Raw genomic sequence first — 121,896 nt, forward strand, 5'->3', positions numbered from 1 at the left:
TATGCAGCTCAAAATATTCTAGTTTGAGTTTGGCTTGTCTTTTTTTTCCTCCTCTACTCTGCAGCGTCTGTCTGTGTCAGAGGAGGCTACTAGACGGGTGGACTTCAAACAGTCGTGTCCCATCGTACAGCACATCACAGCACTGCCAGCTCCACCTTTGAAGCTCCCCTGGATGGAGCATGCTCAGTGACACCCAGTCAATAAGTAATTAGTGGAGGCTTCAGTGGCAGTTGTTCACCTTGTGAGGCTGTGCACTGACCCACAGTCAGCCACCCCTTCATCCCACACATCCAAAGAGAACAAACAGGACAGAGGGAATTTCTTGGAGGATGAGTTGAAGACTTGTCTTCTGGAATGATTTATCTTTCTCTTTTTTGTTTTGGGTTGTGGAATACTGAATTAATGCCAAACAGAATTCCTCAACAAGATAGAAATTATCTTGAATATACTGTAAATGGAGGTGATGAGAAAACATAATTACAATAAACCGTGTAACGCTATCTCAACCTGACAAGTAACTCAAGTTAATCTACAATGCACATAATACCTTACTGAGAGTTAGATGAGAAGATCCCGAGTGGGAATGAATGACTACAGCTTCGATCAGACACACTGTGCACAGGCAAAAACAAAAACCCACGATGACCCATCACAAAAGGGTAAACTGTCATTTTTAAACATCTGTTTTTATATGAATGAAAATAACAAGAAATTATCAGAGGACACAGTCTTCACGGCCCATGGAGTAGGCGGCCATCTTGGGCTGCATGGACTGCCAATTCCGTAGCCAAATGGTCTACTTGTGTTGTTAGCTACTTTGAGACGCGGCACTTATTTCATCACTGTCCCGCAGTGAATCCTTTGTATTGGATGGCCCGAAAGGGATCCACCTGTCGCTCGGGAAGATATGAAGGAGCCGGCAAAATGGTGCAGCACAGTCACGCCTGTGATACACTAGATCATCAAATACAGCCTCCGAAGGATGCGGCCGACGAATTGAGACACAGCTACTGTAATACTTAATGAGCCCTAGAGGTGAGGGTGGGTATATTTTGTTAGCCTTAGTCAGGGTGGGCTTGCTCTTTTCCTGTTTTCCCATTATAGCTAAGCTAACAGTCTGCCTGCTGTAGCTTTATATTTAGCACGCTGAAGTGTCAAAAAGGGTCAACCCTCAACGATAGGAGGTCCAGCAGTCGACTAAGCTTTAAAAAAATAATAATGTAATTTGACACATCCTTAAACAGCATGATTATATTATCTAACCTTGAGATTCAACCGGTTAATCCCTCACTATCTTGCAAGTGCAATTCAAGGCCAGGAATTAAACAAATAAATAAATAAATACCTCATACTACAACCGAGGAAGGCAGAGCTTTCACCGGGTCTTGTTATGTCTGTGTAGACATTGTAAAAGATGTGACTGGGAGATTTTTGAAGTAAAAACCCACAGCGAGATCAGAAGACAGTCATGAGGCTTGCAGACTGAGATCAAAACCTTTATGCATAGTGCATGGGCAGAGGCTCTTCACGAAGTCTCTTTCATGGCTCCTCTCGCCGTGACCCACTCGGAACCTGTCCAAGTTTTTCATTTTCAATTCCCTGTTTCTGTTCTACTCTCAGTCTTTTTACCCAATTTCCCTTGTTTTCCTTGTATGCATTTCCCTCGTCTTCCATATGTCTCATCTTCCCCCTCACGCTCCTTTAGCAGAGTTTTGTCAAGGCTCTTTTTGTGAGCGATACAGTGACACACTGCCGCTTCGCTCTTCTTTCCTTGATGTTCTCTTAATGTTGGCAAACTGATGTAACAGCATGCATGTCATTTTATCTGTCTAAACAAATAAACATCAACAGCATGTTTCATTATGAAAGATATAAAGAGCCACATAAGCTCCCAACTGTTACTCAAATATATAGTACGCCGGAAAGAAATCCGGACGGACCCTTGACTTGTATGTTCACTCCACATGTTCTGTGTGTAAATTCACAGAATGGGAATAGTACAAAGTACATTTTCTAGCTTCTGGGAACAATATAACTTTCTCCCGCTGTTGTGTCTCGATTAATTAGCTGTTGAAGCTTTAAAGGATTTTAGTTTCCAGCAATTCATCAAAAGACCCCACTGCTACAGTCTAGTGGTGATGTGACAGCAGCATATGGGCATCTTGTGCTATTATGAGCAGAAGCCTACTCATACAATTATCAAACTCACATAAAGAACCTGGAACCAAAATATTATTTCCCCGTGTTTGTTGGATATGTTGTTTGTTGGGGCTATAATTCTACATATAATACACGTTAACTTTGTAAGGAATGTTATTTTCATGTGCCCCTGGACTCCAGAGGGAAGTTAGCGTTCTTTTTTGCTGATGATCAGTGAGCATATGTTGACTTTGGTTCGGCCAATAGGAAGTCCGGTTTGCAACAACACCATCTACAAAGCCATGATAATATTATGGTTTTTAGAAAAAGGCAAACAGACACAACATTTTAAATGACTTCCTACATCCGCATCAGTTTTCTTTACATTAAATATTACAACCATAAAGTATCAGTGTTAAAATAGGCAAAACAATTTTCCAGCTACAAACTCAGGTGAGTGCATATACCTCCACCAAGGCCCAACAGTCCTGCCATTGAAACCACATTTAAATTCACTAGATCCAGAACTTTGTTTGGATCTGCACCCGTCACCAATAGTCACTATCAGACAGAAGAACACTCCTTGATGGAGTTGACACTCTAAACTAAAGTCAGCTAGCCACTCTTGTCAATAATCCATATAAATGCAAGAGCCTGTGCCATCATCCCACCGACTCCAGATCCCTCTGTCCCATGCCAATCTCCTCTGTCTCCACCAGGACTGTGAGAGATACTGTATTTTCCAGGGAGGGGGGGTCCCCGGCTCAGCCTCAGCCTCTACAGACTCAGAGGAGCTGCCTGTATCCACAATGATACCTGGCAGTTGTAAAAAATAAAAAGAGCTGCAATGTAATATTGGGTGGCGCTGGACATATTTGGCTCCACACGGCACACACACACCCTCCACCCCTGAGGTTTGTTTGCAATGGAGTAGAGAAAATAAAACTAAAATGAGACTGAACTGCTGGGATGTGTTATGTAGGTCATTAATGCGGCCCGTCATCCTCTGTGCATTGATCCAGAGGAGGCACATCATTAAGAGGCCTTGGTCTCCACTTAAAATGTCAAACACTACTGTACACCAAACCCAGCTTGCACTCTCTAATGAATCTCTCTCTGAATCTTTTCCCCTCCATGTGTTTTCACACTTTCAAAATTCAGTGGGAGGACTAACTTTAGGTTAAAGTATTTGGTAATTGCCAAATAGCTTATCTGTTTGTATTTCAGTGACAGTTATTGGATCATTTCCCCTTAATACAAACTTAAATGTTATTGGGGGTGGTTGCTAAACTTTTTGGTTCATAGACCCTTAAAAAGAAAGCAGAATATCTTTTCAAACTTAAATTCTTACTTAGAAAATGTTGGTGTCCTTTCTCCGTTTCTTTCATGTCTATCACCGCACCAGAGATGATTTATAGGTGCAAAAGCTATTACTTTTTGTAAATTCATCCATCAATCCATTATATATATATATATATAATGTACACACTACCTGGACATGTCATTTCAACCCATCCATCCAACCGTCTATACATCAACCCATTAGTTATACCATCTATCCTTTCAAGGGTTGTGGGGGGAGCTGTAGCCAGTGCCAGCGTGAGACAAGGTACAGAAAACAAAACCATTCACATTCACACCTATGCTCTATTCAGAGTCTCCAATCGACCTAACCCTAACTAGCATGTCTTTGGACTGAGGGAGGAAGCTGGAGTACCTGGAGAAAACCCACATGGACACAGGAGAACATGCAAACTGGCTGAACCGGGAAACCGGCAAATTTCAGCAATACTCTGTCTAAATTGAGTTCACATGATTTTGTATTTAATACAAAACAGTATCACCATGTATCATGTAGAGTTTCACTCAATAAAAGCTAGGATGTTGCTGTCCAGTGCTGTGCCCCCTCAGGCAGAGGACACAGCATCTCTGCAGGAGGCTGTGTCCTCTCGTCCCTCTGCAGAACTAGATGACTGGGACAAAACATCTTGTGCAAAACACAGATCAAAGACCCGCCCACCATGACTCCAATAAATCGAGTGGACCGCGGCGCATTAGAATGACACCATTTGCAGAGGGCTCGATACACACCTCCGCATTTGGACCTCAGCAGGGAGGTTTGTGCTTACAAAGGATTGCTATGGTAACTTGATGTGACTCTTCTGTGAGTTTTTGAGTATGCAACGATACCTAAAGATGAAATACAAGAGGGACAGTGTGTGTGTGTGTGTGTGTGTATGTGTGTGAGGTGCAGGTCTGCAGTCAGCAGATATACAAACAAACACAGCATCACAGTTCAGTTAACTCAGGGATTCCCCTTTGCCCCAATCCCCTGCCTTCCTTTCTTTTATCAGGATTCCATGGACATTCATGAGATCGACTGCTCATATCGCTGTTTGTTCAAATGCAAAGCCTCGCAAGGAGACAAGTGTCTGAGAGCAGAGAGAGAAACCGGGAGACAGGGAGAAGCAGGGTGCGGGAAGAGACGGCCGTGCAGGCGACTGCAGACAACAACACTGCAGAGACAGATCCCAACGCAGCAACAAACACCATCTGGAAGCCAAAGAGCGCCATCGCCACCGCGCTCTCCCCCTGAACCTGAAATCTACCACAACCTTGTAATCAACACAGGGCCGTCGACATCCGACTGCGAGAGGAAACAATTAGCAGGGGCGCCTAGCACCCAAAACACCGCGGCAGCCAGGGCCACCAGGATCCAACAAGCGCGTGCTGATTGTCGTCCAAAACCCTTAATCAGGACTCGCCATCGGAATAGAGGGTCAACATCTGGTTGGAGGGGAAAGGGGGGGTTTGAACAACTGCACAGGGGCCTCGAGGGCAGAGTGGGTTCGTCTTTGGTGCCGACTCGTCAGCGGTGGGGCTCGGTTAGAGAGTCCCCGGTCTCCTTCCTTTTTCTTGCAACCTGGCGACTAAAAGCCGAGGGGGGAGCAAAGTCCCTCAGCCCATTTGTTGCCATGGCAATTAAATGTCAATCTAGCGTCGGCTGGGTTCTCTCCATCACATTTCACACCCACACACACCAGCACTCACACTCGCCATTTTCAAGCTGAGAGGATCACGGCAAATAAACATAAACATGTAGGTGGAGTTCACTGGTTGGGTCGTGGAAATCATTGTACACATTGAGAAGTGAAATATTCACATGCATACACTAAAAAGTACGATCATTTTCAAGTGGAAGAATATCATTTTTTTATCGGAATGATATATATTGTGATTATTATTCTCATTTCATCACTGCTCTCTCTCTTTCTATATTAATGACTGTGTGTGTGTGTGTGTGTGTGTCTGTGTGTTCCGTCTTCCCTCTCTCTCTATTTTTCAATATTTTTTCCATTAACCGCCCCCCTCATCTTCCTCCCCCTTTGTTTCTGTGGCACAGAAGGTGCTGCTGAGTCTCAGTGGGGCTGAGCGAACGGGAACTCGCACTCGACTGCTAATACGCCTGTCCTCGCCTGCCCACCAGGGGCCGGTCCGGGGAGGAGAGGTATAGGAAGGCGAGAGCGAGACAGAGGGAGGGACTGTTGGGCCAAGTGACAGAACTCGTGTCCGAGACGCGGAGGTGGAGCAGAGTGTAGGTGCAGAGGCAGACTGCTCAGACGGCCGTGAGTCACAGAGGTCGTCCTGCGACAAGGCTGCACGCTGTAGCATCGCAGCCGGCAGGTCAGACAGGTGGACGGCTGTGAGCAGACAATGTTTTCTACCTCACTGGACAGAGGGAGACACATGGATGCCTCTGCCACGGCACACTGCAAACAAATATGTACATATTTACCGAGATATGTGTGTCATTCAATGCAGTTTCACTGTCTTACTGTTAAGTTTGAGGTTCAGCGGTTTGCTGGCTTCATTACCTCCAGTTAGGAGATTATGTTTTCACCCCCGTTTATTTGTTTGGTGGAAGGGTTTGGTATGGGTTAGGAAAAAAACATTCAATTTTGGTGTGGATCTGTTTGAAGGGGGAGATTTTTTTTCCCTTTAACATTACGAAATCGTAATATCACATTACAAGGGTGTTTTTTCACCTTTTCCCAAGGGAATAATTAATGAATCTTGATGGTTCGTTACAATCATGAGCCATCTTTCTGCATGTATTACTCAAGGAAACACCTCCACCATCACCACCATGATGTTACCGTACTCAACTATTTGCAGGCTTTTTCTCCACAAGTGAAGATGCTTCTCGTTGATGGAATCTATTTGCCCAACTTCGTGTTTCACTGACCTCATTATACTGCCACACATCTTTTGTCATGATCTTTTCTTGTTGAAGTATATTTTGTTGAAATATATAGGGCAGAGAGAGTAGGTTGGACAGAGTGGTGGAGGGAATGGTGCGCTTTTGGGTCCTCAATTCTCAACGCATGGTTGGAGCCGAGTGTGTTTCACGTGAAAGCAAAGCGCTGCCACTGTACTGACTGGTCAGTGCTGGAGTCCACTATAAATCTAGGTCACTGTCTCCAGCGGGGCATTACCTCATTAACAGTTCTCAATGCACACATCTACATGTCCCCTTACTCTCTGACTATGGCCCAGAGACAGAAAAATATGAATGTAAAAGAGTCTAATGAGGCAACGTTAAAAGTCATCAAATCGTGAGAATCAGTCCAAATCCAGGTGGGGAAAACACACACACACATATGGTCAGCTGAAGAGTGAACATGACTGAGCAGCATTATGAGCATTTGGTTGTAATGTAACAGGTACAGTATGTGCAACTATGCAGATGATGGAGCCATAATGGGTAAAACAATAAAACTGTTCCCGCTGACAAGGCTCATTATGATTGTGGGGATCATTAATACTCATGTAGTAAAAATAAAATGTACTGTGGAATAATTCTATTTTTGCAAGTTGTATTAAATGGTTTGAGTGAAACTCAGTTAAAATTACACACGAGTAACTGAGCATCTCTAATGGTCCAAAATGCCAATTTTAACTACCATTTATATAATTTGTGTTTTAATAATAAATGGAAATAAAGATACACATATATGTGCTCTGTAGACACATGACACTTCACAACGAGTAGTTTATTGGTGGAAGTGCAGAAATATTTCTGATGTAATCTCTGATGTAATGACCAATGATCACCAAACATCAACTTATATTAGGACATTTAAGCCTCATATCCCAGTTAATCTTTTTTTCAATGATATATTTGTCCTTGTATAATCATGTTAAACGTGTAGACAATGTGGTTTGAAGGAAATTGTCAAAATTGATGAACAAAAAAAAGAAATAACATTATATAATATATGCTAGCCTATTTCTTACTCTCCTTACATTCAGACTTGTTTGAGACTTGCTTTTCTGTTTCGTAAAGGATCTAACCAGAAGAGAAGGTTATGGTAATGTTTCAAAACTAAACAAAATAAAACACTTTCAATCTATAAAAAGCTATTACACAATTAACATTAGGGGAAAATTGGAGCAAGAATCTGAAGGATTATATTATTATATTTAAATGCTGATTCAACCAATTTATCTGTCTAGCTGTGATTTACAGTTGTAAAGAAGGAAGAATGAAAGAGCAATGAGGGACACCCGACTATCCCTCTGTCCACCTGTCTCTGTTCCAGTAAAGTGCTAAAAGATCCTGAGGGCGACACTGACTGAACATCTCATTACTGGAGTGAAATATAGTCGTGGTGCAAACGTACCAATGAGCAGATGAGCATGAACTAATCACAGTGTAGATTTAAATGTTTGCTGTCAGCCTGTGGTGCATGACAGTGCTGCATATTGCTCCGTGCTTTGTAACATTCACTTGTCTTCAAAGAACAGAGATTTGTGCCCAGTGGGGAGGTGAGAGAGAGGAGAGAGCTCCGCCATGCCAAAAAACAAGAGACAAAGACCAGGCAGGAATCTCTCATGGCAGCAAGGGAAAACTGCCAGAGAGGACAAAAAAAAAAACAACTTTCCATCTCTTGAAAATAAATGTTTTGGGAAAAGCCTCAAAGTCCCGCACAGACAACACATATCAAGTCCCAAAGAAATCAATAAACAGACACTCAAACATTTGACAGTGCTGTTTGATTTTAAATTCCCAAGGACCATTCTCCTTGGTGCAGATGAAAAAAAATAAAAAATCCTGTGCTATTTTTTTATTGCCTTCCACTTGTGAAAATGTTAAGCTTATTTCAAAAGGCTCCATGATTAAACATCCCGCTAATCTTGTCCCGTTCTAAAACTGCACAGAGCATGAATCCATTTATTGCGAAAATATGAGGGAAGGAATCACAGAAAGCCTGGTTGCTGTCAATTTTCAGGTTGGCATCTATAAAAAGACGAGAGCTGTGAGGAAATGTGTTCGCCCGTTACTATTCGTAAGGTTACAAATGTGTATATTAGCCATATGTAATCAAGGATCCTGCATGTGTGGATGAGAGAAAGCGACAGAGTGAGCTAAACATATAACTGAGATGCGTCTCGTTTAGGTTTCCGTCTCCAGGTCCAAGTATGAAGTACTATAAATATATTCATCAAGTAGTCTTTACTTAAAAAGGAGCTGTTTGTTTCATTCTAAGTAAACAACACCAGCAGCTGTCGCTGACGGAAATATTTATGGAGTAATTTTTCATGTTTCCTCCAAACCTGTAATCCGTATGGAAGCAAGGGAGCTGGAGTAGCAGTTTCTAAACTGTTATGTCCCTTAAAGGAATACTGGGCTAATCCACTTAGACACGGTGGCTGAAAATATATCACTGACTCTATTTCATCTTAAAACCCATGCAGAGCAAGAAGAAAGAGGAACAGTGTTCTTGGACCCAAATTGGTGGTTTATACTGTAAAAATATGCCTTCCATGCTAAACGCCTACAGTTTGCTGGTACATAGTATATATTATCAGGAATTACAGTTAATTTAATGTGTGCATGCCACTTACATGGTTGTGTAGTCACAAATATAATATTTAGGCAATAATTGTTGTACATATAAATATAATTCGATTCGACATTTTGATATCAGGGACATTTCTTTATAAATTATCACATTTGATCACCAGCTCTTTACGGTGTTCCACAAGGCTCAATTCTTGGTCCCTTCCTGTTCTCCTCGCAGACTTTGACCTTTGACGATATCTAATTCATCTCTTTTATATACACTTTCACCTTTATGACACACAGCTATTTCTCAACATCACATTAACTATTCCAAGGCAGACACATTTCAAAACATCCTTAGTGAAATTAATAACTAACCTTTTTAGTTACAAATCAAATGGAATTGGTCTGCCTTTTCAGGACATTTTTGAATGTCAAAAGAAGAACTGAAATTGATTATTGGCACTACCCGAACACTTTATAACTTATGATTTAAAGTGCTGCAAACCTAGTTTTTCAAAACAGCTTCTACTTAAGAGGATCTGAATCTTTAATAATCTGATTATCAATATTACACCTCATCTTTCTGCAGAACAGCACGGCCACACATCAGATGTTTTACACTATACCATATGAAATGAGTCAAGTGCTTCTCGACACTCATTGCAGTATAGGTTGAAAATTTGACACCTCCTATACATGCACTCACACATGCTCACTCAATCGCACACATTGTACAGTGTGAGTGAGCGGCAGGTGGCTGAAGTTGTAAGTGAAACACAAGTGACATCATTGAGCTTCTGTTGCTTTTGCCTGAATATACCAGCATCCCGACCAAAGTTTATTTTAATAACTTGCCGGACCTGAAGTATAAAAGCTGCTGTTACCATGAAATTCCCTCTGGTGTCAGACAGGGAGTGAGGATGCGGCAGAAACAAAGAAAGAGATGAGATGGTGATGACTGATGATGAGGACGAAGGGAAAGAAAAGATGTTGTGAAAGAAAATAAGCAAAGAGAAAAGAAACGCGTTCTGAGCTTTGAAATCTGAAGTTCACATGGTTTGCTGTCCCTGTCTGACCTGAGGAGGTGATAATGTGTGACATCTATCTGATTATGACCTCGCTACTGCGATCGTCTCAGGTCCCCCTCCAGAAACCAATTTAGCTCTCCTGGCTCGACACGGTCACCTGGAGAAAGGAAAACGCTACCCAGCCACAACCATGAGAAGGAGAGGAAGGACACAGTGAGGACATTAATGGACTGCTGAGCTGGAGGCCTGAATACAAGCTGTCCTAAATATGAGAAAGCCCTGAACGTTATGTGGGCCAGATCATCTTTTTCTTACGGTATATGGCACATGTGAAAAAATCAGAAGGAATTGAATACTCATGGATGCAAGTGAGATTACAAATATAGTATGAATGTTTAAAAAATAGTTTATAAGTAAAGAGAAAGATATCAAGTGACCAGCACATGGAAATTGTATGTCAGCACATGGAAGTTAAAACTCTTAAGCAAACATCTGATCCTCTGTTTAGACTGGATCCGGTGCATTTGAAATTCCTGTTCAAATCAGCGGAATCATCCTGGTGTGTGTTAATGTTTGCTCGTTAACCGATTTCTGAGAATGTGTATTTGACTGTCGCTCTCTCACTATCACAGTGGCTGCACGGTTTTGTCATCACTTTCGTCTCATTCTCAAATTAGCATGTTGACATGGAGCTCAGTGAGCTGACGCTGAGCACACACGACAGCAGTGTTTTGGTGGAAGGAGTGTGCTCTTTTGACTGTTGTCTTCACGTTCCTCTTTCCTCAGTGAGCGTTAGCAGCTCAGGAAGCCGGGTATCACCACACACAAGTAGGAGAATGAGACGGGACTACTGTGAAGCCTTGCAAGTGAGACTCTGTGGGAGCGAGAGAGAACTAACGGAGCTCTTCAATTATTTATAAGCAGAGATTGTCTGTTTATCAAACTGATGCCTGGAGCGTCGACCGTGATTAGACTCAAACAATGGTGGTCGTCTCCGAGCACTGCTGATGCAGCTTCCGAGACACAACCCAGATATGAATATATGTATTAGTGTGTGTGTGTGTGTGTGTCCTTGTACTTATCTTTTGTGTCTTTGTGAGAACCATTTGAGCATGGACCATTGGAGTGAGGACATTTTGGTTGGTCCCAATTTTTTTCCTGTAAGAGGGTTCAGATTTGCTTTTAGGATTAGGTTAGAATTAAGTTAAAGTTAGGTTTGAGCATTTAGATATGATGGTAAAGTTTTACCGTACGGTGCTTGGGAATGTGTTGTGCCAATTTAAATCAAAATAAAGTGTTACTGGTCTTTATCCGTCTCATTTTTGTCTTCATGGAAGCTTAGCAAGTGTATAAGTCTCTTATTTTATCTATTATTATTTTATAATTATGAAGTTTTCTATCTGTATTTGTCAGCATTTATTCAACTGTTTTGCAGTGTGAATTTGCAGACAGGCATTTACTTGACCCAGTATACATGGGCCGGTCACCGTTTTTTCATCACCAGCAGCCAATGAAGGGTGTAATGCATATCAAGGCCCAGGCTTTCAGTCCAGTATTCGTTTGGGCATCTCACTCATGAGAGAAAGTCTCAGTCTCAGTGGTCCCAGTAACCCTTTCATAATTCAGGAATAATTGCATTTGGTGCAGCTTCAAGATTAATTTGACTGCTGTTTATAACATCTCCCTTTTGGTATTGACTGGCTGTATCAACTTTAGTCTTTTCAGCACAGTATTAAACGATTGTGAGAAGACCCAAAGAACCGACTCGTGAACTGGGGCACAGCGGTTTCCTCGAGAAATTAGACGTTTTCTCAGGAGAAGGGAGCAGAAGTGAAAAGGTGACGGGAAGGCAGAACGTGGGGGATCTGAAAATGGGCCCTGTAGGGAGTAAAATATGGAAGGTAAGGCAGGATGAGGAAAAAGGAGTTTTTTTAGTTGCTGTAATGGGGCAGGAGCCAGATGCTCCAGTTTCCTTGACAGAAATGGAGGTCAAATGCAGCTTTATGTGAAGGCAACACAGGGAGAGAGGCAGGCACAAAGAGAAAAATGGAGGGGAGGGAGCTGCCATGATGACTTTAACTAGTGGTGAGGGACGTGGGTTTTGAGAACACGGCGTGGAGAGCCTCTAACTACAGCAAATGAGGAGAGAATAAGACGGAACAGGGGAAGACGCAGTGTGGCGTCTCCTCCCAAGATGGATGGAGACGGGATAAAAGGCTTAAGAGGAGCCTAAGAACATTAATAGGTGTAAGCGATAGGGAGGGATAAAAATAAAAACATATGTTATCTTCATAGGGAAGACAGGTAATGCAATGGCTTGAGCTTACTGAGGAACACTAATAGATCGAGACAGTGTGCGGGGAGAACACCTGATGATCCCAAATAGCTCACCTGGGAGTGTGTGCCTCACCTATTTTCAGGAGAAACTGAGGCATAAATACATATTAGGAATATAACTACTGGATGGGGGACTCCTGATGAAAAGCAGCCTTTTGTGTATGAGCGTTTCCACTCAGGCTGGATATCCTCTGGGCCCAGGTAATGATTTTTCTCTGAAGTAGAATATGCAGGAGTGGACTAATGCGGGGAAGGAAAAAAAACATCTTGCACAGTGTGTTTGTTGCGAAGTGGCGACGCGGGCAGATTTAGAGGAGAGTAGACGTTGCATTGGGAAGATTGAGAATTGAACTGATGCAGCCGATGTAATTGCCAAACAGAACTCGGCACACACACAAACATACACACACCGCTGAACAAACAGTAGTCTTCAAAGTGAGTAAATCCAACAGCATTATGAGCCATGTTCCACAAACATGAGCGCAACAGCTGTAGCAAGCAGGGAGAGGGGAGTGTAAACATGTTAGCTTACGCAGGAGCAAATTGATAAAATACTGGCAAGCGTGTTCTGAAACATGTATGAAGGATACGGCTGTAAAGGCTCTTTTCTATATTTCCCTTAGGGTTGGGGTCCACTAATGCCATTGAAGGACCACAAGCAGTGATGTGTTTGTTAATGTGTCATTCTAACAATATTAACTGACTTTATCGATGGGTCACAAATCTGAGGATTGTCATTTTTATCAGGCGTAACTCAAATATGACTAAAAGGTGTACTAGGGGACTACTTTCAACTTCCAAAGGATTAAGACACATACAGTAATATTGTTGTATATTTCTGGCCGGATGGTATTTGTGTAGAGTGCATACCGACGCAAAGGCCCAGCCGTTCCCTTTTTAAAACCAAACCACCATTACATCACATTACATATCATGTAGCTGACACCTTCATCCAAAACAACCTACAAGAAGTGCATTCAACCAAGAGAGTACAAACCCAGAACAGCAAGATCCATGTAAGTACATTAAATTCAAAACGCCAAACAGCATTGTTATTTTTAATATTAACAGCAGAGCGGTTATTAGACATCATCTTCTTGGTGGAAGATGTGTGGACTTTCTGCTGTCCTGATGTCAATGGGGAGCTCGTTCCACCATTTGGGAGCCAGGATAGCAAACAGTTGGGATTTTTTGGAGAGGAAAAGTAGCTCGGTCTTTTCAAGATTGTTTTTCAGTGTTGGCGCGCGGACATCCACTGAGAGATGCTGGTCAGACAGGCAGAGATTCGTGCTGCTACCTGTGTTTCAGACTGGGGAAAAGAGAAAATTAGCTGGGTGTCATCTTCACAGCTGTGGTAAGATAAGCCATTCTGAGTGAATGACAGAGCCGAGAGACTTGGTGTACACCACATCGCAAGCACTAATAAATTTCAGTCCCTTACACGGGCCTTTTTTTTTTTTTGGACCATGATCCATGCTTTAAGGAAAATGCTGAAAAACAACATTTCAGTCAGACAACTTGTGTTCAAACGTTTATTGCAGCAGGACTAACAGGTTTAGTGTTTGGTTTCTAGGCTCCAACTTAATCACTCCCCCATATGATTACACAGGAGTGATGAGCAAATACTTGTACCCCGCGGTCAGAGCCTACAGGTGGATGCCGGGGTGGTGGAGGGGCTGTGGTGACTCGTAGCAATGCTGCAGCAGCGAGGGAGATTTCTCTCCGCTTAAATAGACCACCTGATAAGGTGAGTGTGTATTATAGATGGTTGTGGAGAGTGAGGTAGGTCACATGATGTGTGTCACATGATAGGAGCAGCGCAGCTGGAGTTGGCTGCCTGAACTAGCTCGCAGGCGTCCCCCATTTGTCAAAATGTTAAAGAAAGTGGGAAAAACAAACAAACCTGGGTCTGCCCTACAATTGAAGGGGTTCTTTCCTGGTGTGCACAACATAAGTTTCATATTGATCTGTCCAGTAGTTTTTGCATTCCCTGTTGACTATTGACTATTATAAGTCCATTGTGATGAATGTACAATTCACATTGCTGTTGCAGAGAGGAATGTGTTAAACCAGGCGTTGGCTACAAAGACTTGATCATATAGCCTTGACCTGGTTTGCTTTTGTAATTTCATGCTATTTTAGCTATCAGATGTTTTATTCTTTAATGATTTTTAAATAAAAGCCATCCTGTAACTGTATGTCAGCAGAACGGTTGTTCATATATTGGCCCTGTGATAAGCTGGCGACCAGGGCGTAAGAACTGGAAACATGTCATTCTGCCCAATTTTGTGTGTGTCCCTGTGTCTGTGAGCGAGGAAGTGGCTGCACACAAGGAGGTATTTAAACACAGAGCCAGCCTCTACTCCCCTGGGCGGTGGACTGTGCGTACACACACGTATGTGATCTGCATACAAATCTCTGTCTGCTAACCTATCTGCCCACGTGATTAATATTCCTCCCCGAGTCCGATGCTGTCTCTGTGTGTTGACCGGTGTTGAGAGGCTGCAAGGTTGTAACACCAAGGGCCTCGAGGCCTCCACTAAAATATTGTTTTTTCTCAGGAGGCTGGCCTGACGCGGTTAAAGCGAGGATCATCGTACGCTTTTTATCTCCCATTCATTCACCCTGCACTGAGCTGAAGAGCTCTCAGCAGTAACAGCGGGTGTTATCGCCTGCAGAAATGAGAATCTAATCACCATCGCTCCTTTATTTAAGGTTTTACTCGGGTAGAGTCACCAACAGCATTCTGCTTAAACCAGTTTTTTATGACACAGTTTAATCAACTATCTGTCTGTTTATTAAGAGGTGAGACATTTTGATTCAAACAAATACCACAGACGGATTCAAGTATTTTCCAGCAATATGCTCTAATTCAATAACCCAGCTTGAACTCCAAATCCTGATTACACTTTTGCAAAACAGCCATTGAAACCCTTCTCCAGATCCCTCTCTCTTTTTCTGCCACTTGAATAACTGAGCCGTTTATTTTGGTGTCATTTGTGGCTTTATTCTGTCTCTTTACCTCCAGCTGGGATAGGTTCCCGAGAAAGCAGCTGCTTCTAGCATTCTGATTGGCTGCTCTGTCATATAATTGGGGGTTTTCTTGCAGTGCTGACTTTAAAGCTTTGTCCCCTGTTATCAGTGCTAATGAGAAAATGAGTAGCGTTACACCGACGTGTCCCAGAGCAACAACAGATTTTTTTCCCCGCTCTCAAATAACACAGATGTATACCTCAATAAAGATGTGTTTTCTGTGCTTGTCTACTCTTTCATCTTCTCTTCTTTATAGATTATAATGCATTCAGGGTCTTGTTTTTCATTTATATTAAAGCGTTTCTTGAATTACACACTCAAATATGCTAACGTCAAAACACTATGTTTTGTTCATATTCCTTGGAAAACTGTTGGATTCTTAAGGAAATTCTCAGACCTATGTTTTCTGCCAGCAAACTAAATAAGCTGCCAAAGTCAGAGCGAGCCGCCTATCAGTTGTTTCCTTTCCTCCAAGAATGCTCCAGTGCTACGGCGAGAACAAGATGTTCCCATGTTTCATAATTTTAAACTCTTAATACTTAATCATATGGATTGTCACCAATTTGTCCAAGCCTTCATCTTTTCCCCCTTTCACCCCCTCAGCATATTTTTTTACATGACAGGGCAGCTGGTTGCATTGTATCATCTCAATGTCTCACTTCGCTGCATGTACAAAACCTTTTGGCAACAGCAAGCAGCCCAGCCAGCCAAGAGGGGCTTTTGTAGAGTCCTTCCCAGTCTGTATTAATATTTACCAGGCGAGGAAACAGAGGCAGATGTCAACCATGAAACAATCCCTTCGTGTTCACTCGACGGTGAGCGCACACACTTGTTCTGGATCAAAGCGTAATCCAAGCGTCGGATGTGTGGTGTTAATAAACATTTTGTACAGGGGCACGAGGGGGAGTCCCCTTGGGCTCCTGCAGGTCTGGAGAATTCCTCGAAAGACAAGATCGAACATGACTCTACAATCTCAGGGACACAATAAGAGGAACTAAGAAACATATGTACAGTTGCATTTTAAGCAGCCTATTAAGAAGTTTCAAATCAATCTCATTTGACCCGTAGCCATTCCACAAATTTGGGGCCTATCCATTATATTTATACACTGAACTGGAATGTTTTTTATGAACTGTCGAAGCACCCTTTGATTCTTCTTTGTATGCAGGACTGTGTTCTTCAGCTGGATACCCTGTCAATAACTGAGCTTTGGTGTAATGTAAGTTCACAGTTTGTGTCTGTGCTCTCAATAAAATATTAAACCAGTGTCATTTAGGATATCACAAAATGACTCATGTCCTCTAGATAACGTCTCGCTTGTGGTAGGGACGCTGAGCAACACAGTGTTGTGTTTGCCTGGGGGACTATGTGACACCCAATGAGACAGTATAAATCAATACCCACTGTCATGCATATACACATTATAACACTGTGACTTTCATTTGATAGGCCTCACGAATTTAAAAAAAGACAGACCAAGATAGAGCATCAAAATCTCTCCGTGGCAAAGGATTTCAGCACTGGACAGCGCCCCTGATGAAAACAACAGTGGAGCAGTGATTTCAGCACTGGACAGCTCCACAGTCACGTTTAACATATTGTACCTGGATGATTAATCACCATCTTTAATATTGTCATTCAAATGTCAAAATGTTTACAAGCTATATGAGAAGGTGGGAAATTAATGTGCGTCATTCAGATCCCTGCAAAAGTGGTCCAGAGGTGTTTTGCTACACTAAAATGCATTACCTTTTAAAATGTATATAGCTGCCCAAAATGTACATATATGCTTCTAGACTAGAGGTCCAGGTTAAAGTGGGGCAACAGGGTTAAAAAGGCTGGGTGGACATGGATTTCTCAGACTATGGCTACATGCTGTGGAGATTTATGTATATTTTTGCACAGTCATAAAACATGGGGGACTTAAACAATGAGTTGTCAAAATCGACCAGGCAGAGGTGAGGATGTCTTGACCTTTAGTGTCTGGTGCAGGGGAAAGCTCCAAAAAATGCTGGATCCTACATTTCCCACTATGCTTTTACTTAGTGCAGTTCCATTAGGAGCTTCCATAGAACCTCCATTCTCACATTCGGTTAAAATTTTTGAATTCTTATGCTCAAGCCAAGATAACGGTGGTGAACTTCATGTTTTGTCAGTGGATGTCCCTTTTGAATATGTAATTGTTTAAACATGTTGAACTATTCAATTATTTACACCAAGGAGGTTGTTTTCCCTCCTGTCCACTCGTTTGTTTGTTTGTTTGTTTGGTTGTCAGCCGGATTAAGCAAAATGTGAGCCACATGAAAGATTCAGATCCAAACCTTTTTTTTCACTCTCTTCAGCATTGTGACAGAGGGTGTTTCTGAAATGTCTTCACAGATTTCACAGGAAGAAATTCAAGGATCTTGATGAAAAAAATCTCGAAAATTTGGGAAAATTGCCAATTAAACAATATTTTTACTCGGCTGTAAGAAATGTTGTGGACCGAATTGGACAACACCAACATCCAATTCTGTTGGGAGTTCCCCAACAGCAAAGAGCTCATAAAACTTTCTTCTTGGATTTCCTCAGGGGGAGGAGATGGATGCGGTTCTTCCTCAGTCAGATGCTAATTTGGGTTTACACTGATTAAGCTGTCCATCGCACTGCCAGGAGACCTCAGTGTGATCCACTGTGTGCCTGAGCGTGTGTGAGCGGAATCTCTAGAGCTTAAGGAGACACCGACGGCAGTGCCGGTGAGTCACGGGGCGAGGAGGAAGGACATGAAAGGGCCGTGCAGAGCCAGTGACGGAGCAGGATTACAGATTGGGGGAGAGGAATCCTCAACAATTAACGAGGGGGTAACTACAAAATGAGCTTTGGCGATTCTGTCGTCGGCTCGGTCCTCAGGTGCGCGGAGAGAAAGCAGCTAATTGACTGTGGAACTAGAAATAGAACGGAGTAATGAGACATGATGAGGCCGTGTTTCTGACTCCTGTCAGCACTTCAGCTTGTTTTCTCATATTAATGAGAGCAAAACATTTCACAAGCTGACGCTGTAGCATCTTGTTAGGGATGCCAAAGAATGGCCGTTAATGGCTGCTTGGTAAATAATAATTTATGATACCAAACACATGATATAAAATTGTCATATATTTCAGAATTCAAATATCAAGTTGGACACTGTTAAATATATATTCACACCCCAGAAAATCCATTAACATGGGATAACATAGGCCACCAATTGGCAGACTGGCCTCTCGTGGTGACTAATAATCTCCATATCAAGTTTTCAGCCCTGTGGGTCTTAGGTCGTGAACTCTCGCTTAGCTGACCAGAGTCGCTTTTGACCCTCAACCCTGGACCAGGCAGCAGCCGGCAGGATCACGTCCGAAGGGAGATGGTGGCCTGACAATGATCGCTCCCCCCGGGCTTCACACTGTCACAACACACACGCCAACAGATTATGTTTCCTCGAGTTTCTTATAAGCCTGTTTCAGTGCTTGAGTTTCTTCTACTTCTACTTAAATGCAATTTGGTTGATCTTTAGTCGGTAACTGTTGCTGCTATATCTGTAAATCTGAAGTTGCGGTATTTGTGTAAAGCTATGGGCTACAATAGAAACACAATGTCAGCATTATGGTGGACATATTGTATACTATGCACACATGAATACTGGGACGTGATAAAGCATCTAATGTACGTGTACTTCTAATGTACAGTTACGTGTCATGTTTGTATCCTGACTTTTGGATCTTCTCCAGTGTCCCCTCAGAAAGCCGTCTCGGACTGATGCTCTTACTCAAAGGTTTAATTGTATAATAAGGGGCGGAGGTGGAGCGGGTCATCCACTAAACAGGAGGTCGGCGGTTCGATCCTAGTCTCCCCCTTTCTGCTTGCTTAAGTGTCCTCGGGCAAGATACTGAACTCTGAATTGCACCTGACACCTGTGTCGGCCTTGGTGAGCGATGTGTGAGAGAGAGTGTTGCACATAGATATGCACTGTATGAGTGTGTGTGTGTGTGTGTGTGTGTGTGTGAATGGCAAAACTGTGAGCAATCATGAAGACTAGAAAAATAGAGAAATAGACACCATTTACCATTTAGTGTATCAATCAGTGTAACCACAACCGATCCCTTGCACTCCAGGCCCCTCATCACAGCACTCTCTCTGTCAACATTCCACCACAGATGATAGGAGCACAAATAATCAATCGGACCACACTGGAGTAAATAAACTTGAGCCGATACATCTGCAGCTGATCCCTACAGCGGCCTTCAGGTGTGGCTCAAACCGAGTCTGATGAGAAACGCTCTGTGGATTGTCTGATTCACGGGAGAGACCAACGTCGAGAGAGGATGAAGAGTGATGATGCTCTTTTCAAGCAAAGGAAATGAGGCTTATCTCAAGACAGAATTGTGAGGTGAAGCCAGACGACAGGGGGTGTCTCGTTTCAAAGCTTGCGGCGTGATTTTTGAAGTTTAGCCTGTGGCACAAATGTATTCATATAAGAGGCCAAAACCATCATCTAATCCATGTGTATGAGGAGGCTGGTGTCAAAAACAAGCAAGGGTCAGCCTCGGTCTGTGATGCGCAAAAACAGACACCACAAACGTCGCCTGTAAGTAAACCTGATCGACAGGATGAGACGGTGTCCACTGACTCCGCCGGTGCGCTGCCTCACATGCCTTTTCCGCCTCTGGCAGTGCCTGCCCTCTCAGAGCGGCCGTCATGCGTTACTTTCTTCCTTTAAATGCCAGCCACTGCGTCTGTCTGCACCAAAGAGAAAAAAAAACAACTCGCTGCTCAGAAGCGCTGACTGAACAGTCTACGCGGAGGAGGTGGACTGCGCGCACCATGTGTCACATTTTACAACTGTAATGTGGCCGCCAAACATGTCACAGATTACGCACGGATACGCGCAACCTCGGTAATCCCGACGCAGCTGCATGCATGCACCCCCAACCCCCCCCCCCCTCCTCCTCCGCGTCGCATCAGTTTGTGTTGGTGGCACAACGCGGAATTTCGGGCACCACACGGCGTCGAGCGTCGCAGAGGAATCGATGACATCATGTCTGTGGGGGGAAGATGTTGTTTTGTGAGCAAAAAACAAAACCAGATGCTCGTGTGGCCTCCAGTTGCAGAGTTGGAGTATTTGACGCGGGGAGAGGAGGGAGAGGAGCGGGTGAAACGAGGCGACCGTGTGCGCGTCAGTATGTGAGCTGCGAGACACACACACGCACGCACGCACACACGCACGCACCCGCACCCGCACGTAAGCTTTCGGCTACTACCTGTCCCTCTTTGAACAAGTAAACACTCTTCCTCCCCACACAAGCGCAATGGCGCACTGTGATAAAATAACAGAGCGGTGCGTTGTCAGTGCAGATGTGGACAACATCTGGCTGAGAACAAGACATGTATATGTTTTAATATATGTATCATGTACATTTATATACAACTTTATGTATAAAGCGAAGGAGTCGGTGTGATACCAAACAGCCTAGTAGAGAGTGTGAGGAGGAGGCGAGAGTAATGGCCTCACCACGGTGCTGCTTTTCACGCCGGTCATGTCCACAACACCGGGTTATACCAGGTGACAGCCAGAGAAGAGCGTATAGAGTTGGGAATGGATCGAGTGAGAGCAGCTGGAAACATTGTGCTTTGCGGGTTGTTTCTTTGGAAGATTCAACTTTAAGTTATTGCCTTACCTCCACACTTGTCCCATCTGAAAGATGTGCACGACGGTCTGCCAGACCCAGACAGACAGGCGACAGCACCTGTCTCTCTGCAGACAGATCGTAGCCCTCCGACTGCTCAGCCCCTCCACGGAGCCAAGCCCGCCCCCAGTGTAATCCTGCACAAACCACCTGAAGCTCAGGATCTGGACCAGCACTGAGGGCACCAGCACGAAGAACAGGGTCAGGCCCGACCACAGGAAGTCCTGCTTGTGGTAATAGTCGACGGCCAACCACAGATCGGAGCCCACGTCCCAGAAGAAGACCAGCAGCGCCAGGATGATCCACAGGCAGTCCAGCCAGAGGCGCTGCTCTGGCGCTGGCCGCGGCGCATCTCTCCCTTTCCCCTTCTCCCGGAGGTAATGCAGGCAGGCGCTCCGGCAGCCCCAGTAGCACGACGAGGTGTTGCAGCAGTGGCAGATGTGGAAGGAGCTGCTGTTGCGCGTGTCATCCTCTCCCGTCCCGACCACCTCGTCCAGGTTGTGCAGCTGGGCGAAACCGGTGACGACCCCGCGACCATCGGATTTCGCTGCCATCTTTCCCTCTGATGTTCCCACCTCCTCCGGCTTCCGGGGTTCGTGACGACACTTCCCTGACACCTGTTTAGCACCCCGAATGTTGGAGCCATCTAAAAGCGGGGTGTCGGCGCGCGGCGGGGGCTCTGTCTGTCGCCGGAGTGCGCACCGGTGGCGCCGAGGACGCAGCGCATCTTTCCTGGCGTTCCCTCCGCTGCAGATGTATCCTCACCTGGCGACGATAATCTAATCTACAAATTCGCTCGGGACAATCTGCAACTCGTGCATCCAACTGGGCTCCACCAATTGTTTCACCTGTGCATTTCTCTCCTCCCCGTCTCCCCCCCCTTCTCTGCAGCTCTCCTCCAGCTGCGAGCTGCGAGTCATGAGCAGTCCTTCCCTGCACTGTCCCACGCCGACGTAACTCGCCCCCACCACCACCACTTCTCTCTCTCCCTCCCTCACACACACTCACTGTCTCTCCCCCTCAACTTGGTTGCCATCTAGTGTCTCGTTTGAAGCCCCCCCCCCCCCCCCCATCATGGGGAATGCATGATGTAATGAAACTTCTCTCTTCACCAACAAGAGAAGTCCCTCCTGATGTTTAGAATCAGCCCCAGTGACACAGTGTGGAGTCACTTTGGGAGGAAGAGGTGGGAACAAAATAGTGCATCATGCAAAGATTGTGTTGCTGCAAAGAAAAGTTGGTGATCTTTGGTATAGAAGTCAGGGCTGGAGGAGGAATCTTGAAGGGGGAGGTTATTTGAGGTCTGTGTGTGTCCAGTCAAATCCCTTCAGGATGTGGGCCACTTTATTCAAAGATGGTGTCAAATAGAGCCTGATGTGGCCAAAATATCCCAAAACCAGCGTGGACCTTTTATGGCAAACAAGCAGTGCTCTAGGGAAGGTGTCATCTGGATGTGAACCTAAAGTGGCCCATGTTGCAAATGGTGAATATGGCCAAGATCACACAAAACATATTCGGGTAACCTTTGGTTGACAAAAGGTATTGCTACATGGCTTTTGTGGCCCAGAGCTGGCAAATAGGAGCGGACCACCAAATTGACATCATCCATGCCGTCTGTGGACTGAAGGACAGTGTGACAGTGTCCAAAACCATTTTCCAAAGTCAGTTAGTTTCAGTTTATTGTGCCAATTCATCCGTTGTATCCTGCCCCCTGACTCACCACCCATGGAACAGTCTCGGACATTCGGTGGTGATATGTCTGAGAGAAATGTGTGTTCCTCCGGAAGATTTCAGATGCTTTGTTGATTTAACTTCTTTAATCAATTTGATGTATATTTATGAAATCATCCATACATCCCCTCATCCATTCCTCCATCCATACACCTTTCATGACCTAAAAAATTACTCTGGATTACGAAGAGTCTGCATGTTGCAAGTTATCAAACATACTGTGGCAATCTATACCGGCAACGTCTACACACCACACTCAGAATTGATCTATAGGGGAATATATAGCACTCTGGAATGGTTGCTAAGAGACACGTTGGGGTTCCTCTCCTTTCTGCAGCAGTTTTTTTTCCCTTTTCCCAGCAGCAGTCCAGGGGCTAAGTGTTTTGTTGAAAAGTGACACTCTCCCCTCAGGTAGCATGTGCAACTCAAAGAGCTGGTGAGTCTGCGGCAGGTTCAACAACACTGTGATTAGACTGTGCCCACAGAGCTGCCATGCGGGTGACATCCACCGTGATCCATTGATTGGATCATGTGATGTTCCGCACCGCCCACCCTGGTCTGGATGGTCTGGACGGTGGATTTTATGGTAGCTGCTTAGTTCAGAACCTCTCTCTCTCTCTCTCTCTCTCTCTCTCTCTCTCTCTCTCTCTCTCTCTCTCTTTCTCTCTCTCTCTTTACATGCACGTAACAATATAAGAATATGAGACACTCGTCAGGGGTGGGAAGTATCACGTACATTTAAACAAAACCGTATCGTATAGCACACTTTACTACTTTCATTTTCAGTACTTTCATTTATGCTTCTTTATATTGTGTTCCTTTTATACAATCTGATTTAGTTGAATTAGATTAAAAAAAAAACATTATATGATTTTTTTTTTGCCTGAAAAAAAAAAAACATGATATGATTTTTTTTTTAAAGCAGGCAAGATTGAAACCGTTGCTTCCAACCTTTCTCCAGAGAGAATGCTGATATATGTTTCTTTCTTCTGTAGTATTATTGGGGAGAGTTTTTCTTAAAGTGGATGGAGGGCTGAGGGATAGAGAATGCTGTGACTCTACAGACTGTGGGGCCCTGTAAATTCATGTATAAACTGTGTATGAATACATTAACATGATTTGATTGAATACAAAATAATTAAAAAAAATACACAAACTTAAAATACAATTGATACAACTTTACACTTCACAACTGCAAAATTGAATGGGACAATATTGTAAACCTGAGTGACGCGTCTCAAAATGATATGCAGGATTGTCCACACAAGTATGTCCCCGCATGACTGTGAGAAAAAACAGGATGTACAAATCAGAAGTGTTTAGTTTGCCTTTAAAGACCAAAACTTGTCATGGTGAATTATTATATCTTGGCTGGTGAGCAGTGGGTGAGGTCAGCCTTTTGTTTCAGAAATGCAGCAAAAGTCACAAGGATGCTGGATGAAAAGAATCAGGCCATAGCCGTTCCTCTGGGCTGCATAACTCAGAAAAAAAATCTTTAAAAGTGATCGAATGCGCACAAGAGAGTATGATTATTTGCAAGGGACTGGCACATCATGAAACTAGTTTCAGTGGTAGCCTTGATTTTCACATCTTCCTCAGGGCTGTTAGGCCTGTGCTGTGCCTTCTGAGCAGCAGAGCAGACACCGCTCTGTGCTGTTCACAGGAGATGGTAGGCAGTTTAACGCAGACACGGCCCGCAGCAGTGAAAACAATCAAATCAAATGACATCAATGGGAATTATGAAGCACTTTCTTTTAAAAGAAATTTGTCACAGGCTGCATCACAGGCCAACAAAATGGCATTATTCATTTAAAACAAAAGAGAAACACATCACGGGCCTAATGTGCGTGTGTGAGAAAAGAGAGATTAGAGAAGACCCAAAAGGAAAACAGGAAAAACTCGGAGGGGCCCCGAGAAAGTAATCAGCATAGAGGGATGAGAGCCAGCTAAATAAATCAGATAGTGTTTGTGTGTGTGTGTGTGTGTTTGTGTGTGTGTGTGTGTTTGTGTGTGTTTGAGTGTGTGTGTGTGTGTGTGTGCTACAAATGTGCCATCAATCCTACCTCTAAGGAGCGAAATGTTGAGTTCTCTTCCTCGTTTGTGGATTTTACAGTGAAGAGGAACTGACTCGTGTTGCTGACGCTGGAAACAAGGAGATCAATCGAGGTTTGAAATTTGCTGAACACTAGAGACATCTCAAAGCGGTGAGGTGCGTCCTAAACAACATTCATCAGGTTATTGCTCCGTTCAAATCTCATCGGGGTGCCCGATGCAACACAGGTCATAACAATCTATTGTTTTATTTCAACCACATGATGAGTGAGTGTACTGCAAGGCGACAGAAACAGACTAGGCTTTTGACAAGAAACCAACACCTACAGCTGAGAAAAAAAGCCATAAAGCTAAAATAAATAGTAATCAATTGATAATTAGTATCACATTAACTTTTCTAGTTGAGTAAAATAAAGTAAGTACTTGCTTTAAATATACTTAAAGCATGAAAAGTAGAAGTACTTGCCATGTGTGAATGGACTGATTCCCCTCTTTTGATGATTATATATATATCAATTTCAAATATGTAGTGGTGTTGTGCTTGGAAATAAATGTCTATAGTACAGATACATGAGGTACAGTAATGACGTAATGTACTTTGTTACATAAATCCCTCAGGAACATTTGCACATTTTCTTTTCCTCCTTTCGGGTCTGAGGTGTTATTTGCAGTCGATGTTAATGCCTCAGAACAAACCCAGCCGCGTAGTACTTAAAGGTTGCAGAGAAAAAAAGGAAAAGAAAGGAAGAATATGAGTATTACATACATTATCTTCTGCCCTTTTTCATTGAGGGTCCCAGTGGAGCTGGAGCGGGAGGTGGGGTACAGCCTGAACGTGTCGCCAGAGCATCACAGGGCCTACACACAGAAACAACTCACTCATATTCACACCTACAGATACAAACAGTTTAGAGTCTAAACATTAACATAACCACAATGTCTTCAGACTGTGGGAGGAAGCCGCAGTACCCAGAGAAAACCCACACAGACACGGGGAGAACATTAAGATTAAGATTAAGACACATTTATTCGTCCCACACACATGCATACTCCAATGAAAAAGATCCTGGCCTAGCAGGTTTGAAGTCAGAACATTTTGCTGAAAAAGACTGAGCTAACCACTGTTCCACCACATCAACCAATACAGCCAAATTCAAATAAAAAATCTCAACCAAAGAACTATATCGAGGGTTTTTTGGTAGTTTTTCCTTGCTCTTGTACCAACGTCAAGGTGTCATCAAAAAGTATATATGGCATATTCGGTATGAGACTCTGCACGACGTTAGAGTCATCATTATCTGGCGTGACAGGCTGCTCTGATTCACTGGACATGCCCAAAATAAAACATAAAACCACATAGAACTGGGAATTCAACAAGCATTCAGGGCAGGACGTCAAAGGCAGGGAATGAATCATGGATGACATGTTGGATTTATTGGAGATTGGATGAAATGTTAGTGAGTAATGGTGTAGGTTTGGGTACACACAATAAGATTTACCAGAAATATCTTGTCTGTATAAGTCAAAGTTGGATCTATGATGTGCGGCAAGTGGGCGAGTACAGATTGACAAGATGACTGGTTGTCAATCTCTATAAACCAAGGTTTGTGGCTGACAAGATTTATGTTTGGCCCTGAATTCCTCCAAGACAGAGAACTAAGTTTTATCTCTTTAAATATTCAACTGCTGCCATAAAAGTTAGCATTTCACAGCTGAAACTTTTACAGCCGAAATAAGAAACAACTCAACTTCACCAGCACCAACACATTTGTCTCAGCAGCCTGTTAAATAAAACATGGGCTTGAGGTAACTTTATCATTTCCCGCGTTGGGCTGTGAAGTGAATATTTGCTTTGAAAGCCATTTTTTTTGTATCCCCCTCATATTCTTTCAAACAAAAAAAGCAACAGCAAAGCAGATTTTTCTGAGACGGTGGGCAGTTATTTGGTTTGTAAAGCAACACTGGGGTTCACATTCAATTGCGCGCCTGTTGTCTCTCGGTGACGTGGGGCTCGAGCTGGAGGGGCCCAGAGCAAACCATCTATTGTGAAGTCCAGACAGGCTGCAAGTGAAGCAAAAACTGTGCTGATATGCAATACATCACACAGACACACAAACACACACACAGAGACACAGTCTTGACAAAGATGTGTTTAATACAGACAGGAACTCTATAGCCTCCTCCAAGCCATTTACTCGTCCTTTTCTTATCATGTGCTTAGCGAGCAGGCCTCCTCCCTGTCCCCGACAGCTTTTCCCCATGCTGCACCCGCATTTTTCAGACTAAACACAAATGCTATTATTAGGGATTCAAGCTATAATGAAATATTTACGTTTATTCTGTGCTTTCTGTTCCCCTTGATTATTATATCAATTTTTATAAAGCAGGAAGGTGCATTTTAGGCCCGTCTTAGCCTAAATAACAATCCTCCATCATCGGAGTGAATTCTGTTCACCCCTCGATCCCTCTCTGAAATGTTGTGTATTGCAACAAGAACACCCAGTCTTTCTTTTTACCTGACCGACACAAGCATTTATTTCTCACGATCATGCAGAATGTATCCTAGTCCAGACAAGAAATCAAGATATTGGATTTGGACAACAGGTCCCTGCAGTCGAGAGACTCAAAAATGGGCCAATGTGACCCCCTAGTGGCACAAACACGTTTCATACAGCAGTAACAAACACCTCTAAAACAAACAGGTGAAGGTCTGTGCAAAATAATGGCATCTGTAAGATTGATCAAAAAAATAAGAAATAACAATTGTAGAAGATGGGCAGTGTCATTTCATTGAACACGTTCACTTGTATGAGAACGATGAACTGAACGCAACTCAATTACAAATAATGAATTTGTACGGTGAACACGTTCATATCGTAGCGTCGACGCGTAGAGACGACAGAAAACTTCTCTCTTTATGTGTAAATATATTAAAGTCCAGCGAACACGAAACACTTCCAGATTCATTCACTAGAGTGGCAGGGGGCAGCCTCAGGACATCACAGCAGACTGTGGTTCTTGTAAGGCGTCCGAAGCCAAGGTTGGAAAAGTACTGGGTTATCTCTAACATTAGGTTTTTAAAGTATCAATCATCCATCATCTAAAAGCCCAAAATATAAAAGTAACTTTTAAGTAAGGCTGTCAAATATATGTAGTACAGTAGAAATTATTTTCTCTAAAGTGTTTATCAAAAGCAGCATAAGCTGTCACGGACACAGACACACGATAAAGCCTGAAACATGCTTCTGCGACTGCGTCTGCGTCTTTTCACGCCGCTGTGGCGCAAGACTCGTTTTCATTCATGCTTCCCCGGAAGCGCTTGGTGCTCTTCTATTTGGTCCATATTCGTTCTTCTAAATCTTCCGTGATTTCTGCCGGTATTATGGGGCATGAAACCGGAAATGCAGCTCCAGAAGGGATGTAGAGCAGACCAATCACAGCCTTGCGGGCTGAGTGAGCTTGCGGAGCTTTGCCGTAAATTTTAGAAAAGGGGGTCGACACCCTTCAGCACGTAAGGAGGGGTACATAAGTACGTAAGGGACCCGGAGGGGCTCTTGCGCTTACGGGCCCGTGAAAACGCAGAAGCATGAGTGAACGCAAGCTCACTCAGCCCGCAAGGCTGTGATTGGTCTGCTCCACATCCCTTCTGGAGCTGCATTTCCGGTTTCATGCCCCATAATACCGTCAGAAATCACGGAAGATTTAGAAGAACGAATATGGACCAAATAGAAGAGCACTTGGCAGAAGATATCCGATAGTATGATCACTTGTATAACCTGTCATTGACTGGCGGATTTGTCCGCCAGAAAAAGGCTACGATGAGCCGCAGTGGCTATGTAAATAAACAATCGACGAAGAAGAAAGAAGGCGTCTCTAAGGTCGTCTCGACAAAAAGCATTACTCCGCCTAGTGTTCTGGCGCAGAATTGCTTTGTAAGACGCGCAACGGTTGGGGAAGCATGAATGAAAACGAGTCTTGCGCCACAGCGGCGTGAAAAGACGCAGACGCAGTCGCAGAAGCATGTTTCAGGCTTTAGTTGGCTCGCTGTCTGGCCGGTAACCAGCCGTCCGGACCGCTGCAGACACTTTATTTCTCGGATATACGGCTCTAGGTGGTCCGTCACTTATCGTTATACACACACTTTTACCGTCTTTTCCCACAATACCCAGGTGCACTACGTCACACACTACAAACTTTCCTTAAAGGGGCAGGCCATACTTGCAACACTACAGCTGTCGGTCTTATAGACAGATGGCAATAGAAAGCAGAGACGCAGACTCAGTTACTACAAACGACATCCAATGCACCTTATTATTATCTGAGGGATTTTTACACACTGTCTGATAAAGATTCCGACAGTAAAGGCAAGGGGTCGTGATGGATAAGGTTTTCTTTAACAAGTTAAGTCTTTCATCTTTTAAGTCTTCACTTTCCACCTTAAAACTATGAAATGAACTGAACTATGAACTATATCAGAATGTAAATGGTGAACTATGAACGTGAACTACTCATGTTTACTTGCATGAACTGAACTTTGAACTAGATGGGACACCATATTTATAAACAGCAGTATAGCATCTTAAGGTATTCTGTTACACTATTAATTATAAGTAAACCCTTATTTCATTGAAATTAATAAAACACACATAATTAGGTGGTATTTTTATTTTTTCTCCATTTGCTAACAAATTGTCCGGATCCAAACTTCACGTCAGACGTTTCCACTCGGAATGTTTTTGTGAACGTACCAGCCTCGCCCGACAACCACAACAGACGGAGAGCTCAGCGGGTAAATTCTCAATAGATCGTTTTAGCATGATGTAAAAACTTACATATTTGTGTTCCGCATTTCCCCTGCGCATAGTGTTAACATTTTGAGACATTTTTTAAAATGACGTAGACTGTTTCTGCGGCTATTTGTTACGCCTTATGTCAGGGCTAGCTTGCTAGCTAACGTTAGCCACTTCATTTCCTGGGTCAAGCCAACTGCGGCTAGCTGACGGACATTATATTTTTGGTTTAATTCGAGTTGAAATCAACTAACACCGTGTATTTGTTTAAAAGGCGGCTCGGTAGGACGTGTGTCATTCTGTGTTAGCAGCAGTGACCGCAGCTAAGTGGCTAGCAGCTGGTGGCGTTGTGCTTATGTGTCGGTCTCTTTCCTCAGGTCATGGAGTTTGCGGAGCTGATAAAGACACCCCGGGTGGACGGGGTGGTCCTGCACCGGCCCTTCATGCCCACCGTGGAGGGGACCCTGTGTCTTACTGGCCACCACCTCATTCTCTCCTCCAGACAGGACAACACGGAGGAGCTGTGGCTGCTCCACTCCAACATTGACTCCACAGAGAAGAGGTGATGGGCTTCTGTTTCACACTGCTGTCCTTCAAAACCACTCCAGACACTGTCAATGTCTATCTGCAGCTACATTAGTTGTTTACACAAAGATACTGACTATTAAAAATGACATGTACACTGAATGATTGTATCGTTCGGCCTCTATATAAAATACTATATGATCAAATAAACCAAGGGAGGAAACTGTCTGTGGTTAAGCCTTACATTTCAGGGCCATCTCTTGTTCTTGCATGCACCAGCTCTGAGCGACTCACTGCTACTATGATTTGTCTTTATTGCTCCAATTTATTACTGTGAATAGAGGCTCTGAAACTGTGTTGACAGGGAGTTTGAATCTGAGCTTTCACTTCAGAGATTTCCACAAGCTGACATGTTATCGTGTTTGGTAAAGTAGGATGTGAACCACACTGAGCATTACATGTTGCCTGTTCAAGCAACATGCAATCCACTATTCTATATAGATAAATGTTAACACTACTAGAGTATTCTGGTTATACATTTTGTCAAGACATGACATTATATAGTTTGTTTTACAAGGCAAGTTTAATATAACAGTACTGAACCCGAAAGGTCAACTGATCCATGTTGATCAGCTATGGTCCTTGTGATGTAAATGTTGTCATCCACCCATGTCCAGAAGAGACACGTCTGGCTGCAGCCCGAAATTTGCAACTGCTCATGCTTCAGTTGACATATGTGTAGGGAATGTGGGATCAAGTAAACATGCTTGGAATACCAGACTCATGCAGACCCTCATTAGTATGAATGGACCTGTTGGCATCTATGTGAGGCTAAAACAAGCATGCACGGAATGTAGTGAGTGTCTGTATTTCACACCAGGGAATGTTTGCTTTGAGAAAACACTGAGCCTCTGTGTCTCTCCTATGATGTTGATGTCCTTCTGCTTCCTCATTGAGACCTAATCTTCTCCTTCACTTTCAGATTTGTGGGGTCTCTTGGAAGCATTATTGTCAAATGCAAAGACCTGAGGGTGATCCAGTTGGACATCCCCGGTATGGAGGAGTGTCTCAACGTTTCCAGCTCCATTGAGGTAAAATCACTAGGCAGCACAGATTTGTACCTGTTTACTTCTCATTGTTAACCATTAATATTAGAAAGATTGGCCTGGTTTAAAATATGTTTTAACCAATGTGATATTTACTCTCTCTACATCTCTAGGCCCTGTCCACACTTGATTCCCCACCCCTGATGTACCCTTTCTTTTACCGGCCCATGTTTGAGGTCATCGAAGATGGCTGGAAATCTTTCCTTCCACAGAATGCCTTCAAAGATTTGGAGTCTATGGTATGTTCATAAATTGTGACGAAAGCTTTCACATTTCCTTGTCCCAGAACTCTGTTTTACTTGCTCAATAACTCTCTTATATTCTTCCACACATCCCTCTATCAGACTGATGAGTGGCGGTTGAGTGAAGTCAACAAGGACTTTACCGTGTGCCCAACATATCCCCCTCTAGTGGCAGTGCCCAAAGACATCGATGACGACACACTAAGAAAAGTAGCTACCTTTCGTCACAGCGGCCGCTTCCCTGTACTTAGCTATTACCATAAAAAGAACGGCATGGTAAGCACAAGGAAATTTACTTAATGTGATTCTGACTGTTTCTGTTGCTGAGTATATTTTGGGGATCTCATTTGTTTGACGGCTGCCTGTACCTCAAATCACTTCCACTCTCAGGTGATGATGCGAGCAGGACAGCCTCTGACTGGAACCAATGGGCGACGCTGTAAGGAAGACGAAAAGCTGATCAACGCCACTCTGCGTCCCGGAAAACGTGGCTACATCATCGACACGCGCACCATCAATATTGCTCAGCAGGCCAAAGCTCGAGGTGGAGGGTTTGAGTCTGAGGCTAACTACCCCCAGTGGAGGAGGATCCACAAGACCATTGAAAGGTGTGCCATGGAATAGTAACTCTTCATTGCTCTGACTTCTTTAGGCCACTGTTGAAATTTTACATTTCAGACATCTCTTTAATTATTTGACACCTCTGTCATTTCCAGGGCTAACGTCCTCCAGGAGGGTCTGATAAAGCTGGTAGAAGCATGTAATGACCAATCACACAGCATGGACCGCTGGTTAAGCAAACTGGAGGCTTCCAGCTGGCAGACTCATGTCAAGGAGATCCTCACCACTGCTTGTCTGGCTGCTCAGTGTATTGACAGGTCAGAAAACTAAGTTTGGTTTGTTTGTTATGCTATACCTGGACCAGTTAATACCAAGAAGTACTATTCAGCTGCTCTTGAACCTGCTGAACAAGAGGAGCAGCCCTATGTGTTGCTTACTTAAAATACTAGAATAGGCAGTGACACTGTGAGAAACTGTATTTTTGTTTCAGGGAGGGAGCATCAGTGCTCGTTCATGGTACAGAAGGGACAGACTCGACTCTGCAGGTGACTTCCTTAGCACAGATTATCCTCGATCCAGCCTGCAGGACCATCAGAGGCTTCCAGGCCCTGGTGGAGCGAGAGTGGCTCCAGGTGAGATTCTCTGAACTTTAATGTCCTGCACTCAAGGGCACATCTGTGAACATTGTCCATCATCCGGGTGTCCTTAGGAGTTGTGTACAAGTGTACATGGGCAAGTGGACTTGCTTGTTTCTTGAAGATGTTTCACCTCTCATCCAAAAGGCCTCTTCAGTTCTAACTAACTATCTGACTTATAACTGACTAATGGGAGGTTTCGTGTATTTTAACTGTATCTTAGTTGTGAGTCGTTATGTTAAACTTGCAGCTCGGCAGAAGCTCTTCCAGCTTGTGGTTCAAGGCAGAGCAATCTTTTGTAATATTCTTTGAAACCCTTTTACGCTCCAATAACAATGGGTAATTGAAAATCTCTGACATCGTAGAGAAATATATCGGTCCTCTGTGGAATCCGCAGGGCTGTAAAAGGCTCATCCAATTATTTGATTCTTCCCAGATGGAATGATTTGATGGTCTACCAGCCTCTTTTAAAAATAATCTTGATCTTTTAAATTACATATTTATTATCCTATTAGGTTAATTTAGGTTAACATTTCTAGTTGAGGTCTATGGTCTTTCATTTAAGAATTGTTGATTTCCATGAAGATAGAAATAATTACAAATCTATCTTAAAAAATGTCAGCTTTCACTTTGACTTATTAATTCAGAGAACCAAGGAATTAAACAGGGTTCACATTCTTTCTGTCACTCTGTACAACACAATTAGTTATGTTTCCCATTGTATTGGTTTCCCCTCATGATGAATATCTGTATTTGCTTAGAATGAGTTACTAAAATGTTAGCACCCTGCTTCACATAAGCTCATATTTATAGGTGTAATATTCATAAAAATAGGAATAGGGATCAGTCCAGTAAGCATCTTTATGGTCTCTGCATTTCTTCCTATAATCCCTCTCACCTATATGACCACCAGGCGGGTCACCCGTTCCAGCAGCGCTGTGCCCAGTCAGCCTACTCCAATAACAAGTCCCGCCAAGAGGCGCCTGTCTTCCTGCTCTTCTTGGACTGTGTGTGGCAGATCCTTCGCCAGTTTCCCTGCTCCTTTGAATTCAGCGAGAGTTTCCTGGTGCTGCTCTTCGAACACGCCTATGCTTCTCAGTTTGGTTCTTTCCTGGGAAACAGTGCAGCCGAAAGGTGAGTCTGTTTTTTGAAGTTTTCTGAAGTTGCTACATGTCAGCCATATGCTATTGATTTTGTTTCATATTGGTTTTCTATATTCATACTCAGATCTGTGTTTCGACTTACTGTTGTAAACTGTAGTAAACCATTTCCATTATTATCGGTCAACCTAACAACAAAACTCTTTCTTAGAGCCAAACTATCTCTGCCTGAGAAGACTGTGTCCCTTTGGTCATGGGTGAATCGGCCCCAGGAGCTGGAGCGTCTTACCTACCCGCTCTATGAAGCCAACAGTCTGGTGATCTGGCCCTCTGTGGCCCCTCAGAGCCTGCTGCTTTGGGAAGGTAAGATTCAAAGGACATGCAATAAGTAAAAATGCCACACTAACCCGAGGATTTAGAAGCAACAATGAGGTGGGAAAAGGGAAGATTAAGTCTGTTGAAACACATTTAGGGATTTGAAATTTTTAAATATCACTTCTATTCTAATGCTGTAATTAAATCTATTTCTAAATATCTTTTCTCTGGCCGGGTCTCAGTGCTGATCTGCTGTAGCTTGCATGTGTTGTCCACATGGCCACAATGGGAGTGTGTCTGTAGTGCTTTGTCTGTTTACACCATCACACTAGTTCTCATGACATTGAGGATTAGATTCATGCTTTGAGCTCAAGCTTGTACTGAAGACAGGCTCAAACCTGAAACCAAGGGTGAGTTAGTCAGTAACTGACACTCACTGTCAGTATTAATGAGAGGGAAAACTGCTGCGGTCGTCTCATCTGTGATTGCATCTTTGCTCAGACGTTCTGAGCTCTGACCAGACGGGGGCAGCATTCATTTCACCATTTGCATCGGTGATAAACTTAATGACGCTGCACCAGTGTTACCAGTAAAATACAGTGTGAATTAGAAGTTGATCAGCAAAGTGACATAAAGACTGACAGACATTAATCGATTTTTATTTCACATGAAAATTTGAAACATTTGCAACAGAAAAAAACCATCTGAGATGTCATAAACAAGACGGTATGTGACCGTGTGACACGAAGAGGTGAAGCTCTCTGTGTGGTCCGTTTGGCTCATATGACTTTTTGTATTGTAGGTTACACAGAAGGTTTCCTCACTGACACCTGAGCTTGAAAGTGACTGTGGTGCTGGGTCACTAGTTCAGTTTAGTCAAATGCCCACTAATAGTCCTGTGGCCAATTTTAAACTTGTTTGTAAGATTCTCACATAATGCATTCTTACATTTGACACTTATTTACCCCCTTTATATATAAATATATAACAATTTTCACCATTAAAAATTTCACCAAACATATAAAATAAGTAAAAATTTGTTCATATCATTGCTTTCGACATGATATTTTTTGCAGCTTGGTTTGGAATGAGCAGAGTGTGTGTGTGTGTGGGGGGGGGGGTGGGGGAGGTTCCCTGCACATTCCAAACCATGCGCAAAGTTAATGATGGTGGGAAAAAATCTGGGAATTGTATAGATTAGTTTATTTCAATTGTTTAGGATTTTGAAATAATAAACAAAAAAGTTGATGCTGAAGATTCTGAAGCTCCTGTCAGCTGAGAGCATACAGGAAAAAAGTCGGGGGTGGGTTTAGGCGTAGACACATTGGTGGGTCATTGGGTTCAGACGTTTCTGTGTCAGGGGGCCCTTCCTGCCCTAAAGCCGTGGAGTCACACCCTCATTCTATATGATGTGGAACGTAGGAAAGCTGACTAAAGCGCATGAGTGCAACAGAAAGGCTGCTAACACAGCGGTTTCATAGAGAGCGATGCACTGAAGCAGAATGAAGCAGAATAAAACTCTCTCCTGGATCAACTTAAAAGACCACAATGGAAGTCAAAACCTCTTGCTGTTGACACGGATGAGGATTTTGATGGTGTTTAATAAAAAAATTACTAGAATTCAACCCACATATATTTCCCTGAAATGTCTCTGCTGCACTTAGGGCACTCCTCTTCCCCAACGACGTAGATCTCTCCCAAGAATACAGAAAATATATATAACTCTGACACATATAAGTTGATTTCCTTTTAAGAAAGAAATGATCTGTTACTGGGGAACTTCAACGTTTATTAATTGTGAAACCCTGCCAGTAAAAACTGTCAAACCGGGACACTCTCCCTCCCCCAGCTCCCTCCCTCATGTGATGATATTTGTGCCAGATGCACCAACTGACCTGAAATTGAACCTGTCATTTCAAATTCTCAGGTGCAAAATACAGAACAGCGAAGTATTAGAGCTGGATAATTTGTTATTAATTAATAATGGCTATTTTAATATTAGTCATTGTTCATAAATAAACTTCACTGTATATGACTTTTCTTTTTTAATACTTCGGCCAAGGAGGTTGTAATTTAATTTGGTCTTTCTGCCTGCAGGATTACACAAAAACTTCTAGAAGGATAATGACAAAACTTGGTGGAAGGATGATATTATTACAAGTGTACAAGATGTTTGGTTAATTATGTAACTGGCAGGGCAAATTACAATATGGCGGCCGGCCAAGTCTAAACAACTAAAGGGAAAGACTGTTTTGACTTGCCGAGAACGGGCGTGAGTCTTGGCGGAGGTATGTATCCGCGGAACGCCCATCGAGTATCTCTGTGATCTGAAGAGACACTGTTGAAAGATTTACACAGATCGGTAAACAAGATATCCAAGTAATTGAGAATTCCATAACAGGTGAGATAAAGTGATAGCCAAGCCTCAGTGAAAACATTTTGTCTGCAAGTGTTTCATTGTCCTGGCTCTGTCCTCATTGCTCAGGGTCATTTGAGCCATCTGCTATTATTGTGACACTGTGTTGTACCTTTCTGTCATTCAGCAAATCTATGCCTTCACTCCTCTTCCCAGTTTAACAAAATACTCCCACAGTCCATCCAAGTGTGACAGATGAATTCATACTAATTTTGCTCCATATTTATCTCCTACGTGTACAGTAACTGCACACATCAATGTATGGGTTGGGCATCATTTACACAATCGAAATGTGAAAAAAATGCTTCTGAGAAATGATGGTATCTGTCATGGTTACCAGCAGTGCTCTCCCCCCCTCTTGTAGGTGTGTTCCTTCGCTGGAACCGCTCCCCCAAGTGTTTGGACGAAGCCTATGAAGAAATGGTTCATATAATTGAATACAACAAGGAGCTGCAGAACAAAGTAAACACCCTCCGTAGGCAGCTGGCCCAGCTGGAAACCGAAGATCCTCTGCTTCAAACACCATAGCAGGTGTGACAGAGACTGACGGAGGTAGAAAATGTAAAAAATATATACAAATATAAAAGCAGATGTGATTCAGTCTGGTTTTAGGCTTCTTGTGCTGATTGTTTTTACTTTATTTTCCCTGATCACATGAAAAAGGGAAGTGAAATATACCCTATGACTCCACTAGGTGAACTGTAGCTGTAATTCTGGGAAATGACTGGAACATTGGGTCAGGAGAAGTTGTCTTTCCAAGTTGACATTTTCTAGACGTATAACTTTGTTTCTTATTTAGTTGCATGTCCGTTGCATGCTAGAAAATAAATGAAAACATCCACTCAAACTCTCCAGACATCTTCCTGCTGTATTTTGCCTACAGGCTGGTCGGAAAGGTTGTTAGGAGAGAATATGAGGAGCATCTGACTCGGACATTTGCCTTCTTCGAAGATTCAGCGCATGTCTGAAAGCAGCTTCACTGACTTTCATTCACACACACAGATATCTCGAGTGAGTCAGGCCTTTTAATCCCAAAACCTACACGTCAGACTCCTGACTGTTCATGGGCATTTATCTTGTGGAGGCAAGAGATACAGGGGCATTGGAAGGACAGTATGAGAGGTTCACTTACGTCGGGCTGCACGTTTTTCTTCTAACCCATCCTGTTGAATGTACATGCAGCTGAAGCACTGCAGCGTAACTATGGCAACATATAGGTTGCTATCAAGCAGCATGTGGCTGCTACACGTTCAGATGATATAATAAGCGTAGGAAGGGTCAACACCCACTGTGCTTTACAATGAGACGCTTGTTGAATACGATGCTTAGAAAAACATCATGATTGTTGTTCATTTGTCAGATCATCACTTTTTACATTCTAGTAGCATGAACACTGAGTTTACACAAACTTATTACATGGAAAGATTCATTTGTTAAAACCTTACAAAGCTACAATATCACCTTGCTTTGAAATGCCATTGTTTTCAATCTCATCAAGGGTTAATAGTAAACTACTGTAACATGTTTGAGAGGAAAATAATGGTATGGAGGGTACAGTTGTCATGGTTCCGACAACACGCCCCCTGATTATCAGCGAGACCTGAGGATGGTGATCACATGGAGATGTGTCTGCGTCATGTGAGATGCTGTTTCAAAGAACACTTTATAAACTTGGTTGCTAATATTATACAAACATTGTTGTGTTGGAATACATCATTCATCGAATTACATATACCTGCTGTTTTGTGGTGAAACGTTCAAAGCTAATGCACTTTGTCTGAAAAGCATTTCAATTATTCAATGTGGGAAGCCAGTATACTAAACTTCCATATGGGAAACATGATTATCCTCTGTTTTAGCGCTCACCAGCAGATGCTATCAAAGACAGTAGATGTCTTAATATTAAGTGTGAAAAGATGCTAATATACTCAGCTAATGTAAACACAAACTCGTTAACATGAATTCTGTGTCATTGGATAGTTCACATCTGTGTCAACTCCCGCATCCGAAGTTACACTTTTCCCACCGAGCCCGAACTCATCATTACGAAAGCCACGGGTCTGGAAACCAGTATATGGCGGAAACCCAGTTGTTGGTTCTCAAGCTTAAATTGCACTGTCATTAGAGAAGCAGCTAAACATGTTTAAAACGACCTGACCTAAATTCTTCTGGCATGGCGACATCAAAGTTCATACGCCGCAGTGCCGCCTGAGGATAAAAGCTTTTTGTAGCCTTAAACTATAAATACAACTTAACTTTCAACTCAAAGATGAAGAAGACGATGTTTGGGTAAAACTTGATTCAGTTTTCATCGTTGCCCTTTTGCCAGTATTTTCATCATCTTCCTTGCTATCTTCATCTATTCCATGTTTGCTACCAGAATAATGTAATATTTACACTACGCCCCTCTGCTTTGTAAAGGGAATGTTTACATGTATATTTCGTGTCTGCACTATATAACATTCCCTTCAACCTAAAACACGTGCTGGATGCTTACGTCTTGTGTTACTCTTCAAAACGATTGTTGCTTCGTAAATAAGTCAACAAAACTCTAACAGGCTGCTGTTGTTGTTATTGTTGTACTTTTTGACTTTTGTGCAATGTCGTACTGTGAAATCCGACTACAAAATATGCATTTGTTTTTTTTCTCTGTAAAATGACATTATTGTTCAAATTCTGATTTATATTATTATTTAAGTTTCAAGCCATTAAAAAAATCTAGCTGAAAAGACGTTTGATTTGTTGAGATTTTTTGTTCGTTAAATTTTGTTCTCAGAAAATGTTGTGAAACTCAAATTTCCAGTGTTTTTTTATTTTATTTTATTAAGTGATATTTTTAAATAAAAGTTGCATCGATAACTATAGTGTATGACATCACTTCCCCTCACCTTTACGTAGCATTTTAGTGTCTTCTAGCTCATTGTTTTGGTCTTTTGGACTTTTCGGTATCTCTCCGCTCTCATCAACATTGTTTTATACATCACTGAGGATGTTTTCTCTAAAAATCCATAAATAGACATTTTGTACTTCACGTACTAAACTCAACATACTTCATTTAAATTGCTTAACTTAACTCCTCTACAATATAATTCACTTTTCTCATACCTTACCCCCGTCATACGTCTTCAGATATAAGTAAACAACCCACTGAGCACCTCACAAAATCTCTTCCCATCTCTGTGACGATCTGACGAGACGACAGAGGAATAAATAGCCCCTGGATCAGCTGCTCCACGCAGGCATGTGATGGCAGCAGTGTTTACAGTGCGTTCAGCCATCACTCTTGCATCTGTCACTTTAATGGCTTTCTTTGCCTAACAGTGTTTACCTTGACAGAGTTGTTTACCCTTATTTAAGTGAACGTAAGGATTTATCTAAATTCACTGGCCTATTGAGCTCTAGTGAAAATAAGGATTAATGCCACATCCCCATTTAATTGGCCCATTGAGTCTTCTCAGATTCATGAGGTGTCATTTTCCTCTGTAGCTGGCTGGAAACGGAGACCAGAGGACTTTGGGGTCATCCGATTTCCTTTACGTAGGGAAAAAAATAACTGTGACATTCACAAATGGGACGCGATCCAAGGTTTCCTCAAAGTTACCCTGCCTTTGTTTTTTCTAAAAGTGTGTCAGTTTACTGATTAACTGTCTTTGGAGTGCGTGCGTAATGACAGACGTGGGGGGTGTGCTCCCGTCCACCACTCACACGCCAGCACAGACCTTAAGTCCCCCCCTCTGCCCGCTCCGCTCAGACAGATTCCGCAGCCCCCTTGGCCCTCCCCTATCTACTGCAAACAAACCCTGAAAGTCAAACAGAGGGTGTGTACCTGCTCACATCACACGTTCCAGCGAGGAGACTGGTAAATGTGTATGGGTTCTGTCGCATTTCAATGGCAGAGGCTGTGTAGTGTCAGGGCAAACAAACCTCTACCCACAATGGTCTCCATTTCTAAAAGTGTTTGATGACAATGCAGCGTTGGGTTTTTGTTTTTCATGTGGACCCGAGCTACTTTTACATCACTCATTGACTTTTCTCAGTATTTGTAAAGGCCTTCGTTTGGCTGTAAACACCACTCATGGGTTTCAAGGAGTCCTACGTGTCCCTGATGTTGTGTTTGAGGACATCAAGCTCCTCTTGTTTCGATGTGGTGCAATTTTCGTACACAATTCCGAAATGTTGTAACCCACAGATCGAATCGCCCAACCTTTACAAAAAGTAACTCGTGATTGTGTACGTTTATTTTTCCGATAGTGTGCGAATGTGATTTCTGATCTCCGATGTTTAGGTTATTTAGGGGAGATGGCTGTGTTAGGTTTAAATCAACTAGAGATTATCATATACTTTTAAGACTTGTTCTTATATCTGGTAGTGTTCAGGAGTTTGTATAATGTGTTAGAAGTAAATTAATAGATGGAGTTAATATACATCACTATTTTCTGACATTATGGGCTATTAGAGAGTAACTGGAAGAAAAAACTTATGAAAGTAATCAGATGCTATTTTTCGTTATATTATGTAATGTATTTTAATATTATATTATATTTATATATCCTCAGTCATCACAGTCTTATGTTTCTATGTCGTAACATCATAGGCAACTAGAGAGTAATGTAAGTAATCAGATGTCATTTTACATATTGTTTTATACAATATTAATCACAGTATTGTGTTTCCATGGGGTAACTTGGAGTGAATTTTGTGGAGAAATTAATATTTATTATTTTCTGATGTTATAGGCTACCGTTAGAAAGTAATTGGAAGAATAAACTATTATACCAATATATAAAATCTATTTATTTTATATAATATTATATCATATCATATAAATCACAGTCTTGTGTTTCCATGGCGTAACTCGGAATGAGTCTTGCGATGAGCTCACGTAAACCCCATGCTCTTGTTGCTGAGAGGAGACCATAGGATGAGACGTGTGTGTGTGGGGGGGGAGGGGGCGTGGTCTAAGAGGGAGGACCGCACCTCCGGGCCTCTACCAATCCGCGGAGAACCGGCTTCCGCTAAAACCAGATGGCCGCTCATATATAGAAGCAGCTGATGCAACACTGGCTCGAAATAACACCGGCATCGGGTCTGAAGCTGAAGAGCCGCTCACAGGAAGAAACAGCATCAGGACCCCCACACTCAGGATTTTCTTTGTGGCAGCTTTCACTCCTGTGAGTACATTTAAAACCTGCACACTGCACGTATTAGTCCGCGTGTATTGAGAAAATAGATTCTAATGTATTAATTCATCAATTGGCCCCAGCCTGGATGGAACACGTGCGGCTTCTTATTGGATTTCGTTGAAATAGTGTTTTATTATCAGGATTATTATTATTACATCCTTCTTAAATGAGACATGAACACTTATTGTGCCAGAGGAAGCGCTTCACCAATATTAAGCAGCTTATCTAAACGTGCCGTTCCGTGCCAGGAAGGCTCCACTCCCGCGCGCCGGCCTGCTTTTATTTGTCTGGTTTTTCCAGACGCGCCTGTGTTAAAATAAATCTAATAATTCCTCTGGTTCTTCCCGGTCATTCAGTTATTTGTTTTATCATCCTTTTAAACGTGCGCATTGTCCCCGCCATCAGCTCCCCGGAGGCCACGTGGTCCAGCCGCTCACACTAAATGGAGATAGGCGTCCGTAAGCTACAAAATGATACACAGTTCTCGGAAGATCAGTCGTGACGCGCCTGCTCAGCAAAAACCATGGGGCGTCTCTAAGCGGGGACATCCCCTTCCCCCCTTCCTCCCCATTCATCTCAGTTGTCCTACGTAACCCCGTGTTGGCAAAACAGTGATCTGCATATGTGGTGGCTGGAGCCAAGGGTCCGCGCCACAGACCAGACACCGACGTCGCGCAGTGCTTTTACGCACGAAAGGATGAAGTTTGCAGTCGAGGCGTAATTTCTGTTATCTTTTAGGAGAACCCATGATTTTTAAAACATCGGTTATCCTGATTCCAAATACAGGGTCCTCTATTCGGAGTCAAAGGCAATACATTTCCCTAAGTCATCTCCAAATAGAAAAGAAAAAATAACCCCAACTTCCTTATGCTCGGGAGCTGATAGTGACATTTATCGCCTGCTGAGTACGCCCTCTCCTCCTGATAGGTTCGCAGTGAAGGCAGGGCAGTATAAATACACTCGAAGTGACTCTCCCCTTTCCTTTTATTTTGGAACCTGCCAACGCACTCGGTAAGTCCATTTGTGAATTAGATGCTCTGTGCGAAAGTTAAGGCAGCTCAGTGAGGAAGGCATTAAGGAAAAGAGTAGGGGAGGGGGGGTTTTCCTGCTTCAGAGGAAACTTTAAGTAATTTTCTGTGGGAAACAGAGTTGTATTATTATGAGTGCTGCATGCGCCAAGTCTGGTGTATGCGTCCGTTCATACAAAAACATTGCATGATGAAATGGTAGTTTGCAGCAATGTCCAATTCAAGTTCTGTAACATTGAGCAGACTGAGTCCAAGGCAGACAAGTGTTTAGTGTTGCTACGCGCTGGAGAGCCGCGCTGCGCCTATTTGGAAACAAAAGCCACTGCATCTATTGTGACTGAAGCCTCCGCGTCTCCCCCGCTGACACATTGTATCGATGGGGGGGGGGGGGGGGAAGCGTGTTCAGTTCACCAATTTACTGCAGATGAATGTAAAAGGCCTGTGCATCGAATGGTTTCCCTCAGCACCAGTTCTTCCCTCTGGTCCTGTGTCGTGGCGCCTGAGGTCTGGAGAGGAGCCAGACTCTCTCTCACACAGGTTGTTATGCTTTGGCCGAAAAAAAACGTTGCAGAGAGAGGCCACCAGACCACAGCAGTCGGGTGCATTTAAATCTACATCCAAAGTGGTTTTCAGCAAACCAGTGCAGCTCTTTCCACATTTCATAAGGGGCGGGAAAGGCTCCAGATTTCCCTGAAGCCTATGGATTCCTCAGCCCCAAACCCTGAACACAATCCTCTCTTCTCTTTTCCTGCAGGCACCATCATGCCTGTCATCAGAATCCTCAGCAGGGTGGCCAAGCAGGCCCTCAGCACCCCGGGGTGCGGCTGTCAGCCCCTGACGGTGGCCGTGCGCAACATCAGCATCTCCCCTCGGCAGGTGACGTCCGACGCCAGCTTCCACTCGGTGTCCTTCTCAGAAACAGACCACCCCAAGGTGCTCATTACAGGTAGGCAACATTTGCTTTTTTGGGGAGTTCACTGAAAAGCACAGTGATTTTTTGTAAAAGAGGCCTGACAGCAGTTTTTTTTAAACTGCCCTGTAATTTAAAATGTGTTTTTATGAAATGAAGCCGTGGGCTCCACAGGGGCTTGGAGAGCAGCAGCATTTGGCAAAGACAGCAGAATGTGATGCCAGTTTTAAAAAAACAAGTGTAGGCGTCAAGTGCTGTGACCTCTTTTCTTATGGCCCACTCTCATTTATCCGGTCTCCCTGGAAACCAGCTCTGATGACTTAAAGTGTAATGATGCTCAGTGTGCGTGTCTGTCTCTCTCTCTCTCTCCCGCTAATACAGGTGGTCTCGGTCAGCTCGGGGTGGGACTCGCCAAATTGTTGAGGTAAAAAAAAAAAGGCATTTTCCTCTCAGACATCCAAATCCGTTGACCTACTGTAGAGCCGTTTCTGATGCAATTTCCAGCCGTATAACAGTTTCCTGCTTTTTAGGAAGAGGTTCGGAAAGAACAACGTCATCCTGTCTGACATCAGAAAACCTCCGAGCAGCGTTTTCCACAGCGGTGAGTGAATCCAAACACTGTGCACTGACTCTGATCTGATGTCTGTCATCTGAAAGTAATCTGTCGCAGATGTGCATGAGAACGTGTCCCACCCATTTCAAGGTTGTGTCAGGTTTAAATGTCCATTTATTTGCCAAATGCTCTTGCCTGTAGTACAACGGTGAGTTCCTTTGCTGCATGAATTCATTTCTGATGCCACCGACGATTTAAAATCTCAGGAATGTGACTAAACAGGACTTGGATGAGTCGATTGTAAAAGGGTTTTACAAACACAGCCGTGTTTTTATGTCTCTGCCCGAAACCTTGAGATAAGGAACCAGCCACGCAGAGGGCCCTCCGGTTCATATTGATTTTCATTATATGAGCTCAAGAAGACGTCACATTTCCCTGAAAAATGCTGTTGTAAACCCCCCCCCCCCCCGAATCAATATGTGCCACATGGTGCTCCTCACAGTGGCAGCAGTAATGAGCTCTCTGGGAACACGTAGTGAGTGTAGCTGTGAACAAAAACACACGGAAGAAGAAACAAACGTTCATTTATTAAGTGGTTGAATTTCTATCAGTGAATTTAAAAAAAAAAAAAAAGAAGCATTGTAATGAGACAGATATGCAGCCGATCAGAAGCTTGGCAATCATCCTGGACACATAGTTGTGCGAGTTCATGCCTGTGCTGTTTAACATACTGTATTCATGCCTCTTATAGACGAATCAGACAGTTGATTTAATAAAACCCTCTGTCCCCCCCCCGCTAGGCCCCTTCATCTACTCCGACATCCTCGACTACAAGAACCTGAGGGAAATCGTGGTGAACAATCGCATCACGTGGCTCTTTCACTACAGCGCCCTCCTCAGCGCGGTCGGAGAGGCTAACGTGGCCCTGGCTCGTTCAGTGAACATCACCGGTGAGAGACATTGGGACTTCTTTCCTCTCTTGTTTTTAGTCCTGGTTTCATAATGTGCTAATTTGAAAGGGTGTGTGTGTGTGTGTATTTAGGGCTTCACAACATCCTGGACATCGCAGCGGAGCACGGCCTGCGTCTGTTTGTCCCCAGCACCATCGGGGCCTTCGGTCCCACCTCACCCCGGAACCCGACGCCAGATCTCTGTGTGCAGAGGCCCCGCACCATCTACGGCGTCTCCAAGGTTCATGCTGAGCTGATGGGAGAGGTGAGGCCTCGGATCAATACCACAGTCAAATCACTATCCTGGATGCATTGGAAAATCAGCACGGAATTGGGTTTCCTGAGTAAACATTTTTTTTTTTATGTTTCAGTACTACCACCACCGCTACGGCCTGGACTTCCGTTGCCTGCGCTACCCAGGAATCATCTCAGCTGACTCTGTCCCCGGTGGTGGCACAACAGGTGAGCCACGGTCACCAATTTAATGAATGTCTATTCCTGTCCTGTCACAAGTTTGTTATGCAGCTGACTTGTTGCAGAGTTGTCGTGGCTCGTTGTATATTTAGAATTGCGGAGCACTGGACTGTCTCCATGCTTTCACTTGTCCGAACCACTTTGATAACAGACTCCAACACCTCTGAACTACACGAGGGGTTATTCCAGAACTAGTCCAGTAACATTTATTGTCTCCTTCTGACCAGACTACGCCGTCCAGATATTCCACGACGCGATCAAGAACGGCAAGTTTGAGTGCAACCTGAGGGCCGACACGAGGCTGCCCATGATGTACATCGACGACTGCCTCCGCGCCACGCTGGGGGTGATGGAGGCGCCGGCGGACACGCTGAGCATGAGGACGTACAACATCAACGCCATGAGCTTCAGCCCCGAGGAGCTGGCCCAGGAGCTGCAGAAGCAGATGCCTGAGCTGGAGGTCACGTATAACGTGGACAACGTCAGACAGGCCATCGGTACGTCTCGTGTCCATTTTGTTAAACTTTGGCCAAATTCATATTGAGTTCGATTTAATTTCCTCATGTTTGTCTTGAGGCATCTGTTGTTATTATAGTGGTCACAAGTAAAGTCAACCAATAGCGTTGTCTGTTTTAAGTTAAAATGAGAACCATTAAGTTACTGGTCAAAACATTAGGTCAAAGAGACTGTTGACAAATCTCTCAGTTTTTAACAGTGCTTAAACATTGTTGACAAATTTATGAAATAGTCACAAAACCCAAATCCACATCTAGTTCCAAACGTTTTCAATTAACATAGTCTCCCCTCTCTGTTGTTCTCCAGCTGACAGTTGGCCAATGAACTTCGACGACTGCAACGCGCGGAAGGACTGGGGCTGGAAACACGACTACGACCTCCCGGAGCTCGTCACGACGATGCTCAACTACTTTGGCGTGGAAACGCTCATGGCTCGTGCTAACTGAGCGCGGCGGCCTTCTTTGAGGGCTCTTCGCAAACAGAGAGTATAGACTGACCAAAGCGAATTGGAGGAACCGTGGCGTGTACATAGTCGTTCTCTCACTTCTCTCTGTAAAATCAGAAGGGCTCTGCTTGCCTGTCGCAAGGCTACCGTGTCTCAAGAATGTAGAAGTCGACGCAGGCTAGACAATCCTCCCTGCTCCTGTCTATCTACCCCCCCCGCTCCGCTCTCTTTCCCCTTCTTTCTGCTCGGACATCTGGTTGCCTTGTCAGTGGAAGCTCGTCAGCAGCATCCGGTATCGACGTCCCCTGTGAAAGCTTGTATGGATAAATTATGACTTTGCATGTTAATGAATTGTGCAAAAAATGTCACACAGGGAATATTGAATTGTGTATTTGTTTTCTTCAGAAATGCAAATGCGGTTTTTCTTCCTGCTAAATTTCATAGGACTGTGAAAACGTATCTAAATTTGAGCGTCTAAAAGCTCTTAATCGGGTGACTTTGGATTGAGAGGTCTTCAAATACACAAGTTGTTTTCTTTGCACTTTAGATGAATCTCTGTCCTTGAAATTACTGACAAGTGAAATGAGCCTGTGGGGGCAGTTTCTGTGCATCTGTGAGCAGCGCGGAGCGGTAACTAAGAATTGTTCTTTTTATTCCAGGTTATATTATTTATTCTGTCTGTTGGTGTTTTAATGTGTGGGAGCTTCATTGAACGTTTCTCAAAATAACTTTTTTTTTTAAACTGTTTCTGTTTATTTTTGTTATATTATATCCCCCCCCATCAACTCTGGGATTTATTTTGACACAAAAGGGAAATATGACACTGTACACCACATTTACATTCAGCCACTTTTTGTGGTTCTGTTCTTCAACTTTCTGTAAAATAAATTTCGGTTTCTATGAAAGTTCTGTCTTTTGTTTACACAGCAAGCTTTGACAATTAAACCCTAAAACCGACATGGGTTTGCCTGTTCAGGCATTTTCACACATTCCCAACACGACGACACTGTTCACTCTCACAATTTGTATCCCTTTCTTCTTATCTAATCAAACTGCAGGCAGCGAGTGTTGAGTTAGTTGTTATCTCAGGGTGGCCGAGCCATGACAAACATTTGAGAACAAAATGTTCTCATGGCCAGACTGAAGAACACGGTGATACATTTGATTCAAGTCTTTCGTCGTGGTCAGCTTTACGCAGAATTAAAGATCAGATGCATTGGTTTAGAAGTCAATCTATGGGAGTAAAGCTGCAACTTTGATGTCATATCAATTATCAGCTTCACCACAAGTATGACTGTTGGAATTTATTTTCATGAACAAGTCAATGCTTGCTTGTGTACGTGTTGTAATGATCTCAGTAAAAAGCAATTTTCTCATGAAGCCGCTTGGTTTTAAGTTTGAGCTTGTGCTGAGAAGTGAGACATAATCTAAAAATAACTTGAGATGCCACAAGTGAAGGATCCGTGAGTTCAGATGTTCCTGGGTGGAGTTTTGAGAAAACACAGCTGTTGAGAAATTTTCCTTTTTTTTTTACAAAATACAAGCACAACCCTGCTTTGCTTGACAGACAACCACCTTTGGGTTGAAGCTTCTCTGGTTATGTAGCAAATTGCAGTTGGACACGTGGAACTTGTGACTCCTGCAGCCTGATATGTCAGTTTTGAACTAGTCAGTCACAAGTGAGGAAACGAGGGAAGAAATGGACTGGTGTTAAAGAGTCCGAAGATCTGAGCAACCACACATGTGCTGTGTATGTGCACAGCTTACATACAGTGAATTGTCCCACACTCGTGGTAAATGAGTCAAACAAACGCAGCAGCTGCAGCCAGGCTGACTCAAATCTTTGAGGAGCAGCCGGCTGCTTCTGGGTTTTGTTCACATAGACTCTAATCTACAACCTGTTGCAACAACACAGTCCAATGCCACAGAGGGAAGTGGGTGTCATTAAGCAAGAGAGGGAAATGCAATGAAGAAGCAACAGGCACTACAAACCTAATGTTCATTACAACAGGGGGAAAAAATGGACAAATCAACATCCCTGCTGAGATGTCCCCCCCCCCCCCCCCCCCCATCAGCCCATCAATAAATGCACTGAAGCGAGGCTGCAGTAGTTCAACTGGGATCATGAAGGGTGACCCTGAGGACCCCTCAGCTGCATGCCCGATGGCCTCGCTTCAATTTCTCCGTGTCAGTAATCTGCGTCCGCTCCTCCAGGTGACCTTGCTCTGGGACTTTGTGTCGCAGTTGTGCCGCAGAGAGAGGGAGCAGATGGATCGGCTGCGTTTCACCTCATTCAGCTGAATTCACAGTTCAGGAAGGTGTAGCACATTTTCTGTTCGCTGAGCCTATAGGAGAGCACGCAGGGCTTTCTCTCGGCCAAACACTGCATCAGCACTCCTCACTAATTAGTCCCTCTCCTCCTGTGAATGAATGTATCTGCGGGGGGGTGCTCTACGGCGAGAATGAAAACTCGTAACGTTCCGAATGCATCTCTACACAAATTGTGTGCAAGCTTGTTCACCTATACATCGACCAAGTAAGAATTTATTCAGGATGCGTCATTCCCCATTGCTCTGCCATTCAGATACAAATAACATTATCTTTAGTGTTTTTGCAGGAGAGGGACCACAAAATCACAAACACAAACACCTCATGTAAAAGCGCCCTGTGTGTCGACTGTGTTCCTTAAATTGCACCCTTTGATACGAAAGACATTGAACTCAGCCAAAAAATAACAAACTGTGTTGCATTGCAGTTGGTGTTGATGGAGATTTATTCATTTCAATTCTCCAAATCCTCTTTAAGCACAGGTCGAGGTGATTCATGTCCTCCCCTCGTGAATATGAGTGTGAGGTCGTCGCTTTCTGCTTCCAGGCGCTTGACAGAAATGCAGAATTGCAAATGAAAATCAATATTTGCACTGGATTTACACTCTCCCGAATATAGCTCTAATTCAGTTTCCCTGCCGCTGGACACAAGAGGCTCTTTTAGCTGACATTTAGCGGTGAGAGCACAGCGTGCTGTGAACCAGCCCACGGATGGAAACTCAACATATAGGTGAGAATGTGCAACACGGGCAAATCGAATACAATACATACTTCACAGGAGAAGGATAAATATATGCATGGAAGGGAATGTGTTCAAAGAAGAGGGACGGGAGGGTGCTGGAGGAAGGAGGTTGTTTTGAAACAGAGACAAAGAGCCATCTGACGCGGGCCGCACTTTTTTTTTTACTCCATGTTCTTGTAAGAGGAACCTGGGTCGGGTCTCTTATGCAAGAAATCTCACTGGGTGTGCACTCACTGCAGCAGGCCCATCTCCCGCCGGCCAATCAGAGGGGCTACCTCAGTTGCCTGGGCCCCAGTGTTTTGTTCGCCCATCCTGTAATAAGATTCGCTCACAGCGTGCGGCTGCTTCCACTGGGCCGAGGCAGAAAGTGAAGGACGAGACATAAAGGAGACGAGGGGGGGGGAAGACGCCATAACGCTCTGTGCCACAGCTGTTATTTCCACATGAAGACCTGTTGCTATGGGGATGGAGGCCAAGAACCCAGGCACCATCCTCCCGCCCTCGGGCCCCGAGAAAAATGTAGCGGCTGATGCTGTACATTATATCACTCAATAAACAGCTCAGCCAGCCTGTGGTCCTCGTGTGTGTGGCCACGTGTCATAGACAGAGGTGAAAAGAAGGTTCTGTCCTATTTAAGGTTTGCTTTGGATATTCACACCATTCAAAACATGTCAACAAATGTTATTTCATTTACAGGACCCTCATTAGAGATGGTCTTATATGTGCGGAGGGAAAGGCCTGTTCTTTTTTATTTATTTTGAATATGTATCATAGTCCCTTAAAAATAAAAATATAGGAATCTTATGTGGAGTCTGTGGTTCGGGTTGGGGGTTAGAATGTTAAAATGAATATTTATATCCAACATATATCATTATACCTAGAAATGAAATTCTTAAAAGAAGTGTTCAATGTCAGACTTTCTTTTTCGTTAGTTATTATTGTTATTATTATTGTTGATTTTGTGGGTTTTTTGGTGCCTTCTGTGGAATGACCACAACTTTGTATTTATTTATCATTAAAGAGACGATTTATCAAAACATCTAATGTCCTTTCCACCACTCCGTCAATCCGGAACATGACAGTCAGAAAATCTATTTTGACTTTGGGATCACAGTCCCCTTTACGAGCTCTTTAAATCAGGGATCTCTACATGGGCTGTGAAATTTGAATGAAGTGCTTGACCTGAACTGACCTGCTGATAATGGCTTTGACACAAGGGCTTGGTTGACAGAAAAAAAAACAGGAATGGCCAGTTGAGGTGCTGTGATAACACAGAATACCAGGATCTTTATCATGTGCTTCCTTGTAGGTCGGCCAGGTGTATTAAGTTGACTCCCTTATGTGTCGCTGATCCCTTCCAGGCTCCAGTTACATAACCGTGTCCTAATCCCGGCCATGAGGTGGTAACTTTAACCACAGATTTAGGGTGAGATTAGAGATTCACACAACTTAGTCCTGCACCAGTATAGACTGAAAACCAGGCTGGGGTCTGGGACATCACATAAAGTCAAGTTAATCTGTGTGAGGGACAGTACAGGAAACAGAGCTTGTTTTAGCTTTATCTTAATCACTTTAACCTGTTGAATTTAGTTTTACTCATTTTTACTGCTTTACCTCTTATGTGGCCAATATCCTTTTAGCTACCTTGTTTGATTTTAAATGTTACAGGTTTTACTTCTGCTTGGTATTGACATTAACTATAACATCTTAGTTTAATAGCAGACACAAAATAAGTGATTAGAGCTTGACTTGTGTTTAAGGGTACCATTATGTCTCTGTAGTTTAGACTTAGATTTGTCAAAGAAAAATCAAAAGTAAAAGCAGATCTGTCTAATAAAGGCATTAAGAAAGAATATTAACTTGGTATATTGGCTCTGTCCCATTAAAATTTAAATTAAAACTATAATATACAATTTCAAAAATATCTAGGACTGCAAAGCAGAATTATAGCATGTTAAATCCCTCAAAAAGCCAATTAATTGGCCTGAATAATAATAATCCTTACAATTTCAATAGGGCCTCACTGTCTGTCAGTGCCTGTCAGTGCTCGGGCCCTAATTAAATGTGTCCCAAGCTGTGATTCTTGTAAGGCGTCAGAAGCCAAGGTTGGAAACTACTGAGTTATTCTCTAACAATAGGTTTTTGAAGCATGTTAAATCCTCCAGTATCAGAAATGAAGTTGGATGGCCGCTCATTGCAATAACTCATTGTGCAACAGGTGCTTTGTTTATGTTTGCCTCTGGTTAGTTTTGTGTGGAGCATGACTCTGATATTTCAGTGGGCTGATATTGGCTGATGTAGTCGGATCACAGAAACGCACACACGTACACACACACTCACGTGTCATGAAAAGATTATTACAAACATGATTCAAATATTTAGTGCAAATTTTATGCTATGGTAACTGTGTTAGACTCTAATAAACGAGTGAATTGTAACTTGCTCAATGTATTTTCCATATTTTCTTCAGTTGTGTATAATGATACAGTGTCAGACTGTCGTCGACTCGTAAGTTCACTGAACCTGAGTGACCCTGTGTGCGTGCGTGTTTTAGTGCGCGTGTGTGTATGTGCTCGTGGTGCCCTCTGCTGGCAAAAAACAATTACTTTCATCGCTGCAAATAAAATCAGCGATAACACCAATTATTGAAATACAATAAGAATAAAAACTCTTTCATCAATTTGTTGTATTTCACATATTGAGTTTGATTTCACAATGAAATGCTTACCACAAACAAAACCTCGCGTGGTCAAACATAATCTTCAGGCATTTTACCGGAATCCTACTCGCCTCGCTTCAAGCTGTTGAAGGACCCCAGGATGTCCATGCTCGCTGAGCGTATGTACATTTCCTCCAGAGTTTTCATTCGTATTATCCTGTTTTCCTTCAAAGTATAAATGTTTAGTGCGATGTTACGTGTTCTTAAAACCTCAATGCTACTCATTGAGAAGAGTTTTTAATCCGAAAACATTCAGTATTTTCTAGTTTTTATAATATCTGGGTAGCTAGCATTAGCACTAGCCACAGCACTCTGAGTGGACACGTGTTTCCTGTAGCTGTCCAGCTTATCTCCTGTAGCTCATTTGCAGCTAAACGTTTTCTCCTCAATGGCTGAATGTTTGCAGTCTTTCTTGTTAACAAATCTTTTGTCCGTGGCTCTTTGTTTCCTCGTCGTCTCTTCTCTTATTCCCGACTGGACGACAGCTGTCAGTCCCCGTGTTTACATACCACCGACATTTAAAAACCACAGCGTTCTCATGTTGATCCAGTGGATAACTGACTTTTACCAGTTATATTGGACTTTTAAAGATATTTCAGGACTTACTGGTTTCAATCAATCATGAGGATAATTTCTCCACCAATGTTATAATCCTCTCGTAAATAACATTTATTGCAGTCTAATTTACTAATATAAACATGCTATACACAACACAATCTGAATGTTTTGCCTTATTATGCTCTTAACTGTAAATACTTATTTTGGTCACACGTGATGATACACTCAGGTTTAACCATGGCACACTTAGTTTTGTATGTTTGGACATTGTGCCTTTTTGATAAAGCAACACAGCTTTAAGAGGCCGTCCAACCCCATACACACTATAGAGTTTGATTGAGACACAGGGTTATACAACAGTGTTATACAACAGTGTGAGTGTAACAGCTGTCTGTGAGGGCAGTTTCTAATCCCTGTTTGTAGTCGCTTTAGTATCTATGTCAGATAGAACATATGTGCACCTTATCTTGATTCTGCACAGATATCACTTGTGTGTGTTTACATGGTCTCGCCATGGTCAGCTGGCCGCGAGTTTGTTCTCCGGATACTTTATGTAATATTGTGCTGGCTGACTTGGTAATAATGCTGCTGTTTCCTTTACAGCCCGGAGGAAACAGAAGTGGTCTGTTGACCCCAGGAACAGCGCCTGGAGCAAAGATGACTCCAAATTTGGCCAGAAGATGCTGGAGCGAATGGGCTGGTCCAAGGGCAAGGTAAAGTGTTGGTCTGGGCTGTTTCCTGCTGGGCTAACTCTGATGCCTTTAGTGAACGTTAATGTCAAATTTAATGTCATGTCCTTTTTATATTCAGGGCCTGGGCAGGACTGAGCAGGGCTCCACCGACCATATCAAAGTAAAAGTTAAAAACAACAGCTATGGGTTTGGAACCAGTGCCAGCTATGAGGTGAGCACATTTAACACTTACATCATACAGGAGCATCTTATGTGACGTGAGCAGCTCTATTTAAAGTTCTTGAATACGTACTACTATTTTTTTCTCTTAGGTTTATTGCTGTCTGTCTTTCAACACTATAATTATTTCATTATGAATTTGAATGACCCTCTTGAAGCACAGATACTAGGATATGTTAGTTAATACCTCACGTAAAAACACTGATTACATAGTGCAAGGTCATTATCTACCAAATTATATACTGGAACTATATTTCATGCAAACAGCAGTAGTTATATCTGTGTTGTTTCCTTCTTTTGCTGCCATCATAACTTAATGGAACAAACATTTTAATGACAAACTCTGCACCATGCACAGCCGGCGTACTCACAGCTCAGTGCTCCAGGTTTTATGAAACATATGGCAGCTCCCCTCACAAGCTGTTTAACGATGACTTGATTGTCCTCAAGGGGGAGTTTGTGTCCCACTCGGGTTAAACCCAGACATAAAGATGAAACTCAACCGCCGATAAGACGTGCAAATGCTTTAAAACGATGTCAGACATCCCACAAGCTCACATAACACAACATCAGTAGCAGCATCATTTAAAACCCGGTGTACAGCCACACTCATTCCGCCTAATCATCCTTGGTTAAAACTCCATTGCCATTCACCAGTATTAGCATCAATCGGACAACTTGTAAGGGAACAATACATTTGTCTGTAAACAAACACTAAAGACTGAAGTGTCTCCTTTCTGTTGTTTCCAGGACAACTGGATTGCTCACCAAGATGACTTCAATGAGCTGCTTGCTCAGCTGAACAACTGCCATGGTCAAAATAACAGCAAAGGTGTGTACAACTGTGCTCTGTCCAAAGGATAATGTTCTATATATATGTTTGGGATGGAAATTCAGGTAGTAATATAGAAACAGATCGTGCACCATCAAAGTAGTTGCATATCCCTCAGTCTTTGTGGTGTTGTGTAGAGACAGGGCTGAAAACAATGCTCTGCTTGCAAGGTGATGCCAGAGCATCAAAGTTTTACTATGTATCATTCTGTGTCTCTTTGGTTGGTCCTTGTGTTGAACAGTAGAGGGCGCCACAGTGCCACGTTTAGTCGCGCAAAGGTTTGGTACTAGTCACCGTCCCTTAATGAATATCGTCATTATTACTGTTCCAGATGACAAATCACATAAAGACTTGTGTTATGTAGGAGCTGGTAGAGGTTTGTTGTGATCATACTTGACATTTTAAATGTGTAACTACATGTGACCGTGTTTTGTTATTATCCACAGACCCTCCACCAGATGAACAGAAAGGCTTCAGCTTAGAAGAGAAATCCAAGACCTCCAAAAAGAGGGTCCATTACATGAAGTTTACCAAAGGTGGGTTTGTCTGAGTCAGCTGAGAGAAGACCGATCAGGGGGATAAACATGGTAGGATAGATGCTTAATGCAGAGTTACTTTCTCGCTCTGAAATGTCATGATATTAATTACCTGTTTCTGTAGCAACCTGCAACAAACGCAACCAGACCAGATCTGTTCAAATGTATTTATTCATCTAAACCAGTTGGGAGAACTTATTTGAGAGCTGCATTAGTTGTTTTTTTTCTTCCACCACAAACGAAAATAGATACCTGTTCTGTTTTTGGTTTTCAACACATACACACCCACGTACCATGTTCTCACACAGACGGACAGACAGCCTCCTTTCACTCCTCGTTGAACGTTGTGCTCTTGGCTCGGACCGCAGACGCTGATCAGAGCCCTATCAAGTCTGCGCTGGGTCGGTTGACCCGGTCAGTGCTAGGGGAGGTTATTAATATCTCTTCCCTTCTACTTTCATTACTCCTTCACACGTCAGGAAGTCAAGATTTGCTGGTCAAGGCCTGGACACCGATAGGCACGAGAAGGACTTTGGTGTTCAGGACCACTGGAGAGCAAAATGAATAACCACAAGCCCATATTTTACAGCTGAATGTTACTTCAGTCTGCAATACAGTTTAGTGACTACATGCGCTATGTCTTTGTAAGTTTCTCGGAGTGTGCATCTGTTATTTGTTATACTTTTCTTTAAAACTCCCAACATATTTTTTAAATGATGCTAATTTTGCAAGGCTCTGATCAAATATGCACATATGTTAAAGTAGGGAATCAGTAATTTATGAGGTCAGTTTAGATGGGGAAAACGGAAACTGTCATCTTTTGCCTTACCTGGAAGCGCTTTTAATATTTACGTCATTCAACAGCAACTTCCTGTTTCCTGTTTGGGGCATCTGGCATGTCCATTTGCTGTCCGTTTACCCAAAAACAACACCTCCCAGGGGCTGCGTAACCCATTAGATGACCCCACATGATAAAACGTGGCCCCGGTCAACCCCCCCCCCCCCCCCCCCCCCCAGACCCTTTCACCCTGTTTTTGTGATCTTATTTTGGCAGGAGCCAGAAAAAGCATGTTATTGACAGATGAGATGCACCAAGTCACATTGAAGACATGAAGTGCTGGACTGCGGTTGTTAGGGGTGTGAAGATGAAATATCTTAAATATGCTTTTGGGAGGTTTGTTAATATGCTTTCAAATGATTTCTTATTTTCAAAGCAAGATGTTTTGGCGGTTTCAAACCTAAAGTTCTCAAAAGGTCTGAAACTTTCAGAAATCCTGGACAAATATAAAGTGTAGCAATGAAGTGGTCACAAACAACCGGAGGGATTCAGACAATTCTCTGTTGATCATTTTTCTGTCTTTCACCTTTGATCTTTTGAATTAGCAATTAGGGCTTATATCAACTTTGCATTAGGATGCACTTGTACCCAATCCTGTCACCAAGTTATAAGGTCTGATCCCACAGGGCTTTCACTTCTAATCCATTTGAGGAGATCCCTCCCATTATCACCACCAACTTAGCACGTAGCACCTGACACTGCTGTTTAATGACTCTTATTTTTTTAGACTGTCAGAAAGCAGAGAGGGAAACAGCTTAGAGTGGAAATGCAGGTAGAAATGTTTTCACTGGAATTAAATCCAGGCAGTTGAAGACCTGTCAGTTGGGCTGTGTTTAGCAACACAACACCACTTTAACTTATCTCTACTCAAAGATGCGTGCAACAGTTGTCATGCAGCAGAAGGGATGCTGGCACTTCTTGTTCTTCCATAAACGACTCGTAGCTGAATTGGAAACTTGAGAGTTCAGTTCTCCGCCTGCCTAACGTGATCTGACAGGCTTGAAGTTTTACTGTTAACCTGTCAGATGTGAGAAATTGAAATGTATGATCCAAATAGTCAGACTTAATATCTAGTTGTGGTTTTTAACTTTACATCATTTTATCTTTTTGATCATCTGAGGCCTGTGGTCTGGATAAGCTTGGGTCACCAAAGAGTTACCCAGCAACCGGTGACCTGCCACGCCTGTTTGCATGCTTCCCCCGACCGGCTCCTCACCTGTGAAGCTGTTGCCAAGTTAAGGCTTGTTAATAGATTTAGCGTTGCTAAGCTGGTTACATGAGAGGTTGAAAAAGTCAGGTACTCTCCTCATAGTTCTATGTACAATGTTAAAAGAAGTATATAAAAAGCCTGGATCTGCACCAATGGGTAATTGGTCCTGCCCCAGCGCTCCACGACATTTTGAAATCGGTTCAGTCGTGTTTGTCATGCTCATTACAAACAAACTAATGCTGATGAAAACACCTCTTTGGCTGAAGTTATTACAAACCCCAATTTCTCCCTTAAATATTTTACTCTATTTATTGTTTGATTATTATTTTTTTCTTCTTGATATTAGATCTTCAAAAAAACATTGTGGCTGCCATAGCATTGCACTGAGGTATCACTGAGTAGCCCAACCAAACATCTTGGTGCAGGCCTCCTCCTCACTCTCTTCTGCTTTTTTTATCGATGTCTTGTTCAAGCTGGCTCCCTGACTGCCAGCGCTGACGATTGATGACCTTTGTTTGTGGGGAAAAGCACCAAATGCTCCTCTGCTGAGGACCGGGGGCCCACAACATAAACCAGTAACCCAGTTTTAATTGCTGCCTCCATCTATCACCTGTCAGGCCAGCGAGGGCGGCTGATGCAGAGTTTAACTACAGCTCTCCATCCGCTGTGCCGTGCAGCTGGTTTGTCGCTCGGCTCTTTTGTGCTTTTTAACCAAACAGATATTAACATTACATGGACACAGGTTAAAATGCTTGTGTTTTAACATTGGATAAATTCATCACCTTAACATCATGTATTAAGAAAGTAGATTTTTTTTCTACTAATGACATTTATGTATTTGTCAGTTACAGTTTCATTGGTTTGTTGGTCTGGTTTGACTGGTTGACATTTGTCGCCATTTCAAGTGTTACTGTGGAAACCAGCATGTTTTCAGTAACACCTCAGCAGCCTGTATATCATCCAGCCACCGCTGAACATTTAAGAGGAAAATAGAGTTAATCTCCTTTTAATCAGAACATTGTTTGCAGTACAGCCTGAAAGCCTGAGAATTTTGACTAGTACTTCCTGAAAAGTCATGTTGGGCACAATTTCATGCTTGACCCCAGTCCGGTGGACGACAAACACCACACACACACACACCCCCCTTTATTTATTTTAAATTGCAGCATACTTTCTCCGTTTTACTTCTCAAACCTGCATGTGCAGTGACTTTCAAAGCCAAGAGTTGGTGAGATAGAGGTTTAAAAGCAATAAATAACCAAATGTTATCAGAGCCCTGCTGGAGGAAGAGGATGCAGCTGTACGAACAGGACCCGGGCTTGAGACAGGCGACTGTGTGCTCCAGGAGTCTTTGAGGCCTGCCTTGAAAATGGGAATCCGGAGGCGTGGCGTCGCAGACCTTGTTGTTGGTTTATTTTTCTTTACCGTTTTATCCCTGGAGCAAGAAGCGAGCCACGCAAACCTCCCCTGTCTTTACCACTACTCACACACACACACTGGTTAAAACAGTTGCACGCCTAGATGTTTTCTTAATGTATTTAAGAAAATGGGACTTGGGTTTTCTATACCCTCTCTGATATTCCAAGTTTTTAATTGTATGATTTATTCTTTGCTTGTGTAATTGTCTTCTTTTAGGAAAGGACCTGTCGTCCCGCAGTGAAAATGACCTGAATTGCATCTTTGGAAAGAGAGGACAGTCTGCCAAAGAACAAGAGCAGGTAAATGATGTGAACATTTTATACGTCACTCAAATCATTCTTTTGTCTAAAATATATTTTTAGTTATTGATCCTTAAAATTCTAATAATGCAAAAAATGAATCCTGTTCATGGTTGATCACTTGTAGGGGGCTCACTTTACAATCGATGTAGTTTTACTTACTTATATACGTATATTTTATCATAAAACAATGAAAATATAAGAGGTAAATAAAGAAAATACAAAATTAAGCTTAAACAATATAACCCAAAATATCTCTAGGATGAACATTGGAGCATGACAAGAAAAAAACTGTTAAAATTATTTATTTTCATGATGCTGCAAAGCATGCATGATTTAGTGCATGTGCCAAAATCCATTGTGTCCAGTAACAAATTAACCAATCCAGTATTTGTCAGAATTTGACGAGAGGCCTCAGATCTGTTTTAACCAAGTCAAAATCAAATCATGCACCGTGGGAGGAGACGGGATACCTCTGGCCAGGTGGCCCGAGCTTATCTGCCTCTGTCTTGGTAATTAAGGATCACCGCTAGTGCTGCTGCCTCCATCAGTGGCTGCTGCAGCATCATGTCATCCTCCTGCCTCCACAGGGTGCAGCTCCTGAGCAGCCCGTGGCCCCAGATAAGCCATGTCACAGCTTGCAGCTTTCACACAGCCAGCAGGCCACTGATGGCGGCATGAGCACCTAAATCCAGTTAAAGGATTTGCACTCTCACCCCGTACTTCTCTCTTTCACACTCCTCCCCACTTCTCTACTTCTTGTCTTGGAGCGTTCACAAGCCAGCGGGCATTATTAGAGACGAATCAAAATTGTGGCGAGTTGTGCAGAAATCGGAAATGATGATGCTTGCAAAAAAAAAGTTGACTTTTTTTTTTTTGTTGCTCTTGGCAATCGGTGATTGGTCAGTTCAAATGTCACTTTGCCATTTTAAATGTTGTGCTGGCCCTCGTGCTTTTGAAATAAAGCTTAAAGGCTCAGACAGATACAAGTTGAATTTGAGTTCCTTTTGGTAAAGACACGAGACATGGCATAGACACACAACTTTTGTGTTTTTTATGAATTAATAAATCCCCCTTTATCTTTGTTGTCGTAACTTCTCTCCACGTAAACAAGGACAATGATAAATGTAGCTTTTGGACTGAGGGACAGAAAAGCCTCTTGCTGGCCTGCTCCTGTTTATCTCCAGCATTTGGCTTGGAAGAAATTGGCATCTTAAATTCCATAAATTGTACAGAAAAAGGAAAAAACCCTTCTCTATTCCCCTGCAGGTGCAGAGCCATAACATCACAATGGCCACAGCTCCCCAGCTGATTAACATTGGAAATGCAGGCAATACACACCATCATTTCCTCCCTAATCGTTTGGTTATGGGCTGTTATTTTTCAGCCAGGAGGGACACCATTGACCATATCGAAAACACTGAACACAATTACAATGGCTTCCCTCGAGGCCTCGTGCTGAAGCCCAGCAACATCTGAGGTTGCAGGGAAGAGGTAAGGAGGGTGATGGACCAATCAAGCTTCAGGCATTGTGCAGGATCTCCTGTGAGCAAGTCCATGACTCTGCGGTAACTTTCGGCTCACGCTGATCTGTGCTTACAGTCGTCCGCCATACACGTGCAATAATCTCACTACTTGTCAGATTTGTATCTTCTATGTAGTGACAGAATAAAACATGCAAGCTGTGGTTCGTCGGACGAGTTAATTCGGGGTCTGTACAAACTGCCACCACTCAAATTACCACATATCTGAGTGAGTAAGTTTAGTTCCATGAGACTCGACCAGATCTGGATCCCCTTCTGCCGACATGCCCACCGTCCCCCCCCATGAATCTTCCACCACTTCACCTACCACCCACTGCTGTGTCTCCTGCCTCCACAACCTTGGCCACCCCTCCTCTCCTCCATTGCTGGGGTTTTCCTTCCTCTGCAGTGATGTGCTTCCTGTTCGCCTCTTATCGCTGCACACAACGCTCCCTGAAATGCAGACACACACACATGCACACACTCTCAGCAGTCCCACATGCCTCTGTTCATCAAAGGCAGCACTGGATGTGTTGAAAAGAACATATGAGCAGATGGGACAGATTATAAACCCCTTTGTATAAATTGGTTATATTTAGATGGCCACTAACTCGTATATTGTCGTGTTTATTCTACACCGCCGTCTTTTATGTAGTTATAGTGTAAAGCAGTAAAATGTGTTTGTCACACCACACAAATGTGGTTTAAACCACCCAGCCACTTTTTGATTGATTTTAAGAATAGAAAATCTAAAGGACATAAAACTAGTTTTTAAGTATTTTCTACTCTAAAGCTCTGGGTCTGCTGAAGGCTTTGCAGGTTCAGTAGTGGTAATGTTAAAAACCAAAACATGTTTGTGGTGGTGAATGGTGCCAGCATAAATTTTACACCATCCTGGGATGGTGAGTTGTCCTTTTTAATTAATTTTTGCCGTTCTATACAAAAAGACTTTCAGCCACTGCTGGACATGCACTCCCGACAATGATTTAAAGCCTGGTAGCGAGATTGGTGGTTTGGCTCCTTTCACCAGTAACAGCACATCACCCTTTAATGGCAGTTGTCTCCAATCACAGTTAGCAAAACTACTCGTTAGATAAAATTATTCCAATGGACATTTCATTGAATTAAAATGAACATGAACCATGGGCAATTACAGGGGACAAGTGCAAATAGAAGACAGGCTGGTTTGTAGACACGACCAGGTGTGTGTGTATTGTCCTTACGTTCATGTTGGATACACACAGGGTGTAAAGGCTTTCGAGAAAAGACAAATTAAGACCAGGTTTATGTTGTTCTGTACACAGTCACTGTTTAAATTGTCTTATTGTCCTATTGTCCATAGATTACACCGCCAAGCTGTGACTTAACGGTATCAGTTCTGAATAATTATGATTCTTGTTTGCTATTGTAGCATATTCATAACATAATTAAAGATAATTCTATATATATTAACAATAAGCAATATTGATTGACCTGATATGTTGAAATAACAGGAGGAGCTTACTAAATTTAGGTTTGTTGTTTCTTATGAATCACTTCCTCTAACATTATTCATTGGATGACAGCCTTTCCATGAATTCAGTTAGCCACCTGAAATGTGTGCCTTTATTTACACTCCCTGACCGCTGAGGGTTATCACATTGCGGTGGAACACCTGTCTGTCTACACAGGTCTCTGTTATCCATCACCTATCCCACGCCTGCGAGCCTCCTCCTCCTCCTGCCTCCTCTTGTGCCCCTCAGCACAATTACTCACAACATGACAAACGACAGGCCCTCTCTGCCGAGATATCAGAAAGCCCCGGCCACTTCTAAATGAAGGCACTGGCAGCCCTGTGCTCCCTGTGCTTATCGGCGGGCGAGCAGTGCCCCTGGCCGTCCTGCGTCCCCCCCCCCCCCCCCCCCCATTCCTTGTTCCTCCTCCTCCACCATCCACGGCTCTCAGTGCCCTCCTCAGGGGGTTTAGTTAGGGGAGCCACATGGAGGGCCGGCCCAGCTTGATTTATCTCCCTTGCCCCTCTGCCCGGCCACTCAGGCAGGCCGAAAGAGCCGACGAGGCTCCAACGGGCCTCGGCTCGGAAGCCCGGCATTAGCTGAAATAAACCATTCTGCCGCCCAGTGAAAAATGTCCTCTGATTGGCTAATTAATCAGTCAAAGGGGAGCGACGCGGCTTGTGACTTGAGGGACCCAAGCGGGCGACCGCAAAGGGCCTGCTGATAAATAGACTCCCCGCCGATTCATACATCAACAAAAGTTAGTCATTTTTTAAAGCCGCCAGCTCCGATGAAAGGTGGAAACCAGCAATAGTTTTATTTTTTTGCCCACATTTTCTTTCACATCTTTTTTTGTGCGTTCAATTCGACAAAATTCTGTTTTATCTTTTTGTAATTCTTTTTTTTATTGTCTTGACTATAGAGCAACATTTTTAACACTTAACACCTTTTAAATTTCAAGTTTAGATGATTGAGTATTGAATGGCCATCCATCAAATGGTTACATTCTCACTCAGACCCGATAATGAATTTAAAGAAAATTTAATTAGATTTCAGTATAGAAATATGACTTTACTGAATTGTCTTCAGTTTGTAAGCTCTAAATGAAGACTAGATCTAACTCCTTAATCAGTTCAGTAAAAAATATCTTTCATATCTATTTAGTATTTAAGTTTTATGAAAAATGAATAACTACAACTATTTGACCGTTAAAAACCTCATAATTGTTACTGAATCAACCGTCTTATTAGCTTCCTACTCCCTTAACATGTCAGGGATGAAAAATGGTTGAGCATAATTTGGTACAAGCCTTGTTATGTCTGAACCCTCCAGTCAGACAGTCGGTATGGCGCACCCTGCTCCCGGGTCAGTGTGACCCCTGCGCCCTCTCCCACTCCCACTCCTGCTCAGGCACAAAGGGCCGAGGATCAAGCCTCTTCGGGTGGCACCTGTTGCAAGTTTTTCCTGCCCACGCGTCGTCCACATGAAGGATCGCACGTCAGCAGGGGCTCCCCCGATACCACCATCTTAAGGAATATGGGGAAGGGGGCGACGCCAGTTGGGGGCCAGAGCGGTTGGCAGATGCGTCAGCAATGGCGTCTTCTGTGCTCAGCTGAAAGCGCAGAAGCAGAATGCGTCTTCGATTTAAAATGTGTGTAACTCTCGTGTCTAACACACGGTTTGAAAACTAATACCGAGATGTGTACAATGGATTTAGGAAGCGTTGAATTTTCGCAGTGTGTCAAAAGCATCAAGATTTGTTGCCATCGCAAAAACTGCTCTAATCTTGAGACATATTTTATTTAACTTGGCTTTTATTCAAATTAGAGACATTTTTTGATGTTTTCCCATGTGTTGACTTCTATCATGAGAATATAGACTGATAATTATTGCCAAACTTAAACATGAAGTTAGTTAGTACAGTTTATATTCAAGCTTCTTTTTAGCGGCTTTATTTTATTTAACTTAAAGTCTGAGTGTCTGTCCTGTTTGTATTCACTAACAGGATCATTCCTCACTGACTGTTAAGTTTCACTGCACAGTTGAGTTGAAGGTATAAATAGGAGGAGATTTTGTTTTCATCTCAGTCCATTACTCTGCAGTGTTGATTTGTTGAAAGGGGATACTGGTGTCAACATGCATCGTCTCGATGTGGTCATGGCAGGGAGCGGGGCTCATTGTGAACCTGAGGAGCGCTAATTCATTCTCAGATAACATCTAATTGCATCAAGCAAAAGCTCTCCCTTTCTTGAGCACGTTTGTTGACAGGCCCTTTTGCTAATACCGCTGAAAATATCGAGACCCGCCAAGGCCCCCCCCCCCCCCCCCTCCTCCCGGCTGCAACGACACACTCTCACTCACACATTTACCACCTACCTCCCTGGCAGTTGTGTGGACTGCTCCCTCCTGGCCATGCCAGCTCGCTGACACTTACAGATTAGCGCAGGACAAAAAAAGGAAAAAGAGTGCGTCCGTCTCTTAGTTACGGGCCTGTGCGAGAGTACATGGGGCCAGAGCAATTACCGCCTAGTGAAGCTAACCGCCCAAAGATTTTCCAGTCCTCTCGGCTGTTTACAGCCACCGACTACCGTTTAATCACTGACTCTTTAATCTAATAAATCACAGCTCGGGAAAATAATCACTGTATCTTCCCGCTGTGGGGTTGGGGGTGGGGGGGACCCCTGAGCTCTTGAAGGGGGCTTCGTCGGCAAGCGTTTGTGGTGTTGAACCAACCCAGGGTAGTCCCGCTGCATGCATAATGTTGTCTTCATTTGTTACTTATGATAAACGTTCTCGCACGAGCCACAATTTTTCAAAACCCATTTTTTGTGTTTGTCTTAACTACACAGAGAAAGTACGCCTTTAGAAAATAGATTTCTTTGCAGATGCTTCCATGTGTGGTATTAAATGTACTTTTGGTGCATTCTTTTGGAGCCTTCCCTGTTTCGTCATTATCTCTGCAGAAAGGGAAGATTATATTAGAATGACTCTGACGGCAGTGATGTTACTTAACAATCTGGATGGTCAAAGGAAGAGTTTGCTTATTTAGCAAGGAATGAGGTATTCACCTGTTTGTCTGTCCGCCCACGTCAGGCCCATGAAGGATGGGCTGCTGGACCTGTGCGCACTCATCAGGGGGAGACAGCTGGCTAATCAGGGCCTGATCCATAGACCTCGAGTATAGCCAAATTTATTATTGTGGCAGGACAATGAGGGCACACTTGCGCAATTACAGACCCAACCAATATTGGCTAGAATTTATTGGAAAAAATACAAACAAACAAACAAGTAATGCAAACGGGCAGTTTCTAAGAAAATAAATGAGCAACTGCAGCTTTGTCAGATGCAAATTAACATGAGCCAGGGGTTGAATTTAGTTTTTGCTGATTACTTGCACATTTTTCATTTATTTTAATTACTTGTGTTAGATTTATTTAGTAAATTTCTCCATCTTGAATTTAAGTCTTTTCCAGTTTTATAAAAAAAAATTCCAGACAGACACTTGGTGCAACCCCTCACCGTATCAGTGGCCCTTATTTGATGTGGCCTGGTCTTTAAATTTAATGTCAGATTCAGAGTTCTTATTTTCAGTTTATTATATAATCAGTAATTGTTAGTAACCACATTCACTAGGCTGCAAAAATGGCAACACTCTGCTACACAATTTTACAACACCTGTTTTCATGCTAACTATTAGAGTGGGCGTATATTGCTATATAATGCTCACAATTCAAATGGATTTCCTGAAATAAATACTTGTATATTTGAGAAGCTGTTGCCAGCTAAAGTTTAATGTTAACTCACATGACCCTTGTTTTATTTATAAGGGGAAATAAAATTAATTTAGTACTTAAAAAAAATAAAAAAGAAACAGTAAAAAGTAGTTTTGGTTGCTCTATAAATTGAATTGATTCAGATTTACTCAGTAATCAGTTCAATAAATCCTCTGCCGGGCTTGTTGTGTAAAGAAAGTTTCTCATGCACTCTCGAGATCCTTCTCCATCATCCCTCTGCTGGCTTGCCTGACTCTCCTCCTGAATGTGTTGGCCTCCATGTCTTGGCACCTTGGCACATGTTTCACTATTGGCTTACCATTGGCTACATTAGCAGGGACAGATAGAACTGGAGTGTCTTGAAGGAGGCGGCCTGTTGAATGTCTTCCCACCCTCTCCTTTTCTCTCAGACCCTCTGCGGGCCCTCCCTGTGTTCCCTGCCCAGCCCCAGCCCCCGCCAGGGGAGAGAGCAGAACAGGAAGGGCCCGATAGCAAGCCAGACCTCTCCACTGCCGAAGGAGCCTTATCTCAGACCTGCACACAGTGCACTGAGCGCATCCTTTTCCTGGGGTTCTGGGTCTGGGAGGGTGAGGAGGAGGAGGAGTAGAAACGGCTGTATATAGGTGTGTTCTCCAACCCTCCACTCGTCAACCCCACTGTGTTGTAGGCCGGGCTGTCTTTTTCCACTCATTCTTCTCTTGTTCCAGCAATTATGTAAACAAATTATGTAAAGTGGTTAAATCCTTTTTAAGAGATGTAGCTGGGAGCTTCATTCAAATTCTTTAAAAGTGCAGGTCTAATGATGCAAAGCAAGCTCTTTACTCTTTTTAAAAAAATTGTATAGACCCAAATATGACTTAATTACACTGTTTGTATTTGAAGACCCTCTAAGCTGCCTTTTTAAAAAATGAGAACCAACATTATTTGCAAATAATCTGCTCTGGTCTGTCCACTGGCCTCCAGCTACAGCTAAGGTGTGTAAATAAAATAGAGGTGTCATTCCATTGTTTGCACAGAAGAAGAGTCACAAGGAGAGAAGCAGTAATGATTGATGACTCACTCATATTTTGTTTTAAGTCTGAATACTTAAAGCAACTAAATACCTCCCATTAAGATCAAATCATTTTGATGGAGCACTGATTTGCAAAAGGGAGAAAAGGGTCTTTCATTCCCAGTCTGCACCGTTTCTGTCTTTTCTGGCACTAAATAACTTTTGTGAGCATGTATGATCAACCATAATAAGTGCCTTATTTGGAACACAACAAGAATGAAGAGTACAGTCAAACTTTAGGTAAGTTAATATAAGAGACAAATGCAGGTTTTAACTACTTCTAAATCTTTATAAGAAACGACAACACAGTGTTGTGCGTTTGATACAGTGACATCCATTCTACTATTCGGTTGTATTTACGTTTGGTGAGTTGGACTAAGTGGTCAAAGTTCTGATCGAGCATTATTTTCAGTAATTGAAAACTGCCTAACCTCTTGTAAAAAGTTAGTTTTCTTTTCAAAATTCTTACACCATTTTAGTTTTTTTTGTGTAAATATTGGGTAATGACGCTAATAATGGTAAGTCCTTTTTTTTCAAATTCTTATTTCATATCTACTGCATTCAGCATGCAAAGGCTCCTGTCGTCACTAAGTTCCTCCAGTAACGGTGACTGATAATAACAGGTTGCAGAACACAACACACCCCTGGAAATTGAGAAACAAGATCTGAGGCGTTACTGCTGAGTTGTTTCTTAGTGACACGTTGCCCACGGCACTTGCCAAACAAAAATCTCCAGGGTTGTGAGTAATACTGACTGGATCTGTAGCTTTCTATCCCCACTGTTTGTGTGTGACCAGCCTGTGCTCAGCACAGCACTTTACCCCTGCTGGATCAGAGTCTAATGGAGATCCCCCGGCAGTGAGGATGAGCCACATACCAAGTTCCAGCCACTTTCCCCAAATGAAGAAGATGTTTCTCTCTCAGTCACTCTCCTCTCATTCACCCTCTGCCTCTCCTGAGAGTAATTTCACAGGCATCTCTAAAGTGGCCCCCGGCCATCTTCCCAAATCCCAGTTACATGTTGTTTGGCGCGGTCAGCTCTAAGCCCCATTGCCACTTTTCCTAGCAGAGTGGATGCCATTGTGCCGTAACTGGGAGTATAGATTTTCTCTGGGAAGTTGGAGCGTTTTGTTTAATGGCACCTCACCTGAAGGGCCTCGTCCCCCTTGTTAGAAGTTGGGCTTCTTTCTAAAGCAAACTTAGTTGTGTCCTTCATATCAGTGTGAGACGGCTGAATCTATCTGCTTTAGATGTGTTATCATGTCATGTATCAATCATATCAGTTTGTCTTTTGTTATATTTTTCTTGTATAATTGAAAGCCCAACGAGAGATCATTTATGCCTTTTTGTAGTTGCAGAACAATCTTTTTTTTAAGATCATATTAATCAATATATTAGCCGGCAAAAACAATGGTCATTTTCCTTATGGAAATGTATTGACTTTTACTGGGTTAAGACAAATGGCTTCTATGAAGCAGGGTTTCAGGGAGGTCCCTGGCGACGGCTTTTTATTAAAAAATATTTTTTTTCTGAGAACCAAATTATCAGCCAAAGTCTGTTGTGGTATACTTAAAGCCCTGGAGGGATCTTAAAGCATAGGTCTGTATTTAAGTCTGTTTATGTCCCACAAGACTTGTTCGATCTACATCTACAGTTCCACATTGTTTTCCCCCACCATCAGTCAGCTTGTCTATCTCAATCAGCGTTGAGGGTCACAGTAGTGTAATCTGCATGTACAAGTTCAAAGGCCAAACCATGAGGTGAATTCCACACGACAGCCTTTTTCAATTTATCTCTCAATTGTATGGTTTGAAAAATGCCGTCCACTTGGTCATCTTGGTAATACACAGAGCGGCGGCATTGTTTAGTGCGATCCTCAGGAGGAGCCTCTGTATTCTTCTGGCCGAATCATTATGCATTGAGTAGGCCATTAGGAAAATGAAGACGAATGGGCCGCGGGGGCAACGTGACAAATTGTTCCTGCTGTAGAGTTAAGATCTGGATCATGTTGTGCTCCACAGTTATTAAGTTGGTCTTATTTAATTTGGAGCCCAAAATCCGGAGAGTTGAGTTGGTCAACAGAAGACTTGGCTCCGCAGTTTAACCAAAACAAATGAAAGTGCCGCCTTTTTCTGTTTTTCAACCTTTACTGGCAGCGTAGCCATCGCCTACAGAATGAACAGCTTCCACTTCTAAAAACGGCATTGACTATTTCCCTCAAAACAAAGCGAAAAAGTGCACAGTCAATCAATTCATGTTATTTGAGGGAGAGATCTCATGATGACAGGTGCTTTTACACATGACCTGAAGTCTGCATATTTTCCTGCAATTATCCAGAGGGGCTGTGAGAACACGAATGTCCAAATCAGTTGTTTCCAGACATTCTCTCGAGTTTTTCCTGCCAGCCCCCCAGTAGAATGTCCGGAGAATTTCTGAATGAGCCAGTTTGATAATCGGGCAGGAAAATGTCTAGAGAATTCACATGAAGTGAGGGGTTGTGTTGACGAAGGCAAAAAATTTGAATACATTTATTTCAAGTGTTATACACCACGCTTTTGGTTAAAAAGCCGAATTTCTTAGTTAATGCATGCTTTACCTAAATTCCAAAGATATTTGACAACACTGTAAATATGATTGTTAAAAAATAAACTGCAAAATAAATGTAAATCAGGATTTTCCTTAAAATCTGGATTGTGTTCTGTTAAAGGAGAAGACTTTACTCAGTATTTTAGAGCATTAGGCTATTTGCTGATCTCGATCTACTGATATTAATGTCACCAAGTTCATTCAGATGGGAGAGTCTCAGCTGTAGCTTCTTCACTATTGAGGAGCCTTTACAGATGGACGGCCCTTAGGAGATTAATGTGCAAGGATACAGCTGCATGTGTGGAGCCCTCACTGCTGCAAGAAGAAGATGAGAAATCTTAGATGCTTATTTTAAGTTGATCCTTTTAACACCTTCGTTGTTACATCAGCATCTTTTTTTCTCTTTTCACTCACTGGTTTGTCTTTTTGTGTTTGACGATCACTTAAGCTTCTGGGCGAACCATTGTGTGCTGTCTATTTCTGTGTAGATTCTCTAAATGCTGCATTAAATCCTAACACTGTATTGTCATTTGTGTGTCTTTGGTGTAGGAGAGCAACAGCAGTGATTCTCAGGGGGAGACAGAGGAGAAGGTGACTATTGCTACTTCCGAACTGGATACGGAGGCCATCACCCAGACTGTGACCAGTACGCTCACAATGCAGGAGTACTTTGCGCAGCGAATGGCTCAGCTGAAGAAGGCTCGGGGACAGGACCCACGTGCGACTTCCCGGGCGGACGCAGAGACCAGCGAGACGTCCATTCCATCCGAGGAACCCATCCGCAGTAGCAACAATGATACGGTGGAGCCCAAGAAGAAGAAAAAGAAGAAGAAGAAAAAGGCTACGAATGAGTTGGAAGTCGTAGAAGACAATTGTAGTTCTCCCATTGTAGTGGAAGACAACGAGAACCAAGAGCAGGAACGTAAAAAGAAAAAGAAGAAAAAGAGGAAAATGACAGAAATCGAAGGAGCTTCGGACGAGAACTGCAGCTCCACCTCTGGTGTGGAGCAGAACTGTGAGGAGCAGCCTCCCTCCAAAAAGAAAAAGCTTAAAAAATGCAAAAAAGAAACCGAGCTACTAAATGGACACGAGCCATCTGATGATAAAACTGTAGAATCAGCGGTTGTTCCAGAGGAGGAGGGTGATGTTGTAGAGATGGTAGTGCAGAAGAAATCTAAAAAAAATAAGAAAAAGAAGAAGAAGAAACATCAAGATTAGGTGGAGTCAGGGGTATGGATCAGTCCTTTAGTCTACAAGCTCATACTTATGGAAAATGTCTGAAGAGCTAATCAACCTAAAAACCTGTTCAACAGCCAGAAGAAAGAGGTTGGATATTTGATTACGCTGCCCAGTAAAGCCACTAAGTTGTACTGGTGGACACACCGTGGTAGTGACTAATTTGTCACAAAACAAGCATATATAGCCTTTTTAACTATCCCTTCAAATTCTGTAACGAGGCTATTTCTTTATGGAATGGCTGAACAATACAAATAGAGAGGATTGACAGATTTAAATAAATTGTATACAACTTGGATGGCACTCTGTAGTTGGATGGCACTCTGTAGAACGCAACCTCTGTCCAGGCTGAACAACCTTAAAGTTAAAAAAAATCCTGGATCAGCCATTTAATCCAAATCCACACCAAAATTGAATTGGTTCCTCTCAGGCGAAGGTCCAAAGCCTCCACCATGTTTGGTAGAAATTTACATAATCCTACAGACAAAGGTGAAAACATAACATTTTGGGGGTTATTCATTTCGTGAAACTAATGAGCTAAATTTCATTAAATCTGTGATTTAATTTCCACTATTATACCAACTTTTTAAGAACATCTTTCAGCTCAGTCTGTACAATTGCTATCATTTTGTATGTGAAAACATGTATCATTTTTGCCAACAGCTATTTTTTATCAGATTCTTAAATCAAGATCTCTTCATATTGTTAAAGCAAAGCAACTAAATGACAGTTTTTAGTTAAAAACTACAGAAGCATATTGAAATGAGTCTGTGATGTTATATGAACTGGTGCAATTTGATGGTGTTTTGGCCTCTTTCTCATCAGATTCATGATCTGTAAGCAAATCCCCTTTTTAAATAAATCCAAAGGTTTATCCATGATTGTTTGATTAATGTTTTTGACCTATATAGATAGATTTACAAAAAATGTGTAGGAGATTGGAGAATAGAAATACTGGAGCTGAGCAGGTGTGAATGTAATCTTCAGCAATTCCAAGTAAGCCCACACACATCTGTGTATCCAAATATAGGTGGCTTTCTTAACACTCACCATTTCAACTTCTTTGTTGTTTACGAGGTTATGAAATCTTTTCTTTGACTTGACAAACTCTAACAATCCAGTCACTTTCAGCATGTTCAGTGGGTGGCGTGAGTCAAAGGAGGAAAAAGGAAACTTCAGCCGTTCAGTCTTGCACATTGAGAACAGCACAACATTCCTCGTCACTATTCTGGGTTTTCTCAGTAACAAAAACCTTGCGGAATCAGACCGGTTCATTCGTCATCGTGTGACGACAATGGAACCTGACCGTCACTGTACGCATCTTCCTTGTGAGGCTGGTTTTCCTTCTTGTCATACACTACAGTCAGCTGGAGATAACTGTCAAATTATCGCTGCACTCATTAGTCCATGTTTTGTTTTTATTTATCCTCAATTTAAATTGGAAGCTCCCTTTGACACAGAGTCCTGGTCAAGATGAGCAACAAAGAAGTGAAAAAGTTTCAAAAAATAACTAAAGGCAAAAATAAAAAAACTAAGAACAAGAATAGAAACAGGAATCTGTGGCTTAATTAAAATATGGGAATGAAAGGCAAGGTCAAGAAGTCAAGACCAATGAAATAGATTGTGAAACATTTTTAAACCTGCAAAGTGTGGATAATGATATTTGGGGCCGTGAGAATATTCTCTGATCATGTATTTTAGCCACTGGAACGAAGGGACGACAGATTAGATAAGTATTGTGCTTAATTTTTGAAACAAAAATTTAACACATGGGGGTTTCTTCTTAGACGCAGTGTGCTTTAGAACCAGTTTATGCAAATTACAGTGATGTGTACCAGTGGTTGCACCAGTGACAAACTACAAGATCAACACGATGAACAGCATCAAACAAAAATTGAAGTTAGATTGAGATGAAAAGGATATAGAAGAAGGATTAGATACTTCTGCAATTTAGTGGCCTTAGAATCTCAGCCTTTATTTTTGCTCAATAAAAGTGCAATAATTGATCAATCAAGACAGTTAAAAGTCAAACCTACCATTGCCCTTTACTGACTCACTCTTATTTTGAAAACTCGACAGAATAGATAGTAATCTTAACAAAAGTTTTTTTCTGAGAGCTTGTTGCTTTAGTGAAATCTCCCTTCATGCAGCATGTGCATGAAGTCAACCCCCCCCCCCCCTTCCAAACTGCAGCAGCCACATGTCTTCTCCACTGAGAGGCTGAACAACAGCAGGCAGATACAACTCACACCCACACAGTGATTAACGCATACAGGCACTTGTCATTTCAGAAACCCCCCAACACAGAGCTGTAATATGTTTGTCTCCAAATTGCAAATACGATGCGAAACTGGCACCTATGGTCAGTCTGAACGTCTCACTGACTGTTCTCCCATCAGCTCACCCTCAACTTGTTGTGCTGACTTTCACTGACGGCTCATCGCCCGGTGGCCCACGTCAGACCCAGCAAGAGGAAGTGCAGACCCTATATATCACTGGTGGTGCTGCTCCACGCACAATCTGGGGCTTCAGGTGCCGTATCCTCTTCCTGTGGGGGGGGGGGGGCAAGTCTCACACAGAGCTGGAGCTGACACTTCAGTTTGATGGGTGCTGCAGGCCCAAGTGACCAAAGGATACGTATTACAGGTTAAGATGCATGATGGTGGTGGAATAAGTGGGAAAAATGATTAGAAGCCAGGGTTGGTGCATGTGTGTGTGCAAAAGAGAGAGAGAGAGAGAGAGAGAGAGAGACTGAGTGTGTGAGAGCCACTTTATGGCTGCAGCCCAAGAGTATCCTGTCAACAGGAACTCCTGGATTTGATATGGCCACAGAAGGAAACTGATTTGTTTGTGGTGAGGGTTCAGTTGTATCTCTCCTCTCGCCTGCAGTGTGTTCCAGAAATTGATCTGCACCCGAACTCTTATATAAAGAAGCCATTTAGGTTCCCTGACATATGGAGTTTTTTTCCTCGAGGAAGAGATGAGGCTTTTAGTTTTTGTAAAAAGTTTTGACATAAAGGAAGATTTGTTCGTTTGTTTGTGGAGACCGTGACGCAGGTGGGAGTGAGAACCTGGAGACGTGCAAAGTCACTGCAGAACAGGTTTGATCAGTTGTCAGCTGAAGTTCCCCCTGTTGACAAGGAGACAGAAATGAAGTTGCAAATGTGCTCTTTATCACCACAAACATTTATATGTTGTTTCTTTTTTTTTAACAAACTGATTCAAGTATTGTTTGATAAGAGGTTTTTGATGATCAATAGCTCAAAAAAGAATCATGAGCCGCTCTGGATTGTGATGTTTGTTGCAGTTGATCTGACAGTGTGTGCTGTTGCTTTGTTGTGGGGTCAGTTTTGTGGTGAAATCTCTCTCCCTCCCCTTTCTCTCTCTCTCTCTCTCCTCTTTCACGGGGCTCAACTTGCAATCAAGGAGGAGCTGAGAGTCCTCCGGGGTTTCTCCTGGAACCTGCTCCTCAAATATAAAGCGCTCCCCCCGCATCCACCAGGAACGACTGAGCCATTACGCACAAGGAGGAGCCGCTGCCTGAGCCCATCATCTGTGCGCTCTGCTGCAACCAAAACCCCACCTGACTGCAGCCTGTAGCTCCAGTGAGTCAAACGCCGCTGGATCTTGTTTTAAAAAAGCTGCGTTAGTAGTTTTCCAGGTTTTTTAAAATCCCAGCTCCGAGAGGGAATCACAACTTGTCCGAGAGAAGACTGCGAAGCGCACCTCCAAACTTTTTTGGGAACGCGCAAGATGGCAGCCCTCATCAGCGCGTACTCGTCGTGGCCGGAGTCCTTCGAGTGTCCTCCGGGAGACGGGGACGTGTCCGACGCGCACGGCCCGCACAGGACCCCCGTGGACAAGGCGCCGGAGCCGCGGATCAGACGGCCCATGAACGCGTTCATGGTGTGGGCCAAAGATGAGCGCAAGCGGCTGGCGGTTCAGAACCCGGACCTGCACAACGCTGAGCTCAGCAAGATGTTGGGTGAGAATTATTATTATTATTATTATTATTATTATTAGTAGTAGTAGTAGTATTAGTATTAGTATTAGTATTATTGCGGCCGCTACTTTACTTGCTCATACTTGAAAAATCCCTTCAGGCCTCGGGTTGATTAACAAAAGTTTTTAAGTTCAGTTTCCGACGCCTTAATGCAAAACAAAATCGAAACCAACCTCTAAAATGATAAAGAAAAAGAAAACATCTGAAAAAAAGCTTTAATTTGCTGCCATGATGTAAATAATCCCCTGAATTTGAAAGTTTGTTTCACCGCAGCATGAAATTCGTTGACGTCTCAGTTTTAAGGACAGAGAATGAAATGCACTTATCTTATGATGAATATGTTTCGGGTTTAATGTCGAGCTCCAAATCTTTTGCGCAAATCCAAAATCCTCTGGAGCCTGAGCCAGGAAAGCTTTGATATAAACAACAATCTGTGATCATCTGAGGATAATCAAGTTATAAGAAAGTTTTGATTAAGAGCATATTTTTCGTTTTTCTTTTACTTTTTGGTTATTGTCAGGCAACTGCAAAAATAATTAGAGTCCAACAAAAGTCTATGGAAGTTTATTGTATTTTTATGTAAAGTCCGTTTCAAAGTAACATTTATTTTTGGAGCCATTAAGTTACCCTTTTGTCATCCCACCTTTATTCATTTGAATTATTTCACATGAAGGAAAATATTAAAGTATGAACCAACAACTTTGAAAACATTTCCTTTTGAATATTTGTACAGTTATTTTACAAGTTAAAGTAATGTTCATTCATTTCAATGTTGAGTTATTAAAGCAAGTTGACAGGAATTATCATGTTTTAAAGAAAGGAGTAGATCACTTAATTTGTTGAATAATGTTCAGGATTTTTAGCTCAAATTAAAAGTATATATATATCTGTCTCTTCTCTAACCAGGCAAGTCGTGGAAGGCCCTAACTCCCCCGCAGAAGAGGCCCTACGTGGAGGAGGCCGAGAGGCTCAGGGTGCAGCACATGCAGGACTACCCCAACTACAAGTATCGGCCTCGCAGGAAGAAGCAGCTGAAGCGCATTTGCAAGCGAGTGGACCCCGGCTTCCTGCTGAGTGGGCTGGCCCCCGATCAGAATGCCCTGCCCGACCAGCGAGTCCTCTGTCACCCCCTGGACAAAGACGAGGGCAGCCCCAATCACGGCTTCTCCATCCCCAGCCCGGCCCTGCCCAGCGTCAGGAGCTTCAGGGACCCCGCCGGTTCGAACAGTAGCTTCGACACCTACCCATACGGCCTGCCCACTCCTCCAGAGATGTCCCCCTTGGATGCCATGGACCATGAGCACATCCCCCCCTCGTATTACTCTTCCGGTAGCTCCTCTTCCTCCTCCTGTCCCGATGAGCATCATCACAGTCAGACACATATGGGCAGCCCACCCCCTTACCACACCGACTACACTCAGACCCAGCTCCACTGTGGAGGCCCACGCATGGGCCACATCACTCACCTGTCCCAAACTGGAGGCGGCGGTGGAATGATGCCGGGCCCACCGCTGTCTTACTACAGCCCCTCATCTTTCCCCCAGATTCACCACGGGCTCCACCAGGGCCATCTGGGTCAGCTGTCCCCACCACCGGAGACACACGGCCACCTGGAGACTCTGGACCAGCTGAGCCAGGCCGAGCTGCTGGGGGAGGTGGACCGCAATGAGTTTGACCAGTACCTGAACTCCACCGGGGCCGGGTTCCACCCTGAGCAGGTCGGCAGCATGACTCTTACGGGACATATCCATGTAGCGCCGGCTGCTTCCGCTTCTCCCAGTAGCACCGCAGAAACCAGCCTCATTTCCGTGCTGGCAGACGCAACAGCGGCCTACTACAACAACTATGGCATCTCATAAGCTCAGAGGCAGCACCCGTCCTACTTGTGACTGATCAGACACTACAGGGTTTGAAATGGGTGAGGACATTTGGGATAAAGTTGCACTTGGGTGCTGATAAAGATTTCTTGGGCTCGTACAAGTCATTTCAAAACCTGTTATTAGCATCTACGGGCAACTTCATCCCACCATGATTAAAACCGGAACTGATTACTGAGCAATATGATCGTCCAGAGCCGAGGAAAGAACAAAGAGAAATTGGAGGAATATGAAGAAGAAGGGGAGATGGACACCTCAGGGATGCAGACACTAAAACTATCGTATGCCACCTCCTGTTGTCGAGAAATTCTTAAACCAGAAGAACAATCGTAAAAAAAAAAAAAAAAAAAAAAAAAAAAGACTTGTAAATGTCCACTTGTAAAATGTCACCAGTTACTGTTGCCGCCCGGACGTGTACAGATGCTCCTCTGAAGCTAATTTAAGTCCTTCGATGTTTCGCTTTGAACGCTACCTGTAATGCTATTATCAACGTTTTCCTTTCGAATGTTTGTATCACATGTTCTCGCTCTCAGTAGTCTGGGAGTCTTACCTCAGTAGTTGTAATTGAATGAGGTTTTTAGCTGGACATTTCTTATGCAATTTATCAAGATGGTGTATAATGGAGAGAAAAAAAGAGGCGTTTATACTTCTTCTCAAGTACTTAATAATATATAAATTATAACCTCTATGATGAAAAATAATAATGGTAACTTTAACTGTATGCTGATTTAGGGTTGTGAAAGACAATAATTTAAAATAAAGGTCAATTTTTTTATATTATTTGCAAGTCTGCTTGGATCATGTTCCCACAGACAAAACACCACCACCAAACCTTTCTATTATTTTAATCTGAATATTGGTGATAACTGATAACAATTAAAAGTAATTGTGCAGGAGCAATACGTAATTGATACAATCACATTCCTTAATAAAAAAAGAATAAAAGAAAGTAGGAATCCTGCTTAGTAGTTTTTGAAAAACCGGCATGTGCTACTTGTCCGTCTGTGAATCCAGTGTCCCACCACGTATTCTTCTATTTCGGGCTCTGTCTAGCATTTGACACCCACTCCCCTGCTCGCTTCTTTCCACCCTCCATCACATCATCCTTCTCCCTCCATCTCCTCTCGCTTTCATTTCATCCCGGTTCAGAGGATTAGTGTAAAACAGGCACAGCCGCCGCCGCTGCCACCGCCGCCTCCGTCTCCACCGTCCTTTGTTTTCCACAGTCTTATTCCGGGTGACATTCTTAGCAGTCTCTGGAACCCCCCCCCCCCACACACACCTCCCATTTATACCCCCACCCCTCCATCCCATGTTATATCTTGCTGATGCAGACCTTTCGTAATCTGTGCGAAATAAATAAATAAATAAATAAATCCCGGGCCTTCGTTGACTGTTTTACATGCTCCTCATTTTTCTCTCTCTTTTTTTTATTTCTCCCCCCATGATTCTCTCTCTCCACTCCTCCCCTCCACACACGCTCTGTTCTCTTGCATTTTTCTTTTTCGATAAAAGGAATTCGGGGGGCTTTTGACAAATCCTGGAGTCTGGCTGGTCTTCCTGCATTTTTTGGGAACGGTTGAGTCGTGCTTCTTGTAAAAAGGATGTGGCAGAGGAGCGGTGTTTCCTGGCTGATAAGGGAAAAGCCTCTCTCCGTCAGGATGTTTGGGCCCTGGCCGGGCCCGGCATTTAAGAGCCAGAGTGAGGGAAGGGAACCCGCTGTTCAGTGAGTGGGAGGAAACAGGGGCTGTGCTGATTAGCATCTTACTTACCCGTCTTTACTTACCCACCAGGAGAGAATCTGTCAACCTGGCCTCCTGCACCTTGACCACAGCACTAAAATCCACAGTAATGAACAAAAACACACGTTTCTCTCTCTGAAAACAGCGCTTGTGAACAAATGTAGACAAAAATGAGCTTTGTGTGATTCTCATTTCAAAGCATGATCATGCTGCTTTGAAAGACTTCCAACACTGTGATGGTGATTAAACTGACCAAAATGACAACATTCATCATGTACCAGTGTTTGCAGCAGGCTGCCTACTGGGCTCCTGTCTTTGGGGTTATATCATTACCCTCTGTGCCTGCAGGGGCTCTAAACTCTGCGGAGGGGCCATTTTGAGCGCGACCATATTTTGGATGCGAGAGCCGGACTGGTGGTGCCCCAGGCATTCGAAGGGTGAGAAAGTGCTCTGCGGTGCAGCATCAGCCCGAGAGATGTCGGGGGTCAGGTCAGGGCGCTGCCGCAGACTCCCTCGGTAAAGACGCTCTACGATGTCTCAACAATCACGTCCATCTCCGCAGGGTAGGACACACGGTAACTGCAGCAAGGTCGAAGACGGACGTTAGATGGCAAAATTTGAACCTCACGTCGGGCACGGGTTGAGGTGTTATACCTGAGCATTAAGATCAGAAAAGAACGTTGTTATATCACCGTATTCCTATTTGATAGTGTATTTTATAGTACTTTCACCCATACGACTCAGAATATCATTATGGTGACTGGAGATTGGGTCAAGGACAATATAAAATTATAATTTCACAAATAAAAAAAACAGCCTTGCTTTAACCTGTGTGACCGAGCATTTTTCAGACAATCTCACTGTTAATACATTTACTCATGCTGTATATTTGTTTTATTTAAACGGAAAAATCTGAAAAATTCAAAACCACAGGATGTTATAATAGGTAGCTATTATATATACCCAGTAGCCTCCATTGCAAGACTGACCAGTATATATAATAATAATAATACCTATATTTTTATTTATTTTATAGCATCAAAATCCTCTATCCTAAATGCTCAGATGAATTCTACAGAGATTTGCGGATCCTTTGACTTTTTCATTTATGGGAAGTGAGGGCAAAGCACTCAACATGTCATCCTCGATCCTTTCCTCCCTAGAAGTCGACTCATTGTCATCTTAACCTTTAGTCAGACTCTACCAATGAAAAACCGAAGACTGCGGACGTTGCTTCTCTTTTAGCTGCAATAAATCAAACAGAAAAGAGGGAGAAAATAATGTGTCGACAAACAGCGGCGGGATGTTATTTTGCAAATAAATTTAACACTTTACACACATGGGCATTTGCAGGAATTCCCTAACCCTAACCCTAATTTGATGAATTGAATCTTTAACCCACTCGCTCTATAGGAAGATATACAATATTTGCGAATGTAAGGATATAGGCTGAACAAACAAAAGAGCCAACTCTTGTTATTTCACTCTGATTGCCGGCTGGCGCAGTTCCAGTCTCAGGTCAAGCCTGTGGAATGAGTCTGTCAGGTAGTCTGTTATGTTTCCTATTTCCTCCCCTGCCGGCATGTCACTTCCCTCGGCAAACAAACAAGTCGGCGGCCTAACTCAACACCAACTGTCAAGGTAACGCCGTACGGCTCGGTGTGTGTGGAATGGGGGGGGGGCGGAACTTGCACAGCTGTGTAAAGTATTATCCATCTGCCTGGACTGAGGTGAGCACTGATCACTTAAAATATGGTGTCCTCCGGAAGCGCGGAGGAGGCCGACTGTCTGGTTGGTGCGGCGCTCTATTGTGTAGCTGGCGACGGAGCGTCCCATCTCTTCAGATTCGCGGGTCGACCATTCGGGCTGCATGACGTTCTTCAGATATTAGCTGCAGGTCGAGAGGATGTGACTGATTCGAACTCCGTGACTAAGGCCTATCGGTGCATATGACGGAGATGCCCTTTAAACCTGCAAACTATAGCTATGCTAAGGTGTGTGTGACTGAGCCGCCGCATCTAGTACCTGCATTGTGAACACACTATAGTTAAGTTGCATTCATATCATAAATAACGTTTTGCACCTGAATGCGGCAACGGCAACGGGACTCTAATTATACCTTTTTCCTGTGAAGCCCGGCAAAAAGAAAAACAACAAACCCATTACAGCATCCTCATCAGCCCACGAGCAGTGAACTTTACACCAAATTAAACTACTGTGTGTGACGGATGAAGACACACTTACATCAGAAAATACTAAAGTGCAATTCCAGTTGGAGTATGTCACAGCAGCATAATAACCTGTTTACAATTTGTACTTGGCCCCCGAATCTGGCCAAAGCAGAGAAAAGACAGCAAAATAGACACACACACACACACTCACACACACTCACACACACTCACAGCGAGGGATTATGGAGTGCAGCTATTCTTCATCTCATTGTGGCTCAACAACAGGCAGAGTGTGGGGTGGCGGGCAGGCGTGTACGTCGCCGGGCGAAGAATGGACCAGACTCGCCGAGGGACAGGTGCCATGTGGCAGAGGATGTGCGGGGACGCAGATGGGGACCCCTGGAAAACTTGGGGGACCGTGCGAGCGGCCAAGGGCCTCCCATCCGTACCTGTGCTGTGAATGCTGCAGCTGAACAGGATCCGGCACCTGTTCTAAGCAGATACAGGCGACCGGCAGAGGCACAGAGGGAGGCCAGCACATGGCTGCCAACCCGGGGAAGGAGAAGGCTAGATTTCCATTTGCCCATAAGCGCACCCTGATTACCGAACCGGTGCAGGCAGGAAAGCTTGTGCTCTGCAGCAGAATGTACAAAACAGGATTGAAAAATGTGCTTTCTTCTAAGTGCATGTTAGTATACTCCCCCGTAAAAAAAAACTTCAATTGCAGCGTTCTACTTGTGAATTAATTTCACCCACACTGACAGCAGTGTGAAAAACTTGGGTTTAAAAAGTTCTACAAACACATTGAGGCTATTACTATTTTTAAAAGAAGTGATTTAAAATCACAGCGCATGTCCTATTTTTACAGCCTGACCTGCATTGGTCTCTCTCTCCCTCTCTCTCTCTTTCTGATAGCATTGCTTGCACCAGTCTCCACTGTGCTGCAGCGCTATTTGGCTTGTTTTTGACTGCTCTAGATTCTCCCAGGGGAGGTGTAACTCTTCACCCCAATGTGGAGGAGGATGCTCCTATTGTGCTTCCTAATTGCGATGTGGTGGCTCCATTTAAGAGAAAGAACATCCTTATCTGGTCCGTGTGTGATCTCGGACTGTGGGAATAACTGGAAGAGCCATTGTTCTATTTTGATTCACGTTTTAGCTAATTACAATATTTGATGTAATGTTTGCATATTCTGGCAGCCATGTTTCATCATGCAAACATTATATAAACATGCAAAGTGTGTGTGTGTGTGTCGGGGGGGAGATGATGTTGTTTTTATACATTCTACTAATCAATACTACTTTTTTGCCTAAGGATATAATATATAAGAATTCTTCATTAAAATGTCTAAAAGCGATAAAACCTCTGTTATATATTTTGTTAATTTATGTATTTACATTATTAAACTAATTACAACACTAGAAAAAACTCGAACTTTGTTCAAGTTAATGGAACACTTCATTCTAGGCGCCTTTTTATTTTTATATCGGTATTGACGAAAGCAAAACACACAGTTAGCCTGTCAGCAATTTTTTCCTTCCAGTGTTTGAATTGGTCACTCTTAATGGATCATTGCCATTTGCTGGGTAACGTGAATAAAAGTATTATAAATCACCTCAGGTAGATTTTCTTCTGCAGTGGTGGTGATGACAACAATCCCCATGATCACATGCTGCTACTCGACATCATCAAACTAGTTAAGTTCTTATTGTTTTGACTGAGAGACCCATATTGTGTGTTCAATGAAACCCACATTCCAAAATAAAACATTACTCATTTAAAATGGCTTGGTCTGAAGTCACTCCCCTTCTTTTCCATTTGAGTGAGCCTTCTCACTGCCCATCGCGGATCTGGCCTCTTCGCCCTGCACCAGCAGACTTTACTCAGCGTGCATCCTGCTGGAGCAGACGCACTAATGATTTAGATGAGTGATGTTATAAGTTCGCCGGAGTGAGAGAGCCCTTTTTTAACAGCTACTGTGGACGATAGACAAAGCAAAGCACCCCCGGTGACTTGATGACAGCTTCTGAGTCACCCTGCGAGTCATTCCAATTTAAATGTTTCAGCAAACGTCATGAGATTAAAAATATTTGGACGTGGATCTGGAAAAAGTGGCAGCCGCATTTTCTTCAGTGTTATAAGACGTTTTCTGAGATTTTCACTGATTTCCCAGGGGACATGATGATGACAAATCCGGCATTTGTTGAGTGCTAATATCTATGACTGTGCAATTTTGATGTGGCTTGATGCCCTCTTCTGAGTGCCACTCTAGTTAACGGCATTGTTCCCAAATATCCGGAATAAATATTTCAACCAGCCATGTTCTGAGAACATGTAGACCGTGTAAGATCTTACAGTGATGCAAGTTCCTTCACACAGGAACAAAACAGCTCATTTACTGCTGCTTATTCAGAGATGAAGTACGTCAGCCATGACACACACCGTTTCCGCTGCCTTGATGTGTTCTGTTTACACTCCAAACTTCTGGTAAGAATGCTCCTGACTGACCTTGGCAACGGGTCACTCTGGCATAATTTCCATGCTCACTCCCATTCCTCTGACCCTTACGTTATGGGTGTAATATTCGGGATGTTGTCGATGTCGGAGCTTGAAGGAATCCCTTCCTGCTGGATGCTCGGCCCTGTTTCCTTAAAGACTCAACATCAAAAATGAGACACATGGAAATGACTCACACTGTCGTCCCCAGAGTTCAGACACTTCAACCAAAGTACCATGTTGACAGGTTCAAAACAGGATATAAGCTGGATGGGCCTATGTTTATTACAGATGGCGGAATTCTTAAGAGCAGCGATGACTTAAAAGCTCTGATAAGCAAATCAAGCGGCAGCAGTCACGTATCCACATTGTAACCTACATGCAGACTCACACAGACTAAACTCACACCACTCACTACCATCAATACCTGCTCACTACTAACAGCCAACAAGAGGCAACCAAATTATAATGACATGCAAACAGATAAGTGGACATCTCCCCTCTTTGCTAAACAGCAGCAATGCAGCAAGTGTGATAAAAATATAATAATATCAAGACATTTTCCAGACTCACAACTCTTCCTGCAGACTTCTCACCATGAGACTTGAAGCCACCGTTTGGTGAATTCTGCTTCTGCACATATTCCCCTGTCTGCACTTTCACAGGCCAGTTTTCCAAGGTGTCAGGAACTAGGACTCTATACCAACTCATTCATTACTAAAGTGTAAAGAATAAAGATGGACAATAAGTCCAATCTTACAGCAGCTTGTGACTTAATAAATCCAATCAGACAATGGACACTTGAACATTACGATAAGAACAACGATTTTATATTTTTTATATATATAAATATATATATATATTTATATATATATTTAAATTTCTAATTTGGTCCATATACCATCTGCTAACATGGAGGAGGCAGGATCTATGACTTGTGCTGCAGCTGGCCACCAGAGGGAGATCAACACCCTATGAGTTCACTTTTGGGAGCCATCATATAGTAAGGCGTATTTTTTACACATATTCTACCAAACTATGTAATGTCACTGAAACATGTTCAAACAACACAGCTGCTACAACATCTTGAAACTGTATAACTCATATTTTTCTAGTGAGTGACTGATTTAGTGGATAAATACTTACGAATCAGCTCCCTTTGGCTTGATAGTTGAACATATCAGCCCCTAGCGGCCGCGACAGGAGCAGCAGACTTCCGTTCTCATAAATTAGCATCGGGCTAATGCTCAGACGTGTTGTGGCCATACACTGTAGATGATGTTCATGTTGTCTCCTGAGGAACAACATGTAGAGTCCGTGCTGTGTAATGTTTATCTGGACCTTTGAGATCTTCCTCCGCCTCTGAACTCAACGTTTAACCAAGGTATCAGCTTCCTGTTTCTACTTCCGGGCTACCTGTTCTTACACGTTGCCATGCCAACCAGTGCACACCGTTTTCATATATAGTATTTTAGAACATATTTTAGAACATTCGTTCCAATAGTGTTCTAATTGTCAGGATGGCCGAGCGGTCTAAGGCGCTGCGTTCAGGTCGCAGTCTCCTCTGGAGGCGTGGGTTCGAATCCCACTTCTGACAAGTATTTTTTTTTCTTCTAAATTTCAGCCTCAGGTTAACATTTTCAAATGTAATCAAACCCCATTTAATATTTGATGCAACACCAACTGTGTAAATGAAAGTGTAAGTGTGTTAGTGACACCTTAGATTTAGAATCCGTACATCTTAAAGAATAAGTAAAACAAATCTGCAAATAGGTAAATACAACAAATCAATCCAAGTGGTGTTTTCCACAGTTTTATTGCAGCAGTAAATCAGGAGTTGTCCAGAGTGTGGGCCTGCTGCTGTGGAATTAACGTAAAAGTACTGTGTGTGTAAATGGCTCCTTCTCTTGGTTTATATTTAAATTCCCTCAGCTGTGACGTCCCTGTGCCAGGTTAAGGTTAAAGAGTTGCAGGAGGCAAAGCCCGTCTGGACACGCATTACCATCCCACTGGCACAGCTCCTTCTTCACATACATCCTCGATATACTCGGGATGAAGACATGAATTTGTTCCTTAATGTATTCAGGATGTCTAATTTAACATGGAGGGACACAGCCTTTTCTCTATTTTACTTCTGGTTGCAGGGATTGATGGTTTTCTTTATTGTTTTTATTAATAACTCACATTTTAAAATGACTATGAAATGAAGATTTAAGTCCTGGAACCTTTTATTATTTGCAGTTAATTAGAACAATGGGAAATAGTTGGTTTTTGGGTACCTCTCATCTCATCGTCAGAGTTTTTGGGTACCTGCTTTCCTTAAATGTAATGAGAATTCAGTATCTCATTATGGAAGTTAACTGAATATATATTCAATTATTTTGGGTGGTACACTGGTGTGCAGCCTGAACTAATTGTGACCATTAGTGTGGCTATAAATTAGAGGATTTATCACGTTAATATCTTATATCAGATTTTCAACTTGGATTTAAAAATCCTTTGAACTGCGGTCAGCCATCTAGGCCTCAACATCAGAATGCTCAGGACTATGACTTAACATGGCGCAGCAGGTTGCACTCTAATCAGCCCTGATATTTTAACTGCATCCAGGAGGGGGGGGCGGGGTGCTAAGCCTGAGCATCAGTGTACACGTGCGAACTGCACAGATGATGAGCTTTGGGGGGGGCGCCCCGCTGTGAATGTGATCCAGACCACATCCGCATGGCGCGGCCTCGACTGTTGAGAGGAGGCAAAGTCAATTTAACGCAGAGTGCAGGGTCTGAGAAACTATGTCATCCTAGTATTTAAAGCTCTGAGAGGCTGGTGGTTGATGGTGGGATCGTTTATGTATTCACAAGGACTGGTAAAGTCCCAGGATTTAAAAACGATCTATTTCAGAACTATGACATTTAATGTTTAATTAATAAATCATTTCTGTCTTTGTGTCGACTCCGCACCGAGCTGACTCACGCTGACCGTAAGCTTCTTTAACTTTCCTTCTGAGGAGGGGAGGCGCCTTCCTCACACAGGAAGACCCAACAGTCTGAGCACAAAACCACGTCCTCGGCATTTCTTCTGAGTCACTCATGCACTGTCATGACTCAGCAGGGGGTAGGAGAGGGGGGAGGGGGGGGGGGGGGGTCCTCTGCTCTTTTCTCCCACGAGTCACAATAAATCCACCCAACTGGAGTCAACTCCACCCCTCCATGACCTTCAGGCTCCTTCAGGCTTAAGGCAGACGGCAGCGTGAGAGCTCACCCCTCGGTGCATGTGTGTGTTGGAGCGGTGGGAGCGGGTGCTCCTGTGATTAAGCACTTCTAGAGAACTCCCCACATCACCGCAGAGGGACGGACACGCCGCCTGTAAACCCCTGATAAGGGCGACCCCCTCGTGTTTCCCGTGGCAGCTCTTTTGTGCTCGGAAAGATTGAGGTGACCCCGGGTAATATTCAGAAGAGGAGAGCACATTATGAAATATCTTTCACAAGTAAAAAAAAGCGGGTCTAAGATGTATGACTAGGCGTTTTTGACCTTGGGAGTTTTGCCTCAACAATCTGTCTGAGGAGTCGATGCCAGTCGGGCCGCTGACTTATAGACCAATGAGGGCGGTGCCTCTCTCATTAGAATAATATTGTCCTAAACATTAAAATAGGTAATTCTAAAGCTACCTTGTGGATTTGACCCTTCCGGTAAAACTTAACGTCTTGATTGTAGCTGCTCTTGTTTTCGTTGAGACGATAGAAAGACATGACACAGGAATCTGAAGAGTTGGGTGAAAGTAACAGTTTGACAACGTGTTGAGTCGTCGTGCAAACGAAGACTGAGGCAGATGAATATCCACAATTCACAAGACAGCAGGTTTTATTGAGGGAAACTGAACCACCATTTGAAATCTCATGAAGTGGGAAGGTGTCAAACCTCTCACAATAATAAAGATATAACTACTACTACTACTACTACCACAACAGTAATATTAGATATTACATTTTGAGGTTTAGTTTTTTTTCTTTTTAAATAATCATAAACTAGAGAGAAGGGCTTTCTTGTAAATACCATTACTACTACAACTACTACTACTACCACTAATAATAATAATGATAATAAATGATTTGGTTGTTTTTTATTTTTCGGTTCTGTCTCTCTTCAGAAAAAAAAAACCCTTAAATGCAAAAATTGTAGTAGCATTTGCGGGAAATGTAGGAAATCAGTTACTGAAATAATAATTGTTATAAATAAAATAGTAATAATAATAAAAATACATTAAAGAAAAAGAAAAAGCCCAAAAATACTTTTTCTTGCTCAAACACCTGGTGATTTTAATCATATAATCATCATAAAAAAACAAGTTGGTTTACATTGATATTAAATTGTCAAACTTTATATATGTTGAAATATAATGCTTAAAACACATAAACAGCCTAACTGACACGTGCTGTTAGAGACTAACCCATAACCGAGGCCACATAACGGCAAGTGAAAGGACGAAAGGTTGCGGCTAAAAGAAGGAGCATTATGCCGAGTCATAGACCGTCCCTGAGTCTCCCGCTGCTTTCTAAAAGTGTGTTTAACTCCCTTTATGCAATGGTGAAGTCCAAGTCATGTGTCCAAAGCCTCAGCAGATTTCAGGCCAATCTGTGAGTGATTAGCGAGGCTTTCCAGTCTATCCTTAGCTTCCCATGCACCTGATTAGAAGGTAAAGGCCCGCTTTCTGCTGGGAGGCTTTTGAACCGCTCTCTCGTTTTCTCAGCCTGTGATTGCTGCCGTGTTTCCGTGGGAGTTTACAGCTCACACATTCGGTGGCTTTGGAAGTAACCATCTTCCCTTTGCTGCTTTTGTTCCTCTGGATCATTGTTGTGCATCATGTAAGTATCATGCTGTGTATACTCTGGGATGCTTCATCTCTGCACTTTACTTGTTAGAATATGTAGGCTGTTAGCTGCACCTGCATAGGAACAAATGAAGTGCCACTTTAAGTCCTCCTGTGCAGTAGCTTGTTCTAATGACTCATGCACAGATAAGATACATTATAGTTTGTGTTAAACTGGATGAACTCAGGCTGGCCCGTATGCAGGATGTGATTTTTTTATTTTCCTTGTTTGAACTCTTTTAGGAGCCTCGGTGGGCAAACATGACACCTTGGGGATAAAAAGCATTATTCTAAGGATTCAAGGCCACATATGTTTCCTGGTTCTGGTGAATAACGCACGATATGTTTTGCATTTGTAAGCCACTGGGTAGAAAAAGCAACTGAATTTGTGTGGCTGCATCTAATTTGCAGAATAACGGTCTCTGTCTACAGAGCACAGCTTGTTTTCACATAAAAGTAAAAACCTTCCCTGTATCTTTCATTATCTCCCCTACATCTCCTTTGGCATCGATGAAATGTTCACCCTACATAAAAAAAACAACGTTGAAATCCTATTCTTATTTATAAGTTTGTTGTCTTTCCTATATATATCCGTTGCTGTGCTTTGGCTTGTTCATAGGGTCATAATCCATGTGATCAACGTCATGCATTCCGTGTAGGAAGTTCAAGTGCAGCTGGTTAAACAGGTCAGGGCTTCTTTACTGCTGGGTTGTTAAAGATATTATATATGACCTTATGTCTTCAAAGCTCTGAATCCAGTTACCTGACTTATAATCCACCTACATAATATTGCATTATGTTATCTGAAATAACCTTTTCTATTCAAGGTATATTCTAAGATCATGGAAACGCATTTGCAGACTATAAACGGGTATCGGTTCAACTTAATACTTTAGGATAAAGGTTGGCAGCAGGACATAGAAGAATATGTGTAACGATCAATCACTTACATATTTGAGCCGTGGAAATGTTAAGCTAAAAAAATACTTCCTACAAGGCGACAATATTTTTAATACAAGAACAAGGAAAACAGCCAAACCTGTTCTGTATAGGTGTCAGTCAAGCTTGGCCTATTTCTGTTTGTGCTTCATCAAGCAACAATGAATCTTCCTTACCTCCTCGCATTGTTTCAGTAAGAATACATTATGCTTATTTTATTTTCGTAGGTAATCCCTGCATTATTGACTGCAGCAATAAATAAAACAAACTGGCCAAGGATTCATTTTCTCCAGTGACAGCCACAAGCTCTGAGGTGATGTCCACTTTCGCAGCCATAGCAGAGACTTAAGCTCGTTATTTAAAGTCACTTGGAGGATTTATTCGGGGCCTTATCCTCATTATCCCTGTCTCCATTTACTTCTTGATCTTCACCGCCGTCAGTACATATGTAACTACCATGTCACAGGCCTCTTTTCTCAAACATGCTGATTTTAACAGCTGTGAAATGGAGATTATTGTTGGACTGAATATTTTTGTCCGTACAGCTAAACCGAAACTATTCATGAATGTGTTTTAGAAAGAAAATAGAGATTGTATAAAAAAATCTATTTGAATTTGCAAGTGTCTGACATAATCCCAGTAAAATAATTACCCATAAGCATTTAGGTAGTAGGATACGAATTTGAATGTATCTGAGGATGTAACTGATTAGTGGAATTAGAAGAATAAAACTGCAAACCCATGCACTAAACACTACTGATTACACCCACAGCCTTAAAGGAGTCTTTTGGATGTTCCTTTTCAGAGAAGCCTTATCTCAGCCCAGATCAAACATGTTATTGTGCTAGTTTAGACTTAAGTTCTTTAGAAAATAAGCCCAGGAGCCATGCTGAGCTACCAGGAACAGATCAAATGGGCATAAAATCTAGATTAAAGTTGATCGTCTGCACAGGTTAGCCAAGGAGAAAGTTGCACGAGAAGAAAGAGGCAATTTTCAACACAGGGTAGGGGATTTCATTGTCTTACAAATTGTGATATAGGGTGTTTTCAATATTTTTAACATTTTACTAGAGAATAATTAATAGATCTTCGTGATAAAAGGAATCTGGCACATTTACGGAACTGATATCTACGATCGTGTGAAATTTAGTGCAGCTTTGTTGAATTCAAGGTGACTGTTGTGCCTTGGCGGTGGTATGCGTCTAGTTATGGAACTGTAGCAGGGCAAATGACCATATGGCAGGCTGCCACAGTCTGGATATAGGGCATCAGCCAGGCGGAGGTATGCGCTCACATAACACATTCTATTAAAAACATTTAAGCGATAAATTGTGCTGGAATTAAACCAGCTAACAACTTTCTCTTTCTTTTCTGTTCTTTAATCATTTGCGTTTTTTTTTTTTTTTACATCCATTGTTTTATATTGTCTTTCAGCCTAGGATGAATGGAAGCCATGCAGCTGTGCGGTGCACCACCTTCCCCTAGGCAGCTCAGGAGAAACATGACAACCTCCTGTCACCTCCCCCTCCGTCTGCTCACGTGAGATCCTTCGTCAAGAGCAGAGCCGCCTCCTCTCACAATGTCCTCCCACAAACGCAGCTTCCAGTGCTTCAACGCTGTGGGAGGCGAAGGCTCCCACAAGTCTGGGACCCGCCTCCCCAGGATCCCCCAGCATGGCATGGTGGGCCACCATGAACCTCTGGAAGTGTGCTGTCTTTGCTCTGAGTACAGACACGCCCAGGCCCTGGAGGCACTAGAGACGCAGGTTTTACCTTTGTATCAAACTCACTCGCTGCATCACCACCACGCACACCGGTGTGTCCTTGGGAGGCCAGCAAGGCCCGACGAGGCGCATTCAGGCCATGGCCGACATATTCATCATCACAGGCACAACAAGAGGCTGATACTGGTGAAGAACAGCGACCCCTCTGTCAGGAAGACCATCGTGTTGCACCACAGGAGTATACGCAGCTTCGGGCTTTTCTTAGAGGAAGTCTCTGAGCTCATGCAGTACCACATCAGGAAGCTCTACACTCCAGAGGGCCGCAAGGTGAGGTCATTCACACCCGGAACTAGTAGTACTATATCAAGATATGTTGGTGTGTTCTTTCTACTTTGATGTTCGCTTCCTGCTGAGTTTGGGAGAGCTGTGGTTGTATGACATTTTATTCAGTAATCTAAAGGAAACTTCTTTTTCAGAGGGGAAGTTTAAACCTTCCCTTGTGGTTTAATGAGCTGAAAAGGAAGGATGAACCTGAAAGGAGCTGTAGTACTATGAGTTGTTGAAATAATTAAGCTGTAGAATACCCTAAAAAGTACCCTAAAGTATCTTTCAAGTATTATTATAGATTATTGTTACAATATTTAAAAAAACTGTGTAAAGTATTGCTGGAATATTCAGGTATTATACTTTAAATATATACATATAGACTTACTGAACACCTTTTTATGACACCATCAAAATCTACACGGTTTTCTCTTTTGTGCGCCATCTTTAGACATGTACGCAAAAAATACACTCAAACATACACATTTTTCATTTAGATTCCACCTGCTACTTTGCTATAATGTAAATCTAGTGGGACAAATATTTGGAGTGTGTGCATGAGGGAATAAAACAGGGATATTCCCTCTCTCTCACACACACACACACACATACTCTCAGAATCCCATTAATCTTGGTCAAATCAGAGCTATTTTTGAGAGAGGAGAAACAGGTCAACGTTGAAACTCCACTCTCCTGCTTTGATACCAGAGGTGTCTCAGAAATGTGTCTTCCACAGTGCATGGTAATTAATTATCTTCACCATGGTCACACAAAGCCCAGGGTGAAGCCATTCATCTGCCTTTAGCAACAGTGGATTTCAAATTCAAAACTGCACCGTCATCAAATCCGAACGCTCAACGGCGAAATCACGTCAACAAAACTCTCAATATTTTGCTTTGTATGTGTTTCAGAGCTGTCATTAGAAAAACTTGTGTTGGAGTTAGGTGTCACATACTTATATAAATATAATAAAAAGAAGTAGCAGGACTCTATACATTTTTGTTCTATGCACTCTTACTACTAAACCACATATAGAATAAAGTTAATAAATTATACATAAATATTTGTTTAATGTTTGATTATCTATGCCTTCTTGTAATTATAATATATAGAATAAAAAACGACATATCCAATAATACACTTTTGACATAAAAAGTGTAATAACATTAAACCCTGTCTTTTTAAAGTTTCTGAAAATGTAAAAATCACCCACAGTGAAGATACAGTATATTATTTTGTGTGTTTACAAAGAGTAGGAGAAAAAATAAAAAAACGTGATTATGTTGTTTTACAGTTTTGCTTGTCTGTCACATTTAGTCAACTCATTTTACACATTGAAGCTCGCAGCTTGTTTTAGCACAGAGCAACACCCACCCACCGCTCCTGCTAGTGACAATGCAGAAAGAATGCACCGTCATCTGATGAAGTTGCAGAGAGATCATCCTGGATTATCTTGTCCTGACTCACTGGATGACTCAGAGCCTTCCTCATCAGGGATTTAAAGCCCTCAACAGCACAAATGATGAGAAAATACCTCGACCATACCTTGAACATACTGGCTACATATTACATGTTCTTTGTATGTTAGTCCGTTATTTCGGGACGAGAACCAACAGACTGAAAGTTGATTATTGACACATGAAACATATTATAATTGATGCTATTTGAGTTTTAAACTGGAATTAGAGCCTTGTTTTTTTTTTCTGCCAACCCTCAGAAACCTTTTTCAGTCCCTCCAGGTGTTCCTGACATGTTGCATTGACAATAATATGAGGTCACAGTGACCTTTGACCACTGAAATCTGTAAATCTTTAAGGTCCAATTGACAAGTGGCCAAAATATGACGACCTTTGTAACACTTGAGATATCATGTTCAAAAGGCCAAAACATATTTTTTTAGGCCACTGTATCCTTGACCTTTGCCTCGAATCAGATAATCCGTGAGTCTAGGTGAACATTTGTGCCAAATTCAAAAGAATTCTCTCAAAATGATGAGATGTGTTCACAACAAGGGACATTGCAAGTAGTAGGTGTTTCTTTTATTTCCTTGGTGTTCTGTATTCAGTTTGCTCCCAACTGCTGTGCCAAGATAGGCTGACAAGTAGTTTTTCAAAAGTTGGCGGAGCAGTGTCTTCGTAAGAAAAACATTATAAAAACCTTAAAAAAAACTGTGAGAGGTTGGGAATGTCTTCAATTTTATAACAAAACAATATCAGTTAGCAATCTTTCTTTAAAATCCCAAAACCGCTTCAATTAAAACAAATTTATGTATTTAATGCGAACTGCTTAAAATATTTATAATCCTTCAGACTGTTACTGTTCTTTCAGTAAACAGACCCTTGATTCATTTCTGTTCTTCTGTTTCAGATCGACAATGTTCAGAGTCTCATTCAGTGCCCCAGCGTCCTTCTCTGTGTTGGACGTGAGCCTTCTCATCCTTCCATCGTGGAGAATTTTAGGAAAACATCTGATGACAAACTTCCGAGAATGAACGGGAAGTCACGCTCCCACGGCTGCACTGAAGGACACGAGGGTAGGAAAACAGATTACTTTACAAAGTTTATTTTTTTTGACCACATTTATACTCATTCCTCTACCTTGTTAATTCTGCCACGGGGGTTATGTTGTCCCCCCTGTCCGTTGGCTTGTTTGATTTTGGACTGATTTCTAAGAGTATGGGAAATTTGGTATGGCTTCAGTCTTTGAGGACTTAAACGGAAACTGTTGGCACTGCTACGTGCTCCATTGAGTGTCATTCTTGAGGTATTAAAAAGCTCTAGTACCCACCACAGTAATCATGATTTTTATTGATAATTTGAGAAAGGATATTTCCCCTTTCTTATTCGGATCCACTTTTTCTTCACCATGCCAAATCCCTCATTTCATGGAAATCGGTCTTTCGTTTTGTGTGATCCTGCTGAGAGTCAGACAGACAAACAGCCAGGAAAACATAACCTCCTTGGCAGAGCTTCTTAAGTGCTATATCTTAATGATTACTGTTTCATAATTTTACGGTAAACCCATGAGCAAAAGACCACTAATTCTATATTTTTGTTTTTTTCTGTCAACATTCCTGTCCTTCATTTACTAAATGGCAAATCAAGGACCAACAAAGACAAGTGTCACCAATTCAAACCTGGAATCTGACAACAGATCCATTCACGACTCTGTGTCATCTGAAAAGTCGTTACCAAACGGAACAAGTTCTCCAAACAATATGGACTCCTGCCCCCCCACTGGTGATGAACTGAGACACGATGATATAGAGAAACAGGTTCGCGTCAATAAAGACGGGAGTTTGTCCATGGAAATGAAAGTGCGCTTCCGACTCCAAAATGACGAAACACTACATTGGTCAACACATGTAAAAAAGAAGCCAGGCCGGGCGTCTGAGCTGCTCCAAGGGCTCAATAACTCACATTTTGCACATGCTAGTGATAGAAGCTATTCAGAGTCGGAAAACCTCTCTGCTGTTGAGCAAGATGAGGGTTACATAACCAGGCGTTACCAAAGACATGCAGAAGAATCTCACTGCACTCACTGCTACAGTCACTGTCAGGATTATGACATCTGGAATAATATCCCAGGTATGCACGGAGCCGGTCGCTGCATTCAAACCTCCAGCTCCAGTGCCTCCTCGCATACGATGGTCTCTAGAAAGACGGTGGTTGAAAGGCAAACTACGTCTAGATCAAGTGATGACCATGCAGAGCAAGTGGTGGAAACCCAGACTGTTGAAGAAGCTGAAACTGTAGAGTACTGCACCATCAAGAGTGGAACTTGCTCACCAAAGTGCAATGTGCAATCCTCCACATTAGACAACTGTGACGAGTGCGCTGACGCTTCCCCAGATGATCAGGTCAAATCCTCAGAGCAAGAAGAACGAGCAGGATCTGCACCTAGTGCTTCCTCACAAATATTAACAGACAACGAGGAGGCTGAAAACGAGGAGGTTGATGACGTCCCACAAAGTGCATCAAGAGGATCTTCTCAGAATAGTAAAGTTGCAATGGATGAGACCACTGAGAGTGCAGGGTCAGATAAAGGCTCACCAACGCAGCAGTTATCATCCAACTCATCAGTGAGCTCTCACAAATCAGGGAACTCAAAAACCTTACACACTTGTCATTGCGGAGTATCAGAGAAGGAAACAAAAGGACAACCCGAGGCCCAGGATGAGGAAGAGGATGAGACGCAAAGAGGTCAGTCAAGTGCCATGTCTGTTAAATCAAATATGTCTGAAGAAAAACAGAATACAGAGTCAGAGGATGTAGCGGAGAAAAGATCCACAAGTGCCATGTCAGTTCAATCAAATGCCTCAACAAAGTCCAAATCTCACGATGACACAGACACACATGCAAGACCTTTGAGTAGCATGTCCGTAAAATCCTCTAAGTCTGAAAAATCACTGCATTCAGAGGTGGCAGATGAAGAATGTAAATCAGAGGAGGTTGCTGATGATGAAAGAGCATTGAGTTCCATGTCTTCCAAATCAAAAGCTTCTAATAAATCAAAGAGATCAGGAGTCTCTCCTCTACCAGATGAAGAACACGAGGAGGAGGAATCTGCTGAATCAAAATTAGAAGAATCTGCAGAGGAGAGCATTCAGAATGCAGCTGAAGAAAATGAGAATGAAGCTGAACAGAGAGCCCAAAGCTCAATGTCAGCGAAGTCAAATGTTTCTGCAAAATCTAAAACATCTGGAACTTCTGAAGCTCCACCTAAAGATGATGATGAACATCTTGAGGAAGAAGAGGAAGCTGAAGAGGATGTTGGAGATGAAGACAGAGTGCCAAGTGTCATGTCAGCTAAATCAAATACCTCGGCAAGATCTGCACGTTCAAAAGCATCTGAGCCTAAAGATGAAGAAATATCTGAACACACTGAAATAGAGGCTCAACAAACTGCTGAGGAAGAGCAAAATGCAGATGGAAGAACACCTAGTGTGTCCTCGAATAAAGCTGACGAAGAGGAGGAGGTAGCGGACACTGTGGAGAGAGCTCCAAGTACAATGTCTGTAAAATCCATAAAGTCAAACGCATCGGCGAGATCCCGAAAATCTAGAAACTCCGAAAGTCTTAAAAATGCAGATGAACAAGAGTACGTAAATTCAGAGGAAAATGAACACAGAGCCCAAAGCAGCATGTCAGAAAAGTCAAATACATCAGAAAAATCCACAGTGTCTGCTCAAAATGAGGAGAGTGAAAGAGCCATGAGTGCCATGTCTGCAAGGTCTGTCAAGTCAAATGTATCTGCAGTTTCTGGAGAGTCAAAGAACTGCGAGGACATGAGTGAAGTAAATACTGAGGATGTAGATGAACCCCCGGTGAGAGCGACTAGTGCAATGTCAGCTAAGACTAATGTATCTGAAGGTAGACCACAAAGCACAATGTCAGTCAAGTCATCAAAATCAGCAAAGTCAAACATTTCTGCAAAATCTTGCAAATCTAAATCTTCTGAAGTTCCTGATAAAGAAAGTGATCCTGAGGAGGGAAATGATGAAGAGCAAATCGAAGAAAGTGCATCAAGCTGCAACAATGAGGAAGAGGAAAGACCAAACTCCTGTGTTTCAGCTGAGGAACGTGATGACGCTGAGGAGAGAGCATCCTGTGCCGGTTCAGAAATATCAGTTAAGACAAAATCGTCTGCAATGTCAATCAGGTCAAACGCCTCCAAACATCAGTCTGAGGAAACAACAAGAGCAACAAGCGCAATGTCAGCAAAATCAACAAAGTCAACTGTCTCTGCAGCGTCTAAAAAATCTAAAGCTAGTCAGGCTCTTCCCATATGTAATGGTGATGCTTGTGATGAAGGGGATTCTGCACATGAAACTAGTGAGAGATCAGCCAGCTGCATGTCAGAGAAATCTGCCAAGTCAAACATTTCAGCGAGATCACACGGTTCAGGCAGAGAGGATGAGGAAGAGAGAGTTCCTAGTGCCCTGTCAGTGAAATCAGCAAAGTCAAATGTGTCAGTCAGATCTGCCAAATCAACACGGTCAAATACTTCTGCCAAATCCAGCAGGTCGAAGCCCAGTGATGTTTCAGCTGGAGAAAATGCTGCAGATGATGCAGAGCATGGAGAAAGGGCTCCGAGCAATCTGTCAACTACATCTGTTAAATCTGCAGAGTCACATGCGTCGGCAAGGTCCAAAAAATCAAGAGGTTCTGCAGCAGCTTCTGAAACTGAGGAAGCGGAAGAGAGAGCGGCAAGCTCAGTGTCAGTTCGGTCAGCACAGTCACGCATTTCTGCAAGATCAAGTCGTTCAAAATGTTCTGCTCGAGATCCAGCTGATGAAGAAGAGGAAACTGAAGAACGAGCAGCAAGCAGCATGTCAGCCAAATCCAACCGGTCACATGTTTCTGAAAGGTCCGGCAAGTCAGTGAAATCAGCAAAGTCACATGCGTCCACGAAGTCAATGAAATCAACTGCTTCTGGAGCTCATTCTGCCAAAACTAATGGCATGCCTGATGAAGAAGATGATGAAGAGGAACCTCAAGACAGAGCAAAGAGTGCAATGTCAGCCAAATCCACAATGTCTAACGAACAGGATGGCCCAGCTGAAGAGAGAGCTCCAAGTAATAATTCTGTTAAATCAAGGAAATCAGCAAAGTCTAATGTTTCTGCGACATCTAAAAGATCAACTGTTTCTCAAGTTCCTTTGGAAGATGACGTTGACCACCCTGAAGATGTAACTGTGGAACGAGAAAGTGAGGGGAGAGCAGGAAGCTCAATGTCAGCCCAGTCACATATTTCTTCTCGATCAAATAAATCAAAATGTTCTACTGATGTTCCCACTAAAAAACAATCTGAAGAGCAAACAGAAGAAAGAACAGCAAGCAGCATGTCAGTCTTGTCAACACAAAGTACTTTGTCGGTTAAATCAGCAAAGTCACATGGTACCTCAAAATCTATCAAATCAAATGTTTCTGAAGTTCCTTCTGCCCAAACTAATGGCAGTCCTGATGAAGAAGATGGTGAAGAGGAACTTCAAGAAAGAGCACAGAGTGCAGCGTCTGCTAAATCTGTAAAGTCAAGTGTTTCTAACAAATCCAACAAGTCCAAAGGACCGGATGGTCCACCTGAAGAAAATACATCTGATCACGAAGAGCGAGCTCCAACTAATATGTCCGTCAGATCAACAAAGTCTGCAAAGTCAAATGTTTCAGGAGTATCTAAAAAATCAAAAGCTACGGACATTCCCCTTGACAACAATACAGATACTCCTGAAGAGGTAAATGAAGACAAGCCCAAACAAAGCAGATCAGTGAGCTCCATGTCAATTCATTCAGTCAAGTCAAATGTTTCTGCTAGATCAAGTAGATCAAAATGCTCAGCTGATGTTCCAGCTGACGTAACCATTAGCAGACCAAATTCTACAGTATCTATGACATCGAATGCTTCTAAAAATACTGATAAAAATACTCCTGATGGGACCAATCATGAGGAAGAAGTTCAAAACAGAGCAGAGACTGGAATGTCTGCAATGTCAATTATTTCTGTAAAGTCAGAAAATGCTCCTGATTCTGATAATGTCGAGAGAGCTTCAAGCAAGATGTCAGTCAAATCGGCAAGATCAAATATTTCTAATAAATCGAAGAATTCAAAAGCTTCCGAAAGCAGCCTGTCAGTGAAATCAGCTCAGTCGCATTTATCCGAGAGATCGATTAAGTCACACACCTCTTGTGTTACTGGTGATGATACAGCTACATCCACTGAGAGAGCCCCTAGCGCTAAATCAGCAAAGTCAAATGCTTCCGCAAAAGCCTCTGAAGTTTGTTCTGACAAAAGGGCTGGCCTTTCTGATGAAACGAGTAGTGAAGACGATTCTCAAGAGAGAGCACAGAGTGCAATGTCAGATATATCCATACAGTCGACCATGTCTGTAAGATCCAGTTGCTTGTCATCTAGGTCGGTCAGATCAAATATTACTATGAAATCTGTGACTTTCAAAGAGAACATTGATGATGCTGAAAAAATTGGCAAGCGAGCCAAAAGTGGAATGTCAGCCAAGTCAAACACATCGGTGAAACCTGCAAAAGCTGGTCGGGATTCCACTGACAATCATGAGGAAGAAAATGCCAAAGAAAGTGAGGAGAGATCCTCCAGTGAAACTTCAGTCAAATCAAATAAAACAGGATCATCAAGAAGTACTGCGTGTGAGGAAGAGCATCGTGCAATTGATGAACAAACTGTGGAAAGACCAGCAAGTACCGTGTCAACTAAATCAGCCAGATCTGTGAAATCAACGCGGTCAGATATTTCATGCAAGTCAAAGTCTGGAAGCTCAAAAGCCTCTAATGCTCCTGGGGAAGAAAATCATGAGGAGAAAATGGAGCGAGCTCCAAGCAATAACTCCGTCAAATCAGCAAAGTCAAAACAGTCCAGCAGCTCAGCAGCATCAAAGAAATCTAAAGCTTCTGAGGTTCCTCCTGAAGATGGTGCTACTGAAGTCGACGGACCTGAAAATAAATCCCCTGAAATTTCAGCTGAACAAACTGTGGCTGACTGCGAAGACACTGACGAGGGAACAGAAAGTTCAATGTCAATCATATCATCGAAGTCTGAAATGTCTATGAGGTCCAGGAAATCAAACATTTCTGAACAGGCAGCCGAAATGCACATCAAAGAGAGGACACCCAGTGTTTTGTCAATGAAGTCAAACATTTCTGCAAGAACCATTAGGTCCAACATGTCCGACATGACCTCCGGGGAAAGGACCAGACAAGATGAAGAGGCTGACGAAAGAACAAATACTGCCATGTCAACTAAATCAGAAAAATCTAATAATTCAAACAAATTACTCCCTGCTGACGTTCCCAATGAAGAAAATGGTGAAGAGAAATCAGAGAGAGCATCAAGTGCCACGTCAGAGAAGACAGCTTTGTCTGTGAGATCAAGAAAATCCAGAGCCTCTGGTGTGACCGCTGATGAAAACACTACTGAAAAGGAGGAGAGAACACTCAGCCCTGTGTCAAGAAAATCGAATCAATCTGAAAAGTTAAGCACGTCCGAGTTCTCAACTGTGACGGTTGAGGAAAATAAAGACAGAGCATCATCAACAAAGTCAAGGGTTTCCACACGCTCAACAATTTCAACAACATCTGAAATCAGACAAAATAAAAGTCAGCCCCACAGTTCTTTATCCGTCAAGTCAAATCTGTCCAAGAAATCTCAAAGATCCAAAACAACTGACATTTTATCAGGTGAGGATGTGGAAAACAAAGAGGAAGTGGACATGTCAACAGCTGATGATGTTCCTGAAGAGGACGCAGTAAATCATGAAGACAAGAGTACATCTAGTTTTCAGGAGGAAGAAAAACAAGACACAATCGATAAAAGGAGTCGCCAATCTAAGAAAAGCAAGTCAAGCAGGGCAGACAGAAAAACTCCTATCGCATGTCAGCGTGAATCCAACGGAAATAAACATCCAGGGAAAAAATCCACTGGTACCAAGAGTGTCACAGACAACAAAAGTGACAAAAGCAGCCAAAGCAGACCGAAGAACGCAGACAGTGATGAGTTTGATCTGGTGCCATCTAGCCTTCCAAATGCATCCCCGACTCAGGTCGTCAACGAATGGCTGAAATCAATAACTGCAGATGGAGATATGTATGACATGGAGGAACTAAGTGAGAACTGTGATGGACAGAAATGTGTCACAGAGGGAATCAACGGAATAGAGGATAGTGAAAGCAATACTCACTCTGTGGCCGAGAATGCAAACGATACAAATGAAGGGATGAAAAACGACTGCCAGACTAGCGTGGAGGCACCAAGTGCAAATACGAACTGTACTCAAAGTGAAGAAGCCTCAAACATATTCCACTCTTCTGTACAGGTGATGAAAGTTCTTTTAAGTCCAAGGCTCAACAGATGTAACAGCTTACCAGAAGTTTCTCCAGTGTATGGACGCAAACTGAGCACTTCAGCCAAAGGTCTTCTGGATTGCCTTGTGAAGCTGCAGTTAATCGACCACGATCCAAAACATGCCAATGAGAAGAATCTACAATACCAAGAGCTGATGAATATTCTTAAGTCTCTTTGGCTTTGTGATCCTCCAGAAAGTGAAGATATTTCAAAGAAGGACGATCACCATTCTGTAGATGACGAGTTCAATCGTACGTCTTCCTCGGGCGTGGATGTCAACAGTGGCTCCACAGGCTCTGGGAAGAGCAGCGATGGTGCGAATGTAAGGAAAGTACAAGAAGTCTGTGAAGGTGAAGCGGACAAACGTCCTCAAAACTCACCCGAGGGAGACGTGGAGGGAATGTATGAGGAAAAACAAAAGGAAGAAGATCCAGAATCAGATGAGACAATTAGAAATAACGATAGTCCAAGAGAACTACCTGAAACACCACCCTCCTCAAGCAAGAGTTCGGGAAATGACAGCAGTGGCCAAAAAGTTCCAGAGGAAGCTGAAACTGATTGTCGAGAGGACACCAGTTCTGGTAGTCCTCCCCTCACGGAAAGAGCAGAGTCAGCCAAGATGTTTTCTCAAGACCCTGATCCTGTTTGGGTTCTAGCCTTATTGAATAGAATAGAGAAGCAGTTCATGATGCATTATATCAATGCAATGAGAGAGTTCAAAGTCCGATGGAACTTGGATGATAATGACCAGCTTGACATGATGATAAGCGAACTTAGAACAGAGGTCCAAAGAAGAATCCAGAGTAGTATCGACAGAGAATTGAGAAAAATCCAAGGTCGAGCCGGCCGGCCGAGACCTCCTAAGGAGGCAAGGTCACGTGCTTCGACAACACAAGCGGAAGAGAGAAGACGGAGGCTGCAGATTATGCTCAAACAGTCGGTCGATCAACAAGCAGAGAGAAGTGATGATTCAGCAACAGGCACATCGTTCAGTGACCAGCGCAGTGAGAGTGATGATCAATGTCCATGTGAAACGTGCCTCAAGAAAAAAGCGTCATCTAGGCCACCACTTCCTGCAGAAGTCATGAATATTGCACCTGTTTTCATGGACTTTGATCTGAAGAGGATTCTGGGGATGAAGAATGATGCTCCTGGCAACAAACAGGCAATCAACTGTGCAAATCACTCTGATATTGATACTGACTCAATGGAAGCACAGACATTTGTTGAAAATGTTATTGCCAAAGCTTTAAGACAAGTGGAGGAGGATGAAGCAACCCTTGACGCCAAAGAAGACCTTGCAGTTGCAGAAGAGGAAGAACCTGATCACGTGGGTCACCAGCCAGCTGAAGATGTGTCTGAACAGCCGTCTGACAAAGAATCTGCAGATATGAACAACGACACAGCCTCAGCCCAGGAATCAGCAAAAGGATCATTAACTAAAGATGAGATTGCTGACATAAATCAAGATGAACTTCAAGAGGAGACTGTGGATGCCACTACAGCTCAAGATGAAAATGCAGCAACTGCAGCTGCTTCAAGTGAACATGAATGCGATAAAGATGACGCGGTGGAAGAGGGGACAGTCGATGATGAGGAGATCCCTGCCACCACAACACATGAATCTGTAGATGACAACTATGATGACGTATCAAAAGAACCAGGCGAAGAGGAAACACTGGAAGACGACATAGCTGCAGAAAGTCAGATTCCTGAAACAGGAGGAGATGACGGCACGGATGAGACCACTGGAGATAAAATTGCAGTGGAGCATGCATCTGACGAAGATGAGGCTGTGGAAGAAGGGGCACTCGATGATGAAGAAGAAGATCCTGCCACTGAAACTCAGGATTCTGCAAATGAGAAGTGTGAGACAACCACAGCTGAAGAATTATCAGAAGTACCAGATGAAGAGATAACAATGGAGGACGAGATGGCTGCAGAAAGCAACGCTGCTGTCACGGGTGAAGATGATGGCACTGAAGAGACTGCTGAAGATAAAACCGCAGCAGAGGAGACTTCTGAGCATGAGGCTGTGGAAGAGGGGAAAGTCGATGATGAAGAGGAGATCCCTGACAACAAAGCCCACGAACCTGCAGATGAGAACTGTGTCACGGCCTCAGCTGACGAATCTTCAAAAGAACCTGACGAGGAGGAATCATTAGAAGACGAGTTGGCTGCAGAGAGCGAGATTGCTGTCACAGATGAAGAGGAAGTTGCTGATGAGAATGCTGAAGATCAATTAACGACAGAAGAGACTGCTGAGCATGCATCTGACAAAGATGAGGCTGTGGACAAGGTGACTGTTGACGATGAAGAGGAGGTTGCTGCCACCAGTGAAGATGAACTGGAAGAAGAGGCGACTGAAGCCACCACACCCGAAGATGAAAATGCAGCTGACGATGTGGCATCCATAAATGAACATGAGACTGATAAACAAGAGTCCGTGGTAGAGGGGACGAGTGATGATGCCGAAAATCTTGCATCCGTAACTGAACATGATCCGGCAGATGAAAACGATGAAGCTGAAACCGAGATTGTTGAATCCTTTACAACAGAAGATAAAGATGCAGCAAATGTATCAGAAACAGAAGAACATGAATCTGACAAAGAAGAGGCTGTGGGGGAAGAGACAGTTGAAGACTTGGAGGAGACTGCTGCCTCTAGTGGTGATGATGATCCTGAGATGAGTAAGAATGAAGCCACGGATGATGATCTGCTAAAGGAAACAGCTGTAGAGGCAACATCAGAAGATGAGCTTGTGGTAGAAAAAGAGATTGCTGCTACAAGTGAGAATGAAGTTGAAAAAGAGATTGCCGAAGACGAAAATGCAGAAGAGGAAAAAGATGAGGATTTGGAGGAGGAAACAAAAAGTGATGAAGAAAAGTTTGCTTCCACCAGTGCAGAGGAGTCTGCAGATGAGAGCAATGACACAGCTGCTGTCAGGGATTTATCAAAAGAACCAACTGAAGATGCAGAGACCGAAGATGAGCCGGCTGTCGAAAAAGAAATCACCAGTGAAGAAGATTCAAAGGTCGATACTACTGAAGATGAAATTCAAGAAGAAGAAAGTCATGCAACGGCCACATGTGAGAACGAGTCTGAGAAAGAAGAGGAGGTTGAACCAGGGATGGTTGACGATGAAGAAGAGACTCCTGTCACCAGTGATGTTGAAGATTCTTCCGGAGACGCCAACACGAATGACGATGAAACCACAGACGAGAAAGATGCTGCAGGTGACGAAATCTCAAAGGAAGCAGATGAAGCGGCAGCAACTGAAGATGAGTCTGCAACAGAAAAAAAGGCGGAGGTCGCAAGTGAAGATGAATCAAGGGAAGAGCTTGCAGAGGTTGAAGATGAAAATCCTGCAGAAGAGTTTGACGTGGCTGCAACATCTGAAGATGAATCAGGCAAAGATGTGGCCACTGAGGGTGAAACGGTTGATGATGGACAAGAGACTGCTTGCACAAGCGATGAAGACGAAACTACGGAAAATGATGAAGCAACACCTGCCGAAGATGAAAGTGCTGTTGAAACAGACAGTGCTGTCAAAAGTGAGGATGAAGCTGAGGACAACCGCGCAGAAGAGGAGGCTGCAGCAACAACTGTACAAGAATCTGACAATGATGATGCAGGGGAGGAAGAAGAGACCCCAGCCACCAGTGGAGATGAGCCTGAAGAAGAGATATCTGGAGAACAAAATGAAATGACGGAAGAAGCCGCCGAAACCACCGCAGCGGAAGAGGAAACGGATGTGGCAGATACCACTGAGGAAGCAGGGACAACAGAAGATGTGGAGGAAACTGCTGCCAGCAGTGAAGAGGGTTCTGCAGAGGGCACGGATGCCCTCACAAATGATGACGACACTTCACAGGCAACTGAAGCTGAAGCTGGCCAAACAACTGAAGATGCAGGAGAACTGGAAGAGGAGCAGGATGATGCAGGAGCTGATGCTGAATCTGCAAGAGAGGAGAGCTCCAAAGCTGTGACCGCAAGTGAATCAGAGGAAGAGAACGATGAATCAGCCACAGACGAGCATGAATCGAACAATGCAACAACGGATGCAAATGATACAGAAGGAGAAAAAGACGATGAAATGGAAGAAGAAGCTGCTGTGGCCAGTGAAGCTGAAGAGGAAAATGCAGCAGATGAGGCAGATGCAACTGATCAGGAATCTGACAACGAGGAAGCAGGGACAACAGAAGATGTGGAGGAAACTGCTGCTAGTGGTGAGGAAGAGGAGGAGGAGGACGATGAGACTTCACAAGAAATTGATAGCACAGCTGAAGCTGGCAAAGATGGAGAAGAACTAGACAATGATGATGTTGAAGCTGATGCTGAATCTAAAAGAGAGGAGGATTCAGAGGAGGAGAACGATGAATCAGCCACAGATGAGCATGAATCGAACAATGCAACAACAGATGCAAATGATACCGAAGTAGAAAAAGAAATGAAGGAAGAAGCTGCTGTGGCCACTGAAGCTGAAGAGGGAAATGCAGCAGATGAGGCAGATGCAACTGATCAGGAATCTGACAACGAGGAAGCAGGGACAACCGAAGATGTGGAGGAAACTGCTGCTAGTGGCGAGGATGAGGATGAGGAGGAGGAGGAGGAGGAAGAGGAGGACAAGGATGATTCCATAAGCAATGATGAGACTTCACAGGAAATGGAAAATACAGCTGAAGCTGTGAAAGACGGAGAAGAACTTGAGGAAGAGTGTGATGATGTTGAAGCTGATGCTGAATCTACAAGAGAGGAGGAATCAGAAGAGGAGAACGATGAATCAGCAACAGACGAGGATGAATCGAACAATGCAACAACAGATGCAAATGATACCGAAGGAGAAAAAGACAACGAAATGGAAGAAGAAGCTGATGTTGCCACTGGAGCTGAAGAGGAAAATGCAGCAGATGAGGAAGACGCAACCGCTGATGAATCTGACAACGAGGAAGCAGGGACAACAGAAGATGTGGAAGAAACTGCTGCTAGTGGCGAGGAAGAGGAGGAGGAAGAGGAGGACAAGGCCGATGAGACTTCACAGGAAATGGAAAACACTGATGAAGCTGGCAAAGAAGAGCTTGTAGAAGAGCATGATGATGATGGAGCTGATGAATCGAACAATGCAACAACAGATGCAAATGATACAGAAGGAGAAAAAGATAGTGAAATGAAGGAAGAAGCTGATGTGGCCACTGGAGCTGAAGAGGAAAATGCAGCAGATGAGGCAGATGGAACTGATCGTGAATCTGACAACGAGGAAGCAGGGACAACAGAAGATGTGGAGGAAACTGCTGCTAGCGGCGAGGAGGAGGAGGAGGAGGAGGAGGAGGATCACGAATCAGTAAACGATGCAACAACAGATGCACATGACACCGAAAGAGAAGAGGATTCTTCAACAGTTGATGAAACAGCACGAGAAGACAAGACTGGAGAAGAGGATGAAGTGGCTACGGATGAAAATGAGAATTCAAGTGTTGCAGATCAAATTGAAGAGGCATCGGCTGAAGAGCCTCAAGAGACGGAGGCATCTCAAACAAATGCAGAAAACAGTGTCACTGAAGACTTCGTGAAAGAAGAAGAACTAGGTGACGAGGAAGATGATGAGAAACTAGTAGAAGGTGAGGAGTCTGAAGAGGCTGAAAATGAAAGGGAGGGATCGGCTGAAAGTGGAGAGGAGTCTGGAGGTGAAGATGACACGGAGGCTGCAACAACAGGAAATGAGACTGATGAACGAGAAACAGCACAGGAAGACTCGGGAGAAGCTGAAGGTGACGCAGGAGAAGAATCTGGAGCAGACGGTGCCTCGGAATCAGACGGCAGACATCAAATTACTGGAGAAGAACAGGAGGAGGTTATAGAGAATAATCCTGACATGGTCGAACAAACAAAAGAAGAAAGTGACATTGCTGCAGAGCATCAAGAAGCTGATGATGTGGTGGAGCTGAAGCCAGATGAGGATGTGGAGGAAATATCAGAGAAGAATGAAGAAAACAAACCATTGGAAGATGGTGATGAAGATAATGACGGACAGACAAATGTAACACAGTGTGAAAGTGCTAACATGCCAAATGGAGAAAATGATGACGACAGCGTCCATGCCTTTGAGGAAGAGGAGGAGGAAAGTGAGAGGCCCAATCCAGACTGGACAGCAAACCAGGGCGACTCAGCCGATGGAGAAGATGAGGCTGAGGAAGATGAGGAGGAATCAGAGGAAGAAACTGACAGGGAGCAAGATTTGTGTCCAAGCAAGTTGAATGATGGAAAGGCCGCTAACAGTGCTGCTCAGGAAACAACAACTTTTCTCCGACTTGATACTTTAGGGAAAGTCAAGGCAGAATCTGAGGATGGGGCTTACGCTGATGTTGAAGACTCTGAGAATGAAACAAACAACCGAGACGAAGTCACATGCTTTAAGTCAAAGAGTTAGAGAAAAACAAAACACCATACGTTGGCTCTGCTTATGCTCCCCTGACATGAACTGACAGTGAGCCAAGGAGTGAGACAAGGAGTCTGCAGGAAATGCAAACGCTTTGTTCCAGCATTTCTACTCTTGATATTGAACACATGTAAAACTATTCATTATTCAATCAAAATAAATCTTAAAACTTGAATGTATATACTTTATGTAGCAGGTTTGCATAGTTCAATGCAAATAAATGGGGCTTTTATTCTCATGAACTATGAGCCATAGATTATTTCTTGCACATTATCTACTCAAAGCCTCAGACGGAACATGGAAATGTTCACTTATGATGTTTTGCTTTGAAATTACTTGAAAATGTCATTCATGCACATATAAATATATATTTATATATATATACTGTAGTTTTTTCTTCAAATTACTGCAGTGTACTTTCAACGTTTGCTGCTCAACCTTGCAGGTTTGAAGATGTTAAAGTTTAAAATCTTACAAAGGAGTCTATACTTTTGTAGTTAATACTGTACTCTTCTGGAGAGCCAGAAAATACTACTAATATTCATTTTGAATGTCTAACTTACTATTGGCAGTATTTTAGTGCTAGATCTAAAGAAATGGATGATGGTTAACATCATTGTGCACATCTTTACAAGTCAAGCACATAACTACATTCTAGCTTTAACTTATGAACATGAACCTCTCTGTTTGGTTATGGCAGGACTTTTCTGTATTATGATGTATTATGTATTATGGTATTTTAGGCCATTCAAAATAATTTAAAAGAATACATTATTCTCTGTGGTACAGAGATTATTACCTTTGCTGAATGTACTGTACAAATTATCGATGGAAATAAATATATTTTAAACTCTTTTGTGTTGTTGTTTTGTATGAAATATACCTTGAGTTCCCACAAATCAAATCAAAAGTGCTACACAGACACACACGTAATAAGCTGAGGATTCGTACCTCTTCCAATTAAAGTTTGCAATAAAATAAACAACCTTTTAGGAAATAGAGAATGCAAAAAACTACCCCTAATCCAGTTTTGAAACGAAATGTAAATGAATGAATATATGTGAATATATTTGTCAGCATGGTGGAGAATTATATTCTTTACCTTAGATGTATGTAAATCTGTTAAAAAGGTATATTATGTCAGGAGGATGATGAACAGAATCATAACGACCAAATCATAACAGTAACTCATCCAGTTTAATTACTTTCTTACAAACTGTGGCAAATTTCAGATATGTAATTTTTCTATATATTCAACAGAAGTGACTTTGAGGGCCTCCCTCTGATCAGGATCACCGAAAGATACTTGATATTGAAATTAGTGAATAAAATTTGTGCGTTTTTTATATTTTATTTTAAGGAGGGTTGGAGAAGAATGAATTAAATCCTTTTAGTCTTTACCATTTACTGAATTGTCCAAGATAAATGAAAGCACAATAGAATTCCCATACACAAGTACAATCTACTGCGGAGGCAAGGTGTGTGAATGGGGGCGTGAGGCCGTCTGTTGAGACTTCCCTCATTCTCCCTCCACAGTGAGCCCCATTAGATGGAGCTGATGGATGTGCTCCTCTCACAGTTTCTGTTTGCAGTCTCCTGTGCTCGGGTGACACACATAATTGGTGTCACTCTGATTGACTGCATAACACCACGCCGAGGTGCAGGCCTCGAGACGGGAGCATCTAACCGCGCGGGCCGACCGGCATGCAACAGTCCACTACTCCACGTCTCTGACCCGCTACAGCCGCAATGTCAATTTGTTTGAAATGACGCCAAAATATCAACACAGATCGATGCTTTTCTTATATGAGTAAAATCTTTCTTCACAGTTGCGCTTCTCCTCTCTCTCTCTCTCTCCCTCCCTCTCTCTCTCTCTCTCTCTTTCTCTCTCTCTCTCTCGCACTGACACAAACACACACACATAGCCACATGCACTAACCCACACAAACCCTGACACATATGTAGACTCAGACTGGATAAAAATAACAGGATACGTAAACTAAGGCAATGTATGGTGACCCGGGGCTTTTTTACAGTCCAAACAAAAAGACCCCAGATGAACACTGTAAGCTGACATCTTGATCACTATAACCAAATTATTTCTAGAGCATTTGTTCTGGAACGATTCTCTCCAAGCTTTTTGATCCATATAAACGGCCGATCACTTTATCCAGGATCACTATAAGTGGTTTCCACTGTTTCTAGGACCATATGAGCAAGATATGTTTCTCTTGAGCTCCACTGCGAGTGAATATTGAACTCCTGTTCCAGAAAGCTCCAGTGGAATGAGGATATTGCTCCATGTGATTGCTCCATTCGTACTCAAATAAGTGAACCGCAGTCACCAAACAAGTCAGGCAACTTGAAATGACCTGCAGGTGGAGCATCAGTGTGTGGACGGTCTAAAGAAATGTTTATTCCTTCAGCATGAGGGAGGAACTGTGTCCGTTCTCCAGAATAATTTCCATCCTAGAATATTGTTTACACTTAAAAAGCACTCTTAATTAGTAACCAGGACTAGATTAAAAAAAACAGGCTAGAGTAAACTAGAGTTTGCTGGGATCAAAGTGGGAACTTGTGGCTCACTGTTTGATTCAGTGGGATGACTCTAATCCTAAAGACTTGTGGAAAAGCAGAGTGTTTTTTTCGAGGAAGCACCTGCTCGCTGGCACAGAGTTATTTCCACGGTAAACACTGGAGGAGTGAGGAACGTCATCCGGAGCACAATAATAAGGGGCTTTCCCAGAGCCATGTTTATCCCGGAGCAACTTGCCACTGGAACAGCTGCATGAAGGTTTGCACTCAACTGCCGATGTGTGTTTTAAAGAAATAGGTCTGACAGGTAGCATGTAACCGAGGAGCGTGTAGGGTTTTGTACTCATGTAATACAAGTAAATGGCAGATAGAAACACAAAACAATTAAAAATATATATAAATATGCAGGAAACACTGACACTATCCAACATATTAAGCCTGACGTCCGCTGTGCTGACAGGCTGATGGAGGAAAAGTGAAGCTCTCCTGAGGCGTCCCATGAGGAATGGCTGCGGCGCCTGTTGAATACATCGAGGTGCTTCAATTGTTCCTTGTTTATTGACAATCACTTTGTCTTTTTTTGGGGGCAAATGCAGGAGCGAGACCGTCTCTCACTCCATGTGTGACAGAGGACAGAACCGGTTCCCACAGAGGCAGGAAGTCAAAGAGGGGCCTCTTGTGATGCAGAAGGGGGATCAAAATTGAGGAAAGTGTGTTCGTGATGATAGGTGTGCGTGCGTGCATGTGTGTGTTTGTATGTGTATTGTTTGTATGTTGTATGTCTATATTGACGTCTATGTGAGGGCCATTTTGAGCCTTAAACCTATGGAGTGAAAACAATTTTCGGAAAGTAAGGATGTTGGGCTAGGGAATGAATTATACCTTTGAGTGTCCTACCTAAGATAGAAGTACAATGTTATGTGTGTGTGTGTGTGTGTGTGTGTGTGTGTGTGTGTGTGTGTGTGGTGTGTCTATGTTATAATAAACACGTCTAATACTTTAAACAGCACTTAGAGTACAGCTTCTAGATAATATTCAAATTCTAATCTTCATGTTGAATATATAGAAAGCTGAACCCACGCACACACAAATGTAAAACACACACCCAAGCGGGACATTTTCAGTCACATGCACTGCACACTCACATTAATAATGGGAGCTGAAAGCAGCCGTTGGCACCATGTACGCTTTTTGGCACAGGGGTGGTCAGGACTGCGTGAGCGAAGGAGACCCACGCTCCCTTTCTTTCCCACTGTTGTTCAGGTTATCCTGTGGGGCCACTTATGACCCTTCTGCAGGCAGGATGCAATGTCTGGGGACCCCAACCGAGCTGTACACAAGCATCCGCAAAGCCCTGGGAAGAAAACAAGGGCTGATGGAAAACCAGAAGACGAGAGTATAAAGAGAAACAGCGGTTAGTAACCAGGACGCACTCAATAACAATCACCATGCACCTGCAGCCTGTGTGTGTAAGAATGTGTGTGTGTGTGTGTGTGTGTGTGTGAGCGTGTGTGAGTGTGTGTGTGTGTGTGTGCAGTGAAGTGAGGTTGTTCATTCAGAGAACTCCAGCACAACACGGTCCCCACACACAGCACAGGTGGTCCAAACAGAAACCTGTGAAGTCTTGCCCAGAGAGTAATATCCCCACACTGCGTGTATTATAAAGCCCCCCCCCACCCAATAGGAAACAAACACTTCCAGTGCTGTAAGATTTATTGTTCTCCGCACTAAGAGGGTACAACTTATTCTGAATGACACCTTCCTTATCAAAGTTCTTTGATTCATTTGATATTCAACAAGGGGTGGGGGTAGGGGGGGCATATTGTGTTGTGTTTATGGTCCGATGGAAATGGGTGAATTCCCTCCACCGCTGCATATCACGGTGACAATAGGAAAGAGCTGGTTAGCTGGTGTGAAAAACCAAAGCATTGTTGTACTTTGATAGATTGACCGCACATCGGCTCGATTCCACATCCGCACACTGGCCTCGGCACCACATACAGAGGATGCAGCACTTTATTGAATCTTTTAAGTCAATTTCGTGGCTGTCTAATAATAGACGTGACGTGAGTACAGGGGAAAGTGGAAGTGTCTTGAAAGAAACACACTTTTGGTGTCTTCCAGTGCCATCTGGTGTCATGTAAGGGGAACCTCAGAAACCAGTTTAGCATATGGAACATAATCCCTCAAACATGGACCGCTCCATGGTCCTAGAGGTAAATACAGTCTCCGCAGAGATTTAAAAAATCAAAGCACTAGTGATAAGAGGAAATCAACCAAACCTGTATTTTAGGAATCATCCTTGTGGAGCACTAACAGTAAGGGTTGAGTATTTTAACACACAACGTCTTCTCAGTGCAAAATACATGACAAAATATGTATCTGTTGCCCATGTAATCACACCCCAAACAGGTTTATTTTACCATTAAAAAAGTACGTATTATGTATTAAGCACTTGTGGTGGATAAATGCATTTGCAAGTTTCCCAACATTATAGTGATAATATTTTTTTTTTTAATACACTAGTAAATAGGAATGGTGTCTTTCCTTCACATAAAAGTACAATAGCTCTTAAAATAATCACAATAAAAAGTCTTTAGAGTTCATTGATTCTGCTGAACCGACCTCAGAACTACTTATAAATTACAGTTAGAGTATTACAGTAATTAAAGTATTAGTGCAGACTATACAAACATCTGTCTGTATAATAAGGAGCTTTACCTATGTGGTGTTAGAGTCTATGTTCAGCAGGTTATAGGTCAAAGCAGGTTTGTAAGGAAATAAACACTTTTATAAAAAATAAAATTAACTCAAGATACACGTACGCTTCAGAAAAAGTGTTAAAAATATGGTAAGAACAATATTTACAGATCTGGTAGCCTTCAAGACTAAATGCATATACTGTATATGAAAGAAACACTTCCACTCTTCCCATGAGCACTCACTTTATTCTGGGTTTGACTCATTACTTGTTCCGAGTCCATCTAGTGGTGTTGATGTGTACCACTCTTCCAAACCACATTTTTGCAAAAATGCATTGAGGTTTATTCATTAGAAAAGTATTATGGTAGACATAAACAGAAAAGAGGAACTGAGACGTACGTCATGGAAAGCCTGCTCTTTCTGTGAAACAGTACCCAACCCTTGACCACACTCACCAACACTCACTCAGACACTTACATAGAACAGCCCAGCAATGCACAGCATGGCACGGCACAGCACAGCCCAGCCCCCTTTTCCGCCGCAGATCAAAATGACTAGCAGTACAAAAAATAAAACTCACACACAATTGGAAATAGTCTCATCTCAGTGTTTATATCAAGGATGAGACTATATTCGTTTATTTCACACACACGACAATCAGGTGAAAGTTAAGGCATCAAAGTTAAGTCATGTTGTTAGAGGACCTGCAGGGGGGGGGGGGGGGGGCAAGAGAAGCGATGACCAGACAACATAAATAAACTGCAGGCGGGGGGGCAAGAGAAGCAATGACCAGACAACATAAATAAACTGTTGTCTCTTTACTGTAAAGTCAGTGTAGTTCCCCTGAGGGGGGGGGGGGGGGGGGGGGGGGCGAGAGAGAGAGAGAGAGAGAGAGAGAGAGAGAGAGAGAGACTGACAAGCACTTTTTGATGAGGAACTTGAGACTTCTTAACATGTGGAGTCGGTTTGACGACTGCAGACGGGGGGACTAGGTCAAGGTACTGTACGACTTTCTCACTATACACGACTGACAGTTAGTACTGTACTTCTACTGACAGGTAGAAGTACAGATACTGTAATGATATTCTGAAAATGTGTGTACAATTTAAATGACTTTGAATAAGAGAAAAAACTATTCCTAGGGTGTGTGAAAATAGCACAATGACAATATTCATACTATAACTAGGTGTTGCAGCAGAGGTCAGTTACAATGAAAACACCTGTCGCACTTAAAATTTTTTGTGTTATACTTAAATATAGATATGTTAAATAGTAATTTCTCAACAGCGGTGCAACATGTATTATTACCATTAGAGTTTTGTCACACATTATTGAAAAGTCAAGTCAACAGAAGTCGCTTTTTTATTGCATATTAAAAATGGAAATGATAATTTAACATCAGACGTAACTCAATGAATATGTTTTACTCGTCGTTTTTTAATGTACAAGCTTACACTGGAACTGTTGTGGGAAATAAGATTCCTTTCTAACTGCTAATTATTCAAACTTTGAAATGTGCTCTCAAGACTCTGAAATTCTGATAAGTATTTATCCTAAACGTCTCATGGGGCCGCTTTAACAGACTCAGGAACAGCAGTGACACGTGAAAAACATTGGTAGTTTCACTCTGACACCAAACAAAGAACAAATTCACAATATCCTTCCCCTATTTATGTCTCTGACATGACAGTGTGGCGTAAACTGCAAATGCAAACGGCACCATCCAAGTCTGTAAACTTATTTTTCCACTTCCTCATATGAAAGCCAATTTATTTGGTGCATAAATAGACACGGTAACAACAGGGTGATATTATTTAGCAGTTCACAGTGCGTTACATTCATTCCTCCAGCACCGGGGATGAACTCAGAGACAAGGCCCTGCAGTGAGAGGAGTGGAGGCTGAAAACATCTGCTTCCTCAGGTATGAACATAAACAACTAACATGTGTGTTGCACCTGTCTTGTTATTAGTATGTGGTTTAGCTGTAGAAAGTAATTGTTTCCATTTTATATATATATTCAGGATGGGCTGTGCTTGGAGTGACCAGGAGCGTGTCAACGGAGGCGACTTCTACAAAGCAAAACACAAATCTCCGGCCTCTCACCCGCTGAATCTCACTGTAAGTAGAATGCTCTAAGGAAAAACTTGATCTTGTCTCATAGATATCAGTCCTTTAAAAGCACATGATTTTATTGATTCATGTATCATTGTGTAGGAAATCATTGAAAATATCTTATCACAATGTTAAAGACTGTGAAAAAGATATCCTGGATTTTCCAGTTTTGTAATAATACGTCCACCAAGTATGATTACTAATAAAAACCAGTATATCCTTGGCGGAGGAATTAAAACTATACTGTGATTTGAAAATAATCTGTTCTGTCTTTGTGTTCATTTTTCATTAACTGCCGGCTCATTGTGAATGTTCATGTCAAAAAACAACTTCTTCTGTTCTTTAGGCACAAAGTGGAAATAACCATTTGGAGAATGGTAATGACTGAACACTGAACTCACGTAACACGATTTTCTACTCTTTCTGAAAAAACAGGCCAGTGTTAAATTGTGTTTAGACTGCTGCTGTGAGGTTAGGTCCAGTGATACAGATCTCAGCTGTATTTCCTCTGTCCTCTTCTGGGTGAAACATGAGATTATTCGCGAAAGATGAGAAAAAAGTGTGCATAATGTCAAAGACATTGTCAAAAAATACAGAATTCTTATAGTGTAGAGAAGAATAGTAAAAAAAGTAAGTTGAATACACTTATTTTACAGAGGATTAGAGGATTGTGCACAGAAACAGGCCTTTATTTATTTATTTACTATTTACTTTTTTGCTCATTGTTGTTTTTGTTTCTTACTATGTTGTTTTGCTTTTTCTTTTGCTCTTGTTGCATTGTAGCTGCGCTGTTGCTGTAAACCCTCAAATTTCCCCACTGTGGGACTATTAAAGGATTCTGAAATAAGAATAGAAAATTGAGTATTATAAATAGAAATTGCTTCGTGAACTCGCTTCCTCTAACTGTTCCCTCTGCCTGGATATATTATTATCATATCTAAATATATATTATATACTATATAAACTGTACTATTTTTTATATACTGTCTAACAATAACATTACCATCATATCATCAGTACTATTACCATCAACTGCCACTCCACCTTATCTACCTATTTATCTTGTGTTTCTCTTTTTTTATTCTTTCTACTGCAATATTTTACATTTTATTCTATTGTATTGAATTATATTGTATTCAAATGTACCGGCTGCTATGACGACTTAATTTCCCTTCGGGGATGAATAAAGTAATCTATCTATCTATCTATCTATGCCTGACTTTAGAAGACTACGTGTTTGTGGCACTGCACGACTTCGAAGGCAGCAACGACAACGATCTGCCTTTCAAGAAAGGAGACCGACTCAAGGTTCTGCAAGAGTAAGTCTCATCACACCGTCCCAATACGATTCAGCGTTTACCCAGCAACAGTGAAAAAAACAACAACAAACAATGATCATTTCCTTTTTATTTGAAGAAATGGAGAATGGTGGCGGGCGAGATTGCTGGCGACGGGACAGGAGGGCTTAATACCGTGTAATTACATCGCCAGAGCAGACACGCTGGAGGTGGAGAAGTAAGCAACGCATTTTAACACAACACTAGTGGCAGATATAATCCAGCTCTGCAACAACTTTTAGAAATAAATGTTGTTGTTCTCTCTTTTCGTAGATGGTATTTCAAGAACTTGAGTCGGAGGGAGACTGAGCGAATGCTTTTGGCGCCTGGTAATAAACCGGGTGCCTTTCTAGTTCGAGAGAGCGAGACCTGTAAAGGTGACTCACCATCAGTCTCTTTATCTGTTACCACACAAAGACAAATGTCAGTGGCGCCAAATCTCAGGACGCAGAACCGGTACCATCTGTGTGCTTTGCCCCTCAGGGTCCTTCTCGCTGTCAATCAGAGATCATGTAGCGGAACAAGGAGACATGGTGAAACACTACAAGATCCGCACTCTGGACAAAGGTGGCTTCTACATCTCTCCTTCCACCTCGTTCCCAACACTACAGGAGCTGGTCACGTACTACAGCCGTGAGTAGAGTTACAAAAACACTGAAAAATGATGAGAGAACTTGAATGAGTTCATTTGAGCTCACAAGGCGCAGAAGAGACGGGTGCACAAACAAGCTAGACCCTTGTGGTGTGTCATGCATTTCCTGTGTGAGTCTTTCCACCCCTGCGACTAAACCACAAGATAATGAGGCCAAATCTCTAGAATAGCTGCCAATGCACACCGACTTATGAACATTACATCAGCTCCCACAAAGAAACACTATCAAGACTGTTGAGGAAACTGTTGAGGACACGAGAGCTCACAAACCCTGTTGTGTTTCAGTGAAATGTGTCACAGCAGCAATGAAATCAAAAAGAAAAGCTGTTTATTATAATTTGTGTCCGATTGGCCTCAGGTATCGCTGATGGTCTGTGTCGGCGACTGTATGCCCCCTGTAATCCCAATGAACTCCAGCTGCCGTGGGCACAGGACGAATGGGAGATTCCCAGAGAGACGCTCAAAATGGTGAAGAAGCTGGGAGCTGGGCAGTTCGGAGAAGTGTGGATGGGTGAGAGAAAGCTGCCAACGTCACCGGAAGACATTTGATGAACAGAGACAGTGCAGTGAGTCTCACTGCTTATGATCCTTACTACAGGTTTCTACAAGAACACCCAAAAGGTGGCCATTAAGACGTTGAAAGAAGGAACAATGGAGCCTAAGGCCTTCCTGGAGGAGGCCAACCTCATGAAGCGGCTGCAGCATGAACGACTGGTGCGTCTCCATGCTGTGGTCACGAAGGAGCCCATTCTCATCGTCACTGAGTTCATGATCAATGGTAAAACACTGAATAAACGGGGGGGGGGGGGGGGGAGATTTATATAAATATTTGTAAATATATCTTTATATAGTTCAACCTATGAGCCTAAACATCTTCAATACAAGATAGTAATAGGTAAAGCAAACTGAGAAAACAATTGAGAGGCAAAAAAAAAATCATATTTGACTGATATAAACCAGGGATTTCAAAATTATGTTATCCGGTAGTTGATTCAATTCTGTGATTATTTTTTTTTTCTTATTTATTTTTACAGTCGTTTTAATTTAAACATTCTCAAAGCACAGAATTAACCACTTATGATGTCACTCAGGAGACAGTGTAACTCTTAGAAACCAAAGAAGGCGAAAAGGAATTCCTGCACCTGATCCAGATCTGCACCAATATTTAATGGCGTCTTACCTGAGGAAATCCATCCAGTTTTTTTTTTTTTTTATCTTGCAATAAACCAACCAACCAAACAACCAACAAACAAACAGACACGGGTTGAAAACATTACCTCCCAGAACTCCACCAACGACTTTATACCAAGCTGATGTTTGTTTTTGTGTTAGTAGCCACTAGGGCCTTAAACAACCTTATGGCTCTATACTTAACAACATCATTTAAATTTGATCCCTCTCCGTATGTCGCAATCTGCCTTTCCGCATAACTGAAGGACTTTAACTGGACTATGAAACTGAAGTTTCCACTCGATCATCTTTCATTTCTTTATCTGATGGAGTCACTTCTCTTTTTTCTTATTTTCTCACTGGCAGGATGTCTCCTGGACTTTCTGAAAACAGACGACGGAAAGAGGCTTCAGCTCAACAAGCTGATAGACATGTCGGCGCAGGTGAGGAAATATATAATTATAATCTTCAAGTTTCTATAATGTTTGTGACATCCTTTTATTGCCAACCCATAACATCTCTCTTTATCTTTAGCCCTTTTCTTTGCTGCTGTCATGAAACCACACATTTTTTGGCATACTTTACCACAAACAAAAAAATGGACGTTATTTCTGACCTCAAAGACTATTTTTAAATGCGAGCTGTTCTAAAGTCACTCTGTTGTATATTGTAAACTCTGACACCGGCCAGGATGTAAATACGCGTGGAAAATGTCAGCAGCAGCTGTGAGGTTTTCTGATGGGGGCCTCTGCTCGTCTGGCTCAAAGCCTCGCCCTGCATCAATTATTAACATCCGGACAGGAAATGTTTTTTTTTTTTCCCACTCACTCTGAGCTCTCTCAGAACTCAGAGGCATGTTGAAGGGCAGAGAGTCGTCACATCCTTTTAAACCCACTTTACTGCCATTACTCTACATTTACTCTACAATTCATGTATCCACACGCACAATGTAGCGGCCCTGTTGCATGTGCTCCTCTACCGTACACACTGAGCAGAGAAAATCGACTTCATAAAAAATCTCCCTAACCCTAACCCTAAACCTAACCCTCGACACAAACTCTAAAATGTATTTATTTCAAGTGCAATTTTCCAATTTCTGGCAAAATTTTATAGATTAAAAAAGACTTTCTGTTTCCTCTGTTTTATAATACTCTACTTAGCATCAAATAAAAAAACTTTTATATGTAAAGTGTGTTTCTCCGTCATATATAAACCATATATTAACTTAGCATTTGATATGTTCATTTCCCTATAGTCCTGTTTCTGATGCTCTTTTCCGGATTTCTTTAACATGACAGATAGCTGAGGGTATGGCCTACATCGAGAAGAAGCACTACATCCACAGAGACGTGCGTGCGGCCAACATACTGGTCAATGAGACCCTGCACTGTAAGATAGCAGACTTTGGCCTGGCCAGGATCATCGAGACGGAATACACGGCTCATGAAGGTACGGCACGCCTCGTCGTTCAAACATGGTTCAATAAATGAGTCCACGGCCACAGCCAGACGTTTTGAAATTCTTTAGTACTCCTTCACCCTGGGGCGGATTTGACCATGCACTAAAAAAAAGTATTTTTATTTTCTTTATTTTACTGCCTCCCCAACAAAAAGTCTAAATTACATAACATTGCATTAATATGGCAAAAATAGGCCACAGGCAACACTTATCAGCTTAAAAGAGAGAGCTTGGTTGCAAGCACCTTACAAGCACATGGTGTGGAACTGTCTCAACTCAACTACACATCAACAGTTGTTTGCCTGGCATCAGCATACATACTGCAATCAGCCTCATTAATTAAATAATATAAAGTCACCCTAGTTCGCTAAACCGGGAGAAAAATGCATACAAATAAATTAAGAGATTAATTATATTAAAAAAATAATAATAATAGCAGCTACGGCTCCAACGTTTGATGTGCATTATTTTAACCAGTCTAACCACATGCTGTCGTTCTTAGGCAATTGTTATCACGTGCTGTAGAGGAAGTGCAATACTAGGAGATATAGATCAAATCTTTTATCACAATTCTTTATGTGTATTTTTTTTTATCCGATTTATATTTTTCAATATTTCTTTATTCTTGCCCTGCTGTTGTTTCAATTGTCCCAGTTGTTGGACTAATAATTACATTGTGATGTTTATATTGTGTTTTCGTACAAAATAATAAGGGGAGGATGAAATATTTCAACTAATCCAGTGAATCCAGTGAAATACATTGTAATACATAATATTTTCTGGCATTGACACAGAAAGGACAAATATAACCAAAGGTATAGAACGTGTTGTCCGTGTCAACAGTCATCAGATATATATATCAAGATATCTGTTATATCTTGTTATGTCATATATTCACCTCATATTAAGGAAGTAACACACACATGCACACTCACACTCACACGTACAACCTCTTCAGTCACCAGCCAATTCAACAAGACGTTTTTCTCCCCTTTCTTCCTGACAACCAGGGGCTAAATTTCCCATCAAATGGACGGCACCGGAGGCCATCAACTTTGGCACATTCAGCATCAAGTCGGATGTGTGGTCCTTTGGGATCCTCCTCACAGAAATAGTCACCTATGGAAGAATACCTTACCCAGGTACAGGAACCAGAGCAATACATTAACATGTGGATGTTTAGCAGGACATATGTAGTAAGGAACTATATGGTAATCCAACCAATCCAAGTGCTACTGTATGTCGCTCTCTTGTTCGCTGCAGTTTACCTTACGTTTATTAGGATCTCTCACTAGTCTTTCTTCTCGTAATCAGGGATGACCAACCCGGAGGTGATCAGGAGCCTGGACCTCTCGTACAGGATGCCTTGTCCGGAGGGCTGTCCCGAGGAGCTCTACGACATGATGATGTCGTGCTGGAAACAGGCGCCTGAGGAGCGGCCCACTTTTGAGTTCCTGCAGAACATGCTGAATGACTTCTTTATCGCCACAGAGGGACAATATGAGACGCAGCCGTGATGAAAGCAAAGACTAAATGTTTCCTGCCGATAAAGACAGAAGCGAGACATGAACGGATGGAGGATCAAACAATTCTCCCTTGGATCGATCCTTTTTTCTTTTCTTTTTTTACACTTCGAATGGACACATTTTTTTCTACTTGAAGAATATTAAAGCTTCTTATTTATGGCTCCTTCTGTCTCTAGCAGCTGTAAGACTGAAGGAGCTTATGTCAATGTCAGAAAACAGAATATTTTAATTTACTTAATGTCCTCCTACAATTGATGACTCCCATTCAACTGAAAGTCATGAGACTAGTAAACAAACGATACACAGAAATGTTAAGAAATAAGCATGAACAGCTATAGATTTAATGTTTGTTTGAAACAGACACAACTGGCCTGAGATTACATGCACAATACTTGCACTTTTTATTCTTTCAATCATTCAGTGGATATATAAAGAAATGGATTTTAAAAGTGTTTTTCTAAATAAAAATATTTTTCCTGAATTTCATTCCTCAAATTGTGTATTAGAGAATTGTTGTCACTTCAATGTGTGTGTCTTACTCTTTACATTTAATTAAAATGTTTAAGAGTTCTGTGCTCAGCAGTGAGATTATGGAGCCACTCTTCAGTGGGTCTGCATGCAAAACGATGTGACATTCAAACATCACTTTTCCACTGATAGAAACCAAGTTTTTTTTAATCTAATTTCCAAGTATGTTCAAACACAAAGCTGCAGAAAAGAGGAACATCCAAATGCTTCAACTTAAAACACAAACTTTACGATGCATGTTTAGCTCAGCACAAAGTGTGAGAGTAAACAGAGGCATACAGGACCCCCCCCCCCCCCCCCCCCGCCCCCTCCGGAGAAACCCTCCCTGTGGGGGCTCAGACAGCATCTCTGAGATAAGAGAGCGGAATGGGATTAAAGTCTGCCATTTCCTGAAAGGAGCGGAAACAGGAAGTGTGTGTCAGCATTCCTCAAATGCCACAAAGCCAGAACGTGCTAAATGTTTTTTCACATGCTGCTAGTTGAGAGACGTTGTGAAGAAGTTGTATCACTTGATTAAGTCAATTAAGCGCCCTTTGAAGTGTGAGGGAGAAAGAGAGATTTATGTTATTTGATATCAAATTAATTTATCAATAATAATAATATAAAGGGAGTAAGATTAAAATGAGTTTGGATGTGAATGAACTCAGAATCAGCAGCGACTGTGGTATGAGTCCTATTTATGAATATCAGTGATGGCATTTTAATGGCAGTTGAGGGTTATAAGCCTATTCAAAATAAGAGTTACCATACTCCCAT

The 121,896-nt window shown here is 42.7% G+C and overlaps 7 protein-coding genes and 1 non-coding gene across 10 annotated transcripts in view; 7 read left to right on the forward strand and 1 right to left on the reverse strand.

Annotated features, from left to right (window-relative positions):
- Nucleotides 1–21,925, reverse strand: part of xkr6b (XK, Kell blood group complex subunit-related family, member 6b) — a 39,192-nt gene extending 17,267 nt beyond the window's left edge. The window contains exon 1 of the mRNA XM_062411491.1: nucleotides 21,078–21,925. Coding sequence (XP_062267475.1) covers nucleotides 21,078–21,640 — 563 coding nt within the window. The 5' untranslated portion in view covers nucleotides 21,641–21,925. The remainder of the gene's footprint in view (nucleotides 1–21,077) is intronic.
- A 7,615-nt stretch (nucleotides 21,926–29,540) lies between these two features.
- On the forward strand, nucleotides 29,541–39,291 carry mtmr9 (myotubularin related protein 9). The gene is made up of 11 exons (XM_062411315.1): nucleotides 29,541–29,658; nucleotides 30,037–30,221; nucleotides 31,167–31,275; nucleotides 31,404–31,529; nucleotides 31,635–31,808; nucleotides 31,923–32,140; nucleotides 32,249–32,410; nucleotides 32,584–32,725; nucleotides 33,642–33,862; nucleotides 34,040–34,191; nucleotides 36,924–39,291. Exons 2-11 carry the CDS (start codon nucleotides 30,040–30,042, stop codon nucleotides 37,085–37,087), a joined length of 1,650 nt encoding a protein of 549 aa, XP_062267299.1. The 5' UTR covers nucleotides 29,541–29,658; nucleotides 30,037–30,039; the 3' UTR covers nucleotides 37,088–39,291.
- Nucleotides 39,292–41,573: 2,282 nt separating this feature from the next.
- Nucleotides 41,574–47,523, forward strand: tdh (L-threonine dehydrogenase). 2 transcript variants are annotated; one of them, XM_062411044.1, is made up of 9 exons: nucleotides 41,574–41,730; nucleotides 43,525–43,716; nucleotides 44,062–44,104; nucleotides 44,211–44,281; nucleotides 45,034–45,183; nucleotides 45,276–45,448; nucleotides 45,555–45,645; nucleotides 45,885–46,154; nucleotides 46,480–47,523. In XM_062411044.1, the coding sequence occupies exons 2-9, from the start codon at nucleotides 43,533–43,535 to the stop codon at nucleotides 46,617–46,619; spliced, it is 1,122 nt and encodes a 373-aa protein (XP_062267028.1). In that variant the 5' UTR covers nucleotides 41,574–41,730; nucleotides 43,525–43,532; the 3' UTR covers nucleotides 46,620–47,523. The 2 variants fall into 2 exon arrangements, with proteins under 2 accessions (XP_062267028.1, XP_062267029.1); XM_062411045.1 differs by lacking the exon at nucleotides 41,574–41,730 and adding an exon at nucleotides 42,604–42,753.
- A 4,885-nt stretch (nucleotides 47,524–52,408) lies between these two features.
- pinx1 (PIN2 (TERF1) interacting telomerase inhibitor 1) lies at nucleotides 52,409–71,552 on the forward strand. The gene is made up of 7 exons (XM_062412068.1): nucleotides 52,409–52,525; nucleotides 53,568–53,677; nucleotides 53,775–53,867; nucleotides 54,626–54,707; nucleotides 55,154–55,243; nucleotides 58,927–59,009; nucleotides 69,985–71,552. The coding sequence occupies exons 1-7, from the start codon at nucleotides 52,507–52,509 to the stop codon at nucleotides 70,651–70,653; spliced, it is 1,146 nt and encodes a 381-aa protein (XP_062268052.1). The 5' UTR covers nucleotides 52,409–52,506; the 3' UTR covers nucleotides 70,654–71,552.
- A 2,632-nt stretch (nucleotides 71,553–74,184) lies between these two features.
- Nucleotides 74,185–77,331, forward strand: sox7 (SRY-box transcription factor 7). Its single transcript, XM_062412067.1, has 2 exons — nucleotides 74,185–74,656; nucleotides 75,581–77,331. The coding sequence occupies exons 1-2, from the start codon at nucleotides 74,425–74,427 to the stop codon at nucleotides 76,531–76,533; spliced, it is 1,185 nt and encodes a 394-aa protein (XP_062268051.1). The 5' UTR covers nucleotides 74,185–74,424; the 3' UTR covers nucleotides 76,534–77,331.
- Nucleotides 77,332–84,474: 7,143 nt separating this feature from the next.
- trnal-cag (transfer RNA leucine (anticodon CAG)) lies at nucleotides 84,475–84,557 on the forward strand. The gene has a single exon. It is a non-coding gene; the product is annotated as a tRNA-Leu (tRNA).
- A 5,787-nt stretch (nucleotides 84,558–90,344) lies between these two features.
- Nucleotides 90,345–107,948, forward strand: LOC133973926 (retinitis pigmentosa 1-like 1 protein). Its single transcript, XM_062411999.1, has 5 exons — nucleotides 90,345–90,815; nucleotides 93,180–93,345; nucleotides 93,917–94,176; nucleotides 96,941–97,190; nucleotides 100,019–107,948. The coding sequence occupies exons 1-5, from the start codon at nucleotides 90,345–90,347 to the stop codon at nucleotides 107,107–107,109; spliced, it is 8,238 nt and encodes a 2,745-aa protein (XP_062267983.1). The 3' UTR covers nucleotides 107,110–107,948.
- A 2,872-nt stretch (nucleotides 107,949–110,820) lies between these two features.
- On the forward strand, nucleotides 110,821–121,093 carry blk (BLK proto-oncogene, Src family tyrosine kinase). 2 transcript variants are annotated; one of them, XM_062412069.1, is made up of 14 exons: nucleotides 113,270–113,354; nucleotides 114,207–114,277; nucleotides 114,379–114,475; nucleotides 114,816–114,846; nucleotides 115,695–115,788; nucleotides 115,886–115,984; nucleotides 116,080–116,183; nucleotides 116,290–116,439; nucleotides 116,817–116,969; nucleotides 117,057–117,236; nucleotides 117,995–118,071; nucleotides 118,927–119,077; nucleotides 120,097–120,228; nucleotides 120,401–121,093. In XM_062412069.1, the coding sequence occupies exons 3-14, from the start codon at nucleotides 114,380–114,382 to the stop codon at nucleotides 120,601–120,603; spliced, it is 1,470 nt and encodes a 489-aa protein (XP_062268053.1). In that variant the 5' UTR covers nucleotides 113,270–113,354; nucleotides 114,207–114,277; nucleotide 114,379; the 3' UTR covers nucleotides 120,604–121,093. The 2 variants fall into 2 exon arrangements, with proteins under 2 accessions (XP_062268054.1, XP_062268053.1); XM_062412070.1 differs by lacking the exons at nucleotides 113,270–113,354; nucleotides 114,207–114,277; nucleotides 114,379–114,475; nucleotides 114,816–114,846 and adding an exon at nucleotides 110,821–111,067.
- The last annotated feature ends 803 nt before the right edge of the window (nucleotides 121,094–121,896 follow it).

Source organism: Platichthys flesus, chromosome 18 (assembly GCF_949316205.1).
Source record: "Platichthys flesus chromosome 18, fPlaFle2.1, whole genome shotgun sequence".
NCBI lineage: Eukaryota > Metazoa > Chordata > Actinopteri > Pleuronectiformes > Pleuronectidae > Platichthys > Platichthys flesus.

Excerpts from the sequence above, each read along its gene's own strand:
- mtmr9 (XM_062411315.1), top strand. The coding sequence starts at position 30,040 with ATGGAGTTTGCGGAGCTGATAAAGACACCCCGGGTGGACGGGGTGGTC. Across the intron at positions 31,276-31,403 it reads ACGTTTCCAGCTCCATTGAG|GCCCTGTCCACACTTGATTC; the intron begins GTAAAATCACTA and ends CTACATCTCTAG. Across the intron at positions 31,530-31,634 it reads TCAAAGATTTGGAGTCTATG|ACTGATGAGTGGCGGTTGAG; the intron begins GTATGTTCATAA and ends TCCCTCTATCAG.
- pinx1 (XM_062412068.1), top strand. Across the intron at positions 53,678-53,774 it reads TGGGCTGGTCCAAGGGCAAG|GGCCTGGGCAGGACTGAGCA; the intron begins GTAAAGTGTTGG and ends TTTTATATTCAG. Across the intron at positions 59,010-69,984 it reads CTGCCAAAGAACAAGAGCAG|GAGAGCAACAGCAGTGATTC; the intron begins GTAAATGATGTG and ends TCTTTGGTGTAG.
- blk (XM_062412069.1), top strand. The coding sequence starts at position 114,380 with ATGGGCTGTGCTTGGAGTGACCAGGAGCGTGTCAACGGAGGCGACTTC. Across the intron at positions 116,440-116,816 it reads GCTGGTCACGTACTACAGCC|GTATCGCTGATGGTCTGTGT; the intron begins GTGAGTAGAGTT and ends GATTGGCCTCAG. Across the intron at positions 117,237-117,994 it reads CACTGAGTTCATGATCAATG|GATGTCTCCTGGACTTTCTG; the intron begins GTAAAACACTGA and ends TCTCACTGGCAG.
- sox7 (XM_062412067.1), top strand. The coding sequence starts at position 74,425 with ATGGCAGCCCTCATCAGCGCGTACTCGTCGTGGCCGGAGTCCTTCGAG. Across the intron at positions 74,657-75,580 it reads TGAGCTCAGCAAGATGTTGG|GCAAGTCGTGGAAGGCCCTA; the intron begins GTGAGAATTATT and ends TTCTCTAACCAG.
- LOC133973926 (XM_062411999.1), top strand. The coding sequence starts at position 90,345 with ATGTCCTCCCACAAACGCAGCTTCCAGTGCTTCAACGCTGTGGGAGGC. Across the intron at positions 90,816-93,179 it reads ACACTCCAGAGGGCCGCAAG|ATCGACAATGTTCAGAGTCT; the intron begins GTGAGGTCATTC and ends CTTCTGTTTCAG. Across the intron at positions 93,346-93,916 it reads CTGCACTGAAGGACACGAGG|GACCAACAAAGACAAGTGTC; the intron begins GTAGGAAAACAG and ends TGGCAAATCAAG.
- tdh (XM_062411044.1), top strand. The coding sequence starts at position 43,533 with ATGCCTGTCATCAGAATCCTCAGCAGGGTGGCCAAGCAGGCCCTCAGC. Across the intron at positions 43,717-44,061 it reads CCCCAAGGTGCTCATTACAG|GTGGTCTCGGTCAGCTCGGG; the intron begins GTAGGCAACATT and ends CCGCTAATACAG. Across the intron at positions 46,155-46,479 it reads CAACGTCAGACAGGCCATCG|CTGACAGTTGGCCAATGAAC; the intron begins GTACGTCTCGTG and ends GTTGTTCTCCAG.